Raw genomic sequence first — 144,179 nt, 5'->3', positions numbered from 1 at the left:
ATAGCAATAGTCTCCACTGGGAATAGTCTGTCCCTTTATTTTGCTTTCCTCTCCTTTCTCTGTCACAAAGTCAGGTGGCTTCCCTGATATGGGAGATTTTAGAGGAAACCTTTCAAACCAGCTTGCTTGGGTCTAAAGGAAAGGAAGCCATACCGTAACCCCAGAGCAAGCTTTTAATTGAAGTGGGACAGCGTAAAACAGCCGTCTGATGCCACTCAAACCTAAAAGATTCTGAATCTCTGTAAACCTGGATCTAGTATGCTGAGAACAAACAAGGCTTATAGATGAGAAATGCCGACTCCTTTTTATAGGCAGAGGACAAGGAGAGAGGGAGCTGTGAGATAGATGCCCCAACCAGTGAGACGTGTGCACACACTGCAACTGACTACTCCTTTGCTACCCCCCCCCTCAGTAGATAGGCCCCTGGCTACCACTTTGCAACAAACTTACAGATCCATAACTAGTAACTTAACTTAAAATGGCATGCTATTAACACCCGTGGAGGGTGGGGGAGACCAGACAAAAACAAACAGGGCTTGAAACACAGAAAAGGGGAATAGAGAAGGGGGAATCTCTCTCCATCTCCCCAATAGCTTACAGTGTTTATTTGTACAGGTCCTGAATAATATTGGGATCTAGGGTGACATTTGATGGCCCTTTGGATTGATTAACTAAGGGGCATTGAATGTAATTTTGATTGCAAAAGAGAGTAAGTTTAAGGCCCTTCAGGTCGAGTACCAGGTTGGATGTTTTCTAAGAGGCATCCCATGAGAGAATAAGAACTTATAAAAGACACCATTCCCATGGATGAGAGAAGGGAAGGAAGATGTCACTGTACCCTATAGGCATGCGTGTCCCCAGACTCAGGAAGGGCTAAAGAGGGACCAAGCCATTTGGTGGACCACGACAATAGTCAACAGAAGTTGGGGGCTTAGCCTTGCTAAGCCAGAGGTAAGACTCAGTGCCTGGTACCAGGGCTTTCATAGACGCCAGCAGGCAAGAACAAAAACCACATCTAAGAGGGGACCTCATCCGCAGGAATGAGGCTGGAGAATGGAGTCACAAAAGCCACGAGGGCCTACAGGAGCTGTGGATTTACAGGCAGCTCTGGAGAGGAGGTGGAATAAGAGGTCAGGGAGGGGTGCGATAGTTCTGTCGGGTTTAAGGAAACTGCAACATTGAAGTTTCAAGGACTGGAGAATGTGATCAGGTGAAAAGGGCCAGCTGTGGTGTAGTCTCAGACTGTGACTGGGGGACATCCAAGAGAACCAGAGGGGTGTTGGACACTCAACAGCCACTTCCTTGGACTCAGGGAAACACTTAAACTGACCAAAGGGGAAACTAACCTAATTGTCATTGGTGGGAGTGGTGCTGGGTGCTCAAGGTGGGTGCTGAGTCTGAAGGTGATCCTGCTGCAGGTGGAGCTGGATAGGGTCCCAGTGCACTAGGAGAGTCTATTCTGGGTTTTGACACCAAATATAAGCATTATAGCCCTGATGAACAAGATAGTCACCATTGGATGGAAACTCTCCTCCTCCTCCTGAGCACAGGTTGACAAACTGCATTACCAGGTGCTCAAGTCTGGTCCCCTCACAACTGGCACGTCTACTGAGATTACTAGGGAACCATAAATTGATGCCTTTTATATAGATTCAATTTTGCTCACTTTCCATTAGCCTCATCCCAGGTTCCCTGCAGATCCTTTAAGGACAGCTGTTTATCTAGGCAGGATAGAGACCTAACATTCCAACCTATCTAAAAGTTAACTCAGTTTTGCCAGGCAGTTACCTAGCCAAGGGACTGACCTTCAGGAAGGTCAGCCATATCAATGAGGTAGTAGAAATGATTTTCCCTTTAATAATGTGCTTTTTCTTCCCAGAATCTCTGACCTCTGTTCCTTGTAAGCTATAGCATATGGCAACTTGCTTTTCAAAATCACTCACAAAAGTGTGACTTTTCATTTTCTTCTCTCTCTTTGCCAAGCATGCTTCCTCTGGCTTTTTGACCACACACTTTCTCTAAAACTCTCTCTGCGATGTGACTGACCTCCATGAGGGCCTAGCTCAAACAGCAGGCTTTCTCCTCTCCTCTTTTGTGTCCCTCTTGGGAGATGTTGAGGGTTAGCACGTGTCTGCCTTGTTGTTGTCGTTTTCAAACTCAAATCAAATTGTCCCTGAGCTTCCTTTCAGGTTTGTTTTTAAATTCTTTTTATTAACAGCACTGAGAATACCACAGTATCCCCATGCTACACTCTCAGATTCCAGCAACTTCCCTTCCCTTCCTTGTAAAGAGAGACCATTTACAAATAAATGTCTCATTTCTAAACATGAATTTCTATTTTAAAATGGTAGTTATCCATGATTTCTCTTGTTTGTATAGTTATTTCAGCAATCAGAACAAAAAATATTTTTATGCCGAAGAGGCATACTTAGGATACTCTATCCTAGTCAAATTTCAGAGCAGTCTTCAGTCCCATTGTTAAGGAAATCAGATTTTGATTCAGTAACTATATAGAAAAAGTAAAAGATAATGGAGTTTTAGAGGAACATAAAATTATATCTGGATGATGTTGATTAAGTTTTAGGACTGGAAGATTTTATTTTCCCTGGACAAAACTGCTATACTCACAAGGAAAATGAAGAATTGAAATGCTATCCTCTGTTTCTTCAGCAAAATATTATTGGTGTCTACTCTGAGTCAAGAAATATGATAGGAATCTATTGCTGCATGGGATTTTCAAATGAGAGATACTCAAAAATGTCATTTTAAGCTCTCTGGCCACAGGGAGGAACAGTTTCTGTGAATTGAACCTCAAACCTCCGCTTATTGATTGATGCACAAATGTTGTGTTTGGTGTACAACTTCCTCATGCCAAAGCCCCCTTGATCTGTTGTATATGTTCCTGAATGAATCATTATCCCAACACATACATACACACAACCTTTAATCTTTATTGCGTTCTGTTTGCAGTACTCAGTAGTTCAAGACACTCCAAAAGTGCCTTGATAGTCTTGTGAGCAAAGTCATACAACAGATGGGAATCTTCATCGGAAAAACCATTCTATAAATCATAGAGCACTGCAGAGCAATTCTAATTGTTCTTAATAATAAAAACCTGGAGTCAGATATTTGGGTGTGAGTATCTGAAAGATCAGAGAAGTAGAGGAGTCAGCCACTAGAGTTCTTTTCCTCAGACAGAAAAACGGCTAGCTCCTGACTTCACCCACCTTATATTCCTTTCTCCACCCAACCATATCACTTCCAGTTTCCTCCCCCTAGTTCTGGGATGATCAAAGGCCTGAGATCCCACATGCGGGGATTAAAGGTGTGTGCCACCACTGCCTGGCCTCTATGGTTAACTACTGGATAACTCCACAATGATCTCCATGCAAGCTTTATTTGTTAGAGTACAAACAAAATAACACCACGGAGAAAAAAAATCACCATTCTCTATAATAATTTCTACAAGATCTAGGTACCTTCAATAAATGCTAATACATTTATTGTTACCTTAGGCACAGTGAGAAACAACTACTACATCCTAATGTCTACCCTAGATACAATGACTCTACTAGATTCCCACCATGAACATCATGCAGCAATGAAAAGGGAGGGGAAAAGAAAAAGCATACCTAAACTAGACAGGAAGAACTTGGAGCATGGAGGCGACTAGAATAACCAAGATGACTGGTGTCCTATGTAAGGTTCCATAGCACACCAATATGGAATTGGATATGGTTGGGGATGCTAGAGGAGTAGTACTCTGGAGAGAGAAGTAGGTGTGGTTGTAGATGCTGGAGGACTGGTACTCCTAGAGGGAAGAATTGCTTTTGGAGACATCATGTACATTTTGAAATGCATGATTATATTTTAATGCTTATCTTTGGTCAACATTGTCGTTTTATTTTAACGTTTTCATTACATTCTATTTATTGGGAGAAAGACACAGTATGTCAAAGGAAAACTTGCAGGAGTCACTTCTCCCCCACCGTGTAGGTGCTAGGAATTAAACTCAAGGGGTTAGGCTTCTAAAAGCAGGGATGGAGGTTACAATACTGTAGGTACTGCTCAAAAGAAAAGAAAATGAATGCAAACTTGGCCCAAGGAGGTATGACATTTCAAACTGCCATCTGTCTAGAGGATAATAAAGCATAATGACATTATTGTCCCCTCCATCAAGAATCAAACCAAAAGGGCCTGACATATTGGTAGGTGGGAAAATAGCTCCCAGGAACATTGTTTGAAAAACCTTTAAGAAACGGGTAAAGGCTACCTAAAATTGAATATGTGCACAGTCGACCTTTTGTCCTTGGCCACTCTCACCCTTGAGGCTCTCCCCTTCATAGTGATATAAGTGCCACCCATCTTCGCACTGTGCTCTTTGTCTGTGTGTCTGGGTTCTTCAGAGGCGGCCAGGACCAAGGAGATTGGAGCGAGATCCTGGGAACAAACTGGGCACTCTTCTCTGTATGCCCTTGTCATTCTTCACTTCTAGAGCATATGTGATACAAACTGCACTGTACAAGCAAATTGGAAAATTGAATGAATTTATCTGAGGATGTTACTTAGGAAGAAAGTAGCAAGACTACTGAGAAACTATATTTAGTAGTAAAGAATAGTCACCAGCAGTTAAAATATCACAAAGTAGCAATGCCCAGCTGCGCTTTGGGATACATTGCTTTGTGTGTCAGGAGGGAGAAGCAGCAACGGTAGGCTGCACACAGCACCAAAGATCTTGGGTACCCATGACATCTTGTGACATTATTCTTTATCATCCCTTGTTAGGAGTGTTGATCTCCAAAATGCTTTCAGAGTCGTGACTTCATTGTTTTGAATAGAAAATATCTTTGCAAAGGTCACTTAGCCATACCCTTGGTATACTTTCCTGAATATATTTTTTTCATTCTTTGTAACAAGACCCAGCTGAAAACCCAAACCTTTAAGTTCTATTTATCTTGTAATTGATTATAAACTGCATTTTCAATGTGTTTCTATTTTTTCATATTTTACAGTAAACAACGGAGAAAGGTCCTACATCATCCCAACACTTACTTTAGATATTTATTATGTTCAACCTCATGTTTTATTACTCAGAAGTTCAAATATACCCAAAGCCCATGGACATGACTTCTGTTCGGTCAAGTTCTCCATTACTTTATAAGAATGGGACCTCCTGAAACTGAGAAACTTCTGTAAGGCAAAGGACACAGTCAACAAGACAAACAGCAGCTAAGCCTACACAATGGGAAAAGATATTCATCAACCCCACATCTGACAGAGGGCTGATTTCCAAAATATACAAATAACTAAAGAAGCTAGTCACAAAACACCAAATAATCCAAATAAAAAGTGGGGTATAAAACTAAATAGAGAATCCTCAATAGAGGAATCTAAATTGACTGAAAGATACATAAGAAAGTGCTCAGTATCCTTAGCCATCAGGGAAATGCAAATCAAAACAACTCTGAGATACCATCTTACTCCTGTCAGAATTGCTAAAATAAAAAACACCAATAACAGCTTATGCTGGAGAGGATGTGGAGAAAGGAGAACACTCCTCCACTGCTGGTGGGAGTGCAAACTCATACAGCCACTTTGAAAATTAGTATGATGGTTCCTCAGGAAAATGGTACTCAGTCTACCACATGATCCAGCAATTCCACTCGTAGGCAAAACAAGGATATTTGTTCAACTATGTTCATAGCAGTGTTGTTTGTAATAGCCAGAACCTGGAAGCAAACTAGATGCCCCTCAACTGAAGAATGGAAGGAGAAAATGTTGTACATTTATACAATGTTGTACTACTCAGTGAAAGAAAAATGGAATCTTGAAATTTTCAGGCAAATGGATGGCCTTGAGTGAGGCAACCCAATAACAAAAAGACAAAAATGGTGTGTACTCACTCATATATGGATATTAGATATAAAGCAAAGGATTGCCAGCCTACAATCCACACCGCTAGAGAAGCTAGGAAACAAGGAGGGCCCTAAGAGACACAGGCATACATGGTCCCCTGGAGAAGGGGGGGAGAAGGGGAAAGAAGGGGAAAGGAACAAGATCTCCTGAGCTAATTGGGAGCATCGGGGGAGGGGAGAGGGACTTAGGAGAAAGAGAAGTGGAGAAGAGGAGAGGAGAGGAGGACATGAGAGAGCCAGAAGTTCAAGTCAGGGAAGAATAGAGAAGAGCAAGAAAAGAGATACCATAATAGAGGGAGCCATTATAGATTTAAAGAGAAACCTTGCACTAAGGAAATGTCCAAAGATCTACAAGGTTGACCCCAACTAACAATCTAAGAAATAGTCTGAGAGACTATCTTAAATGCCCTTTTCCAATAATGAGATTAATGACTGCCTTATATGCCATCTTAGAGCCTTCGTCCAGTAGCTGATGGAAGCAGAAGCAGACACCCACAGCTAAACACTGTGCTGAACTCTGGAATCCAGTTGTAGAGAGGAAGGAGTGATGAGCAAAGGGTTCAAGACCAGGCTGGAGAAACTCATAGAAACAGCTGACCTGAACAAGGGGGAGCTCATGGAACCCAGATTGGTAGCTGGGGAACCAGCATAGGACTATCCCAGAAGCCTCTGAATGTGGATATCAGTTTGGAGGTCTGGTTAATCTATGGGGCCTCTAGTAGTGAATCAGCATTTATCCCTAGTACACAAATAGACTTTGGAAGTCCACTCCAGATACAGGGATACTCTCTCAGCCTAGATACATGGGGGAGGGTTTAGGCCCTGCTCCAAATGATATGACAAACTTTGAAGATCCCCCATGGAAGGCCTCACCCTCTCTGGGGAGCAGAAAGGGGATGGGATAGGGAGTCAGTGGGGGGCAGGGGAGGAAGGGAGGGAGAGGGAACTGGGATTGAAATGTAAAACAAGGTGTCTCTAACTTGAATAAAAAAGAAAAGAAAAAATTTAACAAAGAATGATCTTTCCTTTCCCTACCAATAACAATTCTCAGTGGCATTTGTGACCTCATCAAAGTGACCTTTGCCTTCTATTCAGTTTGATGCTTTACATTCTTGGTGCCCCCCCCCCAGAATAATTCTGGCATTAGTGCTTCATTCAGGGCAATTGCAAGCACATATGCCAAGGCAACCTAGAAACCCAGAGAAAAGTTTAACAACATGGGAAGAAAAGTGCCCCACACCCTGAAGCCTGAAGCTTGATTGATCCTTCTTCACATTTGCATGCCAAGTACACATTTCTTTGTCTTAACAGTGCCAGTCTGTTGTTTGGGACATTTTCCTATACACAGAAGACTACCACGAGATACCCAAAGAATCCACGAGCCATGGCCTTTCAGCCCTTTCCTAGCCTGTGATTGCTAGAGTACTCTGGTGGAGGATAATGCTGCTATCCACACTTTTCTTTTTTAAATTAATTTTTATTTAAATTAAAAGCAATCTTATTTTACATACCAATTTCAGTTCCCTCTCCCTCCCATTCCCCCCAACACCCCCATCCCATCCCCCATTCACTCCTCAGGGAGAGTGAGGCCTCCCATAGGGGAATCATCAAAGTCTGTCACACTAGGTTTTCCCCAAGTGTCTAGACTGAAAGAGTAGCCCTCCATGGGGAATGGGCTCCCAAAGTCCATTAGCACACTAGGGATAAATACTGGTTCCACCCCTAGAGGACCCATAGACTGTCCAGGTCTCCCAACTGACAGGCATGTTCAGGGGGCCTGTTTCAGTCTTATGCTGGTTCCACAGCTGTCAGACTGGGGTCCATGAGCTCACACTTGCTCAGGTCAGTTGTTTCTGTGGGTTTCCCCAGCGTGTCCTTGACCCCTTCGCTCATCACTCCTCCCTTTCTACAGCTGGATTCCAGGAGTTCAGTTCGGTGTTTAGCTGTGGGTCTCTGTTTTTGCTTCCATCAGCTACTTGATAAGGCTCTAGGGTGGCATTTAAGGTAATCATCAATTTCATTAGAAGGGAAGAGCATTTAAGGTAACCTCTCCACTATTGCTTAGATTCTTAGTTAGGGTTATCCTTGTGGATTTCTGGAGAGTTCCCTAGTGCCAGGTTTCTCATTAAGCTCATAATGGCTCCCTCTATTAAGGTATCACTTTCCTTACTCTCCTTCTCTGTTCTTCCCCCAACTTGACCTTCCTGATCCCTCATATTCTCCTCCCTCCTCCCCTTCTCCCCTTCACTTTCTGCTCCTACCCTCACCCTCTCCCACATGCTCCCATTTTACTCAGGAGATTTTGTTCCTTTCCCCTTCTGGGGTAGGAGAGGAAGCATGTATGTCTCTCTTAGGGTCCTCCTTGTTTCTTAACTTCACATTTATGATTATCATGAATTATAGTTTATTCTGGGGTATATAATGATATTGATTCTGTCATCCCTAAAGACCTCAATCCTTCCTACATTTTACTCTGTACCATTCTAAAGATAACAACCATTTCCACTCACTTGCTCAAATTCTTACCTTCTTAGACATTTATATCTAGGAAGAACAGTAAACTCTGTACTTGAGGACACACACTCACACACACATATATGTATACACACACAACACAAATGCACATCTTGTTCAAGAATTAACAATTCTTCAGACTATTCATATATCCTTTTGTGATAGACTTGCATATAGCTTTTTTTTAATTATCAGAGCCAAAGGAACTCTGATAATGGGAGAAAAATCTCAGGTTTGTTAGTACAGGTCTTACTTCTGTTTTATTGGGGGGGGCACTATTAAGCCAAGATAATCCTGAAGACAGAATTTACTATGCATCAACAATCTTCTGGCAAAAACTGCTACTAAATATTCCCTATAGAGAGCTTTGATGCTACTTGTTATTCAGTTTTTTATTTTGTTTCTTTTCAGCTTCCACTTATTCTGAGTCTATTTACTTATTTTATTTCTTTGGAACCTTCCCTTGCATTCTCTGTTGACTTCTGCAGTGGGAATGGCTGAGGAGCAGGTGTGAGGAGGCTAAAAATCCTGATGAGGAGGCATCTTTGAGTCCTGAATGTCAGCATTCAGAGATACCAGAGTCAGAGTTCAGAGACTGGAGTTTCTTAAAGAAAATCCAAAGGTTTTTCTTTTCTTTTCCTTTTCTAAAGCTATGTAAAAACACGAAGATAAAGCTAAAGTTCTTCCCACATTAGATTAAATATCTGTATGTGGTCTAATTATTCTTTCATAAGATAAAGAACATGTAAACCTTAAATAAGAAATCATTCTTCATGGTAAATAACTTTAGTGACAAGAAAACTCAGCCCGTGTTTTATCATCCTGGCTTCACTATATATTAGGTTCCTTGGGCTCCATTAATACCCCAAGGAAGACAGCAGCTAAAACTGTGTGTTTGTCAGTAGTTTTGTTAAGGACTTTATTTGCTGTGGCTGTATATTTTTAAGCAATTCTTGAAAATATTGTCATAGGTTGTCACTGTCACACAATCAGTATAAAATCCACTGGTTGAAATAAAAGACAATCTCTAGTAGAGGTTCCAGTTTTTATCAATTATGCTCATTTATCTGCTTTTTGTATTTCATTATTAACTTTCAAAATGAAGTCTTTGCAAACAATTTTTATCTTAGAGTCTCAATTATGAGTAAGGGTGGTAAAGCTGTTCAGCCTTCCCAAGCCCTTGCTATAAGAAGGCATTACAAATGCTTGTAGTGTGCCACTGATATGACACCATTGGTTATTCCAACCCGTTGAAAGACAGATTACAATATATCACCTTTTATTTCAAGACAAACCTTGAAGATGAGAGCAGAACACTTCCCCATTTGTGACATCTAGTGGCCCAGAAGATGCATGGCAAACCTTTATTCGGGATAGGAACAGCTGACAAAGTCAAAGTACATTTGCCCAGGTTTCATCTTCAAAAATACGCTAGAACACAGCTTATCCTCCAGGAGAGTCTTGGGGACAACCCATGAACTGGACAGATTAAAATAAAAATATTGTCTGGTCACCAATGTGTACCAAGGCTCAAAAGCAACTCCTAAAAGGAAGATGTGAAATGGCACCCATCACTGCAAGGGAAATTAAGGCGTCGACATTCTCGTGGTGGTATCTTGCACAGCAGTAGGAAACCACATTGAAAAAGCCGTTTCAGCACAAATTCCTGCCCTTTCTGGAGGCTGTTTCTTAGGAAAGAGTGTGGAAACCAATCCAGTCTTCAAGCATTTCTGGAGCATCAGCCCAATGTCATTTTGGGGTTTAAGTAATCCAACTTTGCATAAATTATCTCAAAACAACTCCAGGGAGTAAAAATACAAAGTCTCTGGAGACTAAGCACAATTTGTATCATTTTACAGGTAGAAAAATTACACAGTTGGCATCTGAGTCCACGCCTCTTTGGCATCCGGGGTATCTTCTCTTCCACTTTGCTAGTATCCATATGCACTTTTTACCAGATAGCTAATGATTTTTCCTTTTTTTAACCAGAGATTTCCTTGCCATCTTACTCTGCAGCACATATTCTGGGATCTTTCCATCAGAGGAAGTATATAAAAAAAACCTGAAAATGATGGAGAAAGCTACTAAATAGTTCTTCAATGGTTAAGTTAAGAAATTAGAGGATTTAGGATGTGGATATAAAGTATAGGAAGGATTTTATGAAATAGGGTTTGGGGAACAAAGTTTAATTATTTTTCCATTACTTCAGAGGCAGAGAGAGGGAGCACATGGTCTTGGGAAGAGGCTTATTAATTACTCACTGTTGTGACAAAATATTTTACAAAATCAACTTAAGGACAGAAAGATATATTTCGACTTACAGCTCTAGATGACACCATACATCATGGCAGCAGGAGACAGCTTGTCACACAGTGTTGACCGTCAAGAAATGGAGTAATGAATAGGCATGCTCCATTCCCTTTTCCCTTGTAATAGTGTCTGGGCTACTAGCTCATGATTTGGTACCACCCATATATAGGGGGGTTCTTTCCACTTCAATTCACCTAACCTACAAAGGTAGGCATAGACATGCCTAAGCACTTGTTTCTGTGGTCATTGTGAATCCTGTCAAGTGAAGAGTCAGGGTTAATCATAGCGGAGTTTTATAGCTTTATTCCTAGTCCAGGATATCATGGAAAAGGAGCACTTACTGGGCTTTTTGATTCTGCAGTTAGGTGTACGGGACTGTAAGGTGCCTGTGTGAGGATCTTATATCCTGTGGGAGCTAGGAAGATGTCAGACACATCAAATCAGGATAGGCCATAAGATATTCCCAAATTACAAAGTTAATCAAATGGGAACCATGCAGAATGTAGAGAAGTCCTGGAAGAGGATGGGGTTGGACACGAGACTAGATTGATTGAATGCAATGTCTACCTCCCTAAACAAACTGAATCACAAAATAAATACTATGTTGAGTTAGATAAAAATGTTATTTTTAATATTAACTTTTAGTAGTTTTATAAGGTTGTCATAGTACAAACTGTGTGTCCTGGTGGTTGATTATTACTCTTTGCTTGCCAACTGGACACAAGCAAGAGTTCTCTAAGGAGAGGGAACTCCAGGACTAAGAGAAACTTAGGAAAGACAGGATATATTTTGGCTTACAGTTCAGAGGGATAAGAGCCCATCATGCATTGTGGAGGCATGGCAGCCAGCAGAAGACTGGGTGGCAGGAGTAGGAAGGGGAGCATTCACATAATCAACTGTAAGCACTGAGCAGAAAGTGCCAGGAGTAAGGCTTTAAATTCACCAAGCCTGCCCCAGTGACACACTTCCTCCAGAAAGAACAGGCCTCCCCATAACCTCTTTAAAAAATGTCACTACCTGGTGATAAAGTGTTCAAATGCCTGAAATTCAAGGGGACACTCCTCATTAGAGAAAACACACAGACTCTCCAGGTTTCCATTATCAACCAGGGAGCAGTAGTTTTTCAGGATCCTTCCAGGTCCAGGGCACATATTGTCACTGATAGGGCACCAAGCCTTCTGGACATAATGGTAACTGAGATGTCAACTTCTCTAGCAGAATTTGGCCATTGTGAAACTACTCTGACTGCTGATATACCTGACATACGTAGCCTCAAAGATTGAGCAACTCCTCGGTTCTCAGTCTTGGGTGAGACAACTGCAATGGCATTTTAAATATTTATTTTAAAGTATGTATTTCAATACATATTTCATTATATGGGTTCTGTTCCTCTAGAAAACCCTTACTTACATGGTCATGAAGTGCTAAAACCACAGGGTGACTAGATTAAATAGAGATGGGGCTAGGTGGGAAACTCAGACATGATTCAGAGGAGAAATTACTAAAAGGTAATGCATCTAGACACTGCTTGATTTCTGTTAGCATTGCAAATGAGTTCTAAAAATAAAACAGTGCCAGAGGTGAACCAAGGCCAAGCCAACCTCCCACTATTCATCTGGAAATGAAGAGCTGCTGACAGGAGTCACAAGAACCCCAACTGTGGAAAGTAAAAATTGGTTTTCAGTGGCAGACAGTTGGGTGAAACCTGGGCTTGCTTTTTATATCAAAATGCACTTCTGTTTAGGATTATGAAAAATCACAGAACCAGGATAGAAGAGGAATTGGTTCATGCAGTTGTGGAGGTTAAAATGTTCTACAGCCGATAACCTGCAGTATGTAGATGCATAGAAGCCCAGACCCTGATGGTGTAAGTTCAGTCCAAATTTAGGACAGTATACTTATCATCACCATCACCATCCTCACCATCACCCTCATCACCATCACGGACATCATCACATGGTGATGTTTAGATTCATTCTTTCAAAATTTTTCTCCCTTCCAGATCTTGGGTGTTGGAAACCAATTCCAGTACCAAAGTATTCAGAGATGGGATCTAGCAGGTGTTGTTGGTCCTGGGGAATCTTCCTTTATAAATGGATTGGTGTGTCAATTAAAAGGGCACTTTGGAATGGGTCCGACATTCTTTTCTATATAAGAAACAGTATTCCCAGTGTTCAAGGCATTGTTGTAGAAGTAGAGACTGAGCCCTAATCAACACTCAAATCTGCCATCCATTGTCTGTGAACTTCCTTGTTTTAAAATTGTGAGGTTTCTGTTCTTTATGTAATTACTTGTCCCTGTCACTCGTTTTTTTCCATAACAAAGCAGATTCAAGATGCATAGACCTATTGTGATCAAGGCAAGTTGGCATGTAAAATTAAACATTGATCTCATTGTATAAACCAAACAATCACACACTAGGGAAAAACGAAGAGAATCTTTGCATGGAGATTAGAAACAGTGTGCTTTGGAGGCTCACTGCCTGGATGACATTCCCTAGCCACCTCACTTCAGGAAAGTTTTGCTTTTCTAGGCCTCTGGTATTAAGATGATTTTTAGACTCATATCTGGAAGAGTTGTGAAGATAAAGGGAGATAAAATGGGTCAATGACTTCACATCATGCATGGTGTAAAGGATATACTGTCAGTCAAAGCTTTGGTTTGCATGTAAAATGCCTCAAAAGGCTGTATTTGAAGACTTAATCTCCAGTTAAGATGCTGTTTCAGGAGGCTACAGACCTTTACAAGGTGGAGTGTTGCTAGGTGGAGTGGGTCACCGGGTGTAAAGATAAAGCCTTTTCCTTGAGAGAAGCCTTCCCGCCAGCCTGGTTCTAGAGCCGCATCAGTCCCAAATAAACACACAGGAGGCTATATTAATTATAAAGCTGTTGGCCTTGCTTGTTTCTTACTGGCTAGCTCTGACTTAAGTATTTATCCCATAATTGTTAATCTAAGTATGTCTCTTACCGGAGAAGTTTCCGGGCTTCCTACCCCATGGTGTTACATCTCGACTCCCTGTGTTTCTCCTTCCCAGAGTCCTCCTGGACTCTTAGTCCCACCTATCTAGATTCCTATTGGCTCAACAGTGCTTTATTGACAAATGCACAGGACTTCCCCCAAACAACCGGGGAAGCATCTTGATGTTTCATAGTCTTTCCCTCATATCCAGTTCATGATCCACTTCCTGTGTATGCACGGAAGAGGACCAGGCAGCCTCCTCTTCCTGCTGCTGTGTTTCCTGTTCTGTGTTTTCCGGGGAATAGTATATACTAGCCCAACTTCCAGTCTTAAAGGAGTTGATTTAATTAAGTATAGATAGTAAGCCAAAGTAAAAGAAAAAAGCATAAATAGCAGATAGAAAAAGAATAAGAAGAATAATATAGGCCTCTATTATACATGTTTGCTCTACCAGTCATGGACCACACCCAAAGCTGCACAGTAGTGTAGGAAAGCTCTACAAGAACCAGAATGCCAAAGAGCCGACCATAGACTACAGCACTTTGCTATACAGAGGAGCCAGATATTTTAGTTGAGGCTCCACTAAAGTGAAAAGACATCAGCAAACATGACAAGAATTTAATATAAATTGCAGGGAATGGCAGGAGTTTAGGAACTTTTATTTTTTCATATTGCTTTTTCTAAAATGTTTGAAGAGTGACTTACAATTCCTGATCATTGCACACTGTTTCTTGACTGAATGTGCACATTTCCACATTTGCTTTAGGGTCCTGGAAATGTTTTAGAACAACTTAAACCTTTCATTTTGGTGTTTGTCCATAGAAGCTTGACTGAGAATAACTTCTATTCTTGTCTTTTTGTAGTCTCGCCTTCCTTTCCCATTCAGTCGATCTTCCAGAGAGTTTTAGAAAACAAGAGTTTCACAAGTGAACTCGTCCAATCAAAATGCTTTAGCAAAAACTTTAAAATCAAGTTAGTATGCCAAAGCTAAGCACTCTATAGGGTTAACCTAAAAACAATGAACAATGCCTTTTAATGTTCTGTCTATATCTGAAACTCAAGTTTGAGTGAAATGAAATCGTTAGTTGGTATGCACTACATATTAGAACTGGGTTTTTTTTATCCTCAGTTAACTTCACTGCCTCTCCTGGGATATCATTATATTGTTCTTTCTGTATTGCTATAAATACAAAATTACATCAAAATTATCCATGTACAACTTCTTGGCTTCACATTAGGCCTGAATGCAGAACTGGCAGCACATACCAGAACAATTACCAACAGAAGCATGTTTTTTCAAGGTTTATTTTGTGTTTCCTTTTCAATACACAAAGGACTAGATAACAAAGAATTTTCTTTGCTACAATAAAATGATCTATTTTCAGCATTATAACCGATGGAGAAAATTGTTTTGTTCAAAATGAAAATAGAAAACATAAGTGTTAATAGATGAATTTATATCTAATTATCCACTTCTCATTTAAGTTAAAATGCTCTGCCCAGAAATCAATGTCATGGAAGAATGACTTTTATGTATAAAAATGTTTTGTATCATTTTGGGCCATATTCCATTTTCCAAATATAGATCTATCAAAAAAGTTTCACATCAGTTCAATTTTTGTATTGAAGAATGCTTTCAGTGGGAAAGACTGGTGTCACCTAACAATGAACACCATGTAGACTATTAGAAATAACAAATTCCTGAAGATTTTTAATTCATACTTCTCAATTTTTATCATTCAGATTAAAAAAGATAAAGCTTGTACACAAGTAAGTGAGAATTAGCTATTCAAACACTATGCCACATGACATCACATCATAGATTTGGTGGCTCCCAGAAGCATACATTCTGGAATTTGGCTGGTTCTACCATTTGTTAGAAAATAGGGGTTTAATTTTTTTTAAAAAAGTAAGCTTTAGGAAAAGAAAATAGGTAAATACTGTATCAGCACTTCTAAACAGATGGATATTTGTGTGTTTTCTAAATCATGCTATTTCCCAAAACAGTGGCATACTGATCAACATGAATTGAGAAATCCACATTAGTCAGAAGTCCATACTCCATACACACAGGCCACTTTTACTTTTGAGAATAGTATATGTTCATCAGGCTATATTGTTCTCATAGGGTAAAGTGATAGGGGTGATGTCTACTTTGTTCTGAGTGACTCAACAGAACAAATATAAAACAATAGCTTTCAGATGGTGAACAAGAGGCAGCACTGCACAGTGGTCAAGATAGTAGAAGCAAAGGAGGCAACTACAAGGAGGAAATGTCTCACAGCTTCCCAGGACATGTATTTCATGCATTTTCATTAATGTTTCATAATACATAAAAGGAATCATTCATTCAAGAAATAATAGAATACTGGATATTACAATTAGAAAAACTTGGATCCAGTGAATAAAATAAGCACAAAGAAACATTATAAGCATGAAACTTAAATGTAGTTTCTGTTGATTAAAAGTAAAATGTAAATGTAAAATGGAAAGTAGTTTACTTGAATGTTGGATGACAAAAGAGATGACCATTTAGATAAGATGCTGATTGAAGTCATTTCTAAAAGACATTTGAGCAAAATCCTGACAAAGAAAAGAACATGAGGGCAAGAACATTCCAGACTCCAGACACAGAAACATCATATTTATAGGCAATGGATGGGATTGAGTTGTACACAATGTGTTAATAGAACTTGACAGGCAATATGTTAAAAAGATCCAACAAGTGCTAAATAATGTAGAACATCAGAGGCTATGGAAAAGACTCAATATTTTACTACAAGTGCATTGTGTTTAATATAGCAGAAGGCCTTGGGATGAGCATTCTTTTAAAAATAATCCTCATTGCATGGGGACATAGCTCTGTGGTTAAAGCGCTGCCTGTGCAAGCGTGAGGAACTGAACTCAGATCCTCAGCATTGTGTGAGGAAAAAGGTGGGAATAGAAGCACAAACATGTAATACAAGGTCTGGGAAGTAGAGACAAGAGGTCTCTCATTAGCAAGTCTCTATTCAATCGATGAACTTCAGATTGACCAATGACAGATCCTGTCTCAAAAACTAAAGTGAGGAGTGACCCAGGAAGAAGTCTGAAGTTTACATATGGCTCCTTGTGTTCATGCACAAGTAAGTACACCTCCATACATTCATACCACACACACACACACACACACACACACAGAGGGAGAGAGAGAGAGAGAATAAAAACAATTCAGTTGATTGTAATGAGTATACATTATATTTTTGTATTTGGTGGTAAAGGAATAAAGAGACCAAAATTACATGGGGTTGCTCTAGATATTATAAGAAGTGATGAGACTGAGGTTGCATATTTAAGTTTATTTTAAAATAAAAATTGCTGTCAATATTGTTCTCCATGTTTGTGTTAGAAATCAACAACAACACAAACTACAGAAAGCCTACAAACTCATGGAAATGGAACAACTCTCAACTGAATTACCACTTAGTCAAGAAATAAAGAAAGAAAGAAATTAAAGACTTCCTGATTTCAATGAAAATGGGACATTATGAAAGCAGCTATAAGAGAAAAGTTCATAGCAGCTAAATGCCTACATAAAGAATTTGGAGAGATCTCACACTAGTGACTTAATAGCATACTGAAAGCTCTAGAACAAAAACAAGCAAACTCACCAAAGAGGAGTCGATGGCAGAAAATAATCAACCAAAAGAACAATACAAAGAATCAATAAAACAAAGAGTTGGTTCTTTGACAAAATCAACAAGATAGACAAACCCTTATCCAAGCTAACCAAAAGGCAGAGAGAGAATATTCAAGGAGGCCCAAATAGGAATGTAAGGATTTCCCTGGGAAAGGGAAATAGAAGAGCTCTCCTGTACAAACTGGGGGAGGAGTGAGGAATGGGGGTATGGGAACTTCAAGGAGCAGGTTAGGTGGCCAGGGTGCAAGAGGTGGTTTACGGATGGAATGGAGGATGAGGGTGAGGAAAGGGAAGTCTTGAAAAGATAGAGGCATTTCTTGATAGGAAGAATCCTGATGCCAGGGAAATTCCCAAGAATCCACAAGGATGACCCCAATTAAGACCTTTAGCAATAGTGGAGATGGTGCCTGAACTGGCCATATTCTGTAATCAGATTGGTGCCTACCTTAATTATCATCACATGACCTTTATCCAGTAATGTGTGGAAGCAGATGCAGAGATCCACAGCCAAGCACTAGGCTGAGCTCTGAGAGTTCTAAAAAGTGGCAGGAGGGATTGTATGAGACAGCAGGGTCAAGGTCATGACTGAGGAACCTATAGACAAATCTACCTGAGCTTATGAGAGCACATGGACTCTGTACCAAGCGTTAGGAAGCATGCTTTGGGCTGACCTGGGCCCTCTACTTGTGTGTGACAGCATGTAGCTTGGTCCTAGCAATGAGATCACAACCAGTCCCCGGTACTTAGCTGGTTTGGGGGCATCTGTTCCCCATCCTGGATTACCTTGCCTGGCCTTTATATGGGGTAGGAGCTTGGTCCTACCTCAACTTATGTGCCACACTGGGTTCAAGCCCATGGGAAGCCTTCCCCTTTCTGAATGGAGATGGAAGAGGAGTGGGCAGATGGGGAGGAAGGGTAGATGGTAGATGCAAGTCATGCGGAGGGAACAGGAGGAGAGGAGGGAGGAAAAACTGTGGTTGGTGTGTAAAATAAAGAGAAAAACGTTACTAAAAAAAAGAAATAGCCTGGAAGCAGTGTCAGAGGGAGGTCCCAGTCTCAGACCCGGGAGCAGCATCAGAGGTAGATTCAAGCTACAGGCTCTGAGCAGCATCAGTGAGAGGCCCAAATCCTAGCCCGGAAGCAGCCTCAGAGGAAGGCCCAAGGTTCAGGCTGGAGCGGTGTTAAGGGAGACAAGAGCCTCAGAACTGGGCGCAGTGACAGAGGGAGGCCCCAGCCTCAGCCCCAGGAGTGAGAGAGGAGTGATCACTGGGTGAAGCAACAACAGCACTTTCCAGCGGTAGCTTCCAGAAACGACTGAAAAAAGTTCCTCTGGGAAAGAGCACCCAGCCAGCATCCACTGCCATTTCTCGGTGAGAGATACCCGGATACTTCATTAACTCAGCCCCATCTATACCTACATCTACGCAACAGGAAGCGCATCCACCAGAGCTGTAACACCACCTGCACTCAAGGAGTGACCTCCTGAGCATTGGGCCCACTTCCACCAAGAGGAGCTCTGCTCTACCTGTGCCTGAATGAGCAATAAAGGGAGTCACTAAGCCAACTAAACCATCAAAAAAAGAGAGAACCCCTGAAGCACAAGCTCCACCTATATTGATTAGAAGAAGAGATACATACACAATAAGATAAGAGAACACTCACCCATATAAAGTATAATACAGCACCATTAGAAACTAGTGAACATTCCAACACAGATGAAGTAGAAGAAAACGACTTAAAAAATAACCTTATGAGGATGACTGGAGGTCCTTAAAGAGGAAATGAAACACTCTCTTAAAGAAATATAGGAAAAGACAAACAAAAAAAGGAAGATATCAACAAATCCCTTAAAGAAAGCAAAGAGAAAGCAATCAAACAAGTGAAGGAAATGATTTAAGAAATGAAATCTGAAACAGAGGTAATAAAGAAAACACAAACCAAGGGAATTCTGAAATGGAAAATCTCGATAAATGATCAGGAACCACAAATGCAAGCATAAACAGAAAAATACAAGAAATGGAAGAGAGAATTTTAGGCACTGAAGATAATTTGGAGGAAACAGATTCAGCAGTCAAAGAAAAAATTAAATCCAACAAATCTTTAACACAAAACATGCAGGAAATCTGAGACACCATGAAAATACCTAACCTAAGGACAATAGGGATAATAGAAGAAGTCATCCAACTCAAAGGCACAGAAAATATATTCAATACAATCATAGAGGAAAACTTTCCCTACCTAAAAAATGACATGCCTGTGAAAATACAAGAGGCTTACAGAACACCAAATAAACTGAACCAAAAAAAAGTTCCCTTGTCACATAATAATCAAAACAATAAACATACAGAATAAAGAAAGAATGTTAAGAACTGCAAAAGAGAAAGGTCAGGTTGTTGGGGAAGACCTGTGTATTTGTCAATAAAGTACTGTTGGCCAATAGCGAACCAAAAGATAGGTGGGACTAGGAGTCCAGAAGGACTCTGGGAAGGAGAAACACAGAGAGTCGAGATGTACCGCCATGGGGTAGGAAGCCCGGAAACCTCTCTGGTAAGAGAAATACTTAGATTAACAATTATGGGATAAATACCTAAGTCAAAGCTAGCCAGTAAGAAACAAGCAAGGCCAACAGCTTCATAATTAATATAGCCTCCTGTGTGTTTATTTGGGACTGATGCAGCTCTGGAACCAGGCTGGCAGGAAGGCTTCCCTTTACATCAGGTAACATATAAAGGCAGACTTATAAGAATTACACCCGACTTCTCAATGGAAACAATGAAAGCCAGAAGGTCCTGGTCAGAGGTTACATAGACACTAAGGCACCACAGATGCCAGCCCAGACTAATTTACCCAGCAAAGCTTTCAATAATCATAGATGGAGAAAACAAGATATTCCATAATAAAACCAAATTTAAACAATACCTATCCACAAGCCCAGCCCTACAGAAAGTACTAGAATGAAAATGCCAATCCAAGGAAATTGCCTATACATCCACAAGAAAAAGGAAATCGGTGAGCTTACAGCACTAAACCCCAAAGAAGGAAATTGAACACAAAATGCCATCACCAACAAGAAAAACAAAAATAACAGGAACTAGCAATCACTGGTCATTAATATCCATTAATATAAATGGTCTCGATTCACCTATAAAAAGACAGAGGCTTACAGATTGGATATGAAAACAGAATCCATCCTTCTGCTGCATATAAGAAACACACCTCAAACTCACAGACAGACATTACCTCAAAGTAAAGGGTTAAGAAAAATTTTTCCAATCAAATGGACTTAGGAAACAAGCTGGTGTAGGTAGCTTAATATCTAACAAAATAGACTTCAAGCTAAAATAAATCAAAAGAAAGATAAAAAGGGGCATTTTGTATTCATCACAGGAAAAAATACATCAATAGGAAATCTCAATACTGAACATCTATCATCCAAACACAAGGCCTCCAAACACAAGTAAAAGAAACATTAGTAAAACTGAAATCACAAGACTCCCATAGAACAATGTGAGGTGCACTCTCACCCTGAACTCTTGGGGAAGGGTCTAGGCCCTGCCCTATATGAAATGACAGCCTATGGACACCCCCATGGAGGGCCTCACCCTTCCTGGGGGAATGAGGGGATAACGGGGGGGGGATGGGAGGGAGGGTACGGGAGGAGGGGAGGGAAAGGGAGAGGGACCTCGTACTGACTTGTGAAGCAACCTTGTTTCTTATCTAAATTTAAAATGGAAAATAAAAAAAATATTAATAAAAAAAAACTGAAATCACAAATCAAGCCCCACATGCTAATACTGGGAGACTTCAACACCCCACTCTAAACACTGGACAGGTCTGCCAGACAGAAGCTTAACAGAGAAATAAGGGAAATAACAGAGGTTATGACTCAAATGGACTTAACAGGCATCTATATAACATTCAGCCCAAACATAAAAGAATATACTTTCTATTCAGCACCTCAGGGATCCTTCTCAAAAATCAACCACATACTCAGTAACAAAACAAACCTCAACAGATACAAAAAATTAGAACAAACCCCTGTACCCTATCAGATCACCACAGTTAAAGCTAGAATTCAACAGCAACATTAGTTTCAGAAAGCTCACAAACACATGGAAATTGAACAATGATCAACTGAACCATCACAGGGTCAAGAAAGAAATAAAGAAATAAAAGACTTCCTAAAATGTAATGAAAACCACCTCACAACATACCCAAACTTATGGGATACAATGAAAACAGTGCTGAGAGGAAAGTTCATAGCACTAAATGCCTACATAAAGAAGCTGGAAAAATCACACACTAAGTGAATTAACAGAACAACTGAACGCTAGAACAAAAAGAAGCAAACTCACCCAGAAGGAGTAGACAGCAATAAATAGTCAAACTGAGGGCTGAAATCAATAAAATAGAAACACAGAAAACAATGCAATGAATCAATGAGAAAAAAGAGTTGGTTCTATGAGAAATTTAACAAAATAGCCTAACCTTTATCCAAACTAACCAAAAGGCAGAGAGAGAATATCCAAATTAACAAAATCAGAAACAAAAATGGGGACATAATAACAGACACTGAGGAAATCCAGAGAATCATCAGGTCATACTTCAAAAACCTGTACTCCACAAAACACATAGGCACACGGAACCACATCCTAAACAGAACGCCAGTAGCACAGACTCTGAGAGCAATAATTAATAAATGGAACTTCCTGACACTTAGAAGCTTCTGTAAAGCAAAGAACAGGGTCAACAAGATAAAACAGCTCCCTACAGAATGGGAAAAGATCTTCACCAACCCCACATCTGACAGAGGGATGATCTCCAAATTTACAAAGAACTCAAGGAGCTAGTCTCCAAAACACCAAATAATCCAATTAAAAAATGGGGTACAGATCTAAATAGAGAATTCTCAACAGAACAATCTAAAATGGCTGAAAGACACTTAAGAAAGTGTTCAACATCCTTAGCCATCAGGACAATGCAAATCAAAACCACTCTAAGATTCCATCTTACACCGATCAGAATGGCTAAGATAAAAACACCAATGACAGTTTTTGCTGGACAGGATGTGCAGAAAGGGGAATACTCCTCAATTGCTGGTGGGAGTGCCAACTTATACAGCCACTGTGGAAATCAATATGGGAATTTCTCAGGAAACCAGGAATCAACCTACCTCCAGACCCTGCAATACCACTATTGTACATAGCCCTGAAGGAGGCGCAGTCACACCACAGCCTTTAATCCCAGCACTGGGGAGGCAGAGGCAGGTGGAGCTCTGTGAGTTCGAGGCCAGCCTGGTCTACAAAGTGAGTTCCAGGACAGCCTGCAAAACAATACAGAGAAACCCTGTCTGGAAAAACCAAAAAAAAAAAAAAAGAAGAAGAAAGAAAGAAAATTTACACAGTGGAGTACTACTCAGCAGTAAGAAACAACAACATGCTAAATTTCACTGGCAACAGGACAGTATTAGAAAAAAAAATCTAAACATTCTAAGTGAGGTAAACCAAAACCAGAAAGACAAATATAGTATGTACTTACTCATAAGTGGATACCAGACTTAAAGCAAAAGATACCTAGCCCAGAGAAGCTAGAGTCCTCTTCCAGAAACAGATGGAAGCAGACGCAGAAATCCGCAACTAACCAATGGACCAAGCTCCTGGAGTACAATTGAAGTGATGGAGGAGCCATGATATGAGCTAAGGAGTCAAGACCATGATGGGGAAACCCAGAGAATCAGCTGACCTAGTGAAAGATCACAGACTCAAGTCTGACAAATGGGGAACCTGCATAAGACCAAACTAGACTCCTTTAATATAGGTGACAATGGTATGACTGGGACAGTATATGAGGCCACTGGCAGTGGGACCAAGATCTAATTCTAATGCACAAATTGACTCAGTGGAGCCCATTCTATGTGGAAAGATAACTTACTCAGCCTAGACATTGGGGTGTGGGGACTGGAGAGATTCCTTGCTCCTGCCTCAACGAGATGATGGGACAAACTTATTAGACTTCCTAGGGTAGGCCTTCCCCTATTTGTGGAGCAAATGGGAGGAGGGATCCAGAGGAGAGGAGGGAAGGGGAACTGGAAATGATATGTAAAACATAAATAAATAATAAAAAAGAAATACATATTTGTTTGCCTCCTGGAAAGGAAAAGTCACACAACATACAAATTTCTATTATTTGTAAGCCACTCAGTTTGTGTTATTTGTCTAATAGTATCACAAATGGATTAAAACATTACCTGATGAATACTGTTTATAAACTTGATAAGTAATGGCTAATTTGATAGCGCAATGACAAAACATGTAGACATTGATCATCTCCATTTAAAAGATGAGAATGTAAGGAAAAGAGTAGTTCAGCAGATCATCATAGATGAAGTCCATATTTGATCCACAGATTTAGTTAGGCTCAAGCACTCAAGCCATTTTATGACACTATAGAACCTTCAGCATCTACTAGTCTTCACCTTCCTCGCAATGAATTTCCTTTGGTTTCTCAAATATTCTGTTTTATGTTACTTACTCATGTTTTCATATCAGAATGTTTTCTTTCCTAGAAGTATACTACTCTATCTTCAAGGCTTCACTGTTCACTGGGTTTTTCTTATCTTTTATACGTTGTCTAAGAGTAAATGTTACCTTAAGATAAACACACAACATCTAGAATAAAATCTCCTTCCCACCACCCCATTCTTACTTCTTCACATCATTTGGACTTGATACCCTTTAGTTAAGCTTATAATACCACAATATCTGGATTAAGTGTCCAGTGTATTTTTTGAATAGTAAAGTAATATTTGTTTAAAGTTGAATAGTTCATCAACTTGTATAGCATGTGACACACAACAATTAATTAATTTATTTAATTTCAATAATTGATCCTGGAAAATTAGCTGTTAGAACAAACAGGCTATGAAAACTTGTGAGAAATATTTTGTTGGCATGCAATTCTTTAAAAAAAAAACAACCAGGTCTCCATTGGTCAAACTTTCAAAAGAATAGTGCAATGAAACAGTAATCTTATAATTTAACAAATATTACATGTTGTCCACTAACAACCATGTACTTTGCTGTTACTTAGAATGGATATACTATAAACTAAGACAAAAATACCAGGTACATGTTGTCTACAGTGCAATGGTAATAAGTGGGTAATAGTATGAATAACCATAAGATATGCTAAAATAATGTCAGTAAACCCATGAGAGTAGTTGAAAGTGTTTGTTCATTGAAATTCTATAAAGATGTTTAAGGAAGACTACTAAAATATGGTATGTCTTTAAAGATCTAAACAACTTGAGAGGATAACACATGCAGCTATCTGGAGAATAAGTTGTTAGGGAAGATTGGAAAGCAATTGGCAGAGCACTGAGTTCTGAGTGGATCTATTCTGACTAGGGATCAGCTAGGAGACTAGTAAGGCTGGGACATAGGGAGAATGGGGGTGAGAAGCAGCAAGAACCCTAGGTGCTGAGAAGCTAGGCAGTATGTGCCCCACATGACTGAGGTCCACTGGGGGTTCCACTCTGGAAGACAGTAGTGGAGGGATATCTGCTGACTGAGGTTTTAATATGTTCATTCTTCTATTTCTGACAATAATAAACCTAAGTGGAAATAGAGTGGCCCCATATAAAGGCTTAGACAGAAAGTTATCATTACAGGCAAGTAGAAGACAATGGCGGCTTAGACCAGATTGGTAGCTGTATAGGCACTGAGACAGAGATGGCAATAGACAGAGGAAAGCAAAGGTCAAATTGTGTATGTGTGTGTTAATTCTGAGATCAACATTTATGTAAAGTGGACAGTAAGATACATTTGGAGTTCTATAGAGAGATCATAGCGGTTGAGTCATAAGCAGATGGATATTTGCAGCCTCTTGAGATTAACTAGATGACAACAGCAAGTACCAACTTAAGTAGGAAATAGATGCAGAAGACAGTGAGGGATACATCGAAAGAGTAGAATGCACACTACAAAATTCAGTGACCATTGCTGCAAATCACAGAGGATGTTTTGCCAACCCCTATTCCATAAGACACACCTCCAGATAACTGCACCATTAGCCTTTTTAGTTTTTTCATTGTTAAGTGATACTACAACAGGATTCAAAGTTTCAGACAGACAAGTTAAAACCAAAGTCCAGTGGACATAGCTTAAAATCAAAGTGTGGAGCAAATTTTATGTATTTAAATATATTTATATTGGTATATATATATGAACATTCACATATTTATACAATAAAGTGTAACATGTCCTATATTATAATGAAATATACTATAATTGTAAAGCATGTGTTCAGTACAGTGTGTTATGTGGGTGTGAACTATTGGTTACTTCTCCCCATTGTTCTGAGACTTTTTTTTCACTTTCAAAAATTTACTCAAATCTTATAAAATAATAATACACTACCTGACTCAACAGTCCAATTTCATATCCTTTCAGGAATCACTGTTTCTACTGAGGACTGTACTGGCAACCCTTGGAGTATTAATTCGGTGAAGAGGGTTAAATATTAATACAAGTGTGAGACAAATGATTTTCTTTCTTTCTTCCATTCATATTTTCATCCTGAGTACATGAGGCTAATGTACATAGACAAAATGAAATTAGAGATATTAGCAAGTCATAATTAATAGCAAATGACAAAAAATTCATTTTACAGCTAGACTGAAATGGTCTTTTTTTTGCACTCTGGTTAATTATTGAGTTTCAATTTTAATATGAACCACCAATTCCTGGAACTGACTTTAATCAGCTTCATTTGTGTTTTAAGTAACTACTATTTAATATTGTATTATGCATTACACAGATATTCATAAAGAATCCAATTACCTGTCACTTCAAATTACAGGCTCCCAGTAATTAGCTTCTGTCTTTTAAGCCACAATGTAACAGATCAAGTTAGTAAAAACTTGGAGAAAAACTAGACAGCAAGTTTGGCATGACTAGGTTTCAAAATTATCCAGTGTATGTCTTTTAGTATATTTCTTTATAAGAATTAATGAAATTTCTGTTTACCCTCTGAGGCTCCTTCATGTGCAATAAATAAAGAGCAAAGATTGCTTGTCTGAGTAGAAGGCATGAATCTCAGGTAGGAGGGTACCATCAGTGACCTGCTTTAAAATGCCTTTGACCTAGACACAGTCATTTTCAAAAGCCAGGACTAGTAGTATATTTAGAATAGGATCTGAAGACCTCTGTGACCTCGAAGCCTTTATTGAAATGGTTCTCATACCTGCTGTGTGTTCAGATAACTCATAGGACTACAATTTAGACTCTGTAAGAGGTGACGGTGAGATCAGGAGAAATGGGAGTGTCTAACATGAGAACATGCTATAATTTTGCCAAGTTGGTCATGTTTTAGACAACTGTCTGACATTATCACTTCCAGTTGAATTACCCACGAGCATTTCAGAACTGCACACAGCCAGATTCCACAGATTCAAAAGCTGTGGTAATTTGGCCCTAGAAAAGTTAATAAGTACCTGAGGGAGATGGAAGTGAAGATGAGAACTCCAAGATGTTTAAAATGTGTTTTACCTAGCAGTAGCATCGGTACCATCTGAGAGAGCTTATTAAATATGAGGAGCCTCAGACCATCCCTGACCTTCTGCGCCAGAATTTGCATTTAAACAAGAGCTCAGGGGGGACTGGGTAGAACAGTTGGAATATACTACTCTGGGTCAAACTTGTCTGCAAATTGGAAACACTTATAGGAACTTTATTAAAAATACACGTTTCGTAATATTTAGCAGGTGGCTCTCGTTTCAACGTGAGTGCTATTTTGAATGTTTTTATAGTGTTTGCAAGAGGCTTTAAGGGAAGGTGGCTTTATTGATAATTGGGCAAAAGTGTTCAAAATGCATTTGACCTTGTCTACTATCCTCTGCTCACCGCAGTCTCATTGGGATCACAGTAGCAATCATTATTGCTACTTATAGCTGTACAGAGGACTTGACAGCACCCGTAACACCTAGAAAAATCCCTGGTTCTTGAGTGTCTAGACATTCCCATAATGCTCTGCTCAGTTTCCATTCACCATCAAAGAGCCAGAGTCTGTCCATTCTTCTTTGCTGCTTCTGTCTAGCTCTGGGTCATGTTTTGTCTTGTTTGCCCTAGAGCACAGAACTAGGTAAGTCTTTGTTTCATTCTAATAGTGTTGTCATCTGTTGCCCGAACTGATGCACATTGGTTAGACCTCTGCCTCCTCAAATAAAGAAAATGAATAAACTTTCTTTTAGTTTCAACACCCATTGAAATTAATTCAAGGAAAATGATTCCTAAAAATCATCTCTTTCTATTCCATTAGACAATGCCAAACCACGGTTGCCTTATATGAGAAAAACATCCCTTCTGGCCCTTTCTTGAGAAGTCCGTTAGCTATTAGATGGTCATGGAAGGCACTGGCCCTGGATTTTTCTGATTCCTTTGCAAAACTAGAAGACTGTGAAAGGCATGCTGTTCTGACACCCAGCATGAAGTCAGTGGCATTTTTTTCAGTTTAGACAGATGTTGATGTACCTGTATTTTTCTAAACATTTTCCGTCAAGAGATATTTCAGAAACTGCAAATTCTTGTTTGCTAAACCATTCAGCTGATTATTTGGGTGACAAACAAACATCGTGGTATATTTCATGACAAGAATGACAGAAGACAAGTAAGATTGCCCTTCATTTCTGAGGCTGACAGTAGATAGAGCTGTTCAGAAAATAGTGCAGGCTATTTTCTACTATCTGTCACAAAGAGGTAAGTAATGTCTTCAATACTTTCATTGTTATATCTAACCCCATCCCATTAACGTCCATGCCTGCAGGCTCTCCCGTTACTGAAGGAGTTATAACTGAATATATTCATGAGCAACATGGCTGCTTTCCAGCTGGGCATCCCAGTTTCTCGGATGCTCCATGGCTTAGGAGGGGCAGCAAGATCTCTGTTAGCCTGTTTCCTCATGGGTAATGAGAAGTGACAACCCCACTGGTGTCAGCATAAGGAGAAGTGACTTGGGTAATTTATTTAAGAGGTATTTATCAAGTGTCTGCTACATGCCACTCACTATTGCAAGTGTTAGGAACCTGGTGACATACAGAACAGAAGGGGTCCTGTGCTTGCAGACGACATGTTCTTGTGACGAGAAACAGACAGCAGCACTCTTAGGAGAAGGACTGGCCCTCAGTAAATAGTTCCTTCTACATATGGTTGTTCAGTCCAGGTTAGAGCTCTATGGGTTAACAAAAGCCATTGAATGCAAATCTTCTCTGGAATGTTTGCATTCCAATTTGTTCTTTACTTTAATTTTTCTGAAGTTTACAATGAATAGATATTATCTGGGCAATAAATTCAAAATAGCAACAAAAGAGCAATGAAATAACTCAATATATATCTAAAACTGTTTCATGGTGTCAAGCAGGGGAGTTATGAGTTAGGTGAGCATTCCATAAATATTATGTGCCCACAGTGTTTTCAGCGAAGATGCAGAGTTTCCAGCACCACACACTTGCCTATTCATCCTCCTCCCGTGTAGAAAGGCAGGTCTGTTTGTGGTTTTATTTTTGTTTCCAACCCCTCATTTAAGAAAAGACTATCCTAATCTTATTTATTCCTTCTCTGCTCAGATACGCACAAGCCCCTATGAGATTTTCTCTGTTGGCAATAAGCTTCCAGTGTTCCTTGGTTATTTATCTATGCAGGGTGCCAAGGATTGAACTATAGTATTGCAAGTACCGAGTGCACACTGTACTGCTGAAGTACATCAGCATTCCCTGTCTCTTGCTTTTCTACATAAGCTGTCTTCTTATGTGAAAGTCCTACGATAGCTCTATTTTCCCAACCTTTGAATAAGAGGCATCACATTTACTGATTTTCTTCTCCCTCTGCAGAGTAGTACTAAACAGCTTTGCCTGCTTTTTTAAAAATAATTTTGTCTTATCTTTATCGAGAATTTCCATAGTGCTTCTAATGTGATTAATAAAACATCATGGTTGTGAGCAAAGAATACTCATTGGATACTGGGGACCATTAGCTGAGGCTGAGCTGAAATATGCCTTTCAAAAACAAGCAAGGCAAGTAATGGCTACTGTGGTGTGTTTTCTTCAGGAGTGTGGCCTCTGCAATGCTACTCATGCTCCAAAGGGTGGTCCTATCTTCTTGCACCTATAGGTGGCAACATGTAGACTCAGTGGGTTTTAATATAAAAAGAGCCCAGAGAGTTGGGAGGGACATGATGGGAAAGAAGATAGGGGAAGGATTGGAAGATAAGAAATTAGGGGTGGGCTTCATCAAATGGCTTCGTTAGACTGAAGAAAATTTTCCATCTCTCCACACACTTATATGAGGGTATGGGCCATCTTCTAATGCTAAAAACTACAATGTAGTTAAGATTTAACAAAACTATTTTAGGCAATGAGAAAACATGATGAGTTCAAATACAGCTGATTACACAAATACTTAAAACTATACAATTTGTTAGATTGGAGGCAGAGTCCTGACTCCTCCCCAGGTATTTCCCAGATGGCTCTATGAATTTAGCACACCTACATGATGTCTTCACTCTTCACCATGGAAAGACCTGACACTACCTTTCCATTTTCTGCTTTCACTGCATCACAGAAAACAATCAGAAAATGTACTAATTTAAGCATTTAAATCACATGAGGCAACATGCTGTGTGAGCTCAGAGCCTCTTTGTGTGATGGTCATGCTTACACTCCAAGCACATAGGACACTGAGGTAGGAAGACTGCATTCAATACCAGCCTGGGTTATAAAAGAGCCCTTACTTCACAAACAAGACAAAGGAAACAACAGCAGCAAGCAGGGCCAGGGTCTCCCCACATTCATCTCCAAGAAACACAACGCAGAGGAACCAGGATTATCCTTTTTCTAGTTCTTTCCACCTGTGGACTTGCTCTGAAGCTTGGCAAACAGATGCCTCTAATGGCTTCCAGATGGCCCAGACATAAAGGACACTAGTCCTTTTCGGAAAAACAAAAGCCTACCTTTAACTAAAGTGGCAACTTCGCTCCCTTGTCTGCCTGAATCATGAACATCCATAAAATTGCAAAAATACGGGGACATAGCCGCAGAAAAGAATGTTATACACATAATGTAATTTTCCTATTCTTTTCTTTGCTCCCAAAACAAATGTTGAAAGCTCAGTTTGGCTGTGGTCTCCAACTGAGGATTATCACATCTTATTTATTAGTTTTAAACTTGAGGACACAGAATTAGGACTAGCCAGTTAGATAATTATACACGGCTGAGGCAGAAGAATGGTTCCCAGCTTTAATAACTGCATGGCTAGACGGGAGGCTTGCTTTAAAAAAGGAGCAGAAGGGGGATGAGAAAGAATAATAATGGGGGAGGATTAAAATGAACAAAATTCACTATTTACAGATATCTAAACGTCAAAGCAAAAAAAAAAAAAACCCTGAAGCCATAACTTCCTAAAAGCACACAATAAGCTGCTTGGGTAGAAACCTGAGGGGACAAGTGTGGAGACTTCAAAGCAATGCAGTTTACCCATGCTTAGATGGGTAGGAGCTAAGTTAGTGCCATACTCTCCCTGAAGATGTAAACTAAAGATCTCTGAGATCTTTGATAGAGTAAAGAAAAGAGGGTCACTGTGGTATGAAGGTCAGCCACTCCAGCCAAAATGGTGAACCCCTGATTCAGTAGAAGACCTATCTCAAAAGAATATGGCAGAGTGATAAAGCAATGTCCTGATGTCCTCTTCTGGTCTCTGTATGCCTCTCCCCACACGTCACATTTATCACACACACACACACACACACACACACACACACACACACACACATACACACAGCTCTTTAAAAACAAATAATGCAGCAGAAACCACTGAAAATGAATATGGTTTAGCAATTGATTGTATGTTGATGCTAGGTTAGATGGAGAATAACTCAGCCTATAAGTCTTGCAAATGGATAGGTGGAGCCATGGTTTGAATGTTTGCCTCCTAGGATGCCCTAACTGAGAACAACCGTTGCTGTGTCAAGTGTTGAGAGGTGGAGCCACGGGAAGGTCTTCAGCTCTAGAGAGGCTGTGAGGATGGGCTCTCCCTGCTGTGATTAGTGGCTTTACACAGAGAGGGAGACTCAAGCTAGCATGCTTGTCCTGTCTCCTAATGTAACTGATGCTCTCCAGCAGACTCTAAGAAGACCCCAGGTCCAGGATCATGGACATCTCAACCTTTGGGACCATGATCTAACAACCCTCTATTAGATGTCCAGTTCATAGTTTCCAGTTGTACAGCAAGAAAAATTATCAGAGAATTGACTAAGGCTGGGCCTAGATAGTAATTTATCTGAAGCAAAAGTTTAGTGTTTCTGTGCAATTCAACCATCTGGAACCAGAGGCCATAATACAAGGAGTGTTTAAGCTGCGGTTATGAAAAATATCAAGGAAAGATGAAAAGAGAACAAGGAAATGGCCAGGAATAAAGGCTTTCACAACATCTGAGAAGTCTTTTCTCTTCCCACTGTGGTGTCCTAATCATCTCCGGAAGTCTGTATGTATCTCCATTCACAAGGAAACTGTTAACAGACTCCCTATTTTCACATAGTTCCTAGACTATGGGGAGTCTTATGATTTTTGACTGGATGTTCAGGTCAGTCAGACTTAAGGACATTAGAGAAGGTGGCCTGCTCTAGGAAGTAGGGAAAATTTGAGATCAAATAGTGCGAAAATGGTCTGCCACCTAAAAGCCTTGTATCACTCCGGGGACACGTAAACACCCTTCTCCCAGATAGTGAATGCTGGGGAGTTGCATCTTCTCTGCTTCCTTTTCAGTTCACCTCAGATCTTTCAGAAATAATCACTTTTATCATATTGTTTTATTCCATTCTCTCTTGTGAATGTCTTTCTTGTTTTTCTTGGGAAGCCGCAGGCTCATTCAAAGACTGGAAAGCATAATTACTTTGTGGAGGATGAACATAAGCTACCAATGTGGTCCAGAGTAATCCTGAACGTCCTATGAAGACTGTACAGCTCAGTGGTCATCAAAGCAGGCCTGCCTACCCTAGAAGGACCCCACCGTGCTGCAAGGGATACATGGGCATACAACGCCAAGAAACTTCCCAAGCTTCAGATTAACAAATAAACCTAACATGTGCATGTTAGGCTGTTTACCACTGAGCTGCATCCTATTTCCAAGATGAGCAATTTTGATGAATTCTGACAAATCTTTTCATGTCAGGGACTCATGCACAAAAGAACAGCAGAACACCATGGCAGCATCAGCAGAGAAGAAGTTAAAAGTAAGTCCTGGGAGATGACTGTGGCAAAATGAACCTCACAAATTTAACAAAAGAGGAGTCCCCATGTATTTATTTATGTAAACACATCTTCCTAGTATTTAAGAACACTAGGGATTCTATTAAACTGAATAGGAGGGCGATGTGCTAAGCATGACGTGTTCTAGTTTTAAAGATTATTTACTTATCAAAAACACTAATTCTGAAATAAACAACTCAAATCAACTCATTCAGTTTTTTTTTCCTGTTAGGATTTTGTAACTTACATATTTAACTTTCAAATTTTTAACAGGTTTACATTGCTCTGATCAAATATAGGTCAGTAAACTGCAATGATGATTCATCCGGGTAAACTGTTACTTTTATAACTTCATTATCATAAGAAAACTTAACTTTCAAAAACTAATGACAACTTTTAATGGATATATGCTTGATAGCTCAATCAATGGAAAACTTTCAAATATGAATATGTTTAATATTGGATAAAATTTGTGGTGGAACTTAAATGCAGAATGAGTCCACAATTGAGAAAAGAAAAATATAAAATTTCTGACTTCCAAAATCTCAACGTTTCTTGATAGTGGAGTAGGAGAGCTGGCTCAGTGGCTAAGATCACTGGTTGCTCTTGTTGAGGACCTAGATTTGGTTCCCGTCACCCACATGGTGATTCACAACTATCTGAAACCCATTTCTGACCTCCACAGACACTCACATGTACACACACAAAGGCAAAACACTCACAGACACCAAATGAACAAACAAATAAATGTAAAAATGTTCAAGGGTGAGAGTACATACATACTAAAATGCTGTTTCTAGATTCTATTGAATCATGCTGGGGTTTGGAGAAGCTGTGTAAGCAAAGGGCCTGCTGTGTAAGCATGGCAACTTCTGTTCAGCTCTCAGCACCCATGTAAAAGCCAGGCTTGATGCCACACATCTTAAAAACACTGCTGGGCATAGTGGGGTATGCAAAGGAATGTAGATCCCTGGAACTCACTGGCCAGACATCCTATCAAATTAATGAGCACTACATTCAGTGAAAGACCCTATCTTAAACAGCAACTGAGGCAGAGACTTGATGTTAACTACTGACCTCGACAACTATACGTGCACATGTCCACATACACATACATACATACATAATACATACATGCATGCATATATACATACAACACCACACATACACATTTTGTATGTAGGATGATTATTTCAGAACTGCAATATTTAAAATAGGATAAAACAGCATCCGTTCGCAATCTTTTCTTATTTTATTGTGATAAAACCCTTGAGACTTGAAATCTGTGGAGTACCTACCTTTAAACTTTATTTTAGAATGTACACTATCAAAAATAATTTAATAGTAACTTCCCACAGCAGTGCACTTTTGATCTCTGTCAGGGAACATTTGATGGACTCACACAAGCTTTGAATTAAATTCCAATTAAAACTCAGACTTCGCTTGTTAGGTAAACACCTTAACAGACTCATTCTTGTTCTGTATTGGCATTTGTTCTTTCTTGTCTGGCTAGGATGCAAACACACTGGAATGAGTAATAATGGGAAAAGATTACACAGTCTCAAATGACTCATTCAGGGTCCTATATAAACTTTCTGATTAAGCTTGTTTTAGAAAAGAATAAATTGAGTGAATTATCCTGGCTTGTTTAGAAAATATGAGTTGCAGCACAGAGGAAAGAATGGTGCCCAAATTTCAGTGCTAACACCACACTGTAGGTCCATTGCTTCCAAAGCAATTTCTCTGCCCTTGTGATGCTAAACAAAATTAAAGAGAAACACACTAAAATTAGACATTACTAAGTCTTCTACTACTTGATAACTCTGTCTTTCTCTGGAGCATTCTCTTTCAGAGATTTTTTCCCTTGGGAAATGGTTCTGCAAAGCAATGCACTACTAAATCAACTTTGAATCTTTTGAAATCCATTTTCTTTTGATGTATTCATTTTACTTATTAAGTTTGAGCTAGTGACATGGCTCAGGGGGTAACCCTGCTTGCCACCAAGCTCGATGAGCTGAGTTTTATCACCAAGTCCCAAATATTAGGAGAGAAAGTCATCCTCTGACCCCCATTGCACACCCATGCCCCACAGAAACACAAATCAAATAAATTAAAAGCTAAATGAAAAAGTAACCTTGTTATAGAGAGTGTCTAATTTCTGCACAGATAGTACATGCTAGTCCAGCTGTTATGTTTCGTGTTCCAGGCGAATTCACTTCAGAACAACAAATATCTCCTTACTGCGACATCCCCAGGACACAGCTCTTCTTCTACAGTTCCTTGTGCTTTTTTCTATTTCTGCTACCATGGAATCACATCTCCCTTTAGCAATCACCGTGGTCAAGGTTTATATTCCCAACTGATGTGACACTTAGCCTTTAAAAATATAGAGAACCACTTAATGCTGACTTTGAATAGTACAAATTCATACCTTCTCCCAGTATAGAATATCCTACCAACTTAGTATAGACAGAAAAGGGATAATTTCCACTTTAAGTTGGGTTAAAGAAGAGACTGATGCAACGAACCCAGAAAGAAAAACTGTCTTTGCTTCTCTTTTGTTTTGTTCATACTATTTTCAGACAGGGTCTTACTCTGCAACAAAGACTGACCTCCAACTAATGCCAATTCTCCTGTCTAGGCCTCCTAAGTCCCAGGATTACCATCATGCATGGTTTGAGAATCTCTTCTGTATTACGCAAGTCCAATCTCGTGCGTAGTTTTGATATCCCAGGAGAAAGATTTTTAAATAACTTGACCCACTTTAGATTTATGATATTTTCTTTAAAAGGGAGTATAATCGATCATTCTTCCACATTATCAAAAAAGGTACTAAGGAAAATGAGTCCATGGGCAATATCTAATATAAAAACGTTTATATGGGCAAAGAAGTCAATCTTATTCTCTGCTGAAACTTCAGAGACTACTACCATGCCTGAAATACAGTGAGTGCTTAACAAGGACTAAAGGAATAAAACTTGAAGGAATCACTATGGATAGCTGAACATATGAAAACGTAACTGGTTTGACATCATCTGATAATTAGATATGATCATTTAGTCTCTAAATTAAGCTTCTAGATATATAGTAGTCAGGAACATAACAATTTAAGTTTCTCTTGAGTGTATCACACAGCTTCTGTATATTATCTGTTTTCAGCCGACACTATGTAACTTTGGACAAAGAGCTTCATCTCTCAATCCCAGTTCTCCTTCCAAATGCAATGGTGGTCACCATTGGCCTTCTGTGAGATGATGCATGTGAACACCTGGCTGGTTCGCAAGACAGTAGTCTAGTTTGAGTTGTCACTTTCTAATCACATCTCTTCCATATCTGAGATTTATGCATAACAGGGCCAAGGGCACATTGCTAGACTCTTTAGCTCACCAGCTGTAGGTGTGTTGAATCATCTCCCTACTAAACATAAAATTAATCATCCAGGCAAGGAGCTGCTCCCTCTGATGAAATCAGATCATAAAAGTTTGCTATGTATTATGGTTTAAAGTTGGAAATAAACAGACAAGTCACAATATAGTAAAAGAAGGATTTTAGGTTTCTTTGGTGAAACAAAAGCAGATATAAAAAGTTACAAAGATTTTAGATTTTCATTCACAAAAAAGTCATTCACATTGTACACTATACATGTTATAATATAAATACAAGGAAGGATTATGTGCATTTTAATGAAAAAGGAGAAAGTTTTAATAAGTCAGCACAGTGATTTTCTGTGCTCTAGAACACAGAAAGATGGGCTACACTTACTGCAGAAAACCAGGATCTTCCTAAGACACTATGTATGCTTGTGAGCACAGTCATTCCTTCTAAGCCAAAGGCAGTTTCAAGAGAAACAATCAACATGGTGACTCCCCAGTCTGTTCTTTTTCTATTCTTTTCATTTTTGAAAATTTGCTTTGATCTTGTGTGTAAAACAAAATTTGTCAATATTTATTGGACACCCAGGATGGTTCAATGCTTATGTACATTGTATAATTTTAAAGTAGGGTTTCTGTTCTCTGTTTATTGGTAATTTTTCTTAAAAAGTTGCTCTAGATGAACTTTGTGAAAGAGTGAAAAAGCCTTCAATGCCTTCTTTCCATGTGTGATTTTATCTTTGAACCGTAAAATATCTAGGGTGAAGATCCAATGTCATCTTCAGTGACTGCTATTCAAATGCAAGGGGGAAATGGGGTGGGAAGAGAAAATCAAAAACTCCAACACATACACACGCCACCTAAATGGAAGAAATGCCCACACTACTTCTACACGAACACTCTTGCTTGGAATGGGCAAACACCACTTACTGAAAGCTAAATACTTTTCCATTCTCCCTAATAAACACTTGAAGCATTCTATTCATCACATTATTGAATCAGGAACAGGGTACCTATATTATAAGGTTTCAAACTGTGAAGGAAGTATAAAAGCTAACACTGAAAAATTACTAGCATACTATATTGATTCCAGGTCTTGGGGAAAATAACATCCAATAAATTAAATCCGTATGGCTTACTTCATTTATTTAGGTGTGCTTCATAGCTGCAGCATTCATACATGAACATTCAAAAAATTTATAAAGGATTAAAATGGTTATATGTACAAAATGGAGGGTTTTGTGGTTTTATTATTTTTTGCATGAGTGTTTTTCTTTTAAGAACCCCCCACCCTCCACAACAAGGTGTAAACCCTTGGTCTACATCCATTCGAAATGCATTGATCCATTACCTTACCAGCATTAGTGTTAAGAAAGCCGTTATAAAGGAATCTTGATTGAGTTAATAATTAGCACTTTGACCCCTAAAACAGTTCCAGGTCATAGAAAAGTCCTCCATTCGAGCCCTTTTCATAAGTGAAGAAAAAGGAATGTGGCCAAGCAGGGCCACACCCTGCAACTCCGAGTTTCCTCAGTCTCCCATCTGCCAGGCATCAGCTGGGACAAACACAGCTCTGGAGCTCCCATGGGGACAGAGACCTGCAAGATCCTGTTTGCTGGTTGGCCAGGAAACCTGTCCTCAAACCTGCTGACAGTCAGTGGGCAGACGAAACCATTTCCAGCCTAAACAAGCTATAGCAGAGCAGCCAAACCAATGATTAAAGACATAGAAAGCTCCATAATCAACATTAAATATGCCCGAACTCAGTGTGACGTTTTATTTTATGTACAGGATTAAAATCAACATTAAACCATCTTATTTACATGGCCATCGGTGCTGAGATTGCATTTTCCCCCTTTTTTAAATAGTAGAGTAGGCTGGCGTACAGGAAACGGTCTGCACTGTGGGCAGAAAGGGGACTAAACAAATCAGGTAGGCTGGAAATGGGTACTTTCTTCACTCGTTTTCTTTCATTTTATTCACTTTTCTCTTTGAATTCCATGTTTCATTGAAAAAAATTTGAAGAGCACAGCAACCCCAAATGACCAGACGGCAGTCCCCAAATCCAAACCAACTGCTAATACTTCTTGAGGTGTTAGGAAAGGCACGGAAGGTCAGGACTTTGGCTGAATGATGAAGCTCGTGGTCGCCGTTTTACGGATCAGCGCCTCGACTCCTGCCACCTCCGGCTCCAGCGATGTTCATGCTTTGATGTGTTTATGGAATTGTCCTTTGCTGATGAGGAATTTTTAAAGTATTTCTTAGAATAAGTCCTTTGGTATGCAGATGCTACATGGAAGAAAACAAACAAAGAAAACACAACAGTATTACTTGCTCCATACCCTAAACTACCGATACCACAGCTGTAAAATGTGAGTGTCTAGTATCTGTTAAAGCATGGTCGTCCGTTCTGTCTAAAGGACCACTTACGGTTCATGCAGGTTATTTTAGGCATAGCCCATCTCCCATTTCCTAGACACCGGATAGTTGGAAGGTGACGCTGAATGAAACCATCTTTGCAGTGATATCTAATCAAGGAGTTGATTTCATAACGTGGTTTCATCTTTCCAAACGTCTTGGCATTTTCTACAACAGGGGGCTGGCCGCAAGCAACTAAGAAAAAAAGCAAATAGTGTTATTCCCAAGTAATCCAAGTATTTCAATTAGTGTTAACATAAAAATCATGTTGCTATATTTCTTTACAGTAACACCCCCAGAACCTCAATCATACACCTCTGTAAAAAGGCATTTAAGATAGAATTTAAAATATTTAGGTTGAGGCTCTGGATGTAGATTTTATCTCAGATAATTTTGAGTTCATTAAAATGCAATTATCATCAAATGGCTATGTGTGTCTATCTATCTACAAAGTCACTTTTCTAAAATATTTTTCTGATTAAAGTTCCCATCTGACAGCAATAAGTAGCCTACTGACTCTGACTTTATTATCTCTCATGTTTTATCAACCATCTTGAGTTGGGGTGATGATATACTTGCAACAGTTAACTATCCTTCCCTGAAAAGGAAAGCAAAAATCTTTAACATCAATAATTTGAAGTGTAGACATATTCTTCTAACTATAGATAAAATTTTATCCGATCCCACCTATTCTGTACTGAAATAGGGAAACAAACAGGGTTCTTGCTTCAGGTTTGCGAGTTTGCGTGTCTGTCTCTCTGTTGTTTGAGACAGGATGTCATGCATGGACTGTCCCTGAATTCACTGTATTGACAAGGGTAACACTGAATCCCTGGTCACCCTGACTCTGCTTCACACACATTGATACTACAAACACTTGTTACTGCGCATACACTGTGCAGCTGTGAGGCCTGAACTTAAGCAAGGGCTTTATTTGAGCTGCATCCCAAGTCCCTCATGTCTCAGGTTCTTAATTTGCTTAATATGCATATTCAAACTCTTATGAAAGGTAGTAAGAATAAAGCTTAAAATACTTTGCTGTATTTTAATTCACAATGGAAAACTTTAGCTATCATCAGACTGAACAATAAGTATGAATGAGAAGAGGTAGACAAGAAAATAAGCTCAAGTGAATTTGTATTCCCTCAGTTTTATTTTGCATGAGTACATTTCTAAAGATTTATGTATATAATGTGCATCAGTGTTTTTGCCTGTATGTATTGCTACATGAGGGTGTTGGAACTGGAGTTACAACAATTGTGAGCTGCCATGTGGATGCTGGGAATTGAACCAGAGTCCTTTAGAAGAGTAGCCAGTGTTCATAACTGCTGAGCCAGCCATCTCTCCAGCCCCCATGTTAGCTATTTCAAGCTGTTGACAACTATTACATTTTGCTATCTGTCCCTAATAGAGTCATAAGTGACATTTCTAAGTGACATGACTCCACTTTAGCAGGTTCAGCACCATGTGCTAATAATATACACTATGATGCCCTATGTGGAAAAATTACTACCAGAAATTGGGTGTTTATACTTCAAAATCTTAATATATTAGAAGTTTATAATTATTAAATTTGTTTACATGTTAGAAGGCTGTTTATAACTATATTGCTATTCAATGACAAATTCAGATTTAACTTCAATGTTTAGTTCTTTCAATTTACTTCTGCTTTATCCAACTTGCACCTGCACACTGCATTTATGATAATAGCAAATCTAAAATAGGTCCCAGATAGTGGCAAGGATCAGGTATAGTGAGGCTAAAGTGATACAGAAGATTAAAATAATCAGCTAGACAATTGATTGTATAGGATTCCTTATTCTATTGACAAATTAGAAGCTGAATTTAATTTTTTTTACTTTTTAGGAAATAATTACATGACTTCCTTCAAACTATTTATCTGTAAAGACTATAAAAAGCTAAAGTAATCCAGTCAAATATGGTAGTGGCAAGGCTGAAATTAGATTCAAGGCTGAAATTAGATCCAAACATGGAAGCTTGATATTTGACAGGAACAACATGGCAGAGCAGAAAGGAAGGCAGTCTTCAAACATGGACGATCTGGTATTCATTTGGCAAAACATATTTGCTTCCCTACCTCATGGAACACATGGAAAATCACTTCTAGGTAGCTTCAACACACAAACATAAATGCAAAGTTATAAAACACTCAGCAAATGATATCAACTGTCTTTATGATTTGAGAGTTCATAAAGACTTTCTAAAGCACAGGAAAGTTTGAAATAATAAAGAAGCATTAAAAGTTATGAGTTACCTTCATCAAAAACTATAATTTGAGGTGAACAAAGCACTGTAAACTAGAAGCTATTTATAAACTGTAACTATGAAGAGGTTAGAAATAAATATATGACAATATATTCAACAAATATCCAAGAAAATGGAAATTAAATCACAAAGGTAACATTTCATACCCACCAGACTGGACCAAAATTTCCCAAGTCCAATAATACCAAATGTTGGAGAAGAGGCAGGAAAAGGGCCCCTCACACATGCTGGTGAGACTGAATTGCTACAAGTTTGAGATGTAATTTGCCATTTGCTAGTAAATCTGATGATACATAGATCTCATGACTCAGCATCTTCACTCTTGGAAATATGTCCTACAGAAATTCATGAAAGTCTACCAAGAACAAGTTTAGGAATATTCGTAGAAAAATTATTCATAATAGTAAAAATTGACTGCAACATAGACGTTCAGTATCAAGAGAACAATAAAGTGTAGTTGCATATAATGAACCACTTACACAACGAAAGCAGAGAACATGCAGCTACAAACATCCACACACATAAATCTCAACAAGGCAGAATAACAAAAAAAGCAAAGGTATAGAGTAAATAAAACATGATTGTTATATAAGTTTCAAAAAATTGGAAACAAATAGTCTGTTTTTATGGAGTATTATAGGATCCAAGTCATTGTCACTGGTAGGAATTTTGCTGAGGAAATACCAACAAGATGGTCCAAAGAGGAATGGACAGTATGAAGGAAAGGTGTTCTGTTGAAAACACCATTTTTCTGTGTATTAAGCATTTTTCTTACCTGTAGTTAATTATTTGAAGAACTACTTGGGCAGGTAGGCTTAAAGGTGCATGATGTATCTAAGATACTACCTTTTACAAAAACATGGACATTACATAGCTCTTCTAGAGCTATGAGAAAAGAATCCATTCTTTAATGAAGTCAAGTTAGCATCCTCCAAAACTCATATCCCACTGAGAGATTTAAAATACAATTGCATTATGTATGCGAATCTTTCTTGGCTCTAAAAAGTAAAGTTCTCAGCCTGGAGCAAACTTTTCTTTCTCTCTAAGCTGTATCCACCAGAGAATATGGCCTAATGTAGGACTTTTTGGTTGACACAGTGAAGAGGGAATGTGGAAGCAAGAGTACTCCTGGCATCAGCACACACAGCATTCTTGATGCACTGGACAGTCGATGACCATAAAGATAATACCCTGTTCAAAATGTCAACAGTGCTGCTGTTGTGAAACTGTTAGAGGACAAACTAGCTTCGGAGAAAGCATGTTGAGACCACAAATGAAAAGCGTGACTCTGGGACCATTTGAGGTCACAGAAGGCAAACATGACATTTGGATAAAGGCAAACAGTTTATTAAAGACTCATTCCTGGAAAAAGGAAAACAGCAAATACTTGATTTGCTATTTTTACCAGTTCCACGCAGAAGTACTGAGGAAACGCACAGGCAGGAAAGCTTCTTACGGACGTAATGCATTGTGGGTAAGTTCTACCTTGGGTGAGAGAACAGCAGAGTCGTCATTACAAGAAACTGAGTTTCCTCTGAGACTAGGACTGTGTGTGTCTTAACGTGTGTGCATTTGCATGTATTCTATTATTTTTAAATCAAAGAAATCAAACGAATTTTACATTTTGCATTGGTAGTTTGCATTCATTCTTGAAGTAGGTTTTGGTTGACCTAGGAAGTAGATATTCAACTTTAAAGTCACTATTTTTGAAATTCTTCTCTGGAATATCCCATTGCTTTAGGAAGGTGGCTATACAGCCATACTCCATGCTACAGGTATGCAAAGGTATCCATCAATGACAAACACTACATAAACTGAAAAGTTCAGCTTTCTTGGTAATTTGTTTTGCCCTGCTTACCACTAACCAAGCGATTCTCATGCTGGAGCTTCCCTTACAAATGTCTTTGTTTATTGAGCATTGAAGAAACTCGATTACAGCCTAGTTTTGTTCAATGGATTACAAGTAGAAAATAAACCTCTAAGGGCAAGCTTAAGAACTCAAACGCACATAAAGACCAAGCAGTTAGTAAAAACAGTGAACATTTTGGCTGAAAATTGTAATGACTATGAGCCTGCAGCCCTCACGAGGCGGTTTCTCAATTCTCTGCCCTCAACTCCTGAAAACCTAGAATATGAGACAAGTGCACCAGACCCTCTGATAAAAAGAAAAATAAAACTTGACTCTTCCATGACACATCAGTGATATTACTGGCGATATCTTCGGTATTCTCTTCACCATAATAAAAATATCCATGGGCTCTTGGCCATCAATTTCTTTCTTAAAGATGCTACTGGGTAGTTTTCCAGTATAAAAACCACTCTATTATCTTAAGCACCTGAAGTCTCAAGTGAGGATAGTACTGAAAACAAATGTTTTAATTCTATTGAGACAGCAAGACATCCTTAGGCAACAGGAACAGAACATGTCTAATTTGCACCTCCCCGACATCTGCTGCCAGTTGACATGCAGACTTAGCACCAGGCAGCCCAGGTCCTTACCGGTTCCCTTCTTGCAGGTGTAGGTGAGATGATAATTACAGGGAACATCATTCCACTGGCCGTTCTCATGCCAAATGATCACAACACAGTCTTCTCCTGCAGAAAAAAAGCTGTCTGGCTGGTTGGGTCTCCAGTTCTCATATTGCTGTAAAAGTGGAGAGAAGGAGAGAAGATAAAAACTCAACAGTCAGAGGGTAATGTAAGCACTCCAGTGGCTGTCTAGTTGGAATGGACTCAGCCACTGCTATTCAACCACAGAACTGAAATTATTTTCAGCATAAATACTTTGAAACTCTTATGGGAAATACATGCATCTCAAAGACTTTGTTTAACAAACAGCTATTTTTTGTCAATTAAATGTCCTTGAAAGCTTTTGGCCTCACTAACCCAGATTCCTAAATATGCATCTGCCCTCAATTTAGGAAATTTCATCATTGTATTATTATTAAATGCAATAACAATAAAATTTAATAGACAAATTTTTCACAATCTCTCTCTTAATCAATTATATTTTTAGACTTTGTGTACCTATACAATCTTCTATAACTGTAATTTGTAATGCAATAGAAATAGGTTCTTCCTTATTTTCTAACTACTAAATATGTTTTTTGTTTAATGCAATACTTTTATCCAAACCCATTGTTTGAGTTTTCTAACTGAAGATATTTGCAATTTATTTGTGTTTATCTGATATGCCTGTGTTCATGATTTTTTTCAGCATATCAGAATCACTGTGGCTGTGTTTAATTTATTATTATTATTATGAGCACCAAGCAGTCAAGTTTTGCTTTCTGTCCTAATCTTTTACTGAGAGCATTTATCAAATGTATATATATTAACATTAGTGATGCTAGCAACCAGACTCACATGGGCCCTACCTCTTGGGGATCTGGCAGAGTGCCTCACCCCTGTGCCATGGCAGGCAGTACACTGACTGTGTAAAAGGTCCCTTTAAGAGACAAGCTCCTTCCATTCCCACTCTTCCTGCTGTCCATCTGGAGAGGCAGATAGGTCTTTGTCTCTCTCTCTCTCTCTCTCTCTCTCTCTCTCTCTCTGTGTGTGTGTGTGTGTGTGTCTGTCTGTCTGTCTGTCTGTCTCTGTCTCTTCTCTGTCTCTGTCTTTGTCTCTCTCTCTCTGTCTCTGTCTCTGTCTCTGTCTCTGTCTCTCTCTCTCTCTCTCTCTCTCTCTCTCTCTCTCTCTCTCCCTCATTTCCCTTCCCCTATCCCCTTCCCTTCCCCCAATAAAACATCCCACATAAGCCTTCCTTGGACTTCCTGCCTAGGTCCTTCTTGCATGGCATATCATAGCAAGTGGTATTCTTTCAAAATGCATCAGACTATCAATGTTTGTTACTTATGCAAAGTGTTCAGATATTTATTTGAATGGGTTTCTGCTACCTTTGTATTTATGTTTTTAGTAATATCTATTGCTGATGCCTTTTCCTACACGTGTGCCCTCTCCTGCGTACACACACACAAAGTACCTTTAGCCCTCTATCACATTATTACATACCATTTATTTAGCATCAATAAAAACTTCTTCTAGATACCTGATACATATTACCTCTTCTAAAATCGACCACATACTTGGCCATATCGCAAACCTCAACAGCTACAAAAAAAATGGAATAATCCCCTGTATCTTATTGGACCACCACGACTTAAAATTAGAATTCAACAGCACAAATTGCAGAAACGCCACAAACTCATAAAAATGTAACAATGCTCAATTGCATCACTCCTGGGTAAAGAAAGTGAGTTGTCTGGGGAAAACCTAATTCAGGACTGAGATGAAGTTAAATGCTGCACTAGTAACATGAACCAGGCCATAAAACCATCCTGAACCCTGAGAAGGTGCTTAGGAGAGCACACTCCCTAAAGCACTAGGACTGGTGGATTTCCTTGTAGCCAGGAATTGACACTTGCTCTGAAGTGGATTTTTAAGTTTCCCTTTTCCTGTTTTTTGCTTGGAGCTGTATGTGTAGTTTAAGTAGTTTGATATTTAGAAATAGTGAGCTAAAATAGACATTACTTAATACAATTCACTGCTCTAATCAAAGATGTCCCTTACTGCCAGAAAAGAATAGAGAAGATTGCAGCTACAATTTAGTCAGTAGTAATAAACTTTTTGAAAATGCTTGGTAATGCATGTCAAGAACCTCAAAGAGTTCCTGCCTTTGAATCCATAATTCTGTTCCTAATATTCATTTTAAAAAATAACCAAAGAGAGGAAGTGTTTATGATAAATACTCTTCATATATATTATTTATGACTTAACATAAGGCCAATGAAATGAAAACCACATTATAGGGAGACAATATTTTGAATAAATTTTGATGTGGCCATAAAAATGGAATATTATATAACCATAAAATATTGAAGACTGTTCAAAAATGAAAATATAAATTTAGATATATGATAATATCAAACTCATACATCATTTCAGATGCCATTTGACATGTCCATAAGACCAAAATACAATCTAGTAAAATATTAAAATGTAAGTACTGTGACATCAAGCTTACAATGGTTTTACATGTTTTATAAATTCCACAGAGTAAGTCCAGCTGTGTTTCTAACGAGTGAAAGCAAATGTTATGAAGCTACCTACGCGTTTACCAAAAGTATGCATAGCTATTCTAGCTAAGCTGGTTGAAGCTAACTTCAGCAGATGCCACTTCGCACCCCAAAGACACTCGACAGCTTTGGACTCTGTAGCTGACATTCCCTACTGGTCTGAACAGCACCTGTGCTGTTCTCACCCTGAAATGAATTCAAATTCCATGCCAGTGAACCGGATCTTGGGGCTTAAACTGACAAACGATACAAGACTGAAGAGAATTGCATCTGGCACCCAGCAATGTTTCAAAATATGTGTCCTTGTTGTTTGGTGGCGTTCTGGCTTAATTGTGTAGGATCAAGTTGTAGTGGTATGGTTTGTATAAGAATATCTAATGTCACTCTGTTGACTCCTGATAACTCAGTTGTGCTATTTATCTTAGCTAGGATGCTTCAAATTTGTTCATGCTATTGCCAAATTGACTGAGTAAAGGAAACTTCAGATTGCTGCTTCCTCCTTAATCCTTGTATAGGCTTATTTAACTTTTATGATGAATGAGTGAAAATAAAGCAATAAAAGCATGGATGCAGACTTAATAACGTGTTTGCCATAAACATTAAATATTAGGAAGAAATCCTTCCTGAGGAAGTCAATCCAGTTATAATAATGTAAGCGCTCCTCTTCACTATCTCTAGCAACAAAATAAGGATTCTTTAAACAAATAGAGAAAAACCCACCTACCATGTCAAATCCTTTCCTTCACTTGGAGTTATGAACAAGCATCTTACGTGTTTGTGTTTGTTCATTTTGTTTTGTTTGCTAATAAGCTCTCTCTACATAGACCAGAACAGTTTCAAACTTGCTTTATGGTCTTGGATGATCTTCTGTGAACTGACCTCACTCAGGCCACTGCTAGGGCTGGAATGGCAATGAAGGAGCTATTCTAAGAAGCCAGAAAGGGTTGAGAAGATTCTCTTTAAGATGTTTAACAAGACTAAGTGTTGGCCGTATGTCTGCATAGTTATGCCTCTGAGACTTGGGTTTCTCACCACAAACCCTGGCATTGCCTTGAGAGAGTATGCTAAAAGTATTTGGCTGTTTCATTCTCCTCTGACAGCAAAGGAAAACTATGACCTAAAACTCAAAAGGACTGAAGTAGAGGAATGCCAACTGACATGGAAATTTTCTTCTGTTTTATTAAAAGATAATGGTTTGACCCAGTATGAAATTGCTTAATACTTTGTATCGTATGACAAAATTACTCTGGGAGTTCCAATTAAATAGCTAGTTCTCCATACCTGCAAAACAAGTTCTCAAATGGCAAGCACTTCAATTAAATTAAATTTAGTTACTTTTCAGCTAACCACCCCCCCGCAACTGAATTCAAATATATCACCTGCCAAAATAATAAAATGGCTGAAAAACCTCTGGATGAACTCCAACAGCTAATAAGTACAGTTTTATTACACAAAACCTGTCTCCACCTACAGGAAAGCTCTTTCAAACCAACCCTAGCATCGCTGGGAAAAACTCAGAGCAGACTGAAGTCATTCGTTTGAGGCTACCAAATCATGAATGCTTAGTTATTTGCTGCAAACAGTCTTTCTTGTCAAAATTATCCTGCAGGTTCTCTGCAGCTCATGTAACCTCTCAGGCTGGCAGCATCCTCAGGTTGCAAAGAAACTGAATGGGTTTTCCCTCCAATGGGTGCAGCTACTTCTCTTCCCAGACTCGGAAGTCGTCCCACCTGACTCAGTCAGAATGGCAGATGGGTAGCGTTGGATGGGAAGGGGGTAGCCTTGGATGGGAAAGGGGTAGCCTTGGATGGTAAGTGGAGTCGGCTTTTGACAGTTTTCAATAATGTGCTCCAAGGAGATTCACTTATTATGTGGAAATCAGAATACCCATTCACATACAGTAAGTGATGTTTTATCTTTTAAAATATGTAACACAAGACCAGTGATCAGTGGTACCAAAATCTCAGCAAATAATCAACATCTCAAAGATTTGAACAAACAAACTGCTTCAATATGATGTACCCATTTCGCCTTTCCATATAAGGAAATACATAACTGCCTTTCTATAAAGGGTTATGAAACCCCTTTTTCTAGATCTATGTAAGATTTAGAAATAAACAAGGGCTCCCTCTCCTGGCATGGGCCTCCATTACTTTAAAGGTCTTAGTTTTGTTTTTAAGGGTTCAATTATTTATTTTATGTATATGAGTGCTCTATCTGCACATATGCCTTTATTCCAGAAGAGGGCATCAAATTCTGCTATAGATGTTTGTGAGCCACCATGTGGTTGCTAGGAATTGAACTCAGGACCTCTGGCAAATAAGCTAGTGCTCTTAGCTACTGAGCACCTCCCTAGCTCCAAAGGTCTTAGTTTTAAGGGGATGATAAAAAGAGATTTAAGCCAGGTAGTTTTAAAAGCTTTCATTCTAACAGTAGGAGGGGGTTGTCTTTGACTCTTTCAGCTGCTTTTGGAACCCTTTTCCTCCCACTGGGTTGCCTCATCCAGCCTTGATATGATGGGATGTACCTAGTCTTACTGCAACATGATATGCCATGATGGGTGGATATTCCTGGGAGGACAGCTCGTCTCTGAAGGGAACTAGAGAAGGAGGAGTGCATCCTGGGAGGAAGGGGGATGGAGGGAGGGACTGGGAGGAGTGAAGGAGGGTATACTGCAGTGAGGATGTGATGGATGAGAGAAGAATAAGTCAAAAAGTTGAGAAGAATTTGAGCAGTAGCCTCCCTTCAGATTCTTTGCTTCTCTTGACCTTATTTAACTTGGCCAAATAACCACAGTGAAAATCAATGAGGCCTGCTTTTCCTAATGAATCTCTCTTTAGAGACTGCAGGAGTCTTTTCTTCTGCCGGATCCTAGTTAGTACAATGTGAAAAAAAGAAAAGGAAACAGAGCTGTCATAGACATTAAATAATACTAGTTTCATCTGCATGTGAACCACAGCTTTGAGATGTACCTTTGATTCATATACTCATGCACAAGGGTCTACTCGTAGAGCGCTAGCAATTATTGGCACCCAGAGCATGCATGGGAAGAATTTGAGGGAGTCTTTAAGCATACAGACTTGTGTAGCAGATGAATTTCTGCCCATCATGAACAGATGAAATTTGTACTGCTGGTTATCTCATATATCACTGGCATCATAAACTCTGAATTTGTGACTGCAAGGATCCTACTATATCTGTCTGTATCCACCCAAAATTTAACCATAATTTTCCTGCATAGATTTCATTGTATTTTATACTTTAAAATTTGCTATACTTTGGATTTGCTAGAGTAGTTAAAGATTATGTTTTGGAACTATTTTGATGGTGCTAAAAACATTTAAATATCATACATCCCTATTGGTAAAAGTATTTTGGAATGCTTTCCAGAGATAATTTGGGGGGAAATTTACTAAACTTTCAACTATGATTTGGGCTAATTTTCCTTTAAAAATAAAAAAAGGTATTCATTACTTTTCACTTATTCTTTTGTTCCAAACACAGATAAACGAATTCATGGGAGTGAGGGTGAGGTTTTCATACTAAACCACAGAAGTCCTCTCATGTCACTTGGTAATAAATGCAAGCAAGGAAGACATTCTGTTGGCTTCTATCCTTGCATGTATAGTGAAGGTTCAGGAAAGAGCAGGGCTAATTTTAACCTTATCTGCCAGGACTTTGTCAAGCATAGGACTGCCTGGTAGCTTCCTGCTGTGCTTGCAAATTATCTCATTTTGCATTTCACCACAGGACTTACAAACAACATTAGACATTTCAAGCTATAGAAACCTAAACACCACTCCCGCATATGCAAGTGGTGTCCATTTTGAAATATAAAATATAATGTGACCACTAGGTGGTGACATAGACCACTCATTATGGTCTCCATCTTTTTTTTTTTTTTTTTTTTTTTTTGCCAGCTTTTAAAATCAGGATTATTAACTCCACATGGAGGAAAAAAAAAATCAAGGTTTTATCTGTGGCATGTCATGTCAGTTTTGTGAAAGAGTTCAGGACAAGACAGAACTTGGCTAAACACTACCTTCTAATCCCATCCTATTCTGTTATTGACTAGTATAGCTGTCATAAGAATTTTCTGCCTAAAAGCACCCACAAAAGTTTGCTTTCCCATGTTCCTATTAATAGTAGTTGATGATTACATCGATGGCTAAATTTAATCAGAAGTAAAAAAAGAAAAATCACATCTAATATATCCACCAAACGTGTCTACAGTAGGACCAATAAATAATTGTGTGTCAATACTGAAAAATGAAACGCTTGCTATGAGAATCTGAAAACTTATGTTCTGAAAATACCGTATTTGTATTCCAAACTGAATTCTGTGCACACTCCTTTTATCACCTGGGACCCACTACACCACTACTGATCTCTGAGAGCAACAAATTCCAAATATAGTTCATGCTACCAAGGGCAAGAATACAATTTCTATATGCTGAACACTTGCAAGAGGGTGGGTATCTACCTACAACACACACACACACACACACACACACACACAGAGAGAGAGAGAGAGAGAGAGTAGTTAGCTTTTCACTAGGTAGTCTCTAGAGTTAACGTCAATCTTTCTGAACACAGGGCAAATGCTTATCTGAGAAAAGGCACAGGGACCTCTTATTACAAAAATCAAAACATTTGGAACCATTCAAATGCCTTTCCTCCTGTCACACAATAGGCATTTGTTTGTGTCTGCAGGGGTCACATTTAACTGTTCTACTTGAATGAAGCAAATGCCTTCCCTGCAAGGTAGGTCTACCCTCTTTTGATCCATGCCCTCTGGTCTGGGTCCTGATTTATTTATGTTTTACAGGAGGTTATGGTTTTTCTGTTATCATTTAGTTGAACCCACAACTGAAAGAGAAAAGAGCAGCTTTGTTTTAGAGGAGAAAGAGGCATTTGTTTGGGTGTCGCTGCCCACTGGAAGCCTGCAGTTGGATTATACCAAACTGAGTACGCTGAAGGGAAGGAAAATTAACTTGGGGTCTCCTGATAGTTGTTAAAGCGGCAATGTGCCATTATTTTCCTTGCTGGCAAAATTCTGTTCAGGAAAGATGATCTGGCCACTCTTGAGTACAGCACTAATCTTGTGAAATGTGTGAGCTCACTACCTGACAAAGCTGTAATTATCAACAGCATTTCCAGAGGGACTTGAGTTCCTCTCACTGTCAGACAGGGGCCCCAGGCAGAGACCCATGGAGCAACATGCACTTAATCCATGCAAAACACTGTGCCAGTAGGCTCCTCCACTGAAGCTTGTTTGCACAAGTTGTCAGTCATGAAATGCTAAGGAACCAAATGCCAGAGAAAGTGCCAAAACCACTCAATGTCTTTCCTTTTGCTTTTTCCATGGTTATGCATTGCCTTAAACTAATTAGCAGTTAAATTTAAACATGTGCATGTGATTCTAAAGTTTCCCGTGGCAGTGCTGGAAAAGGGACCACGCATTCATTAAGTTTTCTTCACTTACTGGACAAACCTGTCAATTACAAGAGGATTTTCCAGTGGTGGCAAACACTACTCCAGCGAGCTAAAGCCATCATTAGACATTTGAGCAACAAGAACAAAAGGTATAGACATGAGTTTTATGTTCTAGAACTACACTATGACTCATAATATGTAAGCTCAGGAGAAACCTCTGTTGACGCAAATCAAATTAAACCACAACAGAAGTAAAGTTTTTCATTAACAATGTAGTGGTGTTTGGTCGAAAGAAATCTCCAGTCTTCTACTCATGAGTAACATGTTAAAAGCTGAAGAAAGAGCATATGTTTTTCTTGGCTTTGGGATTAATATAATAAAGCCTGAAAAGTTTAACATAATTAAATTAATATTGATACGCAGTGTGACTTGTTCACAAAGATGTGGCATTTGGCTTGGAGCTAAAACCACATCACAGATGAAACATGCACAAATATCTTTGTTAAAAGCCTTCCAAGACTTCCTAGTTGAAGATGTCAAACTTTAAGACTCTGTTGTGTGATAACAGAATTTTAAAGAAATTTTATATTTAACTGACACAAAATAATACATGTTTTAGCATATAGTAAGTAGGCTATTTCAATGCAATAAGCAACATGAAATAATCATGTTTGAGTAACTGATCGTCTCAAACATTTATCATCTTTGTGTGAAAACTCAAAATTCTGTTACTTTGAAAAATATTATTTTAAAAACTTAAACTATATATCTATAACATGTACTATATATAAAATACAAATATACCGGCCGAGCATTGGTGGCACACGCCTTCAATCCCAGGACTCGGGAGGCAGAGGCAGGTGGATCTCTGTGAGTTCGAGGCCAGCCTGGTCTACAGAGTGAGTTCCAGGACAGCCTACAAAACAATACAGAGAAACCCTGTCTCGAAAAACCAATATATATATATATATATGTATGTATGTATGTATGTATGTATGTATGTATGTATATACCATCTTACACCTATCAAAATGGCAAAGATCAAAAACACTGGTGACAGCCTATGTTGGAGAGGATGTGGAACAAGGGGAATACTCCTCCACTGCTGGTGGGCGTGCAAACTTGTACAGCCACTTTGGAAATTAGTATGGCAGTTTCTTAGAAAATAGGGATATTTTCCCTCACAATGCGTTATTTGACAGACTTATATTTCTATTTTATGAAGAAAAAAAGAAGATCTCTGGAAATAAAGGCAAACCCACACCAATGTAGCTTTTTTCTGTGTCACAACTCTAATAATAGGTTGGTGAAAAAGAGAGGGAATTCAGAATCCCTTGCTGTGTTACCTTGACAATACTATGTTACACATACTAAAATGGGGAGGGAGATTCAGTAATCACTCAGAAATTCTTCAAGTAAATTTTCCACAAAAATGGTAATTAAAATTAATCATACTGTTAATTAGTTCAGTTCAGTCTACAACACAACTGTCAAGCACAAGCTGAGATGGTTAGAAGTGGAAAATATCATGTGTATTCTAGAATTTACTGGATAGACTGAGAAACAGAGATTTGGGGAAAACTCTACATCCTGCCTACAGAAGACTGCAGTGTGAAAGGAGACATCTAGCCTGATTTACACTTAAGAAGACCATAGCCTCTTAGGGCTCCACAGAGCCTACCAAAAGGCAGGACTGATAGACAGAAAAATGAGAAAACATGTAGAAATTGCCTAAGAATAAAACAGAGATTTTTGTTTGTTTGTTTTAAATTGAACTTCCCAAAAGCTTCCTAGGTTTTGTAGGAAAAAATTAATTTCCAGTTCTGTCCCTTCCTTAATCTCTGGATATCCACTGAAAGTGACATTTCCTTTGAAGTAGTTTCATCCATGTCTCTGAGGAATGGATTTAGACACTACTGGGGTTGGAAGCAGGATAACCACAGTGAGATCAATGCATGCAAAGGAGAGTTCCCTTCCCTTATAAGAATTATTCCTGGGGGTCAAAGAGAAATAAATAAATAAATAAGGTAGCAGCTTTAAAATCGAAAATCCGCAGCCTAAATTTCAACACTTTGTTGATGGGAGCAGGAAATGTATTGTGTAAGAGCAAGAGTTGAGAGCATGATGAGCATCAGAGCCAATGTATGAAAATCACAATAGTGAGAGGTTTTGATTTACTAAAAGATTTGATAAACCGGTCTGCATCCATCTTGGGCTGGAAAGCCATCTTATACCAAAACAACCTATGTTCATTTGTGCTTATGATTAAATCTTTGTTTCTCAAGGACTGTATTATGCCCCACCTATTACCTTAACTACAAATGGGTCTGCACTGCCTGTTCCAGGAATGGATAACCATGCTGTGGTTTCAAAAAGTTGTTATGACCACCTTGTCATGTCCCCCTTGTCACAACCACCTTGCAACCACGTCTTTGCTTCAGGAGGTTGCTATGACCAACTAGTTGTGCTCATGCTTATGTTCTGCTTCTGTTTGCCTGCCAAATCCCCCATTTGGAAAGCCCCTACTCCTGAGTTACGAAAACCCTTATCTTCACCATGCCCATGCTGATCTCTTTAACCCTGTCTTAGTGAGAGAGAGTCCATGTGTATGAATAAATAAGCTTGCTTTACTTAATTTGGCCGTGATTTATCCTTGGTGGTCTTTCTCCTCAAATATATGGGATTAACAGCTTGTACCTTAAAGTATAGCAGATGAAAGTAGTGTGCTTTGTCTGTAGTGCTAACGATCAGAATTTTATACTGAAAGCAAGGGGAAGACACTAAATGAAGAATCTTAAGAAAGGAATGACATCCCCAAGCACGGTAGCTCCATCAAACCACTCTCCTCATGGTCCATGGCACCCCACAGAAAAGGGAATGGAAAGAGTAGAAGAGCCAGAGGGGACAGAGGACAGCAAGAAAACCTATAAATAAACACAATCAGGACACATAGGGACTCACAGAGACTGAGGCACCATGCATGAAGCCTGCACCAGATGGGTTCTAGAGATAAAAGGAGAAGTGGACACAAGCCTCCATCCCTAACCCAGAAGCTGTCTCCAATGGAAAGCTACTTGCAAATGGAAATTCCATTTTCTCCAAGGATGTCGTGTTGGGAAACAAACTACTCTTAAGGGCAGGCTGCATGTCTAGCAGTAGAGCCAATAGAAAATGAACTCAGCAGCATCTTTGGAAATTCCTTGTCTCATAATATCATGACAGGGCTCCTCCTCCTCCTCCTTCTCCTCCTCCTCCTCCTCCTCCTCCTTCTTTCCTCCCTCCCTCTTCCTCTCACCCTTTCTCTCTCACTCTCTCTCTCTTTCTCCCTCCCTCCCTCTCTCCTTCCCTCCCTCCCTCCATCCCTCCCTCCCTATGTGTGTATGCGTTGGTGTTATTTTAAATTTTATCTGATTATTTTTTATTAATATTTTATTTTAATTCACTCTTTTTTTACCTTACAGGTCCTTTGTGTGTCTATTATAGCTTCTGGTCATAATGTTTTTCAGAGATTCCTGAGTGTGAGCATGAGTGTGTCTCTGTTTCTTGTGCCTTCTCTTGGGCTCCTTCTGTTTGTTTGTTTTGTCTAACTCCAATGTGTTAGTTTTCATTATATCTTATTCTACTTAATTATTATTATCCCAAAGAAGCCTGTTTGTTTTCAAATGAAAGACAGAAAGGGGGCTGGCTCATGATGGGAGGGGGAGGTAGAGAGGAATTGGGAGGAGTAGAGATAGAGAAAACTATAATTAGGATACATTATGTTAGAAAAAAGATCTTCAACAAAAGGAGAAAGAAAGAGAAAGAAAGGAAGAAAAAGGAAGGAAGAAAAGAAAGAAAGAAAGAAAGAAAGAAAGGAAGGAAGAAAGAAAGGAAGGAAGAAAGACATAATAAGAGTTTAGTGTCCAGGGAGAAGGAATGTCAGTAGCAGCCAAGAAAACATTTGAGACAAGTCATTCATTTAACAATTGGTCAAAGAAACAACCTCAAAGTCAGCTAACTGTATAAATGCCTGATGAGAAAAGTTTGTTCACCTTCTCAGTCTTTAGTGTATGTTTAAGTGGGAGAATTTAACTTTGTGGCTTTGAACATATAACTAAGGTGACAAGGAAAGGAATTCATGGACAAAGCCATTTGTCAGGGTTATTAATAATGCATACTGAAGACAAAGAGAAACTGACGAGGAAAAAGCCAAGAAACAAAGAAAGCTGAAATGTGTCACGAAAAATAATAACAAAAACATAAACCACAAGAGAAGGCTGGATCCTATTGCAGTCAGAACTATACTTTGTGAAATTAATTGGGCAAATACCCCAAATAAATACTGAAAAGATTTCTCCACTATAATAACATAAACAAGAATTTAGCTTTTTATCGGTATTATCAACATTTTTTACAGAGGCCAATGAAATGTAAAGATCAATCAAAATCTGCAGAATACAGGTGACTCTGATGACTTAGTCAAACAGAATCTCTTAACAGCACAAGCACATGAATTGAATTAGTCTATCTATGAAATACAATTAATTGTGTTAAATATGATATGATTATACTGTGAGCTTATTGGAAACAAAGTTTAATGATTTCAATAAATGAAATCACTGACACTGAGATCTAATTAAAGCTTTTTCTCCCCCCTGTATTATACTGATTGTTCCTGAATGTCAAATATCAAAAAGATAGAATCAGATAAATAGCAAATGTTTTTTTTGATACCACTCTACCAAGTTGGATAACTCTAATAACTGTCAAGCAAAAAAATGTGACTAGAAGAAGTAAGAAAGCAGGAAAATACAGAAACCAAGTCCTTGAAAATTACACTTGGCTAATTCACTTTCCCCAAGTGTAAGCAGGTACCATTTTCCAGGGTGAAGGCTTAGTCACTATCAGGGACATGTTCAAAAGCAGAAAACTTTGGGATAAACAGTGAAACAAAAGCAAGCTGTTGCAGTCAGAGCCTGTACACATATGGAACCTTTTAAGGAGATGGGGGCTATATAGAGATCTAGGAGGGAGTTCAGGAGCCACCTAGGCCATCTCAGAAATGAAGAAGGCAGAGGAAAGGGTGGGTCCAAAGGGAGAAAAGTGGGACAGAGATCAGTTAAATGTAGGCAGACTGGTGAGCAGCTCTGTTCTTCTGCCCTCGAATATTCAAAGTTAGGGGACGCTCCTTAACAGTTTTATTTGTTTGACACAAAGACTGGATTAAAAAGAAACCAAGGGTGTATCAGTTTGCTCTGGATGTACTTTTGTTATTTCTGTGATAAACATTGCTTGTTTACATGTTTTAGTTTAGTAAAGGTTTGGTACTAGTCCTTAATGATACATGTGAATTAAGACTAAGGTTCCAAATGATATTCTGTGCTTATTATGTTACATTGTTCCTTCCCTTAAAATACCCCAAGCAGATATTTCTCTGTTGAAAAAGTACAATGTTCACTATTTTACTGAATTTGAAGTCAATCTTGATTATAGACATGATAATTAAATTAACTTTACAAGATTTTTCTGCCTATATAAAAAATTTATGGGCACAGATGGGGCAGAAAGATCACCAGAGAGAGAGAGGAGAGCAAGACAGTTGCAAACTATTATCATCTGAGTATGGTACAGCCATCACACGTGTGATCTCACAGCAGCTATGTTTGCCTGCACTGGGTCTTCACAAGCCTGGGCCTGTTGACAGTCGTGCATGCATCTAGAAGGGACTCCAGGCTCTATTCCTCCCTGCTGAACAGTTGGCTACTAATTGTAGTGGCATCTTACTTTGCCAGTGAACTTGCGGTGGTGGCCACATCATAGGGGCGTGGTTTCAAGTATGCAGGCATGACCCCTTACAAGGAAGAGGAGGGACTGTCTCATCTCTCGGGTTGTGGTTAAATCCCTGAAAGGGCAGAGGTGGCATTTAAACCCTGATCACCAGTGGTGAGCACATCAGGTGCCAATACATAGGTCTAAACCCAGGCTTACACAGGCCACCCTAGTTAAACCCAAGAGGCCACAAAACAAGGTTAAAAAAATAAAGGTGAGAATGTGGGAAAGGGGTTTGTGGGGAGGAGGGAAGGTGACAGGAGAGAGACAGGGAGAATATAAATGGCGAGAGTAAGATTGATAAGTATACTATAGCACTACATAATATATGAATTTGGCAAAGAATGTTTAATAAATGCATACAAAAATAACAAGCACAAACAAAAGTGACTTAATTTGCTTTTTTGAGGAGTAGGAGAATTATGATATTTCAAGTTGACCTGTATGTATGTGTCAGAGAAAGTACACTCCCTAAGATGTATGTATATGTCAGAGAAATATACTCCTTAAGATATTTTTAATACCCCATATAGTTGCAGAAAGAGGTTAATCTGCCCTTATCACACTAGCTTACAGGGCTAAGCAATAAGCTTTATTCTGGAGATGATAGGAAATCAAAACAAGGGAGGGGTAAGTAGGGACCCAGATCTGTATGACACATGTAGTGAGTACCAAGCCAACTTGACCAACTGAGTCTTGAGCATTCATTTTCTTTTCTAAAGACAGCAGCACACAAGGAACTGCAAGTCTCTCTGAGGTGTGAGAAGGGCAGAGCTGTAGTAGTTAGACTTGAACAGAGTCAACCGTAGGACTCTCTTATTGCACCAGAACTCAATAAGGGGAAGCATTAAAGCCTGATTGATGCCTGTTCTATCTCATCGTGTTAGGACTGGGTTCTGAAATGACCCACGCAAGCTCATGGTTTGACTGTTTGCCAGTCAGTAGTGTCATTATCGTGTGGAGTTGAGGAAACTTTAGCAAATGGAACCGACCTGGCAGAGTGGATGTCTAAAGGTGGGACTTGGGAAGCCATTAATTGCCTGGTCCTTGCTTCCAGTCACCCACCCTCTACTTCCCAAGCTGTCATGTTGAGAGGAACCATGGAACTCCTTCCATTATCAAATGTTCTGCACAGCCTTCCTTGCACAATGGGCTAAAATCCCTGAAAGCAGGGAGCCAAAGTAATCTTCCCTCCTGTGGTTTTCTGTCATGTTTCCATCTCAGCGAAACCAAATTTTCTTTCCAAAAGCCTCCTTATAAACATCAATGACAAATAGTGATAATTTCCCAGACATGATGACAGACAGGGAGCTGTTTCTCAAATCGTAATAAAGTGTGCTGTTTATGCACATCAAGAAGAGATGAGCCAGAAGAAACTCTTACCATGGACACAGTCCTGAGCTCAAGTACTGGCCTCATAACAGCAGTTTTGTGACTCTGGACAAAGAACTTGACTAACAGGTGAATTCAGCAGATATCTGGACCAAGATGTGTGAACTCAGTGGATATCTGGGCCCAGATGTGTGGTGAGCCCTAAGAGTCCAGACAAGAATTTTGGGGCAGAGCAGAGCTTCTCAAGTGGAGAGGAGTTCAGGATGAATTCCGGAAAGACCCTCACCTTTTGCCAAAACACAAATCCAGAAGACTGACAGGTAGTAAGTAAAACTTAATCACTTAGGTAATTCATATACAAGAGCTTAAGCCTAAAACTTAAAGATTATTTATAGTTTTTTCCTGTTATCAAATTTAGAATTTAATTTACAGGTAATGTCCAGCTGAGTGAATCTCAATGCTGATGGCATTTCAGAAACACCCAGGGATCGCCTGAGAACTATGGCTGTTGGAGGATTTGCTAGAATACATCTGGACTGAGGCCTGCAAAAAGGTGTTTAATTATTCTCCCCAAGTGGCTATTATGAGCAGTGGCACCGAGCATGTCCAGTGTGGTAAATCACAGCTGGGCTAGTACTAAAACACTGGGTTCTCTTGTCCATTCAGTCTTAAGAACATATTGTACTAAATATTAAGCAACAAGCTGGTCTGGCCTACATGGTGAGTCCCTTCCTAAAAATTGAAAGAAACAAAACCAAAAGGAAACAAAACCAAAAAGTAGTGAAGTTTAAGCAGAGTTGTAGCCAGAATTTCTAAGTTATGTTTCTTACATTAAGAAACAGAAATAAATAAATAAATAAACAAAGACTATTCAGCAGTCCTGAAGTGGGATGAGGTTTACAACATTGTAAATTTCCATTCATTAAAAATTGAACCATTTTCCTACATAAAAATGAATCACACTTCATAGCGGAATTTCACTGCAATTGTGTAAGAAGTAAAGACTATTTGTAAAAGACTGTCTTGTCCATCTTGCATTTATTCTTCCCCTTCTTGCTTTGGGGATAAAAAAGTAAAGATAACCATCTGAAAGGATGGCCCAGCACAATTGCCATTGTCTCCCTGACCCTTTCCACAGAGTCTGCTGTACTCTTTGAGAGTACTACAGCCCTGATGACCAGACAAGTTAGCTGTAAACACACAGTCCTTACTTGCTTCAGTGAGTGATCCTAGCCAGCCCATGTCTCACTCGATAGTGTAAGACCAGTGCATAGTGCCCTGATGCTTTCATTTTCATCAGCCTCTTACCAGTGCGCTGCCGTCGGTCCAGCGGAAGTCGTGCTCAAACATCTTGTCATTGAGGCCTATCCACTGGTAATCATGACCCACACCTAAGTGACACAAGACAGGTGTTTTACCACTGTTCCAAGCGCTATTTCAAAGAAAATTATTTTCAGAGTGAGCTACATATCTTATTGTTTTTTCTTTACTTAGCTGTTCATAAAAAAAAACTTTTCCTAACTGATACTTCTTCTACCCAATGAGCATTAAATTAACAAGCATATTTTCAAGCACTATGAAAAAATTATTCATCAAAGGTAATCATTTCTATAGAAATTAAATGTAGCTAAATATTTTCTGTCTTTCCTCATGATAAAAAGTATCCACATACTTTTCTTGGTAATCTGTGCCACTGGCAAAAATTTAGTGGTTCATTGATATACACCAGATTTTACATAGTCTCCTCTTACGTCGGAAAAAAACGCATCTCTTTTCTCAAAATAATGAACACGAAGGACAAATAATTCTAAAAAATTACTTTCAAAGGTGTTTACCATGACACGAGTCACCAGCTAAAATATCATGCAATAAAGGCCAATGAACTCTACCCAGATTTCAAATGAACAAAAACTATCCCAGAAAGATAGGTGTCAGGGAGATGCATTTAGCTGCACATCAAACTCTGCTTCATGAGCAAAGTAGTTCTACCCCCATGCTATATAAAAACTAGCTGCCCCCTCTTTCCTATGAGCTAAGATGTTAGGAAACGACCCTAATACTAAGATTTACCAGCTTTCAGTCTTCCCCTGCCTGCCTGTCTGTGATCTCAATGGGCAGCTCATAGGAGACCGTTGGAGGAGAACCAGTATGTACAGAGTTACGATTAGGGTGCTCTTCACAACTCTATTTTAATTTTCAGGAAAAAAAAACTCAAAGCAGCTTATACTTTACTTTGACAACACATGAAAATATTCAAAATAGAAAAGGTGGTGGTGAAAACTAGCCATGATAAGAACTATACTGAGCCATAAGAAATAACCCTTTGTATGGGGGTGGGGCGTAGATGATATAGAAATTGCTTATGACTCAACCCGTACACTACTGCTCCACCCACTGCTGTTGGCGTGCTAAGCTACCGTTGCTTGTACCACATCTGAAGTCATTCTGAAGTGGAGATGGTAACATGGGTTGTTTTATACAGCTCCCAGGTGAGAGAATCATAAACTGAATGAAGGCATATAGAGAACTGTTTTAAATTGGGATCCAAAGAGAGCCAAGAGAGAGCAAGGATGAGTGAAATTCCAAACAATTCACATCCAGTACATACGATTCACAAACATTTGTTCCTCGTGCGACAGGATGCTTGTAAGGTGGGCACCCTGCAGACGACACTCCCTTTCTGCAGCATCCCAGGTGCGGCGGTGAGCAAAGTACTTGTAGCACTGTCCTTGGAATTTGTGCCAGCCGTAGTCACAAGTCTCAGTGTCTGGGAAGAAATGAGGTCAAGATTTATTAGATTTACCTACGTCATTTGAAACTTGACTCCTCAGTCCCTGTGCTCATAGGACATGCAAACCAATATGTATGCAATGTCCCTGAAGTAAATGATTCATAAGTCTGGTTACAGTGACAAAGAGCTCATTGTAAACTAACTCCAAATGATCCCTGTGAAGTGGTCCACTATACATCTTTAGACTGAAAAGGCACTGTCTAATTGCAATTTCCTTAACTAAAGACAGTTTTAGAAGGAGACAAAACCAGCAGGACAATCACCCAAAACCACTCAGACTACAGAGTAACTGACTTACTTGTGAAATAGTTCCCAATAATTTCTCTTCAACGTACCTTTTTCTACGCATTCACTAGGGATGGGATGAAGATCCCTGCTAACAGGGTCATGAACACTTTGTACAATGACTTCAAAAGATCTGGAAGAGTTCACTCCCCCAGAGAGCTCTCTGGGAGGCTACTAGCCCTTGTCATGTGTGATTTATGAGAAGAAATATCCTGAGCAGGCAGCTTTGGGGACATAGTTTGGCATGTGTACTTTTTCTTCCCCCAAAGAGGAACAACTGGGAAGTTCTTATGCAAATACACCAAGCTTTTGAGTTAATTAAAAGTAGAGCAAGCAAGTCCTCCAAATACCTATTCAGAAACAATTTTGATCTTTGTAAAATATATCTCACAAACCCTGAAATAGTTGCATGTAAAAACTATTAAAACTACAGCATTAACAGAATTTTAAACACCAAGGAGTACTTTCCTCATCTCTAAAAAAAATTTAATTTTCCTTTGTTTTACCAATTGATAGATTCAAAAAAAATATCAAATTCCAATGCTTGTTTTATATGCTTCCCATGGTAGCCTCATTGGAACCCAAATCTATGAGTCTGGTCTAATTGATCCCTTTTTGCATAGCTTTGATATTTTTATCCTGAGAGATACAATTTTCTCCCCAACTTCTGGGTTTCCTGCCACAACATGCAGGGCATATGGCTCATCTCTGATAACAGTCACAGGTCTAGTTTAGGCCATTAGGTCTGCTGTTTGGTTGCCGGCAGCAGCCAACTTACTGTTTTGGATAATGTGCCCTGGAAGGTTGCCTTGTGATATGCTTGGACCTCGCCTATTCTCACAGGAAGGATGTGTGACACAGTTACGTGATTGAGTATAAATGAAGACAATTTTGGTCAGTTTGATATTAGTTTGCCTTTGGGAAAAGTTCACTAGAAAGAATTCAATACTGGGGGAAAGCGAGGGAAGAAATCGACTTCTACGTATGAGGTTCCCTAAACAGGAAGATGGTTGGAACTCACTTAGAACACTTTTCCTGACAAATCAGTTCTGCAAGATCATCACTGCACAGCTTGCCTTAACTTTGCAATTTACCATTTATATTAAGATAAGCCATGCAGAGTTAGCATCCAACTTTCTGATTAATACATCAGGAAGTAAATCTGTGCATGCTTTCTTATCTTGCATAAACTGAATGATGGCAGTTTTGCTTTCTTTTTCTGTCTTTTGTCATTAAAATGGATTATCAATAACTATGTTTTTGTTTTCCACAAAAGCAAAAACCATAAAATTCAAATGCTTGGACATGTCATTCACAGATTGGTTGTGGCATCCCCTCTAGATGTCCACGCACTGGAGACTGGCCCCTGTTATTGGGGTATCAAGAGGTGGTAGTGCAAGAGATGAGCATGAGTAGAAGGTAATGAGGTGAAGGGGCCCCACCTGGTGACACTGTTGCTATTTCTGGTCTCAGAGTAGGCAATCATAAAAAGAGCAAGTCTGCACTCTTCGGTCTCTGTTTGCCTCTCTTTTGATCTCTCCCCCTGCTATGAAATTGGTTTGCTTTCTGCTTCTCCACCATGTCACAATGTGGCAGATAGGCCCCATCAGAGACCAGATAGATGGGGTTACCCTGCTTTGAACTTTCAGCCTCCACAATTGAAAATTAAATAAATACCTCTCCTTTATTAAGCAGTTAGCATCAGGGAGACACGACAGAATAGACAAGTGTCTTCCTTAGTTATTAAGTATGTAGAATCTTATTACAAACTCAGGCTAAGTTTGTATGAAGACCAAGGTGGGAGAATTTACCACCTATACTAAGTAAAATGTAGCCCTTTTCAAAATTGTGGGACTAGGAATTGAACCTAGGGCTATACCCATGCTAGGCAAGTACTCTACCATTGGGCTCCAGCTTTACTCCTTCCTTTATGTCTTTTTATCTGAAGTGACATCTCATTCAATTAACCAAACAGTCCTTGAACTTGCAATTCTCTTTTTCAACACCAACCTCACAAGTAGGTAGGATTGTAAATCTGTCCCACAAATCCTTGCTAAACCAGAGTTGTTTTATATCTGTAAATATCCGTAAGAAGACACCTAAGCATTGAGGCACCTTTGTTTTTGTAAAGGCAAAATCCATTTTCATCTCTTTAATTTCTAGTACTCATGAATTTAACAGCTGCGTGATGTATGAGTTCATAATCAGGGAACATCTCCAGGCATATTATTTCCAGGGAGCATATAAGAATTGCTCTTGAGACCAGCAGTGGTGACACACACCTTGAATCCCGGCACTTGGGAGACAGAGGCAGGCAGATGTCTGTGAGTTTGAGACCAGCCTCGTTTACAGAGTGAGTTCCAGGACAGGGCTGTTACACAGAGAAACCGTGTCTTGAAAAACAAACAAAAATTGGCTCTTGGTGTTTTCCAATTTTATCTAAAAATAACATGAATCTCATTTTTTGCTGTTGTTTTCTCTTATATTATTTGAAGACAATACTTTGAAATATTTTTAGCTGTTCCCTGCCCCACCCCATCCTCAACATTTGGGATCAAACCCAGAGCTTTATATATTCTAGGCAGCCATTCTACCTCTGAACTCTGTCACAGGCCCAGTAAATGATAATGTCTTAAACATCACTCATCATTATAGACGGGCATCGTGGTCTCAGGAGTCTTAGTGTACAAAAGTTGACAACACAAAGATCTTACAACTCCTGTTTATGACTGCAGGGGCTGAAAATTTGCTTTTAAAATCACTCCACAAACAGCCGTCCAGTATGCTGTGTAAGTGACATTTTCTGCACTTCCGACACAGAGCTGCTAAGCCTGAAGACATTGTCAATGCCTTGACCCCTCGCCCCAGCAAGCTGCATCGTTAGGTTCGCAGCAATCTGTCTGCCCCTGTTTCTCTACTGTTCCAAAAGCCCTTTCTGGAGTTTGTAATTAGTCACCAAAGTATGCGCCCTGTTCAAAGTTACTGGGACCTTAAGTCGTTACTCATGCAGAGCAAAGGTCAGCTGAAGAAACAATGACACAGTCATAGGGACTTTGGACAGAAAGCTGTTTAGACGACAGTGCTGCTGGTGATGAAGAAAACATTTGTTCTTAGGCCACCTGAAAAGAGAGAAAATTCTTCCTCTGCCCAGCTGTGCATGAGAGGAGTGCAGCTGCGCTGGGGAAACAGCTGGGTAGAGAGACGGAGGTAAGTAAAGGGCAGGAAGGTTAGGCTTGTTGAGAGAGGAAACAGAGGCTCCTGAAAGTTAGGCGGGGAAATTAGTGAAGAAACAATCCATCTCCTTTCAAACCTGAAGGGAGAGGTGGTTAGGCCCTTCAGACAATCTGTTCCCACTTAATCCATTAGAAGCCCATCAAGTAAGATCTCTGTGTTTGAGAGTTGCTTCAGAAGTAAGAAGATGTTGGAAAACCATCAGCATTAGAAGTAAGCTACTCAGGATCATATCCCTTGTATGTTACCTTGACTGCATCATTTGTCTTCTCTAGCCCTTAGTTACCATATAACACAAAGATGTTAGCACCTGAAAAACCACAGCACATCAATGAAGAGTTCTCCCTGACTCACCAAAATCAGTAAGTTGGTCCTGCTTGAAAATTTATTTTTAGTGTTTCAATGCCAGGACAACAGTAGGTGCTCAGTAAATACTTGGACAAATTGTTGTTTGTTTTTGTTTTACTTGTTCCCTGTACTGGAAACAACTGTGTGTTATGAATCATTTCAATGCATTGGAGTGTTCATGTGTCTTCCCTTGTTGTGTTCATGAAAAAATATGTTTCTTACTCTTACTTTAAGAGTATGAGTTTGGACCAGGTGGTGATGACACATGCCTTTAATCCTAGCACTAGGGAGGAAGAGGCAGGTGAATCTCTGTGAGTTCCTAGGCAGCCTGGTCTACAGAGAGAGAGAGTTCTAGAACAGCCAGGGATACAGAGAAACCCTGAATTAAAAAAACAAAACAAATAAATAACAGCAACAACAAAAAAGATGTCCTCTTCCACATGTATGACAAGGTACTTACAGGGATTAAATAACAAGTAATTGACAATTTGTTTTTAAAGAATATGAGCTTGGTATGTTTTCATATGTAAAATTCAAAGCTGACTTAATCTATGAAATTTTTTAAAGAGAAAAAAATCTTTAAAATGCAGTTCTTAGCCATCTCCCACTACAGTCACTTCAGGTCATGTGACTTTGGGTTTCCTCTTGCTGTGATTGTAGTGAACTTCTGGATTAATGCCACAAAGTGGGAGAGTGGGCCAATGTGTCTGGGTGTCTAATACATTTTCATTTTGTTTTGTGGAATGGAAGGTTGGCACTGAGCATTCTTATCAAGGCCAAACCACGGCGCAGTTTTAGGAACAGGAAACCGGCATTCCACAGCTCAGTGTGCTGAGTCTGCAGTCCATTTCTGGACAATGAAATAAGCAGGGTAACCACGAACTCCTGAAGCACACTATTAGTTTGGCCATGGAGTGCAAATCACAAGGAATGTGAGGTTTAGGGTCTTTCTTTCATTCAGAAAACCTAGACGCTTCTTTGATAGAAGAGTTTTCTGAAAGCAGTTGTGCAACCTCTTCTACAAAGTGTTTGGCAAGCCACAGATAATGCACGGTAACCATGCATTAAAGCTTTCTCTAGACATGGCTGACTGTGAACATAAGTCTCACCATCGCAGCTGCTTATGGGGATAAAATAAAGGCAGTCCATTACCGAGAAATACATCCGAGTCATGAGATGATAAATAACTGTTGTGTTTTCAGAAATGATACTTACAAATATATTTCTTTTTTGACTAGGTGTCCTTAAATTCAACTCAACCATGCCCATATGATTCTAGCTTATCAGCAAAAGAAACACAGTCAATACTCCTGTATAGTTTACATGTTTGGGGCTATTTACATCCAAGAAACCCTAATGTAACCAGTGAATTTTCCTAATACAAAGCACATAGAGAAAGTCTCAAAATGTTCATCACAAAAAATGCTGTAATAGCTCTTACCTTGTTCACAGAGTGCACCAATGTAACTTGGAAGGCAGAGGCACCTAAACGTATTAAAACCATCGACACACGTGGCTCCATTTCGACAAGGGTTAGAATGACATTCATCAAAATCTGAAATAAAATTGCAAATGTGAACAAAGAGGGCAAAAATGTTCTACTTAGTGAGAGGTTGCTGAATAAGACACATGATGGGAACTAAATAAAATTTTCAGATTTTATAAAAGTAATTTCTGTAAGTACATCATGTGTTACATTTTGGTCAATGTTACACACACCAAAATTTTCCATTTTTTTTATCTGATATTCTTGTTCATGAATGTTTCTTTCTTGAAACTAGAAAGCCTAAAGCAATCTCAAAAATATCTGAGGAAGGTGTTTCCATTGCTAACTGGTGAATCCGATGAGCCCTGGAACTCATAAAGAATCTCATGTCTGGTGGGGAAGCTTCAGTTACTTCAGATATTCACAAAAAGACAGAGATGGCCTTGTAAAGCCTTGGTGGTAATGGATTGCATCGACACAACCATCAAAAACCCATTTAATGTACGGTTCGTTTACATAAAGCTTCTCTGAAATTGCCGATGGATTCCACAATACACCTCCTCTCCCTCTATAGTTGCTGGGAAAGTGCTGTAGCTCTTCATGCAAGGGCACCTTACCCAGCTCACACTGGTCTCCACTGAATCCAGGTACACAGGTGCACACATAAGAAGTCTCCGTAGGATAGCAGGTGCCTCCATTGAGGCATGGGTTTGTCTTGCAGTGATCAGGTCCTAACGTGTTCAGGAAAATAAAAACAATTAGCCTCCCCTCCCAGGTTTAAAGGCATTGTAGCAAAAATGTCACTTACAGCTACCATAATATAAGCTTTACCATAGCAGTTTAATGGTAGTGCATATAAAATTAACTTTACTCTGGAGTGTTTCTTGAAATTATAATTAATCGCTACAAATTCTAACTATTCATTTCTAGTATTCAATCATTATTACTTGTAAATAATACATTATACCCCACCTGACAACTAATATATTCTATGGCAGATTTAGTTGGCATGATAATGGCATTGATTTTAGTTAAAAATGATTACACATATGTGCACAGTGAATGGAAATGCATTCTCTTGAACGATGTTAGTTCATGTGAAATGACTGGGAACACAGAACATGCATTCTTTTAGCAGATTGGCTTGTTACCAGTATTTGAATTCCTATTGCCTTTTACCAATTAATGCTCAGAAACTGTCTTCCAAAGTGTGCACTGAAGTTTCTTCTGCTACATTAACATGCCTTTTCCAAAAACACGTTCCAATGTACTCCTTTAAACTATACTTGAAGAAAAGCAACACATGGATTAAATGCTACTGTATCAAAACAACCCCAAATACAAAATCCTCACTTAAAACGAAGCCCCAAATTTTATTACAATCCTCTTAATGAAATATAAATAAACTAACCCTCCTAGGAGATGGATGAAAGGGCAAAAACCATACATTTTCAGTTTACTGTAATAGTTTAAGGAGTATTTTCTAAATAAAAATACTTTATACCTTTTATTTTGCTATTAGTATGGATATGTGTATTTTTATGAAGAATTTTAATATTATTTCAGAAATGCTTAATTCTCAAAATTTCCAAGGATCCAACAGAAATTCCAAAGTTTTATAAAACAATTGAAATAAAATAGAGTGTTTTAACAAATCTTACCTCCCCCAAATCCTGAAATAACTGCACATGACGCAATGTCTAACTTCTGATGAAACATTGGTTTTAGAAAGAACGTGGTCCACTCCCAGATGAGAAGTTCAAACTCAACCCTTCTGTTAGCATTAAGTAAGGTCTTGATAACTACAGGGGCCTGACGAGTCTACACATCCATTTATAATTCTTATTCAAATGAGATAAATTCAGATGCTTAGTGCAGTTTCTCTAAACTCTGTTTTGATTTTTCTAAAATATCTTCTGTTGTATTTCCAAGGATTTTAAAACTCCCTGCAGTTTTGTTTTGCCACATACTAAAGTACACTGCCTAGGTGACAATGACACACACACTCAACAGACTCCAACTGACACTTAGGTGACCATGCTGGTGGTACTGTGTGACATGCTTTGGCTCCCATCACGGACATCAGGCACCACATTGAGGCCGTGTGACAAGTACTGGCGGGAAAAGGAGCTTCTCCTGTGAACTTGAATTAGTTCTGGTTAAGACGCAAGTTTGCTTTTCAACATCTAGTTATTCCTGAGTAGTTTGTGTGGGCCTGGAAAAGCTGTCCCTGCAACAGACACCCTGGACACTCCCACATAAGCTGCTGTCTACGGAATCACAGTACAGGGATAGATCTGTGACAACAGAACGCCGAGTAAATAGTGTGGTTTGGATAATGCAGATTCCCTTTCATCTGCCAGTTATTTCCACATCCTTAGGTGCATTTCAGTTCACTGATAAACAGTAAATATTAGCCAGATCACTAGGTTATCATTATGTACTTGTTATAGTAATACTCCAAAGTCCTCCCGGTGTCAGCTACTGTAAATCAATTTTATTCACAAAATACTCCAACTGTAAGTCTTTTATTATAATCACAAACTTCTAATAACTGTGTTCTTCTGATTCACAAGGTAAAATATTTGTCACAGTAATATTAATATGACTAGAAGACTAATTCTAACAGCCATGACCTAAAGTACAGTATTTAAGATGAGACATATTTTTAACTAATACAGCCTTAAAATTCTGTTTCTCCTTCCTCCCTGCTCCTCCCTCCCTCCCTTCCTTTCTTGCTTCCATTCTAGGTAGTCATTAGGTGATGGTGGTTATTTGTGAGTTTCATTATTATTCCTATTCATATAATGACATTCTAGGAACAGATAATAAGAGCTGACTTTTTAACATTCTTATGCTAGATTTTAAAAAATCATTTCTATTAAGCAAATGTTCCAAGTTTTCTGATTTACACATTATTAAATGACAGTTGTTAATTTTATGCTATATTGGAAATCAATAAAAAAAGGCAGTAAAAGGACCATGGGTCTCAGAGTAGGAGTGTTTGGTCAAATCCCGCTTTTGCCATGGTGTGACTGCATTCTTGAGCAAATGCCTGACCCCTTCTGAATACCTATGTCTTATCCTTTTACACTCAGCTCATGTAAAAGGATGAGTTTAAAGGCACTTTGTGATGATTAAATAAAATGGTCCATATGAAGTAGTATCAACTTTATGCCTTTTATAGTCAGTATTTAAGTGAGAATTTCTCAAGAGGAAGAAGCCAAACATATACTAAATACACTATGACTAAGAGCTAAGTTGCAATTGTGTAAACCGTTTCAAGCAAGGAAATCACACTAGACAAACTGTGCTTGATCGCACAGACCACAAGGCATTTGCAAGGAACAGTTACTGTTCTCAAATGTTAAAGGCCTGATAGATTGTGGCACTGTCATAATAGCCTCTATTAAAGGGAAGCAGTTGTTAAAAAAAAAGTCTGTTTTTTCCCATTTTAACAGCTATAATGTATAATTGTAGGACATACGACATGACAATATTTCTGCTGTAGATGGAAATACATTGAGTTTTAGACAATTATTTCACTTTAGCTACAACTGTATGTTACAAACTCTGTTGTCTGTCAGACGCAGGAAAAAATGCAAAGTATGTCTGTAAAGTACAGAAATGTCCATACTTACATCAAGTTATGACTCACTACTGTGGCTTGTCCTGAACAATGTAAAAGTCTTTATGAATTTCACATTACACATGTACAAGTTAGAAGCAAGGGACTGATCCCAGCCTTGGAAACAGATGCATCAATGCTGACATCTTACCTGGTAGATAAACTGCTGTGCCTTCTACGGACTCTTCATTGATCCCAACCAGGAAAGCAGTTTCGGTAGAATTGTCCAGAATGGGAAATGGTGGTTTTGAATGTGTAGTATTTAGCTCCAGAGTGCTGGCTGTTGCCTGATTACTGTGATCAAGAATTCTTTCTGACATTTGTTTTTCAGATGCTGCTATCATGGAGTCTTCTCCAGTTAAAGGTGTATATGTTTCATGGTTAATTTCCAAGGAAGGATAGGTAGGCTCCTCAGGCTTCTGTGGGATGGGCTGAGGAATCACACCTGTCTCAACCCTGAAAGCCACAGAAGCAGAAGTAGAATGTGGCCACTGTGTAACCCCTACTAACTCAATGTCATTTGCAGTCGTAATGACGGGTCCACTCTCCAGTGTTCTGACAGTGGGGGGCATTCCAATTGTTTCTCCTACAAGTTGGCCATTGGCTTTGTTTGGGGAATTTTGGAATGTCTCAGTTTCTTCTTCAACAATTAGTTCTGTGGGAGAAGTTTCTAGTTCTTCTAATAATTTAAGCTTATTTTCATCTTCTGAAATATCTAATGTAGAGTCAGGAGACAAAAATGGAGGTTCGGTTCTGTGAACATCTTCTTCACCGGATGGCTTGATGGTAGCTTCGATATTAGCAACGACTTCCTTAAAAGAACCATCTGTAGGTCTTTGTGATGAGACAGCTCTAGGACCCTGATGAGCACTTGTGTGGGGAAACTCTGGGTATTCAGAGACTCCACTGTCTATGTAGACAGGGAAGGCAGAAGTTGGTGTCTGGGAGGACAACTCTGCCAGCGAGAAAACTGCAGATGCTGTTTCAGTGTAACCTGTGGGATCAGACCCTCCTGTCTCATCAGGGGCTTCTGTTAAATGCTGAGCCACAAGGTGGGTGGTACCACCAATACTTACATAATCAGGGGGACCTGTCAATGACTCCCCTGCTCCTGAAAAGAACTCTGGCTGGAAAGGACCTCCATGTTTCTTTTCTTCATATTCTTCCTGTGTCCTTTCTAAATGGCCCAGTGTTGATATCACTTCACTTTGGTCTGCAATAGCTTGACCATCAGACAAGGTGCTTGATTCAAATACATCATCCAGAGATACTGCTTCACCTTTGGTTTTTTCAACTTCTGGACTAAGGGTGGTCGGCTTACTAGGAATGTGCAAGGTTGACACTGTGGGAAAGAAAGTATCTAATTCTTTTTCTAAGTTAGGAACTGGGATTCCAGTTACAAAGTTAAAATTTGCATGCTCTGCCTGCTTTCCAGCCTCAGAACTTGCAGAGTCATTGTTTACTGCTTGAGTGTAGCTAGCAAAAAGTGCATCACCAGAGCCTTCAACTGCTTCCTCTGTTGCAGAAAGGTTAACAGATGCCTCATATTTCTCTTGAATTCCAAGGCTTTCTTCATTACTGCTGTGTGATCCCACTGGCATCTCTGGATCTAAGTCTGTTTGTATTCCAGGGATGTACTCAGATACAGGTTTAGTGTGATCAATGTCTATAATAACGTTTTTATCTGATGTCAACTCAGGTAGAATTTCAACAACAGCACTCTCAGTAATTGTCAATCCTAGATCCTTACTATCCTCTTTGTCTAGATCTATAATAATGTTTTCAGTGGTTTTTCTTCTGTTAGGTTGCAAGGTAGAACCTTCAAATCTGATGTGGTCTTGCAAACCAGCTGTGATACCTTCTGTGGGGCTCTCATACGGCACTGTGCTTGGCAGTGTGCTGGTTGGATACAGGGGATGCTCATTGTACTCTGAGTGATGCAGCAGCAGTGCTGAAGCTGTTGGGCCATCTGTAGCTCCGGTCTCTTTTCCTGACACCACTGGATGCTTTTCCAGGAACTCATCAGAAGTTAATGTGCTGTCTCTTTGATCGGTTGCCTGAGTAGGTCGAGAGGTGTGCATTAAATCAAGAGCGTCCACTTCTCCAGATCCTTCTCCAGAATTCGCATAAAAGAAATCAGGTTGTTTTGACACTGATGCAACAAATGCTTTGGTCGTTTCAGTACTGTGAATTTGATCCAGATAAACAGTGGAAGAGGTTGCTGCTGCTTCACTTTCTGATGCTGAAGGATTCTCACTAGAGATCCGTTCAGTCATAGTTTGTGGTCTATGGGTCTGGATTTCCTTTTCCCATCTTGAGGTCTGATTTGGAGAATGTCCCATGTCCATGTGCTGGGTGAAAGGAAGAGGGGGAGTAGTAGGTTCTTCTACTCCAGCATCACTCAGAGTTGTGTTGGGTATTTCCTTACTATCTTGAGAGATGTTATTTGTTTTGGAAATGAGTGTTCTAACTTCATCTGACCCATTTTCTATTCTTTCATCATCTTCCACTTTATCTCTTAAAATGTTTGTTCCTAAACTATCCATGTGAGATGTCTCAGGATACAAGGTGCTAATGATCTGCTCCATTTCAGTCAAACTCACTGATGTTGTAGGTAGAGGAGGCAAGGCATCCCCTGATCCCAGTCCAGAGAATGAGAGATCAATGCTTGACTCTTTAAATGTTCCTTTCACATCCTTTTCGAAGAGTTGTATACTTTCTTCCTCTTGAGTTGAGGTATCTGTGACTACACTTGTAGATGGTACATATTCAGTCACTAAAGCAGTAGCTGGGAAAGAATGTGGCTTCCCTGTAGCTTCAGGATGAATAATATATGATTCTGAGCCTTTTATCTCTGGACCTAGAGTAGAACTATGAACTATGGCCATGTTTTCCTCCTTCATTTCCTTATTAGTGCTGTATGTTTTCATTGTTGTTAACATAGAGTAATCTGAAGTTTGGAGTTTAGCTTCAATTAGTGTTTGGGATTCCAAAATTATTTGTTCTGGTGCAAGAGAACTGTGTAGAGATTCAAAAGTCTTCTGCTCTTGAGTTTCTTCCTTGTATGCTATTTCACTTTCAATTGTTTGTTTTACAGTATCAACTTCCTGTTTAGACCATAATTTGGTAGGCTCCATTGTTTGGGGAAATTCCACTGAAACTGTGCCATTTACCTTGATGTCCCCATTTTCTGTCTGATCTGCACTATTTCCAGTTTTTGCTGTTGGCAAAGAAATAGACCTTTCACCTGCTTCTGTCACAGTACCCACTTCTTGAAACCCTTCATCAAAATATGGAGACTCTGTACCAGAAAAGTTGTCCATAGCAAGGGGAAGGACTGGGCCAACAGAGCTCCTGACTGAGGCCAGCTGCTCACCAGAGCCCTCAGCTGAGGCCATGAACTCTTCCCAGGGTAAGGCTGAGGTGCTGGCCATGGTACTGGTGAGTTCATTTGAGGCAGGCGCAAAGTTGATGTCATCAGAGGTAGGTGGTGATGAAGTCTGCATATCCCTAACTTGTTCGTTCTCAGGGCCTCCCAATCCTATGCTTTCCTCTTTCATTACTGGATAAGACACTGTTGAAAATTCATTAAAGTCACCACTGAAATCATCTCCCAAAGGAAAACCTGTAGAAAAATCCCTTACTTCTGCCTGTGGGGTTGGCTTTCCTGATACTTCTGAAGTCAACATTTCCTTAGATGCCTGGTTCATAACTTCAGCAACTCCTCTGTCCAATACAGTATGCAGAGAGTATGCCTCAGAGGGGAATAAAGTTTCCACACTGGGAGGCAGAACACTAGGTAATTCTTTTTTGACTTGGGTTTCAGACTCCAAATTTAATAAAAATGAAGCAGTCATGGATTCTGGATCAGCTCCAATATCTCCTGAGCCCTCTTCCATTGAAAGAGAGGGGGGCCATCCTGAGAGAGTGGGCAGTGTTTCCTGGACCTGGGGCTGACCGCTACTACTATGCTTAAAGGGCTGTGCCTCCAAATTAGCCAAATCATTTGTTTCTCTAAAAGCAAGAGTGGAATTTGCCATTTCCTTTTCAGACCATGTGGGTGTTGTCTCTGGTATAAAACTTTCCAAGGTAGCTGAATCCCTAGATGAAATTACATTTGAGCTTTCTAATTCTGGAGGTAGAATTAAGTGATCTGACCTCTGTGCTGGCGACTGGACTTCAGTGATGGGAGCTGCATTTGTAGTTTTCTCTTTGTCTTCTTCCCTTTTCTTTCCTCCAAAAGATATACTGGAAATCCACTCTGAAGCATCTGTTTGAATTACAAATTGTGTAGACCTTTCATCTGTCGTAGGTAGCTCTGAATGCAAAGGAGTGGTGGTTTCAGGACTATATGAATGGCTGTCCGTGATCATTATTTTACTTGTAGGATTTCCCTGTGGTAAATCAGTTACCATGGTGAAGATTTTATTTTCATATTCTTCCACTTCTCCAGACCCTTCAATAACAGGGGCTGAAAAACTCCCTGAGAACTCTGCAGGTTGTCTAGATGTTATCTCTACCCAGCTTTCCACAGCAGACAAGGAATCATCAGTCTGTGGGATTCCTGTTAGGGTAATTGATTCTTCTTCCAAAACATTTACTGACGCAGAACTTGAGAGTATATTAGAGGTAGATATGGTAGGACGCTGTTCCTCCTCTTTGCTGAACGCTACTTCTGTAGCTCCAGAGAAGACTGTTTTTTGAGATGCCTGGTCAGTGGTACCCTCTCCTGAATACTCCTCAGGAGATAGAAGTATAGGCTTAGTCTGTTGGTGGTCTGGAATATCAAGCATTGGACTGCTCTCTGTGATAGACTCTGCCAATTTGGTGTTTTTACCCTCATGGGATGAGATTGTAGGTAAAACATCAGGCTCACCACTTGAAAAGTGTTCAGGTGTTTCAGCATAAGTCTCAGGTTTCCATGTGATTTCTAGCAATTCAGTGGCTTCTTTGGATTTGTTAAATTGCATGGCAGTTGATGATTCTGTTTCAGCTATTATAAACTGATGGGTGTCGCCTGCAGAACTGTCTGAGAAATTATGAGAAGGTGCAACACTTTCATACTGGCCACGCCTAGCTTCTGCAGCTTCCGAGTCTTTGGGCACCGTGGTGACAAGATGCTTCCCATTGATGTACTGCACCGAGGGGGTCGTTGTGACATCAGTTGCATTTGCACAGTCCTCGTCTCCTTCTTCTTCATCCTCAGTGTGATATATGTCTATTTCAAAGGAATCTGGTAACTCAGGTAAAATTTCAGCAAACAGGTCATGCAGTGGGTCTGTTTCTTCACTGCATGGCTCATCTTCCTTAGGCTCTGAATCTATTGGATGACCATTCACAACCATATCACTCATTCGACCTGAAAAAAACAAAGAGTTTTCACAATACTTAAATGGAAGATTTGACAGGGTATGACAGAAGATAGGCTGGTCACACTCACACACACAACAAAGAAGATGCTGAATCTACGAGTTAAGTGAAATCACCTTGTGGCAAATGGTTCTTGCTCTTCAAATGTGCTGCTGTCTAGTTACAATAAGAAGGAACATTCTATCTTAAGAGTGTAGGAACAAATCATCAAAACACTTCAATATGCTTAAGGTGACAACAGAGTTCTCGCAATGAAAACAGAAATGACACAGACATTTTAGTCCTGCAATGCATCATTGGTGATGCTGTGAGCTAAAAGAAAAGTTGAAATTAAGACCATTTCACCAGACCATATATAGAAATAATTGGTCCTTGTACCATACATTAAAAAGATTAGTCTCTATTCAGCAAGAAAGGAGGAAGGATTCCTTCTGGCCTTTTCAGTCTTTGCCCCAAGTGTCCACTTTTAGAAAAGTAAAGTTTGCTTCCCATTTAAAATGCAATAGTCACATGAATTCCCTGAAGCAATGAGAAAAGAGCCTGATACATCAAAGCCAAGACTCCCTAGATGGGAGGGACTGGTACATGTCTGAAAAGGCCAGGAGGAGCCCTTCACTCCTGTACATCATTATCTTTTATAACATGTGCCAGAGGCAGACTGATTTTATACTTCACATCTCACCGGGGACAATGCTGATGTCACATATAAATATTCTGGTTACATATTTCAAGTCATACACATCAAACCGTTCTTTGAACTGAATGTTGCGTGGCACGAAATACTAAGCCCAGCTGATTAGTTTTGCTGCCAGAAGCAGAAAACTTCCAGCACAGGTTTCTAGGAATTTGAGGCTTCACCCACACTAGAATGATACTCAGCAGTCTGTGAGAGAGTCCTGCTACTGCAGCTGCCCTATTTCCAGTGTCATCGCAGTGAACGCAGGGCTGGTGGAGGCATCGAGCCAGGGAAGGCACCGACTATGCCAGGCCTTACCACCTCCCAGAGGAATGCTGGTGTAGAATTAGCTTTCCCTGACACACAGGGTCAGGGAATGCTTGAGAAGCATATGGAGTGAACACGTATGACGGAGCCAACTCTGCCACTGCAAACCCACGTCTAAATGAGGAAACATGCTTTTCTGCTGGACTGCTGCGCTTACAAGCTGCTTACTTCCACATTGGGAGGCATCGCTATTCAACATCCAATAAGAAAAGAGAAAAATCTCGTTGAGGACGATCAAAATGAACTTGTTTCTTCCCAGCCCCACTGTGCATGAGCACAACACTAGTAAGGCAAACTCTGCACCTGTGTGTCAACAATTCTCTTACATCTCCATTCATCCTAACTTACACACTCAGATTGCATTTACTGAAGCTAAGGCATATGGGTAGTCAAATGATTAAAAATTGTTAATAATCATTATTATTAGACCCATGCCTGATTCTGGTGAGTATAAAAATGATAACAATTACAAGCTGTCTCTGGCACATACGCTGCAACTAATCTTTAACCCCAAGTTGAAGAAAATGATGAAATACCTAAGCTTTTACCAAAGCATCCTTAAAATGATGTCTGTACCATATTAGTTGTTACTCTGATCTTATAGTGACCATTGGAAGCTTTAAAAGAAGATTCAGTAAAGATTTCAGATAGTATGAATGCAGATACACTTTGTCCTGTGAGAACAGAACTGTAAATACAGTGTTCAAAGCATATGAAAGACACACTTTAAATGCCTGTGCACATGAGTCTCTTTAAATACAATGTCAAATAGTTTCTCCTCATCACTACTATTTGAATATAGCTAAATAAGAAACAGATTAAGCTATACCAACAGCATACATTCATGAAAATTAAAGCAGAGGTTCAAAAAGTACCTGCCTTACATGGTTCCCACTCCCATGAGTTTCCCATGTGCTGCTTCATTAATATATAATCTGCTCATTCTGTAATTTTTTTTCTTGGCAGCTGAAGTCACTGGATGTATTCTAGGTTTACTGCATATCTATGGATGGTAGTGTGATTAGCATAGAAAAGCAAACTAACATACATCATGCCGTTTGGTTTTCTGTGTGAAAAGAGCACCTGAAATCCCTAATATAATATGTAAATCACAGTCTGCATGTTGTATGGATTCCTAAAAATCTCTCTATTAAGTAAAACTCACCTAAAACAAAAGTGCAGAACTGTAGTAAAAGTTTCTGTTTCCTTCTTTTGAAAGGAATGTCCTCACAAGTTGACAAGTGCTCATTGTTCAGATTGTGTCAACTTACAAAGAGTTTTCTTGGATTTCTTAACATTGGGTTTGAGGATGGGAAAATGTTAACTACTTAGGGTTTTGAATTTTCATTTTTTGCACACTTTATTCTATCGGTATATATCTGGTTTGTCCTATACTTTCAATATTTCATGAACGGGGGCAGCATTTATGTAAACTCTATCTTCAGTATGCATATCTGGGTGAATTCTTCCCTGTCACATGGCCTGAGTTGCCATCAGTAATTCCTTCAAATTCATCAAATCCTAGTTGGTCTTCTTTGCTTATCCATCCTCTAAAATTACCCCTCCACCTCTCTTTGCTGTCACTACCCCACCAACCACACATATTATTAGAGAATCGCAACAGCTATAATTATGGCAAACCAGAAAAGTCTCTTTGTGGCATATGGTGGGGGAGGGGACACCCGAGCTACTGTCAATGTCCCGTCTCATTGCACAATAGTGATCTGGTCTATTTCACACTAACACAAATGACTTAACAGAGTGACTGACACCCAGGTTCTTAGAATAGTGAGCCCTTATAGAAGACTGCTTTGTTTCAGAATTTTACTCTAAGGATAATATAACCTTTATTTAGATTTTGAGGGTCAAACCACAGAACTCTGTAGGCTGTATGTATAATCGTTTCTATGTTTATGTGAGTGTATTTTAACAGCTTGACTTGAATATACTAGTACCATGGTTAATGGGTTTTTTAATGACATTTCACACAAGGCTTTATGGCTAACTGGCCTTAAACTATTCACCAAGTATTTTTAAGTACTTCACAGCAGAATTCTGCAGACACAGCACAAGTCTTACAGTCATTCTGTAACCAGACACAAAACATAGTTGCTATATGCATAGGCAACTGGTCAACGATCAGATTCTCTTCAGGGAGTTTTATAATTTAAGTTTAAGAGTCTTTAATTAAATGTAAGCTATTGCAATCTACTCAGCAGAAATATTTAAGACTGCATTTCCTTTAAAATGGTATTTGTTCTAATATATAACAAAAATAACAGGTTTCCTTATTCCAAAAATAAAATAACTATACTGAAGGCACTTGAAAGTGAAGAATCTTGACATTCCTCACAATGTAAAATTTTCAATCATAAATCTGTAGATCCAAATACCAGACAGAAATAAATGCTTTATGTCACTTGCCTTCCCCCAATTCCTAATTGAAATTAAATACAAAATAGCACTTTATGGGCAAAAATGTGATTTTTCTCAATCAAATTATTTAAGATATCCAAAATCTCCAGTATCTTTTCATTTGGAATGTTATAGATTGTCCCAGCTTGATATTCTGAACAAAAATTACAGAAATCAAGATACAAATACCTTCCCAAATGTTATTAGATACTTTTGTTCCTTCCCTCCCTCAATGCTCAGTAGCATGTGATGCTGTTATCAATACAGCCCTCACAAACACTGGGGAGGTCAACAGCATCAAAGATCGGGAGATCACTGTGTTCTGTGACCCTTATCTCCTCAAGGTTTAGCTAGCTGCTGACTAGTTGGAGCACCACTCAAGCATGTTCTCACACTGACAGCCATGGTCTGCTGAGCACAGTGCACCTATTTCTCTGTTCACAGATTTCACACCCAGAAAGGGTTGTACATATGTGTAAACAATGACGCTGCTTCTGATGACCTCACATTAAAGAAGCAGGCATGTTATGGGGGTACTAAATAGGCATCATATCTTTTTTCAGCTTCCAAAAACTCTCAAATAATACAGTTTCTTCAAGTGCAAAGACTGAGTTTAGATACAGTCGTGTGACCTGAGTACACTTAATGAGCAAGCCATCAACAAGTCTCAACTCTACTTCCTTAGGAAGGGCCTAGCGGGTTCCAGTCCCATTTCAAAAGAGCAAGATGTTTCTTAGACAGTATGTTCAAGCAATCAGAGACATTTGAGAAATTTCTAAATAATAAGAAAGAGCTACGTGAAAAAGAAGTAATTTAGGCTTCCCAAAACAATCCCCTGGCAGGCTGACCATGGTCTAGGAGAGAGCCCCACATTCAAAGAGTATTTGAGCAGCACAAATTCAACTAGATAGGCTAAAAAAATAAAAAGGTGATATGAATTTGGGTAAGTTGGTTTGTGGAAGTGGATCTGGGCAGAGTTCGGGGTGAGTATAACCAAATACATTCTGTGAAGTTTTCAAAAAATTAAAAATATTTTTCAAATATAACAAATAGGGGTTAGAGAGATCTCTTAACAGTTTAGAACACTGGTTGCTCTTCCACAGGATCTGGGTTAGATTCCTAACACCTACATAGCAGCTCAAAAGCTGACTATAAGTTCATTCCCAAGGGATCCAACACCCTCTCTGGCCTCTATGTGTACAAGGCATGCACTTGGTATACAGACATACATTCACACAAAATACTCATAATTTTTAATAGAGCAAATAAAGGCCAACCATAAAGTAGAGCATTATTATCTTTTTGCTTTAGTTTTCTAGTATTCAAATCCCTGACAAATATGCATATAGGTATAGATATAGACACATAGAATAGAGAATTTAAAAGTAAGTAATTCTTTGGCTACTATAAAGCAAAGGACTCTGATAAGGCTTATGTATAGTTTCTCTTCAGATCTGAAATTAAATCCACTATACTACAGTAAACAAACATAGCTCGATTTTGCAATTCCTCTGTCAGGAGCTACCCTTGTTTCTAGTCATCGCCTCAAACTGACAGTCAAACAGCCCCTATAACCGGCCAACAATCATTCTGCTCCTTCCACTTTCCATTGACTGGTCTGTACCTACACATTAACAACCAGCAAGTCAATACCTCCTTCATTCCTGCTCTACACTTGTTTTTTTTTTTTTAAAAAAAAAAGGAAGCGTCTTCATTTCCTTCATATAATATTGCCCTTCAATTTATGAAGTATCAGTTCAGGTAGACAGATGCTAGATAGACAGATGGTACCTTCACGCAGAAAATAGCTGTATTTTTATGGTGGGGCATAGGACTTACACTATATGGTTTGTTAGTATGACTTTACTTGTTTTTGTCACTATCCTGCCTTGGCCTCCCACGTTCTGGCATTATAGGTTTATGTCATCACTCAAACCTTGTTTTCTCACCTCCCTTTTCACAGTTCTATATTCCAGCATAAAGTGACCCTGTATGAATATGATGATCTCCTGCAAACACACAATAGTCTATTCATTTAGTCCCCCCCTTTGAGAGTTCAGCTGGAAGAACATATTTCTAGTGATTTATCATCAAGAATAAAAAAGTTGTCGTTGTACTTAAGTTCCTTTGAAGATTTATATATTCAACTAAAGAAATAGTCAGGCTTTGATGGCAACTGCAGTTCAAGGACTGAGACACACACACACACACACACACACACACACACACACACACACACACACCAAAACAAAACAAAACAAAAAACAAAACTCAGATAGTAGAGAATTTACCAGCTATGGAAATCTAGATAGTCTGAATATACAGCCATAATCTCAATATTTTTAATCATTCATTGTCTTTACAAATCTGTGTAGGCTTCTACGAAGGCAGTGAATACTAATTCTTTTTTTTTTCTTCAAATATAAATGAACTGAACAAATTTAATAGTTAATAAAAAGAAAAAGAAGTATTGAGACATTAATGCATCACTGTTAGCTCCTTCCCCTCAGAATTATCAAATACTGCCTAACCCAACAAATGATAGATGCAGCTGCTGTCTCAGGGGGCTGCAGAGTCAGGGGCTCTTCGTGCTGTTAGATATTCAATGCTCTGTTCAGCAAAACTATTTGGGAAACATTTAAGACTGCAGAGGCCACATATGAGCAATATCTCAAGCAGACTTAAGAAAGGAAATAAATAACAATGCCTACACTCCCCATTTGCAATTCAGAACAATTGTCTGGGTGTGACAATTTTATCTGGAAGTTTCTGATCTATAGTCAAATGCAGAAGCAGTGTGGGCAAACTATGCATTGGGAAGTGTCCCTGTGTACACCAAAATGTGCCAGGTGGTAGTGTCTTGGGGCATCACCTGTGGTTACTCAGGTTAGTTTGGATGTGCACCCCCAGGGAACCTAAACAGTGCTCAAGGATGGGGTGCACATCAGTGTTTTCTCTGAGATGAGCTTTGAGGATTTCCTGGTATAGCCACTTATGATCTACTTCCAACTGCTCCTTATGTGTTTATTAACCCACAGCATTCCCTTTCTTACATACTCATTTGCTGAGTATTCAAGTTGTCTAACTAAATTATAAATAATATTAGTTTAATTCCCTAGCTACACAATGACTGGATAGAATGAATGTTTGTGTGACATAGTACAAAAAGATGAACAGAGAATTTTTATCTGCACATAGTAGCATAGGCTCCCCAGAAAGCCTATAAATGTGAGTTATTAAGGGTGAACATGAGAAATATACTGTGTTCCTGTATGCTCCTAGAGGCATAGATTAATATATTTACTTCTCCCTTTCTCACTTTAGCAATACAAACACCTTCACAATATGTGGCTACAAAAACTAAATTCCACTTTCTGTGATGCATCGGGAATGCTTTCCTGCTATGTGAAAACATTGACTCAGCAAGAGTCTGCCCTCAAACTTGCTATGCATTAATTATAGGCAGGTACAGAAAAGATCAGGGTGTCTAACTGACTTGTAATTTACATTTTCACAGACAGAGAGCATGAAACTTTCTCTCTTACTGCAGGGATCTTTTGTATTTTAATACAGGTCTTCTATTTAAGCTTTTTATCATTTATGGAGAAGTATTATACATGGCTCTGGTCATTCAGAGGTAATATAGGTTGTATTGATTTATTTTCCCCCTCCAACAGATCAAGTCTATCTTTGCAAGTGTTTAAATCCTCTTCTTGCTACTAGATGTGTTTCTCTCCTGATTCATAATAAAGATTATTGCACCACCTCTCCAAGGGATACCCTTTTAAATAGGACAGATGGACTCTCAGTTCTTCATGGAATGGCCTCATACAAAAGGATTTATTTCTTATGTCAATTGTTTTGGGAAAAATCGTATCTCAACAAACCTGATAACAAGTATATGTCTAATGAAACGAGTCAGTACTACAACCAGCCCCACACCCCAGTAGCCACCATCACCATTCTTAGAATTGACCTGTAAATGAAGTCACTTCAGTAAATGGCCATACTTGTATGTGGAAAACTGGCTTCCCTGAGAAGTGTATTTCTAAATTGACCAAAATTGGCAAATCTCTCTTTAAAATGACACTCCAGAGAATTGTGTTTTCATTTTCTTTCTGGTTCTTTCCATTCACATCTCTTCCCTTACTGGCCCCTTGCTGAAAATGTTCTGAACACTATCTAGACTCCTCCACATGTTTCTTGTAATCATTGCAAAAATGAATGACAGCACAGCTGATATTGAAGAAGAAAGCAACTTCTTTCCCCCCACAGCAACCAAACAATGTCCGGTAATACCTCTATATTTTTATGAAAACATAAGGAAAGGTTAGGGCAATGCATGGGAACATGTAGAAGAATTTGCCAAAGAACCATTCTTGAGAATAGAATTAAAATCTCTATTGTCATCATCAGCTCAATTTCCGGGCACATAGAAGAGCTTGAAGGAGATGGGTTCTGCTCATAGGCCATACAGAGTCAACACTATAGTTAAATTACAAAGGAGCTGTAGCTGCTGCCAAGTTATGCTTAGCTCAGAGTGGCACAAGTGTAAACAAACATGCACCATGGGATACTAAAATGGTAATGTGTTCTTGCAGTCCCAAAAATACCAAATGAAAGTTCTATTTGGTTCCTCGCAGGATAAATAGCATGTTATCTAATGTCACAGAGATGTCCACAAGATTGAACTGACTTCATTTAGCCTAACGGCTAGAGACAACAAAGGTATCTATTAATAAATGTGCATCTTTAGATGAGCTAACGGTAGTCATAATCATTCTTACTGAAAATATAATAGGAGAGTTGGGACAATGATCGAGTAGTTAAGGGCACGGAGGGCTCTTCTAGACGACCTAGGTTCTATTCCCAGCATCCACATGGCAGCTCACACACATCTGTAACTCTAGCTCCAGGGCATCTAACACCCACTTCTGACCCCAATTGGCAGCACCAGGTGTGCAAATGGTGCACACACACAAATGTAGGGAATATAGCCATACATGCAAAACACACACAGTGCAGGCAACACAGCCATACATGCAAAATGAGAAGATAAAACAAATTAAAAAGAGAAAAGGTATTTTCCCTTTAAATATATTCAGCTCATTCAGGGATGGGTGTGTGGGGACACCAGACCTTGAGCAGAAACCCACTTCCCCTTCGGCCTGGGAGCAGGCAGCTGTGTAATGTTTACTGAAAGCAATTCAGTGCTTTAAAGCTCTTGATAGGGCTCAGATAAGGGCTTGCTCACTGAGATACCATGACTTTCACACCCCCTATGGCTAGATGCCTCTTCCTGTCCCCCCCCCCTGTGGTGTCTCCCCGATTCTGGGGCCGGAGATTAACCACCAGCCAGGAGGGTGAGAAGTCTGGAAAAAATGGTATGTAGATGAATGGCAAAAGTCCTTAAAAAGGAAAGCTCCTTTTTCTTAGAGAGACTTCTCCTGAGAGCTCTCTCCTAAGCGGACTGGGGTCTCCTCCTGCAGGCCGCACAGCAGGTGCGACATGGGTGCTTCTCCTTTGTTTTCAGCTACATCCGCAATGCCCTTTTCTTCTGGGTCTGAGGCTCATGGGCCTCCCAGAGGGTGGCTCGTTCACCCAAACAGTGACCAACACAGCCACTATGTTATAGCACATGGAAGCCCCTTAAGGTACTGTTTGAAGAATGGAATCTGATCCCCTAATTAAAAAAAATAAAATATTTTACATATGGTTATAAAAATTCTCAATTAAGAATAAATACAATTTGAACAGAAAAGTCATTAGGCTTTTACCCAGAATGAAAGCAGCTTACAAAAGAGCTAAGCGTCCTGCCAGTGATTGACAGTGTTGGTCCAGACTGCTCGTTGGAGCTACTGCCTCTTATTGGTCATCTTCTCCACGAGACCAAAGCTCTCAAACACAAGCCTACAGCCTTATGTATGTTTTTAATATTGAAAAATAGCAGAATAAATAGAGCCATTGGGAGTTATTTCTAATTTATATTACCAAAAAGTGACAGTAATTCTGCACAAGGAAGCCAAGCAAATGAATTCTAATGTACAGGCCAAAATACCATCTTGGCCACAATCTAACTGGTGCAAATATTACTACATTAACAATTTTATCAGTATCTTATATAAATATAATTTCTTATACTTAGTTTTACAAGTGCATTATACTTTTACACTTAGGGTGACAGAAACTCAGTAAAAACAATTAAGAAGAATGCCTTATGCACTAACAGCATATATAGGCCTATATCTGGAGGTTTTGGCTATGAGAATTGACATGATGTTGGCACTTACAATCTGCACATTTATAAATTATCCTTTGACTTAAAGATACTGATACATTTGGTTTTTGTTAATTTGTTTGTTTAACATTTGCAGTTCTGTTAAGCTAACTTGTAACATTTCAGACAATTTGACTGGGTATTCTTTACAAACTACAAAACAAAAGAACAAAAACCCAGACATAACTGAAGAAACTCTTCCCATACTGTCAAATCCTGTAGCCTTCATACATGTTCACAAAGAAAGCCTTTTAATAATTTTCCCAAGTGCAGGTGTGCAAATTACTCCTGAAATAGACGAGTCTAGTTTTCAGCACTCCTGAACCAGTGTTAACCACACCCCACAGCGTTTTTCAGCTCATAAACCCTTTATAGCGTGCGAAGTTCCTTCAGATTTTTAAACTGTTAACCACAGCTGCCCTCCAGCAGCAGAACCTACATTGCCATTAACATCCATCTGAGGGTATGATGTAAGCATGCACTGAGTAGCATGTTTTGTTTCATGGTATTTCATAAAAGTCAAGCTTTATATCACTCTCCAAGTGCAGAAAAATCATAAATGCCTTGGTTTGGTATAGCTTGGGTGGCATTTTTACTTACTTGGATACACAGTATATGTGAAGGTCAATTTCACTCTGGTGAATAGGTTTATACAATGGCACATATGCACCGAGGGTTTTCCAGTCTGGAAATATAAAAATGTTGGCTTTCCAGGCTTCCCTCATTAACACACCTACCTTAGAATTAACTGAACATCTGGGTGAGGGTTTTCATGAGCAGAGTTCAATATTAGGAAAATTAAATTATTGTTAGAAAGCTAGCAAAATTTGTTAACTGAGTAGTTGGGTCTAAGTAAATCTCACTGTCTTCTGAAAATAAAACCATGCTGTTATTCTTAGGAGAGAAAGCCTGGAACACATAAAAGCAGATGATAGACTGCCCCAGTGTTCCATGCCCCCTCCCGACATGCACATACTGTAATTCTCCTGCCTGATGGAAATAGCCAGATAGTTCACAATTTACTCTGAATGTGCTGTCAGCACAGCCCTAGCTTTCAGAAGTGAAGGAAAGAAAAAACTCTATGCAGGTCAGCGGAACGGAGACCACAGGTCCATACAAAGGCTCACCTCTTCATAAACTGTTACAGTGTCAGACCAAGAAGCCGCTCCACTTGAACAGCCATTTATAAAGTGAGGGTTTTTGTGTTTCTGATGACTGCCTTCTTTTGGAGGTGGGGTTGGGACGCGGGTTCAGGTTTCAGCCTTTTTTCCATTTTGTAGCTTGAATGCCCTAACCTGAATGTACAATTTCCCAGTCAGAAGAGTTGTGAACTGCTGTATAGTTCTGGTTCCCTATTGTTTGACACAATTTCATACTGTCATACTATTTGATGCAACATTGTATGCCATGACCAATAGAGTAAGATAAATTGGGAAGACAGCTACTTAATTGGTATGTATTTTTCACTTCTTGAAATCTGAGGTTGACACCAACTTTCTCCCACCTCTATTTTCCCCAGGCCCCATGACTACAGTTTTTTTCTTCCTTTTAATTCTAACAGCAATCCTAACTCCTACTTCTTGGTAATATTTATGTTTACAACTCCAGTTTTGAGAAATGTGGAAGTAATGCAGAAGACAGAAAATTATGGTTCACAAAATACTATACCAGTAACAAAAGAAAAATGAGCATGTCTCATTCCTGGCCTCCAAAAAGATATGCTGGGAAGAGAGGAGTTCAGTAACGCAGGGCTGTGTAACCTATTATTTGTGCCATGCAAATGTTCTCACACCAAGAAAATCCTGAAGAAGTAATAGAAGCCATGAAGTTTCTATCTACAGCACTGGATACCAACTAAATCTATGGTATAGATACCTGTTCATTTTCACCAGATGTATTCCTGATCACCCTAATGAAAATGCCACCTTTCTTCTGAGTGACACCCAGCAGAGCATATCCCCATATCAAGAAAGAAACCAATAAATAGGCATCCTTCCCATATGGCCTCTCTGAGCCAGGCTACAGAAAAGTGAACATTTATTCATCGAATTCTTAGATTTCAATTTGAACCAGATAATTACTTACACTCTAAATTTAAAGACACAAGCAAACATGAAATAGTCCATCAGTCATATGTGCTATGTAGTCTCAACTCAGCTTTTCAAATTTAACTTGATGGTATACCCTTCCTTCTAGATAAGAACAAGACATGTTTGATCATGACAACTGCAAGTATCAACCGATGCAAATACACATATTTAGAGGAGACAATGAAATCACAACAAAAACACCATGGCCTGTGTTTTAGGAAGTAAAAGTAATGTTTAGAAATCCACCTTCTAACACTTACTTGTTAATTATTCCAAGCAGTTAGTGGAATTTAGCTACATTGTGTTGGTTCTAAACAGTTTAAGCTGCATTTTTAAAAATATACTAGAAACAGTCAACATCTTAAAAATGTTAACTTTGAATTAAAATAGACCTATTACCCATTCCACAACTTAAGTGATAAACCTGCAAAATCCTGGAAGAGAAAAAGAAAACCTTTAGAGATCTTTTGGTCAACCTTAGGAATATGCAAAAATCGTTTAGCTGTCTACATTGTGAGTGCTAGAGGTTAATGGTTGCAGACCAATGGGATGTTAACACAGTCTAGTGCTGCACTTGAGTAGTAATGTATGGAAAGACACTGAAATGAAAACACTTTGTTCTGCATGTTCGGAAGTGATGTAACAGTGATGAAGTGGTTGTATTAGATGACAAAGCAGGCCTTCTTATGACTTTTAAAATAAAACTGTACCTAACATTCTTGCAAACGGTTTAACAGCTCCTTCCAATTCTTGTACAGATGCACGAAGCTAACATATTTTTGACACTCCAGTTATCATCTAATGGCAGCATTTGGTACGATGGCTATTTTAACTTCCAAGATAAAATGCTGATTGCCTTGAAAGCAAAGACTTACCTGTCTTGTTTTCTCTGACCTCAATAATATAAACATTTATGTCAGGGCGGGATTTTGTCCCTGCTTGGGGTGTTGTGGTAGACAATGCCTGCGGTTTGGAGGTCGTTTTCCTTTCCACAGTGGATGGTCTTGTTGGCTGTGTTACAGGAGGTCTTGAAGTCATGTGATACTCTTTGTCAATATCAGTTTCTGTGTCCTTAGCTATGATGTCAGGGAGAGCTGTGGGAGGCTGCTGTGTTACAGACTCTCTAGAAAGTATGATGTCACCTGTCGTTTCCTCTCTGGGCTCCTCCTCGATGACAGGTGGTTCTTTGGTGAAGGGTGAAGAGGGCCTGAATGGTGGAGTTCTGTGAAGGCTATCTATGGATGCGAAGGTACTGATATCACTTGGGACGACTGGAAATTCTGGGAGTTCCGTGGCTCTGGGTCTTTCAAATAATCCTGAGCCTAAATCTGTGTAGTCTAGGGATGACTTTTTTCGTTCTTCAGTAGTTTCCTCCATAAGCTGTGTGACTTGAGCTCTGAAGGGCCTCAAAGTTGATGCAAATTCTGTTAGACTGCTACCTTCTGCTTCATATATTAATTCTGCCTCTGTACTTACAACTACTTTTGGCCTAATTGTTGATGCTCGTGTTGCCATTGTCTCCATTTCCTCTTTGTGTTGTGTTATTGTACCAGGTGGATAAGATGTACCATGGGCAATTGTTCCAACAGGAGTTGTTTCTACAACTGGAACTCTCTCCAAACCTGTCACCCATCTGTCTTCAGAGATAGTGTATGTTGATCCCTCCCCTTCTTCTTTAAATTCTGTTGTCTCATTGGTCATTAATGCAGTAAAATTGAGAGTAGGAAATGATCTCCCCGTGGTTTGTGTTTCTTCCTGGGTTTCTCCCTGTTTGATTCCTGTTGTTCTCAAAGCTTCAGGAGACATGGTTGCTTCTAGGTGAGTCTGTTCAATGAGATCTTGATCAGATTTGCCTAGAACCTCATATTCCATTGGAACAGAAGATTCCAACACACTCCATTCTGTCTTGGGAATTACAGAAAGAGGACTAGTGTGGGACATGTCTACATAAGTAGTGGGATCCTGGGTGCTACTATAATTAACAAATGCCAGTCCTTCCACATCAGAAGTGTGTGCAAGTGGGGAAACAGTAAATAATGGTTTGGAGGCATCTGTGTCTTCGCCCAAAGCACTTCCTTCCACAGTTGCATTAGGGTCTTGATCTTCTGTGCTTGTGGCGGGCAAAACTCCACCTTCAGTTGCAGACTCTCTGAAAGTGGACTTTTCTGAACTGCCAATTGATGTAGCTGGCTGAAATGTAACTGTAAATTCTCCTGATGTTATATCTTCCTCAGAAACCTTTTCTAATGGTTTTTGTGTGCTATCTGGGGAAAGAGTATATTGGTCTCCTACATCTGGGAAACTCGGGGTATCTTTATCCTTTCCATTTTTTCCTACAGTGGTGAGTAAGACAGGGGGCAGTTTTGTAGAGACAGCAAGTTCTGTTGAGGCTACAGGTGTTGAAGTTGAATTATCTTCATTCAATGACCATTTTGATACAGTGACCACTTCCACATGGGCTGTCTTCACATCGTCATAATACTTTGTAGTATCTGTTTCTAATCTAGTCAGAGTTGCCATTTCTTCTACATCCCTTGCTTCTGTTGGCTTCATACTTGATTTCCCAGTTGTCAATGCTGTGGAAATAGAGTCTTCTACTGCAGACTCTGTAAAATGAATTTGTCCTGAGGAAGATTGAGAGAGCTTCGTTCCAGAGAAGGCTTCCTCTGTTATACCAATAAATGGATCTTTAGTGATCTTTTCTTGTATCTCATCAACTGTGTAAATATCTTTTTTCAACTCTGGTCTTAGTGTTTCTGTTCTTTTCCTTCCTTGTGTTACTTCAGTTTGTAATGAGGGATAAATAACTGTGGATATTCCTTCTACTGATATCATGTCACCAGTATAGGGAGACAATTCTTCTTCTGTAAAATGCTGTGATGGAAAGGGAGTTGTAGGCTGTGATTGAACAAAAGGATCTTCAGTCATTTTGCTGTTAGTTTTTTGTTCTTTCTCTTTATCTATGAGTGATCCATTTACATCAAGCATAGTTTCAGGCAAAACAATTGTTGATGTTGAAATAGACTCTAAGTCCCCTGGCTGGGAGAAGGTAGTGTCTTCTGCTGTCTTTGAGACTGTGATGACTTCAGGTATTTGGCTGAAGTCCCGGGTGCTCTGACCAGATCTAACTGTCAGTGTTCTGCCTTCACTCTTCTCTTCTCTCAAGGTGAATCTATAGTGACTTGTTGTTGCCAATTCAGGACTGGTACGTACAGCTGCCTTTTCAGGTTTGCGTTCCAGGGTCACTTTTGTGGGTTCCAATGTTGTTTCAGTTGCTGCCAACTCCTTGGAAGAAATGTGCTTTGTGATTTCAGTGGAGGTTACTAAAGGGCCCACTTCTATTTCTTCAGTCTGTGTGACGGATTCATGTGTCTGCATATCCTCTGTGATTCCTTCCTGTGAGCCAGCAGCATGTTGGGAGATGACAGTGACAGTTGTGCTTTGGAGTCCTTCCTCTTTAATTTCAGATATATCTGGCTTTCCAAGTGGTCCCAACCCAGAAGATGGGTAGTCATCCACATCCCAGTGGGTCTTGGTACTCCCAGCAGGTGTGGGTGATTCTGTGCCTAATTTGTCTGTGATAGCCTGAAACTGGACTACAGATTTCTGTTCAAAATTGACTATATTTCCTGCAGGAGGGAAGTGTGTGGTAATGATGGGTAATTCGGTTTCTAATGGAATGATTGGTGTAGCTCTGTCAGGTACCATGTATGGTTCTTTGGATAAACTGGGTGATGCAGTTTCTGCGAGGATATTCATTTCGATGGTGGTTGCCTCTGATATATTCTGTGTAGCTAGAAAAATAATTTCAAAGAGTTAATTAGACAAGTCACTAATAAGGGGTTGCATGACCAGTGTTTAAGTGTTGCTCTGTATTTTAAGTGGACCAAGTGATCTGTAATACAAAGGAGTCTAAATCCTAAATAAAGGAAGATAATTAATCACTAGTCACAAACTGATTAGTTGTTTTGTATTATAAGTGTTATTATACATGACTGTATAAATACTTGTTCTCCCCCAAAAATGAACATTATGTGTTCTAAGATAAGTAGATGCCAAAACGTTACTAATACAGAATTTTCATAAATGGTTATCTGTAATGAACTACAGTAGTGACATGAAACTAAGAAGGAGAACTTGGCTTTGTTATCTGACGAATGTCCCCTGCTGCTAGTTTCCTCCAAATATTGCCTTCTTTTCATGATGCAAAGTGTCTCAGGGGAGAGGGAGTGTTTCAGACTGCAAAACAACAAAAAGCCACATCAAATGGAACCAAGTTACACATAAACCACGACATTGTCCATAATATGTAGACTTTCATAAAAACAGGAAACTAAACTTCTAATACCCGCTCTTCATTTGGTACCAGGTGTTGGACATTTGTCTTTGTCTTCCTTTCGACTCCGGAGGCGTGTTGCCAGCAGATGATACAGCATGTCTGGTAGAGGCTGGTTGACATTTGTTGTAGTCCTACCATTTGCTGAACGACCTACATGCTGTGTTCCTACTTACCCTAGGTCTTGCTTTCAGTCTTACTTTAACATGAAACACAAATGTGTAGGAAATAAAGTAGCTATGTGACAGTTCTTAGCCTGTTACTATAAATCCCTGGGGAGTCCTTGATTATCACAGAGTGAGCACATGCTACATAAAGCAGCCTTGACATTATAAAATGCGATGTTATAATGACTCCAGATCTATGGAGAATGGTTGACTTAGGGACATTTAAGCTGTATATAAAAGTGACAATGTTGTAAGTAAAAGTCCTTCTCAGCACAAAGAAATACAACAGTTCAGCATACAAAGACTATTTTCCAAAAAGAATCAGTACTGTCTAAAATCAAAAATTAGTTGCCATTGAATGCACAAGAACAGCTGTGAGGAACCCACATGCACCACCTTGTTACATTTCATATGAATAAAATCTCTGTGTGAGCAATGCTGGTCCTCTCTACTAGAAATTGTTGCATAAGTAGACTCTAAAAAATTGATATCTGCCCCAAAAAGTATCACTAAAAAACAAAATTGGGTGCCTTTGGCTTCATCTGTTCTGTCAGAACTTCTGATAAGATGATATGATTTTGTCCTAAATCTGAACAGGGTGATGATAAGTTCTAATGGGAGAGGTGGCTGGAATTTGCTATTAGCTGTTGATATTTGCCAAACCATTTAAAAAGTCCCAAAACATCAATGTTCTAATGAAGACGTGGTGTCCACTTACCCTATAAAACAAGTTCTTTAAGTCTGTCACTGCTCATCCTTCTTTATTTAAAAAGAAATCAACCCAAAAGAATATTGGAACCTTGAAAAGTGTGTTAAATGAATATTTTCTCCTCTTGTTTAAAAAAATAATAGCAAGCTTCTTCTGAATTTATCTCCTGGCACAAACATTGGTCAACTTTGATTGACATGAACAACTTAAAGACCTAAAATGTGTCTGACTATTTTTCTTTTAATTCAATTCTCTATCCTCTGAAATTTCATCACCGTTACCTCACTTAACTGCCAGATTTCATGTTTGTCTTATAAGTGCATTCTTTAGGGAAACAGTAAAAACTAGGTATGGAAAATGTTCCCATGGAAACATAATACAAACTCTTAGACACCTTCGTATTAGAGAAAATTTAATCATATTATTGTTAATAACAGCAGAATAGTAATTTTACTGTTTCACTCCCAACATTTTTCATTGCCAATAAAATTAACTCAGAAGAAGGTGCCATTGCATTGGAGCCCAAGCAAAAGCCTGGGGATCAGTTCCTCATGTACAACCTAGCAACTCTCTACATAATCCTATGGAAATATTTTTATAGTGTTTTAAAAATGGACTCCGATTTTAACATTAAATAAGCACATGTCATTGTCGATTGTGACTGGTTTTCTGTTGCTCTCCTCTTGCCCTCTTCCCAGTAAGATGATAGCAGTGAGTCTCGGGTGCCAGTCTTACAAGGCTAGGATTTATGTGACTTTTCTTTCAGGGCAAAAGGAGGGGTTTAATAATTTTAGATCCCTGTTTAAGAAAGGCTGCTTACAATTAAGTTAATTAATTCTGTGACTTGAAATGGAAAACCTCAGACTTCCTTTTGGGGTTGGGTGGCTTTTCTCACCAACCTAACAGCTGACTGCCACCAGAACTCAATGTATCTGATAATGTTTGCCATTTGCTTCAGACATTCCAAAAAAGGAAACAACCTTTTAAAACATCATTTACAAGGAAATATCCCCAGAATAAAAACCATTGCATTACTTTGCTGACAGTTATTATAAAAAGGAGAATACAATTCCAGACTATTGTAAAAGTGCGCCCCCACCCCCGTGGTTTCATTCACAATGGACGCTTGCATTTCAGGAGAAATACTATTGTTTTTCAATGCCATTATTGAGGAAGCCAACAAAAGCCAGCACGCTCTTTTTCCCACAAATATTCCCTTACGATCCTTGCAGCTGTCTGCCGCACAGATGTTTTCCATCAGCATGCTTATGGTGTTTCACATCCTATAGTCTATCTTTCCTACGCTTCTGTCATGAGACATGAGACAGATTTTCCTAACAAAAATACAAACCCGTAGCATCGGCATAATGGCCACTTTAACTCTTATACTATATACATTTTGGGGGGGAAACAACTGACTTTGAATCAACTTTTACATTATATGTGAAACATATGTGAGTGTAAACAGGGGAAGAAATGACAAAGGCAGTGTATGTCACAGTATGACTTGAGGGTCACATCTCAGAATGTGCTCACATTGACACAGTAGGATTTGAACGTTAACTGTCGTTTTAAAGTTCTATAGGTGATTGGATGGAAATTAACTCACATTCAATAAGCAGGAGACATTTTGAAATAGAAAATAAGGAATTATTATCACATTTGGTAACTAGTGGCATGTAATTGTTTAGGGCACAAAAAAGTCAATGAAGTGATCATAGATTAGAATAGCCTAATTATAAACATGAGCCAATATACACAACATAATATGAAGTGTTGGGAAGCAACTGAGCCTGCCCTAGAATCTAGTTCCAAACCTAATGAGAGAAGGGAGGATGGAAAAACAAGGAGGTTCAAAACCAGATCAAATGGTAACTAAAAGTTTGGACACTACGACTGTCATCCGTGGAATTGCTCCAGTTGGAGGAGATGCAGAGACACAACCAAGGAACTGTGTTCAATAGAAATGCTGCTATTTGAATTTGATCAACAACTTTTAAAAAGAATAGTTCATATTGTAATGTTCGAGCTTTGATTAAAAACAAATTATCTAAGAGTATGAGCTAAAGAGTATTAGAATGAATTTTTAGGAAACATGTCATTTCCCCTTTCCTGGAGATACTTAGTGACATGTATTATGAAATTTTCAAAAGTCTTCAAAGATTTTGATTCATTTAAATCCGAAGGTATTTCACATGGACTTTCAAAGCCCCGAGCTGAATTCTTTCACTGCGCATTTTTAATCCTGAAACCAAAGAAAATTAGGAAGTAGGCAGTTTCCATCACAGGAAAATAGTCAGGAAGATTATTTTTTTAAAGGGCATTTAGTTGCTTATTTTTAAATCTATTTGATCAGATAATTCCTATCTGTGCACGTTGTCTGATATTGTGTGTGTACTATTGACTGGCTCTATAAGAAGAAGGCATTAGAATAAAATAAGATTTGGATTGCTTATTCTCTATGTGGTCTAAAAGCCCACTTTCTGTGTTTGACAAAACCAAACAACTTACAACAGGCATGCATCTCTTGTTCAACTTATCATGACAACTAAACACCACAGACACCACTTGGGGGACTGCAGTTGAGGACATGCTTATTTCACCACTGGGCTACATGGGAAAACGGGACATCAGTCAAATCGCCAGGAAATAATTTCAAATATTTATGTAACACATATTAAAAGATGCATAGGAAAGAGCAATGGAAGCTGTTGGCACTGTGACATTCCAACCCCTTCTGTGTGGAATGACCTAGGAGTGATGGTCTTAAGGAAAGCAGAATTAAACAAGAACCTGGACTTCAAGTTACCTAGGGGAAATATGTGTGTTTTTATACCAAAATTCTATACATTCAAATGAATAGAAAGTATCAACCGCTTTTGTATTTAATGTAAATTAAATTTAATGTGGTCAATCTATTTAAATCTAAGGAACTTGCTTTTTATGCACTCATGTAAATTCATTTAGATAAACAATGTAAAATCAGCCAGGAACAATTCTTTAATGATATTCTCTATGACTACAGGAAAACTTAGGTTTCCATTCTACCCTCAAAAAGAAAATGTGTTATATTTTTTCCTGCCATTAAGTTTATACAGTGCAGGAAAATTTAGTGAAGTGAGATAGACCAGCCACTCAATTCACCCCTTATAACTTTTCTAGACCATCCTCTTCTAACCATCAGCCCAAGCCTGTGCTTCCATCACGTTGGTAAGCTAATGTGAGAGTCATTTTATAACCTGGTTTACATGAATATTATTACGGACAGAATACGATTATTGGCATAAACAAATATGCATGTCATATGTGCATACATACATATAACTATATTTAGGATACGATTTTTCATTATTATTGTTATTTTTCTGAAAAAGTCTATGGAAGACTTTGTTGTTTCAAGCCCAAGAAGAAAAACTAGCACTTGCTAGGTCTTTTATGGATCAGTAGCTTGAATTAAGCTAATACACAGAATATGGCTATAACACTCGGAAGCAAGTCTAAAGCGGAGATTTAGACACAGGCAAGCTAACCGAGAGACGGAAGTCTATGAAACAAAATCCTCACGCTTCTATCAGCTCACAGATCACTATCTTTTCCAATACACTGCTTAGGTTCATAGCGCAGTCTTTTTCTCACTGAAAAATGCCGGCATATTTCACTCTAGAAACAAATTAATAACAAACCAGTATATATTCTAGTTATTTTAGTTATCTATTGCTCTAACAAAAAGAATTAGAAAGCTGGTTCACAAATTTTCTATGTTATATTGATATTTAGTTATTATATTAGTCAATGTCAGACTTACACCAGGTCACTAAAGTATCTAAGCATTTGTCATTTAGCTAATATAATATAGACCCTAGAGTAAATATTATAAAATGTTTGACTAGTTATTGTTTAGTTAAGCACTCCATAATTATAATACTATGTAATGTGAATAATGTTTAGAAATAATTTAAGTATGCCTGAAAAATTAAAATAAGTATAGCACAAGTGCTATTTAATACTAACTGAATATAGCTAATTTGTGCTACATGTTGCAAAGAGGCTACATTGTACTTTAATTAAATCAAAGAAAAATTACCCAAAAGGCACATATTCTATTACTCAAAACAAAATGAGATATGTGAATTACATTAATTATTTGATAGTATGGTTCGTTTTTAGGTAGAAAATGAACATAATCATTATCAATTTCAGCACAAATACTCACCTGCAGTGACTTAAATTTAAACTTCTGCTTTTTAAAGTCAGAATGATATCAAAGACAACATAAACAGGATTCAAATGCTTTGCTCAAATGCTATTGCCTCAACATTGTCTTACCAACAATGAAACTGCATTTAAAGGCCTCAATTAATAGGAAACAGCAATTCAGAAAGTGGTCTATGATTCTTGGTATAGCAATGAGCAGTTAAGACTCTAATCTGGCATTCCCATCTCCTCAAATAACAACAACAAACAAACAACAACAACAACAACAACAAAACTCACTCGCCAAACTCTCTAGCTTGTTTTAACCATTATGCTGGTACTAAGTCTGTTGCACCTAAGTCACTGAACTGTTTCTGTTCCGTGCACATTGTACAGTGTACAGAGTTCATCTCAACATCTACTTGACCCTCAGTGAATCTCTTTGCTGCAGCTTTTTAAATCCCTACTTTTTTTTTTAAAGAAAGATATCAAACACTTACGTTTAAAGCAGTAGGCATCAAATCTGCTATCAGGGGAAGGGAAGCATGTCTGGTTCTCAAAACGATACAGGGTTCTCACCCCAAGTAGACCACCTCCGCACTGGGCCCTGGCGACAGTCACAGGGTGCCGCACACTGGCATCCGACAGCCACCCGTAATCGCATTGGTCAAAGCCGTTCCGCCAAGCGGCATGAAGCTCCCCGACCGTCGCCAGCCTGGCATCCTGGTTTTCACACTCTTCTTCTGCCTCCTCAAAGGTGAACTTATTGGGAGCCGTGATGTGAAACACATCGCCTGGAATAAGAGGAGTAAGAAACAAAGCATTTGGTTTACTATTCCTTCTCTTCTTGTTTGGATAAATGTGGAGAGGATGCGTGATACTTCGTACAGTGAGGAGGCAGCTTCTCATATGATGAGGCAAAGAGCTACATGATTACTTTAATAAAATGATTATTACTATATAATAATACATCACACAAGTTTAATTCTACGTGTTTGTGTATGTATGTATGTATGTATGCATGTGGATGAGTATATGTGTGTATGTGTATAAATGTGTGTGTGTGTGTGATGTGTGTGTGTGTGTGTGTGTGTGTGTCTGTATTTCCTTCCAAAAAGTTGGTGGAGTAGTCATTTGCTAATAACACTTGATACATCATTTTTTAAAGGTGAAATCTTTGCAGGTGAATCTTCAACATCCTGCCCAGGGAATGCTAAAATCAAATAGTAGTTCTCTGACTCCCTCTTCCCTCATGTTACTACTGCACAAACAGATTAATCTTCTTGATCAAACTACTAGATAAGAAAAGACCCTAGAAATCTGACTTGGCAAAGGATGGAACCAGTAGGAATTAAAGGAGTCTTCATTCCACCTTGTATCCCAGGCTCAGGGTTGGTGTGACAGGTCTGTAGGTCACGATTGCACAGCCACAGAAGGGTTAGAGAGTCGGAGGGTTGTCATCAGTCCCCACCGAACAGCATAAGGGACCCTAGCCTCTATGGGGAAACCTCCCTCCTTACTTTATTCCTACTTGTTCTACCCAGAGAGGAAGATGCATGCTCTAATTTTCACAAGCACCAGAAATGTCATAAGGGGTTCTAGGCAAATCAATAGACTACTACACTTGCTGATCGATTAACAAGCAAATCCTGAACAGCTGTGGTCATCACTAGAACCAATTAGCAGAGATGATTGCTCATTTTTGTGTACCTATTACAATAAATTGCTGGAAAACTCAGTTGGTTAAACCAGTGTTTTATCTGGGCAAGTAGTGTTAACAATTTGCCAAAATAAACTTAACTCAAATTAAATGATGTTTTTAAGATATGAGCACAAATGGCCAAAAGCCTTTGACAAAATCTAACACCCCTACATGATAAAGGTCTTGGAGAGATCAGAGATAACAGGAACACACCTAAACATAATAAAGGCAATATACAGCAAGCAAACAGCCAATATCAAACTAATGGAGAGAAACTCAAAGTGATTCCTCTAAAGACAAGGAACAAGACAAGGCTGTCCACTTTCTCCATACCTCTTCAATACTATACTTGAAGTTCTAGCTAGAGCAATAAGACAACAAAAGAAGATCAAGGGGATACAAATTGGAAAAGAAGAAGTTAAACTTTCACTATTTGCAGATGATATGATAGCTTACATAAGTGGCCCGAAAAATTCTACCAGGCAACTCGTACACCTGATAAACACCTTCAGCAAAGTGGCAGGATACAAGATTAACTAAAAAAATCAGTAGTACTACTATATACATATGATAAATGGGCTGAGAAGGAAATCAGAGAAACATCACCCTTTACAATTTTCACAAACAACATAAAATACCTTGGGGTAACACTAACCAAACACGTGGAAGACCTGTATATCAGAGGAAACATTGAAGAATACCACAATAAATATAACTTGAACAGGAAGGAGAACAAATGAGATGGAGAGGCCAGTATTCCAGAAGCTAGGGTCCCTTTCTATAACTCAGAGGTGATCTCTAACTCTGTGATACATGAGACAGTAAGAATTCCAGAAGCTAGGGTCCCTTTCTATAACTCAGAGGTGATCTCTAACTCTGTGATACATGAGACAGTAAGAACGGAGATCTTCAGATGTCAATCTATGATCTACCATAGACCGAAGCCAGACTGAACAAGCCAACTTCTTAAAATGAACAGTGCCATTAGTCTAAGAATGTGATAGTTTTATGAGAAAAAGCAAGTTAGTCACAGGGGAAAAAATGGCCAAAATATACATATCAGCTTTTCTTACTAAATCCAAAATTCATACTGGGGAAAATAAACCAAATCCCCACTGAGAAGCTAGATAAAGAGAAAGAAAATTATTTTTGTCATGAGGTTAAGAATAGGTTTACATATTATATCACCTAGACTGATAAACAGCAACAACACAATAATCTCAAAGCCAAAAATGCACGCAAAGCACACCTTCCCCCTCCCTACTCCTGCAATATCCAGCCTTACCCCATCTCTACCAGTTACACAGTGTGCACTTAATAATATGTGTTCAGTAAATGGCATTTCTAGTTCTTGTTAGAAATGTCTTTTTTCCCCATGCTCATTAAGCAACAAATTAAATAACATTAACTCTGGTGCTGCCTGGAACTGAATTTCATCGATAGACTTGTCACCAAGCAACTTGGAAGTTGTCAGCCTGAGCAGCTTCCTTTTCCTCAGCACCACACCTGGCTTGGGCCTCAAATGGATGCATGTTTAGGGAGGGAACATGTCCATATCTGTCTGTTAAAGACAGAACACATGGGTTCATTGTCACAGCTGACCTCACTCTGGGCATCTTAGTATCCTGTATTCTTAGATACTCAGCTCTGAAGCCAAACTGCTCTCTCCTGAGACTGTCAAGAGTGACCTGCCAGCCAGCTTGAGGCAAAGAATGTTACTCATTAAGGAAAATTCTGCTTCTAGAGACAAAACCATAGAAATGGCTAATAAGGCGTAATGACCCCAGGATAACTGGATCCCAAAGGGCAAACATGCCTGGTTATTAGAATGAATAAAGGTTTAGTTGTTGCCAAAATGGTTGTAAAGGGAAAAGCCATTTTATGCACCAGTGAGGAGCTACTTACTAAACTTTCCATGTGAGAATTATTAAATCTAACCTCACATCAATGATTTAACTCATTTGCAGAATACAACTTCCCTTCATATCTGTGATATCCACAGAAGAGTGACTATAGCTAACTGAACTTCTGTGATCCCATGGCTGATTAATTTCTACTCCATTTGTCTGCAGGAATTTTTCCAGCCTCACAAAGGTTTCATTTCACTTGCTTTATATTTATTTTTATTTTATTTACAGAGTATGGGTATGTGTCTCTCTGTGTGTATGTTCATGCGCATGCCGGTTCCCTAGCACCTCAGAAGATGTCAGAGCCCCTGATGCCAGAACTAAAAGTTGTTCTGAGCATGGCAATGTGAATTCTGGGAACAGGTGTGGTCACCTGGAAGAATAGCAAGAGCTATTAAACACTAAGCCATCTCTCCAGTCCCCAGTGTTGTGAATACTTATTTTTTTTATTTTTTATTTTTTTGGTTTTTACGAGACAGGGTTTCTCTGTATTGTTTTGGAGGCTATCGGTCCAGCCCGGCCTCGAATTCACAGAGATCCGCCTGCCTCTGCCTCCCGAGTTCTGGGATTAAAGGCGTGCGCCACCACGGCCCGGCCGTGAATACTTATACACACACACACACACACACACACACACACACACACACACACACACTGAAAAAAGTCACCATGCATTTCTTGCCACTTGGATGAAAACAGAGTATTTAGCAAGGTTGTTTGAGTTGATTTTCAGGAAGGATAAAGATAAAATGTAGTCACTCATCCTCTGTGGCATAACAGTTATTTTGGATAATAAGAAAAAGGAAATAAGACATAGCAACTTTAACTTTGCTCCAAAATTAATGACTTAAGCATAAACATTACCTTTGCTCATCACAAAGTCCTGAGTTGTTGAGACTACATCACACAGCTATATTATTGTCCTTTAGAATTTTGAAATTGCAGTTAATGCTCAATCCTTAGCAAGCCACACTGCCTACACATGTAAAGCTGCAATTTCTCTGTGTAACAGTCTCCGAATATTGAAGCAGGACATCTGTGATGGGTTCATCTCTTAAAATATTGTGTAATTTTTGCCCTAAATACATGTATTTCAATGAAGTAGGGAATTCACAATGGATATAGAAAACATTATCCTAAAATTCTGGTAGATACTAAGAAGTCTGTTCATTGAAACTGAACAAGTGAATCAGGTTACCAGACAGAACAAAAGCAGAAGAGAAAAAAGCAATTATGCAGCCAGTTGCCTCCCATGGTTGTATCAAGATAGCAAGTGAAGAAGAAGGTAGACCAGAGTAGGTTCCTTGGTCATGGGTCTAAGTCAGCAATTTAAACCAAACAGAGGAGGTCTTCTCTTTAATGCAATAGGGGCATGTCTTTCAGCAAATAAGGAAAATGCATTCATGTTTGTAACCCAGCACCATCTTTGGAGGTTAGGAGACAGGTACAGAGCCTTCTGGGAGGAAATTGAAATTTTACTAGATCTATTGCTTCTCATACACACATGTACCTGAACAATCAGGGTAAGATTAGATTTCGCAGACAGCTGCCTCCTAGGAAGAGAATGACTTGAACAAAAATCCATTATAAAGTTCTAGGAGTGGCTTCACCAAAACAGCTATGTGAATTTTTTAGGGTTTATCCGTACACATTTATGTTAGTGTACACATAAAACATAATGAAAGACAGAGGATTTTACACACCAGGTAATTTGGGTATTCAGATAGAAAACACCTAAACAGTATCCTTTGCCATGTTATCACGCATTTCCAAGCTAATTGCTTCTTCATGTTTCACCTACTCTTCTTTTGATTACCTCTCCAGTGATGGTCAAAAACAGTGGTTCTCAATCTGTGGGTCACAACCTTTGGGGGTCAAATGTCCCTTTCACAGGGGTTTCATATCAGATATGCTGCATATCAGATTTTTACATTTTGATTCATAACAGAGGCAAAATTACAGTTAGAAAATAGCAATGAAAGGAATTTTGTGGTTGGGGATCACCACAACAAGAGGAACTGTACTAAATGGTCACAGCATTAGGAAGGTTGAGAACCACTGGTCCAGAAAGAATTAGAAAGCACTTCATTTAGATTTTAATATTCTGTTGACATTACACAAACTAGAACTTTCTTAATAATGGGACTTAACATCATCAGAAATATTAAGGAAAACTATTTGTTTGACCAGTCGTGATGGCAAGACTTCCAGAAAACAGAGCAGGCCTGTGCTTTTTCCACACTTCTGAGTGCCTGATGGAAAAGGCACTTCTTGGCAGACTAAAAGATAACACACACTGAAACAGCAAGCAATGGAGAAACAAATTAAAGCATGAAAAATGATCCCTGGTGTTCAAATGTTAGTGCTTCTTCCCAGGAGACACAGCAGAACTGTTACAAGTCCAGAGCAATCCTAGGATACTAAGAAAAGCTGGTGACTTCTCTCAGTGCTCAAAGCTAGGGCCTCACCATAGCCTCTGAACCAGGGAATTTGCTGGGTGGCATCAAAAATCATAAGTTTCTTTTTTTCACGTGTTCATTGGCCCTCTTTTACTATGTGTTGTGACTATCAGTTCAGTAAACTAGCAAAATCCACGCTCTTATTTTTAGATTCATCATGAAATGTGTGTGTGTGTGTGCGTGTGTGTGTGTGTGTGTGTGTGTGTGTGTGTGTGTGTGTGTAAATGGATGGATGATGTATATCCTTGTTATTTGGGTAAAACTTACATGTGAGCACCTTATCATTAGGTGCAATGGGTAAATTGGAAGTAACCAGAAAAGATGAACATCTAAGTACCCAGGAGTCAAAAACACTTGCCAAATGATCAAGAGCACATGGTATTAACAGCAATTCAATATAATCATTGCCTCAAAATGTTGACTTCAACTTTTTTCAAAGGATTTCACTCTTTCTCTGTCATATTTTGACTAAAATACATGTATACTCATATATGTAAGACTAAGTTAAAATGAATAAATGGATGTTCATTATCCTCTGAGTCACAATTATCTATATGTGTTTGGGGTAGCATCTCATCAACACTGTTAACTGACTCCTTAAAGATACACTACTTATATATACTGCAAACCTGTGTCAGTTCCACTAAGACTGGGTCTTACGACCTTCCCGAATGCCAGTCTTCTGCAAACAGTGACAGGGATGCTCTGGGCTGGCAGAATAACTTCACTCAAGCTCAGAGCCCAGGGTCAGCATTAGGCTTCAGAGAGTTTCTCATTTGGGAGTAAAGACACTAGAAAGGTACATACATATGTGATTTCCAAATGCCTCACTTGTCCTAGGCTGAAGTTGAGGCAAAAATGTAAATTAGCACTAATAGATGGGTAAGTTATACATGAAAGTCAATTGACTCCTGCCCACTTGAAGCAGATAATGAGAAAAAGGAATTAAGAAAAAAAATCCATTTATATTCACATAAAAATACAATACTAAGAATAAATTATACAAATCATGCAAATTCTATACTCTGAAAACTAAAAGCATTCTTGCACGAAGTAAATATTTAACCCCTCCCCCAGAAAAGCATCCTAGAAGACACAATTGTTATAGCAAAATACTCCCACTTGCTCTGTAGACTCAATGCAGTCTCTACTGAATCCCAGCTGACTTCCTTTGGAAACTGGCAAGAGGATTCCAAAATTAATTTAGAACCCAAGAGACTCAGAATAGCAGCTACACTGGAAAAGCATGTTCCAATTTCAAACTTTACTACAAAACTATACCAATACAGGCAATATTGTACTGTAAGCCAAGAATTAAGATGTACATATATAACACCCTCAGCTTGTAGGTGGAGGTATGGAGATAAGCTCAAGGCCAGCCTTGACTACAGAGGAATTCTTTGGCCAGCCCGTGTTATTAGAGATGCTGCCTCAGAAATCACAACAGAAAGAAAAGAGACAATATACCAATGATATAAAAGGATGAACAAGTAGATCAATGCTGTAGAATTGAGAGTCCAAAAATGAATATATATATATCTGTTTGATTTGTTTTCAAGAGGGTTGAAATTTTATTAAATGGGGAAAAAAGAATACACCTTTGTGAGAAATTGTGCAATAGAATGGCTTTGAACCTATATCTCATGGTATATATAAAAAGTAGCTCAAATTGAATCAAAATAAAAGAAAGTTAAAAGTTTTAAAATTCAACAGAGCATGGGGACACCTGCTTTTAATCCCAGCACTCAGGAGGCAGGAAGATCAATGTGAGTTCAAGGTCAGCCTGGTCTACAAAGTGAGTTCCAGGACAGCCAGGGCTACACAGCAAAACCCTGTCTCATAAACCAAAAACAACAGCAAACAACAAGTCATGGAATTCTTTTAAGAAAACACAATGGAAAGTTTTTATGACTGGAGATTTGGCAATGTTTTCTTAGTGTTGAGACCAAAAGAATAACAGCAATAAATGAACTAGATTTGGTTAAAATTAAAAACGTCTTAACTTCAAAGGGGTCCTAGCAAAAAGTTCAAATAATGCATCTCAAACTTGGGGAAATATTTTCAAGTAACATACAATGTAATGACCAACAATTTAAAAAGAGAGAGAGAAAGAAAGATAAAGTTTGAAGAAAATATACAATTTCTATCGAGAATTTCTTGGTTAACTATCATTCATGTTCACACCTCAACTCCAGGAGTTTGGTGCTATTCTGACTTTCTGACATTTACAGGGGCTCCCTGATGGGGGATGTCCTTCTGTACATATGTTTCTCTTATTGGTTGATGAATAGAACACTGATTGGCCAGTAGCCAGGCAGGAAATATAGGCGGGCCTACCAGAGAAGGAGAATGCTGGGGAGAGGAAGGAGAGAGAAGCCTAGAGGAGACAACTTGCTGCTGAAGGAGTAACATGCTGGGTTACCAGTAAACCACAGGCTCTTGGCGATATATAGATTAATGGAAATGGGTTAATAATTAGGAGAGAGCTAGCCAATAAGAAGCCTGAGCCATCAGTCAAACAGTTTATAATTATTATAAATCTCTATGTGTTTATTTGAGGCAAAGTGGTTGTGGGACCAGGTGGGAAAGAAACTACATCTGCAAAAGCAAATATTTTCAGGGGTATTTACCATAATACATTCAAGGTGCCTGGATGATAAAGGTTAGAGAACTCAGGGAAAGAGACAACAGACAAAAGAGAAGGTTCTCCCAACCCAGAACCCCTGAATGTGGGTGTCAGTTAGGAGGCCTGGGCAGTCTATAAGGCCTCTGGCAATGGGTCAGTATTTATCCCTAGTATACAAATAGACTTTGTGAGCCCATTCCACATAAAGGGATACTCTTGCAGCCTAGCCACACTGGGAGGGCCTAGGCCCTGCTCACATTGATATGGCAGACTTTGAAGATGCCCCATGGAAGGCCTCAACCTCCCTGGGGAGCAGAAAGGGAATGGGATAGGAGGTTGGTGGAGGTCAGGAGAGGATGGGAGGGAGAGGGAACTGGGATTGACAAGTAAAACAACATTGTTTCTAATTTAAATTTTTAAAAAAAGGAAAAAAAAGAGAGAAGGTCCTCAGGGAAGATAAAACCTAAAGTCAAGGCAGCATAGAAAATGCAGGCCATGAGCAGACAACACAGGTCTCTACAGTTAAAAGAGAAGGAACTCTGAAGCGTTCAGTCATGTTTGGATGCAAGCCTGGGATTGATTCGTTTGCAAGGGAACTTAGTGGGTCAACCATGAAGGGAGGCTCTCTGATCTCATCCATCACACTCCCATTTATCTGCAGAGAAAATATAATGTCTTAAAAAAAAAGCCAACTTTTCTGTCAAGTACTTGCTACCATTAGAGACCCAAACAAATGCTTCCATTTAAAAGGGATTGGTTGTTTTTTTTTTAAGTTTGAGGTATTTTTAACTGGAATATTTACCTTATGCTCTTTTCAGCTTGTTCTTGCCTATCTCATCTGGGAATTTGTTTTTGCCATAACTGCAAGTAGGCACACCAACCTTCTAACCTACCGCCAGCTTCATCACAGAAATACAACGAATCCCAGAGCGCCTTGAAAAGATTTAAACCCTCAAATGGTAAGACCACACCAAAGTACATGACTCTGTGGAGAGGTAGAGGCCACATTGTCCTTGAATGCTGTGATATGGACAGAAAATGTCCAGGCAGAATAAATTTATTTCAAACAAATTTGGATGGATAATATAAAACCATATATTTGCCATGGCATAATCTTTTAATTATTCAATAATGTTGAAGTATTAAGCTAATAACATTCAGAATGATCCATCTTCACGATGCCCTGTTTCTAGTTGATCCATCAAACATCTGTCTTTCAAGTGCCACCACTCCAGCTGGCTTTAACAGAGCATTGCACTCTTAACACCTTAGATCAAGTCTATTTTAAAGATATCGATAGGGATGAAACGTTGTAGTTTCCAAAGATGTTTTCAATGTTTAACAAACTTCATGGTTAGAAAAATTCACCTCCTATAGATCCTACTACATGAAGGTGTAGCTTCAAATGCTTTTCTTCTCTGACTGCAGTGGGAATAAAGAATCCCGCATTCCCATGAAGTGATACAGCAGCTATGATGTAGTAGTCACTAACTTTGTGCCATACAATGTAGCAAAGGCTGCACATATTATCTCATTCAATCTCCATACCATGCTTCAGAAGTAAACACTCGAAATTGTTCTAAATTTCACAAGAAAGTAACCATTTAAAGCTTAAAGATGCAAAATATACCCATAACCTGACGAGTAGCGAATAGCAGGATGGAACTGAACCAAGGTGTTTCTTTTTAAATCATATTTTATTAACTCCTTAAAGCTTTCACACGATGTATTTTAATCACATTTGCTCCCCTCCCAACTCTTCCCAACTACAAGAACAGTTGTCCAGCTACTCTTGGGAGTGGGACCTAGCCTGGAGTGTGGTGAGTCTGACTCTCCCTCTCAAAGCAGGTATGAAATGCCAATAGTGCCTCAGCTAGTGGTGGGATTTCATGCTCACCTTCCCTTCAACATTGGGTTTATCTAAAGGTACTTCATTTATTGATTTTATTTTTTTAATGGTCTTGCTGTATACTCCTACCTGGCCTGGAACTCACAATGTAGACCAGACTGACCATAAACTCATAGAGCTCTTCCTGTCTCTGCCTCCATGTGCTGAGATTAAAGGCAGACTGTACCATGGCTACTTTGACCTTTCTTTTCTTGATGCTGAAGTGATCTGCCTCTTGAGTCTGCATTTGGCACGGCCTTCACCCTTCCTAAAGTACTGGTGGTCTCTAACAGGCTACTGTATGAGTTATGATGATCAGGCTTCCAATGGTGTAAAAGTAATATGTATTCCATAGAATCTTAATATGAACCATCAGTTTTGACATATATTGGAACCAACAATATGCAGTTTTAGTTTCTCACCATGTGGGTACCAGCATTAAGCCAGAATTTCCATTCAGCCGTTCTGTCAGATAAGAGAAACAACTGGTATTCTTCAAGTTAATGTTGCTAAATGATAATACCTTGTAGCCTACATATTAAATTCATGTTCAATTTACAATAGATTTATTGGTATGTAAAACCTCATCATAAATCCAGGCCTTATGGGGTCTCAATCTTTTATCTATTTTTCTGAATCATTCTGTAATCTCAGCTCTACTTTCAGGACATCTAAACATCTTCCAAATTCAGTTAATAGGAAAATAGACATTACATATAATTATGATTATTTCATGAATTTTAACTTCTATTCCTAATTTTAAACTCTAGGTCCCACTGACTTTTTAATAACATTCTGGTCCTAAATCATATCTAACAAAACACCATAAGGTCTACAACATTTCTAACAACACAAGCTAATGTTGAAGTGCTCACTAGTGGGTATAGCTGATGTATATGCTCTTTTATAGTTTCTCAGCTATATTTTTCAAAAATAAAACTGAGTATTTTATTCATATGCTAAACTATGCCATAAATACCACTTTGGAAAAGTCAGAAAACTGCTGGTTATAATGTAGATAATTAGTTAACTTTTTAAGAAAAATGTCAATGTACATATGACATTCTAAATTAAGAAAGAGAGAATGTTTAACATCTTGTTATCGTAACATCTTTCATGATAAATAACTAAATTTAAAGATATCAGTGTTAAGATCTACAATTTTAACTGCCTTCACCAGCTCTCACATACTTGGTTTCCATGAACACAATAAATATGAGTGGAAATTATTAAATCCATGAATACAACAACAGATATATTTTATAAGCATTCTGGCTTACTGTCATATTACCTTTATTAGAACAGCAATTTGAAAAAAACAGAAGTAATTATGCGTTGTCTACTTTTCACACCAGTTTTTGTCCATTCAATTCAGCTAAAGACAGAACTTTAGCTAAGGAATGAGAGAACCTTTACATGAATGATTGTGACCTTCCACTTACGTCATCAGCCACAGATGCTTGTTTAACCCTCATCCCAATCCAAACCAAAGTGAGAGAAAAGAACAGTGTCTGGAGATTCTTCCAGTTTCCTAAGGGCAATGGACAAGGGTGAAAAGAATTCCCCAGGGGTGTCATCATAAACATGCTGGCGTCCCCAGAATATCAAACATCTGTGAAACAAAAGCCTTGCTGTTCTGTTGACACAGATTTTAGCCAGTGTTTGACACACTGTTTGTATTGATTCTTTTCTCTATCTTCCAACTTTTATGTACTGCAACAGTATGGTTCAAAGTCTGTTGAGTTTGTCATGCTGTATTCCACACGACAAGTCTGTAGTCATCAGAGATGTGAAATATTTATTCCAAGTAACATTATACAGTGGAGTTGGATTCCATTGGAACAGAAGCAGACATCACATAGAACACCTGCCTTGGAAATAAGTATGGTTACAGAGGTAGGAAGGGACTCCTATAAAGAATAGCAAGCCCATGCCTGTAAGCCCAGCACTGGGAAGGCAAAGGCAGAAGTATTGTGAGTTTGAGTACAATCTGGAATACACAGCATGCTTTTTTTAAAAGAAAAGACTTTTAAAGAAAATCCTTTCTCGTATTGAGTTTCATATATATTCTCTGACAGAATTTAATTCCTGAGCACCAAAATGACACTTGCAGATGGTGGTCCAGTATGACTAAGAGAACCCTGGCATACACCTATCATCCAAGCTTTCAAAATGTCTACAGCCTTAGAAAACAGGTATCACAGTTTCTGTAAAGTTCATTGGACAGCAAGCCAACAGAGGGATCCCTGAGTACCCAAGTCTGGCTTTCCACCAAGAAGTCTGGCTAAAGATTTGTATTTGAATATTCGCCATATCACTAAGATTTGATAAGGTTCTTACCAATAGATTGGATGTCACAAATACTAAACTACTAAATTCATAAACTACCTCTGGCTCTGGCACAGACTTAGAGACATCCTATATGTTTGCATTGAGGTCTTGAGAGACTTTATTCTAAGATAAATCTATTATACAAATTTCCACCCTAGTGAGATAGCAATAGGAATCTATTTACTGGAGCCAGGTTTTCCAATTAATCAATTCAATTTTAAAAACCTGTTATTAAAAACTATTTTAAAGATATTGTAAGCAGTTAAATAAGAGGGAAGGTTCTAATTTTATATACATCTACAGTAGCTTGACTAATATCTATGTCTCCCTTTACCCATATAAAAAAATAGTGCACTAATTGGTATCAAGTCACTGTAACAAGAATGCTAAAGTGCCCTTCAAGGCACAGGTAATCAATGCACAAAGAAAATGAGGACTGCTTATATTCTAGCTTGCACATTTTATAACTACTCATTCAGTGAACAGAATTGTAGGACCGAAAGCCTGACAAAGTGACTCTCGCCTGACCCCGGCTACATGAGAGGAAGAACAGCATGTTCTTTTGAGTCCAAGAGTATGAGACTTGCCTGACAAACACAGCAGAAGAAACAACAAACAAACAAATAAAAACATCAAATATGCAGAATCACAGAATTCTAATGCTGGAAGGGACTGTCTCATCAAATCTCATTATATGTATATATATTTGGGCTTCTAAGGTACCTGTCCCTATAAATAGAAATCCATTTCAAAAGTCATAGAAACTTCTATTCCATTGGAACACGGTCCAAGGATGGAGATGTATGAGGAGAATTGTAAGTGCTTCTTCAAAAACATGCAATTGTTCCTGAAATGTGTTTTTGTGCACCTCCCAGGTATATCAGATAGGAGTGAGGTTACTTCAGATTATTCATCATAACTAGCTCTTGTTATTGGTTTATATGCGTCTATGGAAACCCACGGTTTGCCGCATGCAGCTTGCCACCATGTACACTCTGTTTTGTGACTGTACTCATGTGACTACTCTTAATATCAGATGTCCAGTGCTCTGAGTAAAGTAGACTACTGCATGAGACTTTATTCTGCCTCAGTATTGAATCCATCTTCCCAGGTTTACCCTGTAGAGTGGTAACCACCATTCCTTGCACCTTTTATTGCAAAACTACTTGAACCCTTTCGATACTTTCACTGGGTGAACTCAAAACTCTTTACGTGGGTGGAAAGAAATGACAGCTCTGAAATTAATCAGACTCTACCATCTTGAGGAGAAAAGGCTTTTATCTAAACTGGCTTTCACAACCTTGCTAAATAGCAGTACCGACAACATTAGGTGTTTTTAATGTCATTTTGAATGTGTGGAATGGTTGGATGAATGACTCTTCTGAGAAATCCATGTGACAAGAAGAAATGTGGGAAGAAATATGATATCAACTTGTTTGCCAATTTATAGTGTCTTCCCTGGTGGGGAGGTGTGTTTAGCTTCACTTGGAGTCACAGCAGCTTCTCTCCACAAGGTTTCTACCTGCCTGTCACTAGAATAGGTGCCACCCTTACAGTTTTCTATTCTGAACATTCTAAAAAGGCAGCACGGCTATGTGGAACCTGCCATTGGCCAAGTTATTTCTATCCTGCATAAGCATTCACAAACCCCCTTCTTCCCTTTTCATTGTAATTTTGGCTTATCTTACCACAAAATCATACAGTCATGGAAATAAATGTGCCGTGTGGCATGCAAACAACACTGAAGACTTGCTCCATGCTCTTGCTTCTGGTTTTCTCTTAGTTGTATCAATTCCTATGAAGCTATAGAAGGTTAAATGTCTTACCATCCAGATGGTCCACATAACAATACACGTCATAGGTTTCGTGGGGAGAGCGGAATCCATAGGTCCTGACCCCTTCCTTCCCCATCATGTCTCCATAACAGCCTTCTCTGGGAGCTCTTATGGGGTATCTAGGGAAGCAAAGGAGAGGTGAGTGGCACTGTCTTTTGCAAATTAATACTTAAAGCTTTGGGGCCCAGGCCTCTTACCTAACAGTTTGATCAGACAGCCATCCTGCATCACATTGCTCAAATCCATCTTCATAGGCAGCAAATAGCTGCTCTGGGGTTGCTATGACTGCCCCAATGTCCAAACAAGCCTGCTGGGCAGTTGCAAAGTTCAGGGTATATCTGCTGGTCGCTGCCCTGTAGTGAAATACAACTCCTGCAAAGAAAGCAAACCATGGACTGTTTCAATTCTCAGATTCCCCACTTTATCATGCAAAATTTCAGAATGAAATAACATGCCAATTAATAATATTACCATAGCTGCTTATTTTTACTATGCAAAACTCTTGTAGATTGCAGGTACTTAACAATGTCACTCATCTAGGGGTCCTGCTCCTCATGCTGCATTCTTGAATCATGCTGCATTATGACATTTACTTTCACAGATAAGGTAAAAATCCACCAGGCTGTATTGTGATGATTCTTATTTCAGTCATCACTTTGCTACTTACTCATAAACTAGTCCAACTCTCTGAATCTTAGTCTCCTGTCTTATCTAGTAGAGCTAATATTTACTTGATGTGAAGGTTGGGTAGATTGTAATGTGCTGTCCAAATAGACACCATATTCACTGCTTGGCTAATGTGACTTTTGTATCTGGTATGACTGATACAAATGTACAATTCTCTTGCCAACAGAGGTCTGAAATAAAGTTCTCCACACTCCCCAAGTCGAAGCAAGGCAAGTTTGTCTCAGTTTCACTTTGCTGTATTTTACATATTGCTAGGAAGCAGTTGTAAACTGTGCTCTAGGACTCAAGAGATTGTCAAAGGGCTTAAGAAAGAGCTGCTAAGGAATAGAACTGTCTGTCCTTTCTTCCCACTTCAACATACTACCCATTTTTAACTGGAAATATGATTCACCAAAATGACTCTAACTGACATGTCAGGGAAGTCACCACAAACTACAGATTGGACCAACTGAATTTCATAAGTAAAATCTTATCAAGTCATAGTATTCAAGACCATTTTTTGTTGTTCTTTGAAATGAATTGTGGTTTCCAAGACATCCGTCACTCTCCTCTGACTCCTAGTCATTTCCTGGGGTTGACAGATCTGTCTTCCAGAGTCACACTGGCTATCAGAATGTCTCTCTCATGTTATTCTTCATATTGTGTCTCTGTCTCAAGACAAGCTACTAAAAGGACTGGGGAAGAGTAGAACAGCCATCTTACAGATAAGCCGGTTATCAGGGCCCTCACAAAAGCAGCTGCATAGCATCCCATAGATGGAGTGACTGGCAAGGAGCATTCCTTTTCCTGTTTCTCATCTCAAAATGTCACTAAATGCCAATCTGTACCTTCATGAGTCCTCTCTAAAACATACATACCATGTTTCTAGTAAGCATGAGAAATACCCTAAAATAACGTTTAAGCTTTAAGTAGGAACTTTAATGAGTTTAAATTGATTTACAGTGACTAAAGTTTCAAGTAATCTTGGGAATTTTAAATCTTCCACATGTGCTGAATATTGGTACTAAGAGGGGACAGAACAGAGGGCCTCCTTGCCTAAGACAGGGACCATCAGTCCATATGTAAGTGTCTGCAATTGTCAGAATAACCTAAAGACACCATGGGGCTGAGAAGATTAGGTGAAGGATATTCATTGTTTCTGAGCAGTAAGAGGCAAATGAATTACTAAGTCTTTAATGAAGAAAAAGAAGAAGAAAGGGAAGAAGCTGTGAAACTGAAAATTTTAGCGAGTGATTGTGTGCAACATACATCTATGCACACGGATGTATAGGAAGATACAATCTTAGTCAAACTAAAACCAATGGTGAGGAACTCAGGAATAAGAAGATCCCGGGGATTTAGTGGATCCAGGGACAATAGGAAACAGATAAAGGGTGCTTAGCGAGTTTGTTTGTGGCACCTGAAGTTTAAACCATTTCCTTTTGGCTAAACAAGAAAGAGTTTTTTAAATAAAACTCCTTTTATGTATTTCTGAAAGGTAAATATTTTATTGGGAAATTGGAAGTTGGAGGAAAATCTGTTCCATCATGTCTGGGTATTAGAGTTTTGCTTAATAACTTGCCAACACATTCTGCTTCCAAGAGCTGTGGCATGTGTGTGTGTGCCCAATTAAAGCAATTTCTCTTTGCTTTGTCTTCTAGCTTAAGCTCAAGTGACATATAAACCACCATTAAAGGGAGGATAAAGGTAAAATGTGGCATTATTAACTTAATGGATAGCAACTAGTGTTAAAGTTACATTTTTTTAAACTCTGATTTCTTGCTCTGAATCAACTGAAAATTCAAATATTGATTGCCTTTTTGAGACATTATGGTATAAGTCATGATTAGTATTTCAATGCAACTTTTAAATGATACTTCTTGAAACTGAACTCAGAGGCTTTTTTACATTTAGCTAGTGTGTCTATGATAAACCCATGCCCTACTACCACGTGGGTTCCAGGAATCAAACTGAGCTTGTCAGGCTTGGCAGCAAGTATCTTTCTGCTGAGCCAGCTCACCAGTGCTCATTCATAATCAGAGTAAGGAGGCTGAGGTTATAGTTCAGTGACAGAGCACTTGCCTAGCACGCACAAAACCTTGGGTTTGATCTTGGGTTCTATATCCATAAATGTATGTGCATACATATCTGGTCCATACATTTAAATACTTGGTTCCCAGTTAGTGGAACTGTTTGAGGACTGGGAAGTGTGGGCCTGGTGGAGGAGGTGTGTCATGGGGGTGGGCTTTGACTTTCAAAGGCCCACACCATTTCCAGTTAGTCTCTGCCTCCTGCTTGAAGATAAGACTGTAAACACCCAGCTATAGTTCCAGCATCAGGCCTGCTGGTCTGCTGGCCTCCTGCCGTGCGGTCTTTGTCATGATGGTTATAACCTTTTGCAACTGTGAGCCCGAAATTAAACATTTTCTGTTATAAGTTGCCTTGGTGAAGGTGTTTTTTCATGGCAATAGAAAAGTAACTAAGACAACATATATATAACATCAAAATTAAAATGTAGAATAGCTTTTATAGCATTCTTATGCAATCACTGGTAGGTCTCAGCACTAAAATAATGATTTAAGAACTATGTACTGTGTCTTGAGGTTTTCATTATTTCCAATAAGGTACATTCCAACATTCAATCAATAAAGCTGCTTCACAAAAAGTTACCCCCCCCCTTTTTTTTTGTTTTTTGTTTTTTGTTTTTTGTTTTTTTGAGACAGGGTTTCTCTGTGAAACAGTCCTGACGGTCCTGGAACTCACCCTGCAGATCAAGCTGTTTTCAAATACACAGAGATCCATCTGCCTCTGCCTCCCAGTTATTGGCATTAACGGTGCGTGCCACCACTGCCCAGCATTGTGTGTGGGATGGGGGTGGTGTGGTGTGTGTGTGTGTGTGTGTGTGTGTGTGTGGAGCCAAAGCTGACCTTGAACTTATGATCTTCCTGCCTTCTCCTCCTTCAGCAAATCCTACCAGCACGCACCTCCATAACTAAAAAGTTACCTGTCTTTAATGAGCAAGTTTGTTTTCAATGAAAAACAAAGATTCTTGGATTGATGTGTTTCCCACTTGTTCATATCCTGAACAAGAGATATCCTTGAGTATTAGTCCACACTTCTTTCCTGAGCATCATGCTCCAACTTTTCTTACAAATCTGAAAGCCTTACCATCCACAGCCAGTGACATGGTATCTTGAGTGTCTTCAATCCCGTACATGACATCACAGCGGTAGACACCTGCATCACTAGCACGGAGTTTGACCATAGTGAGGGAGGCATCGCCCACATCCTCGGGATGTGTAAGCACTGACACACGCCCTTTGTAGTCCTGCCCAATCTTGATATTCCCATTTTGGGCCACCAGGACAGTAGTCTCCTTTATGTCTTTTCCATTTTTGTCCACTTCCATCTTGGACCATTTGATTCTGAGAAATTCACTTGTGTTGTAATTGGGTGGTAAGGTAGGCATGGTGGAAAAATGACAAGGTAGGCTCACTTTCCCGGACAGAGAGCCTTTGACAGGTGGGCTTTTTTCCATTTTCACTAGAGAGAAGACAAAATATAAGATTAATATTCCTGAAAAGCTGGAACTGAGCCTATTCAATGTGTGACTACATAGGCAACAGACCTTTTTCCATCTTGAGTGTGTGGAAAACCAAGAATGATTTATATAAAGAAAACAGCATGGAACGTCAATAATGCTCTATAACACTGATGGGGTTAATGATGCTCATCTTTGTACACTGAAATGCAGAGCTCATTTGAAAGCATCTGTCACTTGGTATTTAACATGGGGGGAAACATGTAAAAATAAGGTGAGAACAAGTAAAAACTGAAGGAAAGAAAAGAACAGGGCAGGCTAGAATCAGTGCCATTGACTAAAAGATTAGACCACATGGGGGTGGTCAATGTTTGCACCTGTAATCCTAGTACTCAGGAGAATGAAGCAGGGGCATTGCTCTAAATTCCAGTCTTACCTACACCACAATGAAAATGATCAACCCTCTCTTGTCTCCCTCTCCCTCCCCCTCTTTCTCTGAAAAAAAAAAAAACCTGAACTGGTGTTAAGAAAAATAGTTGAAAGGGGAAAACTTAGGTTTATAGATCAGAGGGAGAAAAAAATCATTTAAGACAGCTGCCATAATATTATTTTAGGAAAATATAATAAAAATTAATATTTGAAGACAAACTTAGACTTTTAAACAGTACTTGAGAAGACTAGAGAAAGAGCAAGGCTCATATTTGAAGAGCCCTCTACTCAGGACAGCAATTGAGGCAGGCAATTGTCCAAGGCCAGCCTGAACTTGTTACACTAACAGGTCAGAGATGAGATCACTTAAGGTAACTACCACATTACCTTAGAGAAAATAAAAATAAAATTGAAAGAAGAATTTCCAACAGTCCTTCAAGAGACTGGAGTGAGGGTTAGTCTAATGTTTGAAGAGCCTTCTTTGGGCCCTTGTTTCCACCAAAGGCTTCATTATAATGACAACTCCAGCTGCAATCACTTTGCAGAGAAGCACTGCCTTTCATTATCCTGGGCCGGAAAACCAGCTTCTGTTCACCTAGCCCGCCTGACATACTTATTTCTGCTTAAGCTCTTAAACATTTAATGACAAAGGGTGTGCTGGTTACAATTTAACACGGTTGCATGCAAGAGAAAACATCCTCTTCCTGGAATCCATCCTCCTCACCCAAGCCCTCCTTCCCCTTCCAAGCTTCCACTAACTAGGCAGATCCAGGTGTTGAAAGGGTAAAAATTCTTGTTCTTGCACACACAATGCTCGCTGAAACGATGGCCAGAAGTAAAGAGTTGCCTCCAAATCAAGTGACACTGTGATGTTTAACTACTAAGATGATGCTTGCTTTGTTGATTTTTTTAACATCATACAAGTTATCAGAGAAATATGTGTCCCCATGTAGACATGCGTCAGCAATGACAGAACTCATTGAACCCTTATCAGTCAGTTGAGACGTTTTCAAAATTACAGGAAGATATTAATCCCTTTAACGAAAAAAGGGATTATTTGCCAAAGACAAAAAGGTAATTTAAAGTGATGGGCCTAGCATGGGCACAGTGGTTCATACTGGCAACCCCAAGACTTACGGCGTTAGCAAAGGTGAATCTCCACTAGCTGGAGACCAGACTATTTACATAGAAAATTTCAGGGTTGCCTAGGCTGCAAAGGGATACTCTGCTTCTTCCTCCCAAAAATTTGATTAATTCAATATTATGTCTAGTGTATTTATAATAGAAATCACTTGTTTATTCCAAAATTAAGATGACTTACTTTCAAGACTAGTTTATCATTCTATTTAATCTACATATATAGCCTGTTCACAGGATACATAACAAAATTAGCTAAAAATGAAGTGAGCTATTGGCTGCACTAAGTTATTCTTTAAAATACTAAGATTTTTTTAATATTGTGATGCAATAGTGAGGTAATCATCTCATCTCCATAGCTAAGAAAATTAAACCTCTAATTTAAAGTTCACCCTTTGAAATGAGCCTGATTTCTTGGTGAAGAGGCCCCTGAGAGGAAGCGGCAAGCCACCAACTGGCTGGCATCACACCCGAGCCAGAACACGTATCCCATTATATCTATCCAAACCATTTTTAGCATTGGCATTTATTAACTCCCTCTCGTAAGACTAACTTCATTCACACAGGCAGTCCTCACTGTGTCTCACTCTCTAGACACCTGCCTTAGTGACTGCCGGAACGGAAATCTTTTAGTGATTTCATAATCTCTTTCATACATTCATTAAGTCTGTAGAAGACATGCTAAAAGAGACCCTACTGGTTCACATTCCTTCAATTAAGAATCAGCTAAGGGATGCCAACACTTCTGTTTTATTTGTTTGTTTGTTTATCTATCAAGAGCAGGGATTCTAAGACTTGTGTATTCTGTATCTAAAAATCTAATTTATATTAATTGCATGTTTTAGGATTTCATACTTTCCATCCTAAAGAATCACTTAACACAAATAAAATAAAATAAGATTGCCTCAAATACTGGGGTTTGTTTTTAGTAGAAAAGGGAACAATTTTACAATAGTGTGGGATAGATAATCTCTAATTCCTTAACATCTATTTCTAAATTAAAATTGTTTTCACAATTATGAAAACCTAGGGGAAGCATAGATTCATCCAGCCCCATCAAGTAGAGACCTTCCTGAAATATGGAACAAGGCTTAATCACTACTGCTGTGATGAAGGGCATATGGGGACAAAAGGCAATGTCCCAAAAGGTGTGTACTATGCTGGATGTTCATAAAGACACAGATGTTAAAACCTTTGCTCTGAAGTGAATATAAGCTTACATAGAGTCTAATTTTCAGAATAAAATTAACCAAAAGATATGTGGACAAAACTTTTGAGTATTAAGACTCGGGTCTGAATTTACTGGGTCGCAAGAACCAAGCTAATCCCATCTAAATATTTTAAGAGTTATCTTAGCAGTCTGAAGTATAATGTAAATAAAGTATGCATTTAGAAAAATTCTGCAACATGCAGGAACTTGTCTGAATCTAGGCAAAATGTATCCTGACAAAATCAAGTGTTTACCATTCTCACAGATGGTTTGTGGTCTACATGAGTACAGTAAAGGAAAAAGCACTGTGTAATGAATGATCCGTTACTCCTCATTCTGTGCACAGACTCTACACAGTAAGAATGGTGTAAATTCCATCTGTGTCGAGAGAAAGGGACCACCGGACAAATATCAGATTGAGAATACTGGGATTTATTACATTCTTGTTCAATTCATGACCTCACAACACTATATTCTATTTTGTGTCACTAGAGGAATATTAAAGTAAGTGGGTAAATTTTCAGCATTTAAGATGGTTTCTAATGCAACTGTCAAATGCATTGTTAAAGCAAAGTTGGAAGCCAGTAAATCAGTATGACATGCTGTTCTTTGCTGTGAGCCGCTGACCTTCCGAGTCCTATGACATACCAGAACAGACATCAGAAAAACCTGCAGCCCCTCAGCAAGTTACTGCCACCTACCCCACTATGAACTGGAGCAATGTGTTTTATTTGGGTCTTAAATATACTTTTTGTTTCTGCCTCTCATAGGAAAGAACTCAACATCCCCCAAGTTAGCTAAAAATTGATTATGTGTATTATAAAAAATGGGGCCTCAAATGAAGTGTTGCATGATATGGTTAGCTATTAACATTTTATAATTCTATGAAGAAAATACACCATACATTGTTTTGTTCACTATGTAAGTCTCTATTTCAGACAAGGGATGTCTTGTTGTGACTGTCACTGTATTTCCTCTTCCATTATTAGCCACCCAAACTTTTCCTGTATCCACTGGGTACTCTTATTCTTTCCTCTCTGGTCTCCTTATCTACTTCTTGGAAACTTTTCAGAAGATCACTTGGGCACCTAGGCTCCCCATACTCATGGCCACCACATGAAGGAAGTTACGAGTTTTGCACTCAGGTCACCACTATAATCATCCAAATTAATTCCTTGCCTCCATCCCCGCTCTCCTATAATCAAATCTTTAGAAAACAAATAACAAAAGGTTTCAAGAATTTGATCCTACGTGTCGTCTGTGGACTGAAACTCTTTAGTGTGTGTTTGTGCACACTGAATAAAATCTTATGTCCTAAAACACCTATACTGCCCTAGATAGATGAGAAGTGTGAGACAATGGTGAGGGCTACGCTTCATGGCTTGACTTCTTCAGCCCCTCCCTTTGGTACTTACTGGATGTGGAAAGCAATTGTTCTTCTTGGCACTTCAGTTTCCTCTTTATAGCACATAGGTAATGGATGTTTTGGTTAACAAATGTTAAGCACTTAAAATAGCTTCCAGCTCCCAGTGAATCCTGTCTACGTGACTAGTGCTGCTTCTATTTATATAAGCTGATCTCTGCTTATCTCTCTGCCTATATCTCCTACTTTCCTTTTGATCACTACTGTCCAACAGGAGTGATTTTCCTGTTGCTCACACAAGGTTATCTTTTTAACTTAAGGGCAGATCTTAGCAAGCTGGCGTCGCTTCATTCTTATTTCAGCTTACATGTCACTTTATCAGAGAACTGACCTACTTCCCTCAACCAAAGCCATTCTCTAGGATGTCTTTCTGCTTTGCTTTGATTATCAGAAAATACCTACGAAGGTTATTTGTTTATTTCTGGTGCATATAAAATTTAAGTTTAATAAAAATAAAATCTACAGTATCCAATGATACATCCCTGGACACTTAGAATAATGCCTGATACAAAGAAGGAATTAAAAAATATTGTCAGAGGATGGAAGGATAAATTGGCAAATGGATGGATGGATGGATGGATGGATGAATGGATGCATGGATGCATGGGTGGGTGGATGGACGGGTGGATGGACAGGTGGATGGACAAGTGGATAGATGGGTAGGTAGGTGAGTGGATGGATGGATAAATGAATAGATGATGGATAGATATTTAAACCTTCAGTCCTGAAGAATGATTTAGCATATAACTAAATAGAACCACAGAGGAAGTGTCAAGCAAAGGGAATCATGTACGGGAAAGAGGAAAGACAAAAGTCTGTGGAGGGGCAAATTATTTCAGAAAGTCTGGAGCATCGGTATGCAGAAGTAGAAGTGAGGCTTGCAGAATATGCAAAGGAGAAGCAGATCAGTGAAGCTTGACATGGGCTCTTCAAATTCTTCATTGTGTCTCCTTGATTATACTAAAAACTAAAGTGAGAATTATGGAACCCTTACTAAACAGGTACAAAGACAAAGCTAAGAAGGACAGTGCCTCCGCACCTACTTGCCACTTACCTTTCCATAAACAAAGGCAGATGGTTACAGATACTTGCTAGCAACATTATTTAATTTTCCTAACTTAAAACTCTAGACTCGCAGGCTCAATTTTCCTTTCGGTATAAGAAAGTCTTTAAAATGTACTACAGAAGAAATTAGAATTTTAAGTATTCTCAGTGCTCAAAAAGAGCCTTTTACCCAGTTAAATGTGGGGGCCAGACATGGTAACACCTATTAGTAACCTAGAATTTGAAAGGCTGGAGTAGGAGACCCGTGAGTTTGAGACTAGCTAAACTACATAATGAGACACTGTCTCAAAACATAAATAAAAAACAAACATACAAACCAAAAACTCAACTGATCTATGAGGTTTCTAAACATTTCACTTACAAGAATTTGTTATTTTGGTCTACTTGACTTATTGAAATATACTGCATTCAGTAATACTTTAAGTAAAAATATTAAGCAATACATAGATTTTTTAAATGATTCTTCATTGTATAATACCATATTATAATTCCATTTCCCAGTGTTTTCTCATATATTAATAAAGTGTTACTCTACTTACCTTTATTCAGTGCATGGGTTACTAATAAGGTTGAGCACATCCATAAGACACCTTTCATATTTATCAACATCTTGCCCTAGAAATGAAGAGAAACAAAGTATACCACAAGTATTTATGGTGATGGCAGGCTGCAAGTCACTTGTTAATTAGGTACTGGTTGCAATAAAAGAAGTTCTCTGTGGACTGTACAAACAAGAGGCTTCTAATGGAAGATATCACAACACTGTGACTGTTAATTTGAATCACACTTGAAACAATAGTTACCAAGGTAATTCTAAGCACCCGTGTGGGCACTTACAGGCTGACACAGGATGTCCACAGCTAGGTAGGCCATAGGAAGAACACTAGAAATGACAGCCTATGTTCATATAGTGAAGAGCTGCCATAAAGAGGATGAAGCAACCTCAGAATCTAATCCGAATGAGGAGAGTGGAAGTGGACAGAAGGAGAAAATGCTGAAGATGATGAAAAACGGATGTTGCGAGCCCAAACTACTTCAAGTTAGAGGTGAGAAGGAACTGACTGGCCAGTGGCTCCGGCCAGTGTTATCACCAGCAAGAATGAGACTTCAGAAGGCTTTGTTGCAGTGGAAGCGCAAACACCATTGACTGTCTAGCTGGCTGAACAAACAAAATAAATGTATCCCAAAGAGCTGCTAATGACAAAAGTGACCAGTTTTAAAGCACTCCCAACAGCTTTTAAGTCCCAAGAGTAAACAATGAAAGAAGATATTTTTCACTGAAAGTCAGGAAACACTGACCTTGGCTTAGCTACTAATTTACTGTGTGCTTTGGGAAAGACATTTAACAATCTGAGTCACAAAAAAGACTCTTCCAAGAGTGAGTTTACAGAAACTGGCCTAGTAAGGACAAGCACCAGGACTGAGGGTTGTTAGTGTTTCTATTTAAATATATCTCAAAGACCCACAGCTTGAAGATTTGGACTTGATCTTGGCTTTATTAGAGTTGGAGAAACTTAGAGACGGTGCCTAGTGAGAATTCTCAGGTCACCAATGCTGTGTCCTCAAAGGGAATCTGGGCTATGGATCTCTCTTTACTTTTCCACTGACATCTCCTGAGCATCCCATTCCACCTCACGCTCCCAGGCGTGATATGCTACCTGGCCACAGGCTCTCAAGCAAGGACCATGTACTTCATCCTCCAAAACTGTAGAGAAATCCCTCTTACATGTTTAAGTTGATTGTTGAGGCTTTGTGTTACAGTCTTGGGAACAGACTCACAGGCATATTATTCAAGAACATTTTGTTACTTGCAACCAAAGATATCTTCACAGACTCATATATAAGATGGTACCCTATTGAACTCCTTTTGCCTGACTTGGAAAACAAATTGTGTATTACCCAAGAAACCTGGACTGAAATATGTAAACGACAAAAGAATTCAAGTCCAGTTTGTGCTCAAATATATTCAGCTCAAATATATTTTAATACTCCATGACCGCTACTCATTTTTCCTTAATAATATTCTGCACTTGATCTTGTTTTATAAATCTCAAAATACATGCTACAACCAAACTAAAAAAAAACTCAAAATACATGCTTAACTTATGGACTTATGGCTTTACCTATATCTCGATGGCTTGACAGTGGTTCAGAAACAAGATATATTAATTTCATATGAAACATGAACATTTGGATCATAAAATGATATTAAATATATGCAATCCTTGAATATCAATTTAATCCAAACAGAACACCTTCTTTTAATCATTCTTCTAAATAACACTTTCCTTGTTTCTTAAGGAAAAATTAGCCTCTGTTTTTAGTTTTCTTCCTTTTTTTTCAGGAAAACTTTATGAAGTATTTTTACTGTTTGGGCTCCACTGCTAAACATTCTTGAATTCAAATTCTTCATTTTCTACCTAAACTATCATATTATAAGTAAATGGATATGCCTTTCTAATATTTATTTCTCTAGTTAAAGGACGAAAATTAATGTGCATTATAGAAATGATTGAAAGTCCTGAAAATACTGCCCATGAAATATGCTCATTTATATCTAATATAGTCAGTATGTTGTGATTATTATTAAAATTAGTAGCTCAAGCTTTCTATAGATTCTCTAATTCTTGCCTCAGGTCATTAATAATAAAGAATTTGAAGCCATAAGTCATACTTTGGGCTACCTCTCTAATAGTAGTTTATAACATTATGTTTATAATAAAGTGCCATCACTTATCATTGGCTTTACTTATGACTTTAAAATATATTTTACAAAGAGTTGGCTCAGTGGGTAAAGGTGCCTTCTGTGAAGACTGATGATGTGAACTTGGTCTCCAGGAACTACTTATTAGGAGAGAACTTTTTCTCTCAAGTTGTCCTCTGACTTCTACATGCACAATGTGGGACATTTGCAGACACACATAAAAATGCATAAATTTAATAAAATATGTTTTATATCTTCTGTAAAACAGTAGGCTTCTATAAGGCAAAGCTGCTCATGAATTCGCATAGTGTTGTAGGTGCTAAGTGCAATACCACTTGGACAGGGTTAGTAGACCAAATGTGTAATCAATGCTTCCACTTTGAAGCACCTGTAATTCCTTATGAATGTGAGCATGTAGGGCTATGTGAGGTTTGAAACACATGACTGTGCAGCTGAATATTAATATTTCCTAATAATAATATGGGACACGTTAATATTCAGATAGTCCAATGTTATAAAACCAAAGGAAAATGATGTGATCCTCACTCTGGAACATATCCTCTGCATTTTTATTTCCTGCCCAGAACAAATGCTCAGAAACCTAACTCTTGATATATCATGCTTAATCCTTATAAACATGTCTCTATTTTTTTCTATATCAAAGAGAAAAATCTGTCTTCATCTCTCCAGCAAGTTTTCTCACCTGCCCAGAGACTATCATTAAAGCTAAACTAAAGAATAAAATCAGTAACTTAAAAACATACAGATGAAAAATGCTTGGGATGCACTGGTATAAGTTACAATTGCTCCAAAGTAAATACAAGGGCTCTCGAACTAAATTCCAGATCTCCAGCTTCGTTGGAAAATGTCCTGCCAGCAACAGTAACCATACAGTGACCTCCCAACTTGGGTTTGGTGCTGGAGGTCACAGGTGCTCCAGCTGGTCTCTTCTCTATCTCCGCTCATGCCTGTCCCTGTCAGCATCTTTGCTGCACTCACATTGACGGATGATCAGCCATGACTTTCGTAACTATGTCAGAGAGCTCTTAGTGGGTGTCTCACAACTGTATTTCTATTGTCCCATCATCGATATATGTTAGCGTACATTTCCCTTTTCTTTTTCAGTTTTATGAGGCCTACACCTGTGCCTTTAATTAAGCTATATCACTTTTTTTGCATTTGAGTCGATTAAGTGAGAAAATTGACCCTTTCTTTGTTTATAGCATGCCTCCAGCTCCTGTTTCTATTCTTCTGCTCCAGAATGTCTGTCTTGTGTGGTCTGTCAGTGATAGCAAATCTCTGTACATGGAAAGTCTGAGGAGATAAGGAAGTCAGCAGTCTCTATATTTAGCCATATACTTCAGTAAAGTCAAAAATAGGAAAAAGTCATTGAACCATCAAGGTCCAACTGACTACAGCTGTTTAGTTGCCTGGGAAACAAAAGACAAGGTCAATGGAATTTCTGTCCCTGTAAAATGTCTGCAGAGAAGAGTGGCATCTCACACCAGGAATAGACTGTCAGGGCTCTATTAAACAGATATTTAGTATTCCCCCTCATTCTCAGGGAAGCCTAGAGGACAGAGTGTAATCTAAGGACAAAGACACAATGGTTTTGTCTACCATCCTGCCAATCAGTTGTTCTTGGCCACTAGTTGTCTTGGATACCTCAGTTACAACTTAGATATAGTAACCATTGCAAGTTATACTTTAGGACTTCATAGTATTAACTGTACCACAGCCTACACCTAGATTCCTGAGCCTGGACTGAGTTAAGATTTTAGTGATGTCCTTCAGCACTCTGTTCTCTGCCGATGTTTCATTACTCCATCTCCTTCATGCTCTGTTTTCACTGTAACATATGGCACTACTTTGCTTATGTATTTGGGAATTATCTTCTTCTTTTAGGCAATATAGAAGCCTTAAAAAAACCTCTAATGTTTTCTTCACTTCTAGTTCCACAACACCCAGGACATTCAGTAACTGTTTGTTTTAAATTAATGAATGTGTACTTACTTAAGTCACTAAATATCACTAAATATGTTCTCTCTACACTTTATTCTCTTCACTTAAACCACATATTCCAAATCAGCAAATACAGTTTTCCATGGATATAGTAAAAATGTCTACTCTACCCAGAAAGTTCTCTGGGATGAATATTTACTCTCAAAAATTTTGCTTCAAGTTGGGCATGGTCAAGCATACCTTTAATCCCAGCACTCAGGAGGCAGAGGCAGAGGCAAGTGTATTTCTGTGAGTTCAAAGCTAGCCTGATCTACAGAGCAGCTCAGGACAGCCAAGGCTGTTACATGGAGAAACTCTGTCTTGCAAAACCAAGAAATATGTTTTAATCCATAAGTAGTAGGGCACACCTGCAATTCTAGCACTATGAATGAAACAGGAGGACTAAAAGGTCAAGGAGAGAACTAGGGTCCAGAAGGAATCTCAGACTTGAGTTGCTACACATCCAGATCCTGCTGTTGAACAGGCCAATCCATCAATAAAACACTGCAAGGAAAAATCCTATCCTAAGGGATATTTCTACCATAATATCTAAAAGTAGAATATCCAGGTGAAAGAATATGCACACTTTTCAATATCTTTAGCTGGTATATTAAAAAAAGTTTTCCGCATTATTTTCTCAAGAAAACGAATTTATTGAAGGTCTTACGATAACTTATAACTTCGTTTCTCTACAACCCAACCAACATAAGTTTCCCAAACTGTTTTCTTTGTCTGTCTGATGAAAACAATTATGCAGTGTGTTGTTGCTGTTTTAGTGACTTTTAAAAGAAAATTTATTTACTTTATTTCATGTACATGAGTGCTTTGCTTGCCTGTATATACGTACACCATGTGTGTGCCTGGTGCTCGTGGAGGCCAGAAGAGGGCATCAGAGCCCCTTAAACCTGACTTACAGATGGTTGTGGAGCACCATGTGGGTGCTGGGAACTGAACCAAGGTCTCTGCAAGAACAACAAGCATCCTTAACCACTGAGAAATCTCTTTAGCCCCTTATGGTTTGGTTTTTTTTTTTTTTTTGGTTTTTACGAGACAGGGTTTCTCTGTTTTGGAGGCTGTCGGTCCAGCCTGGCCTCGAACTCACAGAGATCCGCCTGCCTCTGCCTCCTGAGTTCTGGGATTAAAGGTGTGCGCCACCAACGCCCGGCCCTTATGGTTATTTTTATAACTGTCAATGAAGATGAACAAATTTTGTCACAGGATTCAAAAAATCATATTTTTTTTCCACAACACTACCAGTCTGTAAGTTTGCCCAGTTTTTGACAGATTCAGTATTTGTTTTAGTAGACATAGTACATTAGTATCTCTCATTTATGTAGCTTTCCATTCCTCAAAGCTTTTTCGTAGCCATTTGGACTTCTAAACGTTACAACTGTATCCATGGGATACATTATGACACTGAAGCCCAATCAGTTCGGCTTAACTTGGTTTCCCAATTAAAGCGCCCAACACAACATTTCTGATTACCAAGTCTAGTGGTCACTCGACACTCTCTCAGGCAGGTTGAAACAATAACATAATGGTAGAAAGACTGTGATTCATGACTTACTACTTCTGTGTTTACTATAAAAAGGATCATTTCTTTCTTAAAATATTTATTTTATTTTTAAAGTGTGAATATGGGTGTGTGCATGTACACACCTGCGTGCCTGCACGTGTGCTCATGTGAGTGCAGAGGCCAGTCAGATCTCTCTGCAGCTGGAGTTAAAAGCGATTGTGAGCAGCCTGACATGGAAGCCAGCTCCAGTCCCCTGCTAGAGAAGTACACACTACTGCTCACACTTCACCACTGCGGGTCTCCCTGGTGCCAGAAATTGGTCACTTCTGGCAGGCAGTCCACACATGTGCCCTTCTATATATATAACAGGTCGATTAAAACAGTTTAGGATATGCAATTAACAAACACTTTTAACAAAGATCCCATGTACTGACCACTGAAAGAAAGCTACCCCGCCACAACATCTAGTTCTAAGAACTTTACATCAGACTTGATTTTTGTGTCCAAGATGCATTTGTAGATTTCCATATCTACAAGGTCCAGATTATAAGAAGAAACTGACAAATCTTCACTAATCCAAATGGAACTTGGTCAAGAAGTGTTTCCTCCCCCTTGTTCTGACTTCAAACATATACATCAGGCAGCACATTTTTCCCACATGAGGGCAAGTAACCTCTAACAATGAGTGTTTGTCTGTCTCCTCACTGGTTTCTCTGGGTGGGTGGAGAAATTTTTTAAATCCACCTAGTATTAGGCACTCATTCTTTTGACACACAGCATCAAGAAGTTCTGCCCTTCTCGGAGCCATATCCCATCTGAAATACAGTGGAAGAGAGCTGGTTGCTCTTTATGCTTTAAGGGGCTCCCATTACTGACCAATCATTAACCTGAGAGTGTTTAAGCATAGCCCTGCAAGGAGAGACAAACAATGGAGCATCACCCACATTAACCATCTTCAGCTTTGAGTTAGCCTTTTACAGCCTTTCCAAACATAAAGTTACTCTAATATGGACTGAGACAACTCAGAATTGCAGAGGGATTTCCCTGCAACTTGCAAAAGCAAAGAAAGGGGGAAGCCTGATTAGAAAAACCCATAGACCCGAGGAAATTCTTTCCAAACTTCTTTTTTTAAAACAGAAAGAAAACAGACTTATGAAGAGGCTTAATTTTTCAAACCACGATGAAAAACGAAACTTTGAACTCTTACATAAATTCTAAGTGATGGTCTTGAATCCCATCCCTCTTTCCCCCGCCCACAAGAAGATTAAGGACTGTGGACTTCCTGCTGGAGGAAGTAATTGCTCAATTGCTTCGGAATCCATTGGAACCCTTTGCAACATTAGTGGGGACATGCAGATGCAATTTGTCAAAGATCCCTTTCTTTCTTTCTTTGTGCTGGGAACGAGAACTCAGATTCTTTGAGACCCCCCTCCTTGCTACATTGCTCTGACAATGGGAACCCCCACTCCACCTCAGAAAACTATCTGATGCTTCCATTGTTGTTTTCCTATTAAATTCAAAATATTCGTTTTTAGGATTTTATGTGAATATTTCCTGAGCTTAACACAGTTACCAAGCAGTACTTAACACAATTTTGGCCATAGGTTTTAGCGAGAAACAAAACCATTAATGGACAAACTATGAACAGAATTTCAGGTGAGAAAGCAGACCATTAAAACCTAGCTCCTCCGAATTAGAAGCTGGAGAGTTTAAAGAAGCTCTTAGTAGCAGTGTCCAGTCTACATCGCCACACATCCCCGCACAGCCCCCCCACTTTGCGCCCCAGGTCTTTTATCAGTCATTTGACCAACACCTACCCCCTGCCCACTCTAAGGGTCTGGTTGATATTCATTTACACCAATCTTAATTTTATCGCTGACTAAAAGTGGTCTTTAGGCAAATGTGAATGTACTTAAAATCGAGTGCATGGAGCAATGACAAACTTGTCTCATTTTCGTGCCAAGAGTTGACTAGGAGTAAATCTTCATTTCTCCTTTTAAAGCCAAAACCCCGAACTTTGCATATCACTCCCAAGAATCAGAAGAAAATGAGGATTTTAAAAGACTTCTAAAGTGAGCGTTTAGTGCCATCTGAGAAGAAGCTGGGTCCACTCCAGCTTCAGCGAGCCTTAGGAGCTGTAGGAGGCACGCCAGCCGAGGCACCACCCGGGTCGAGCCCAGTCCCGCCCCAGTTGGCAGCAGCCGCTGGAGACCTAAGCTGAGCGGATCGCCGGAGCAGCTGTGCAGCTGTCTCGGAGCCCAGGAAGTCACACCCGTCTCGCGCCCTGAGCTCAAGCTCCAGCCCACGTGGCGGATGGCGAACCCCCGCCGCTGAGGGCAGTGCCTACCAGGGTCCCTCCCCAAAAGCGGGATGAATTCAGGTGGGCGGGGCGGGACCACTTCTGCTTGTTGTAGCTCCTTCCCACGCCAACAACGGACAACGATGCGTCTGTTATCTCCTTGGACACTGGGCACGACATTGAGACCAATACTTCGAAACGAGTCTATCCGGCTCCTGGCTATCTTTCATTCATCTGTTTAGCCTTCTTTCCTTTCGTTTTCCGCCTTCCCTCCGTTGTCCTCATTCCTTCCCTATCTTTTCCACTCCTTTCCTTTGCCTCTAGGCGCCTTCTCCCCAGTTTCCACGCGCAACGTGTGTCCCGGTGTTGAAGAAGTTAACTTGGATGAGGGGACACTCTTTTTACGATAGCCTGGAACAGGGCCCTAGCATTGTGTTCAAAGACCTTAGCTAAATTTGCCAAAGCAAGTACCTCTATTACTTTTCTTAAAGATGAGCAAATTGCATGTCCTGAAACCTCAAACCTGGCTCGGTTGCCAGCGTTGTGTTAGTCCGCCCAGCAGCAGGCACCGCCCAGGGTGCCGCGGGAAGCCAGGAGGACAGAAGGAAAGAAGCCCCCGCTGTCGGGACGGCCAAATTCCCTTCTTTCCTTCTCCTCCAAACCCCAGAATTTACGTCCCAGATTCTGAAGTAGAAAACCATTAACTGGGGGCCGGAGTCTTCTCTCCTTGAACCCAAGGATGTGAAAGCGTTTCACTGGCCTTCTTTTTCTCCGCTTGTGCTGAATTCCTCCATCAGGGGGAGCTCACACCTACCACAAAACTCCCTGTTCCTAGACATCTGGGTTCTGCTAGTCGGAAACACCCAACTGCAAGCAGATCTTAAGGAGTGCACCGCCCACCTTGCTCCTCCCTCTGGGCCTGCCTCCTCGGACCGAGAAGGAAGGGATTTCACACTGGCCATTCATTTGTCAGCCATGGGGGAGGGGACGCATAAGCAGAGAGGAGGCTGAGAGGGGCCGGAGAAGGCAGAGAAGATGGAGACGGGGAAGGAGACACAAAGATGAGGGGGCACAGATAGCCAGACTCCGCTGCGGCTGTACTCGGGGCGGTATAGTACAGCAGCCTAGCATGGGGTAGGGGAGATTTCTTCCCCTTTCCGCAGGATCCCTAGAACAAGCAGGACATGCGGAGGCGTACGTAGTTGGAACCGAGAGTAAACAGTTTAGGCTATGGCACTATTTCTTACCCCTGTTTCTTCTGTCTAACCCCCTGACCGCTCCACGCCCATTGACACAGAGAACAAGCCGGGACAACCGGAATGCCCCGGGTATGCAGGCAACAGAGAAGTCTCTGCAATGCCCAAGCTTACTCGGGGCATTGGGACTCTCTCAGCCAGGGTGTCCCCGGGGACTCCCGGCACGCGCTCTCCGCAATCACTCTACGAGCCTGTAAAGTTGCTCAACTGAAGTGGAGAAATGAGAGCTGGTGAAGATGTAGAAGGGAACAGAGGACTTCGGTAATTCAGGCGACAAACTGGACCAATTGGTCCCTAACTCGGGTCTCCGCGCCACCTTTGTCTGGAGAGCGCTCTGGGTCCTGGCTTGCTACTAAAGATGAGGACGACAAGTCCCCATTTCGCTTTCCGGGGCGAGAGCGAAAAACACTGCGCATCTCTGTGGTTCAGGGGGAGCTTTCCCGCCCAGGAGCCTCCCAGACCTCTACCGTGTTCCAACAACCCCACCCCCAACCACGGCTTCTTCCCGGCTGGCTCCGGCGCACCACGCGCAGGACAAAAGAACACAGGGGCAACATGAGGGAGCTTTGACAGCCCCCAAGTCATCAAAGAAACGCAACCCCAGTACCCTGCCCAACCCCTGCCAGAAAGGTTTCCACATTGCCTGGGCGGGGGGCTGGAGAGGGGAGGGTCGTGTCCTCTCAGGTCCGAGGTAGCTAAAGTGTCCCGCTGCCTGGTCAGGAGCTGCCCAGGGGTGTCTTTCCAGGAACCAGAGATAGTGACCACACACTAGGAGCCAAGAAACCAGGTGGTCTGCCCTCAGGTGGTTTCAAGGACCTGTATTTGGGCAAGTTTGGGGACTCCCCATTCAAACTTTTGCCTCAATCATTAAAAGACAACAACAACAACAAAAAAAAATCAAGGTGTGAGCCCCTCCCATTCTTCCAACTCAAAATAGCATGACTTTTCTAAGATTTCTCTTCAAAAAGATCCTGTCCCCCTATTCCGTTCCTCCTTTTCCTCTACCCCACCCCGGGCTTCTTTGTCTAGATCTTTTTCAGCACCAAGATCTGTCTGAATTTCTCTTTAACAAGCCTCTTCAAAGTTACCTGCATGTTGTAAAGTGTGCACATTTGCTTAACTTCGCCTACAGCTAGCCCTCTTGGCTTTAATTAAAGCCCTCTTCCAATTGCAGTGTACCCCCCACCTCCACGAAGCTGGGCGGTTTTCTTTTCCCAACAAGTTTTACCCCCTTTCTTTTAAATGGGGAAACAAAAGAAACGTGATTACCTTGAAAGGCGGCGTGCTGCAGTTTGGGGGAGAAAATGTACTGCTGAGCTGTGAGGATGGGCTCCGCGTTGCCCCGGCAGATCACATAGGAAGCGCGGTGGGCCTGGGGAAGGATGTGGCGGAGGTGAGGGAGGATGCGCTGCTTGCGGCAGATCCCGGTCCCGGCGCCTGTCCACAGCACCCAACACCCACGGCTGCTGCGCCCGCCCGCGCGCCTTCAGTTCTTCCCCAGAAAGGCTCGGGGCAGCTCGCCTGCAAGTTCAAATGCGGGTTGTGACACCCATCGTCATTATATCACTGTACCGTCAGCGCCGAGGAGGAGACTCGGCGAGAAGGAGGAGGGAGAGGAGGAGGGTTCATTCACAGGCACTAGGAGCGCTCCGCAGCTTCAGCCACTCCAAAGAGCCCAGCCTTGGAAACAGGCGGAGGGGCGGAAAGGAGCTCCCAGCGCCCGCCGAGGGGACCGCCTGCCTCCCTCGCCAGGCACTCCCACCTCTCAGCGGTTCTTCCTGACAAGAAGTACCAATTGGCTGGGGGGAAAGCGGCGCTCCTCATTCAGCCACCCTGTACCACCTCGCAGTGCGCACTCAAACAGCTGCCTTCCCACCGTCCCCCACCCCACCCCCTATCCCCGCTCTGTGCTGCCACTTCTGAAGTAGGGGAAAGGAGTCCCCAAGCTCTGGTGCGGCAGGCAAGCAAGGAGCAATTAAGAATGGTCAGTTCTTAGGAGCGGACCGGACTCTGTAAAATCAGCTAAGAACTTGCTTACTACGTGTTTATGCGCCCACGGAGCATGCCTGTCCCATCTGAAGGGGTGTCAGGCTCAAGACTCCTGCCAACCTGAAAGAGATACCGAGAAAGTGAGATCCTGAGCTCCAGAGAGACTGTGAGCATTCGCCACTGCTCTCCCTAGGGAACTGCCCAATGGGGAGCCCGCGGCATCGGGCCCTACACAAAGACCCTGGCAATAAAGGGCTGGACAGGAAATCCCCCAGGCAATCCCTTGTCCCATTCAGAGAGAATCCTTTCTCTGACATAAATCCGCATCTTTACTTAACCGCACTCTGCATTCTTCCCTCCTCCTTCCCCATCTCTTGCAGGACCCCTCGTAGAATTTTCTGCAGCACTCAGAATCCCTGGACATTACTAGTGCATCCATGCTGTCAGGAAATGGAATCTTTCATGTTTGTAGGGTTTTTTTTTCCTACTCAGGCTTACCCAGCGATATAAACAACGTCAATATAGGAAAGTGCACCCTTCACTGAGTCACAAAAGACCTCCATTAGGACCCTAAAGAGCAAAGGGTCAACCAGTTAACACAAAGGGTTTCTGGCCCTCAGAGAAGGACTTTGAGTTTTCCCTTACTTTGAAGTCCAGTATGATTTTATCCAGTGGGGACAAAATAAGTTCGCAAGGCATATCGATGTAACTCTAGGGGTACTGAAACAATTACACACTTTTCCTCCTACACCAATATGGAAATATCCTTGTAATTATTGGCTCTGGATGTTTTGCTTAGAAAATTACATCAAGCACAGGCCTTCAGAAACAGTAGTGATTACCGCAGAAAGTTTGTCTTTACTCTGGATTTCTTTGATTAGACTGGCTGCAACTCACAGATCTAAATTTGTAACCTAGACTCCTCAGAATGTGGATTCCTCTTCTACAATTTAAAGACTCAATCTGGTCACAGATTTTATTAGTATGATTTCATTCTCAAATGTGCGTTTTCTTACTCCTTTTATTTATCACTCTGAGCAATGAGTGACATAACTAACCTATGGGTCACTTGGAAGTCAGTTTGGCTAGCAGTGAATTATTTCCCCTTTAGGCCATGGTTATACTACCATTACTAAAATGGAAATTTCATCCCATTTATTGTTTAGAATGAAAGTCACATCTTGGAGTCAGACTTCAGCACTGCATTTAACACCAGCACAATCAGGTACAGAAAGTGACTTCCCCAAGGTTACACAGTGAAACCAGAGATGTTCTCAGAGCACAGCCATGTAGTCAACATGAATTCATTCAGAATGCAGAAAAATAAAACATAAAAAATTCTCATTGGAATGTATATTTCAGGCATTGGGGTTGATTCTTCTCTGAAATGCTTCAAGATGTGTATCATTAATCTATTTCTTAAGTTTGAGGGAACCTAGTTTGAGTTTTACAGAAGTTAAGTGGTTTGCCTGAGGCTACTTTGTGACAGATTGTTGGCCTGAAGCCTTATCATCTCTCTCTTACCCGACACCCCATCCTAGTACAGTCAAATAAACAATTCTACAATGAAGACATAGAGCAGAAGTAAGCCACTGGTAATACATTGAAATCTATTTCCCAGACACGCTAACGATCACTATTCATTACAAGCACCTTCTACAAACATACTGCAAACACACATGATGGGACATCATAAAAAGTCACTGGTTGGATACATTTCATCATAAGAGGTTTTACTTTATCTTGTCAAATATGTTTCATTAGCTGGTCAACATTTATAGTTCCTCATATCATCTATTGACACGTGGTCTACAGGGCAAAGGTGCTTTCTCAGGAAGTGTCAACTTACCAAGTCATGGACAATGCTGAGAAGTTGCTTTATGTTACCTGTCTTGTCACCTGCTTGGTTCCCAAAATTATTATTTATAAAATCATGCCATCAAATAACTAAAATAAACTAAAATCTCATTCTGTGAGTGCCCCCTTGAGATCATGTCCTTGTACAGGAAATGTTGAGCATATAAATTCCAGAATCTCAGGCAGATAAAGAAAGATATTCCATTGATATCATTGGGGTCTACAAGAAATTAAAAGCTCGGAGCACTATGCCTTGCTGCCTTGCCTTGATCTAGTCTTAAGGAACTTGGCTGAGCTTGGGGGCAGCCGCCCAAGGACTTGATACAGAAGATATAGGTGGCAGGTGTGCCTCCAGGGAATTCCATTACCTTCGGTCACACGTCTTGCCAAGGTCTGTTAGGATCCCATTTCAGTGTTCTCCTGTTATTGATTGGGCAAAGCGCTTCTAGACATGACATTATCTGTTGCTGGGCTCTAGATCAGGCTGTTTTATTCAAGTTGAAAACAACAAAGAGTGAAGGTTGCTAGGCTCTGATCTGTAGATCTTAGGCACAACCAGACCAAGCATACTACTGTGCTTGGATCACTAAAGAAAGTAACAGACTATAAAAATACCTCAGTGATTTTTTTCTTAATTCCAAGAAGGAAACCAGTTATTCAAGATTGTCAGAATTTTTAAAAAGAAACTACATTAAGGACAAACATTTGTAGTTCTAACCTTTGAAAAATTTTATAGGAGCACATAATTGTGTGTGTGTGTGTGTGTATAACTCAGACATACTTAGCACAAACAAATATACTGAGAAAGCAACAATTACAAGAAAGCAATTTTTCAAAAACAACAACAAAAAAAGATACGGAGCTTTTGTGTCCTGAAGCTCCTAAATCAAAACATTTCCATAAAATACATCTTTCAATAGATAGTCTTGCCTTAATCAGCCCTCCCCATGGCATTTTAAATAACATACATACATGGATAAAAGTCATAATAAAAGCAGTCACTTTGGATGATAGCTTTTTGAAGTAAGAAAGTTATTTTCTTACTTTCTGTGCAAGGCTGGATATATTTCTCTAGAACTTAACTGGAAGGCCATCTACATCACAACAGAACTATGCAGGCCAAAGCCAAGTTCCAGCATGGACTGATGGGAGAGGCTGGGCTGCAGGCAGAGATGACTTCATTAGAGAGAAAAGAGACTGAGTCTGTCCACACAGCAGCCAAATGGCTCGGCACATCTGCACTCACCCAGGGAGGCTGCCCCAGACAAAGCATCAAAAACACTATCCTTGCTACAAAGGGAAAGATCAAGACCTTAAGAAGGCAGTCCAACTGCATAAAATCACAGCTAGTCTCCATCTTCCTCCCCTCCGTACTCACTGTCTCAAACTCTTTCCCTGCTTCGCCAATCCTCTGAAAAATATGGGTCAGTTTTCATAAAAGATGTCTCTGACTGAACCAAGAGATGAAGAGTTGGTTTCTGAACAAAGGATGCCATAGAGTTTTTAGCATCTATGAGGCAAGCAGAGAACAATGCAGAGGTTTTCAAAAAGGCAAAACTTTTTGGCGACTGCTGTTTGTTTTCAGTGGTTACCAGTCTCCATTTATTTCATTACATCACAAATGGATGTAGAAACAAGGAGTTTAATGAATGTTACTGAACTGATAGGACCACAAGAGCACATTGGTGTGTCTATGGTAAGCAATTCAGAAGGTAAAGCAGGAAACATTTCTACAGAGTGAGAGGGACATATGGAGAACAATAGTGTGGGCATCAGAACAGAGAAGTGAAAGATACGTATCCTATTTTTACTTCATTGATTAGCAGAATTGTAGAGCTAGTTGGATGCCATGGACTTTAGGTCCTTGTCCCAAAATATGAACAGTCACATTCTCACACACAAATAAATGGAAGTCAAATATTTGTTATAATAATTCAAGTGAACAGCAGAGGATTGTAAGACTCAGCAAACACTTGTCACAGACTGTTCATGACAGTCTTTTATTTGTTCAGTGTGACAAATCATTTAACTCTTTTAATGCAGATTTGTACTACAAAATAGTTTTCTTATTTCTATCATGCAGTTTTGTTAGATGCTAAATAAATAAATAAACAAATAGCACTCCATTGGCTACACATGTATTAGGAAAAACATGGCTGCTGAAGACAACTGTGTCCTGTCTTGGAAACTGTCTTCCATGAGTCATCATGTCTCTTATTTCTGCACAAGGAAAACAGTTATATGGCACAGCTTTAAAGCTCATTTAAACTTCTGAATGTCCCCCATAGTTGACAACTCAAACAGTGTCATCAACACGCTACAACAGCTGTAGCATGTGCGAAAAGAAAAGGAGTGATAGCAAAGCACTAACTCTCATGCTAACAAGAAAAGAAGGCCAGAGAAAGTAAACACGCAAAGGGTCTCTGGGCTCCTAGGCACAGGTAGGAAGTACAGGCAAGAAAAACAAAAACAAACCAACAGGAAAAAGAAACTTGCTGAAAAGTGTACCTTACTATCAAGCATTTAAAATAGAGTGATTGCTAAAAAAAAAATCCATCTTAAAAGCTTCTTTCAAATGAAAACAAAACAAAATCCATTTGAGGATGTGCTATGGCCCTTCCTATCCCGCTATTTCCACAAATATTTTTGGGATATTTGTCTCCTTTATGCTTAGGAGCCTGAAGATGCCTCTTCCTTCTACATCTTTGACAGGACAAGATGCCTGGCTCATTCTGGATTCCCACAGCAGAAAATCTGGAGATGAAGTGAGGTCACCAAACACTGATAAAACTTGGCAGCAGGGAAGGCAGGGAAGATGGGCTTTTTACTACAGGGAACAGGCATACAGTCCATAGGGGATGATGACTCAGAGAAGTTGGGGGGTATACTAAAACATTTGTGTACTTGGTTAAAAGCTTCTCCAAGGGGTGTTAATCCTGCACTGCTTCTGCCCTGTGGGAAAGCTTTCTGGGCTGTAGTTTATTTCCACAGAGAAAATGACTAGGCAGTGCCCTAGGCAAGAACAGACTGAGCTGCAGTGGACAGGCGGGCTGATACACACAGAAATGACAAGGGGGAAAGTATTTGAGTAGAGTGTGAATTGTATTTGCTGTAATTCTCATTTTTTAAGGTATCTCTAGTCAGGCTGAGAAGGTTGCAGAACTAACAATGATCAGTTTCTTACTCGGTTGGAGCAGGTTGTGATAGGAAGTCCCAGGACAGGTAGAGAGGAAGGGAAATCCTTCCATTGCTGCTTCCCCCGCCACAATCCATCTTTCCCCTACTTGAGGACTTCCCTTCCAGCTACGATTCTCATCCTACCTAGGCATGTCATTGGCAAACACCTCCTGAGACTCAGCCAGTCTCTCCCTGCCTGCAGAACTTACCAAGGCCTTGACACCCAGATGTCACAAGAGAACTATCCTGGAAAAGGTCAGTGAACTTGAATTCATAGACACAAAAGCAAGGACTGTAAATTCCCCGTAAGCAGGTCTTTAGTTCTATGACGTCCAATTGTAAACATACTTTCTAAGTGTCACTCCTGGATACTTACAGTGGACATGTGTTCTGTCTCCTGCCCCGATCCTCCTCCTGATTTACACACAATAATAATTACTTTTCTCATCACTGCAACAGTGCATCTGATACCAACAATCAATAGCTTCCTCTAGGCTCACAGTTTCCGAGGGGTCTGTCTATGACGGTTTAGACCCATGCGATCATAGCATTCTGAGTGCAGAAGTGTGTGCTGAGGGTTAACTGCTACCTCTTTTGGTTGTTTTGAAGCAGAAAGATAAAACTGCCATTGGGGATTGGCTTTCTCCCTTTTCCCTCTTACTTAGTCAGAACCTCAGCTTATAGAATGGCATCATACACAGTCTTTGAATCACTTCTATTTTCTCTCTCTCTCTCTCTCTCTCTCTCTCTCTCTCTCTCTCTCTCTCTCTCTCTATCTATCTATCTATCTATCTCTGTGTGTGTGTGTGTGTGTGTGTGTGTGAAGAAAGGCCACACCAATTGAGAATACTTTATTTCCTGTGATATTTGTTAGATATAGGGATAACAATAGGAATACAACATACTTTCTGCCTTAAGAAGGGCTACAAACTCCAATACCTAGCTGAGGACACAAGGTTTATAAAAAAGAAGAAAGAAGGAAGAGAAGTAAAACAGAGAACCATGAGGAGTGTGGTAAACTTTATAGTGCAAGCTGGCAATAACGGGAGCTCTTGCTCCAGGACATTAAGACCTTAAAACATTAAGCAAATCAAATAAAACTAAATTGTGGGGGTGACATCTACCTAAGAAACACCAGAGCACAACCCACAATTTAAGTGATCCAGGGACAAGTGATGGGAAAACAAAGAACAGGGAGTCGTTTTATTCCCCTAATTCATTCTCTTCTTTTATTAGTCCCCATCTTTTTTCTTTATCCCGTAAACATCTTTATCTCCAAGAGAATAGTATGTTCCACAGAGGTTTGGAAAGGAGAAGAAGCAGGAAGAGAGAGAGAGAGAGAGACAGACAGACAGACAGACAAACAGACAGATAAACATACAGGCACAGACAGAGATACCCAGAGAGAGGAGTTCAAACTAGAGAAGACACCAAAGCATGATCATTTCTGATGAGACAAGGACAGGAAGATGTCCCAACCCTGTCCAGTTCCCTCTCTTGTGCTCACATAACCTCAGCCTTTGCTACCAGCAGATCTGCCTTACTTGAGCTCCCACTCTGGCAGCCAACAAAATCCTTGCAGTGAGGAGGCCAGCATTGTGGCAGCCAAGAAGCATTCGAGGTTGTATTTCTCTAAGGGAGTCTTCAGTAATAGCACTGCTAACTCTGCACTTCTCATGGACAGTCTTAAGCAATAGGCTTTCCAGGATTTTATATCCTGGAGACTATATTCCCAGAACTAAAAGAACAGTTTCCCAATCATTATAGAGACTGGCACATTATGGTGTAAATAAAAAAAAAGAAAGAAAACCTCAATACACTCTGGGAAGTATAATTATATTTTTATAGGGAAGAGTGTAGAAAAACAGATTTTAAGAATGCATGGACCTGGGGAATAAGCCAGAAAGTTACTTATAATTAGATTCTCTTTCTTGAAATACCCAGAAATGTCTCATCACGGCTGAAAGTATGCATGTCAAAGGCAGAAACTGAAAGAGGAGAGTATTAACCTGGAGACAGAAGAAGCTGTGGGAGGAGTAGGAAAGAACAAAGATTCATATAAGATAATGTTGCTTACAACCAGGTTATTTGACTAACTCTACCTAGTGAGAACCTGGAAATGATTGAACTAACTTCTTGGATGCCACAACCTCACCAAGAGATTATTAGGCATCCTTAATCTTAAATAGATTACGGAACTCTTTGTATACTTTTAACTAATAAACCCTCAGTTAATATGCTCATCTGTGTAAAATCTGCCCACTTAGTAGATTTCAGCATGCAGTTTTGCTACCCATTGTTACTGTGCTCTAATTCGGCTTCTGGAACACGCTCCTTAGACAGTTAAGATTCGGTACCCCTTGATTATTTCTCTTGCCCCATGACGCTAGATAACAACCCTTAACCTTCTCTGAATTCAACTTCTGTAGACTTCATTCCACACTTACCTTCCTATACCTGGCCAGTTTCAGCTGGTGTAAAGTTCTGCAGGTTCATCTGTGTGTCATTGTAAGTGGCATGAGTTATAAATGTGTATATGTGGTGATATCTTGCTTGTAAAAATAAAGCCTGTCTGAAGGTCAGAGAATGGGGCTTGCCACTAGCTAACCATAGGGATCTGGAGGTCCGTACAGACAGACAGGAAGTGAGGAAGCTGGGTAGAAACAGGATATAAGCAGGGAGAAACAGGAACTTGCTATCTTGTCTGAGGAGACGCTAAGAAGGTAAAGTGTGGCTTGCTCCTTCTCTCTGATCTGTCAGCATTTTCATCTATATCCCACTCCAGGTTTCTGTCATCCAGACCAGTTAAGTTGCATTTACATGTACATATGTTCAGATGTGTGGATACTTCTTCATTCATCTGTTTATCACCCGACACATTTGTTCTTTGTCTTGTCTTTTGTGGCCAATGCTGTCATAAATATTGACATGTGGCTGGTTGCCTCTTTGGTATCTGATTTCATTTTTGGAAAGCATGTGCCTGAAAGTGGAACTGTTGGGTAATAGGGCAGTGTGACTCTTAATTTATTTGAAGAAACTCAATACTGTATCCATGATGGATCCACAAACTGGTATTTTCATAGTATGTGTGAAATGTTCCATTTTTCTGCATATGTTTTCCCAAAAAGTATTTTAGAATTTTTATTTTACTTGATATAGATGAGTATTTTGCCTGCATGTATGTATGTGCACCGTGTGCATGCCTAGTGCCAGTGACTATTGGAAAGGAGCATTAGATCCTCTGAAACTGGAGTCATAGAGAGTTGTAAGCCACCATGTGCGTGCTGGGAACTGAACCAAAGGCCTCTGCAAGAGCAGCAGTGCTCATAACTGCTGAGCCATTTCTTCAGTCTCTGTGACAAGTGTGAAATGATGTCATCATTATGACTTTCATTCCATGATAAATTGCGATGGAGTGTTTTTCCTCCTCTATTGTCCATTTCTATGGCATCCTTGGAAAAATGTCTACAAAAGCCTTTTGCCTATTTTCATTCAGATTACCACTTTAAATAATGATTATATCAGCACCTTAGATATTTTAAATATCAATTTTTTATCAGATTTGTTGGTCACTACCATCTTTTCAACCCCAAAACAATCCTTGCCAAGAACTGTTTCAGAATATTTGTTTACACTGTAAAGATATGTCTCTGCCTAAGGCACTTTCTGATTGGTTTAACAAAGAACTAAGAGGCCAATATCTAGGCAGGATAGAATAGGCAGGGCTTCCGGGCAGAAAGAGAGAAAGTAGGAGGAGGAATCTAGGCCAGAGATACTGCCAACAAGTAGAATATGCTGTACTAAGAGATAACCGAATCACGTAGCAGGACATAGCTTTTAAAAATGGGTTAATTAAATTATAATAACCAGTTCGGGAAAAGCCTAAGTTAAGGCTACACTTTAATAATTAATAATAAGTCTCTGGGTCATTATGCTGACTGGCGATCCAAAGAGAGTCTGACAAAACAGCTTGCTGAAAAGAACAATGTCACAGAGCATTTCTCCTATTTTCCTCTAGATGTCTTTATAGTTTATGATACTATGTTTAAGTCATTAGTACCCTTTTAGTGGATCTTGTATACAGCATAAATATCTAATCTCATTTCTTCTGCATGTGATTAGTTCTCTAACACCATTTACTGAAGAAACTCTCCATTTCTCCTAGTATATTTTTTTCATGTACTTACCAAAAGATTACTTCACTCTGTGCAAATAAGCTTACTTCTATCATTCCCGCATTTTTAATTATTCTGTGTGTCTGTTTTTATGGAGTACCATGCTATTTTCAATGTTATAATTTTATGATATAATTCAAAATAAGAAAATGTGGTTCTTTCTATTTTTCATAGAATTTTGTAATTTTTATAGTCTCATAGGAATTTCGCCATTTTTCTATTTCTGAGAAGATGACTATGAATAGTTTGAATGTGTCCCCAACAGTCCATGTGCTTACATGGAGGAAGCTGGAGCCTAGAGGAAAGAAATGGCATCATTGTCACTTTTAGAAAGGATCAGTGTAATTCATGAATCTAAGGATAGCTCCATCAAAAGCAACTTGTTAGAAAAAGACAAAGGCTGCCCACTGAGTATCTCTTGCTTCTAGTCTCAACATGTGATCTTGTCATGGTGAGGAATAGCCAGTGAAAAGGCTCTGAGCAGAGGCAAACCAATGCCACCAAACTGTGAGCTACTAAAAATATTACTCAGCTGGATAGTCTGTTGTAACAGTGGAAAGTAGACAGACACAAATGGAATTTTGATATATTGCATTAACTGTATCGATAATAATTTGTTGTTAACCTATGTACTATATTTAAATGATTTTTGTATTTGTGGTGTATGCGTGAATGTGCATGGGTGTGCAGGTGCTTATTTGTATGGGTGCTCATGTGTAGGCAGTTGTGCGAGTGAGTGTGTGTGTGTGTGTGTGTAAGGCGAAGGACCATGTCAAGAGCCATTACTCAGGAACCCCTCACTGGCCTGGAGGCATCCAGATATGTCCCTGTCTCCACCTCCACAGCACTGAGATTACCAACACAAACTCCACACCAAGACTTTTGTTTTTAATGTGGGTTGTGGGGATCCAACTGAAGTCCTGGTGCTTGCAAAGTAATGACTTTACCAGATGACTAATGTCTCCAGTCCATAAGTGATGCTTTTGTGTTGGTTCTGCATGTTTTGATCTTATTAAATTTGTTTATTTGTTCCATCAATATTTTTTTCTTTTTTTAAGATAGAATCTCTATGACTAGGTTTTTTTTATAAAGAGAGTTATTCATCTCATAGTTCTGGAAGTTGGGGGGATTATGCCATCAGCTTGATGAAGGCCTTCCTATCTACATCATAGATTATGGAATAACATAATCCCCCTGCCCTCTCTCAAACCACTCTACTGCACTTCAAAAGGAAGCTTTAAGAAATTCCCAAGATGTCTACAGAAATTAATAAAGTTTTGCAAATCATATACATGATAAGAAATTTATACCCCTGAATAAAAGGACGACTACAATACAATAATATGAAGACAAATAACCCTAATTTTAAAGTGATATATTGAATGAGCACTTCCTTAAAATTGTGTGTGTGTGTGTGTGCGTGTGTGTGTGTGTACTTTTGAAAAAATGACCTGAGATACCTATTAAAATTGTGAGGAAATTAGAATATCTGTGAATAAACTATACTATATCCAACATACATAAATTCACCTAAGTCGTTTTTGTATGTGTTGTTTATGTGTTTGCATGCATGTTACTGCATGTGTGTTTGCACATGTATATGTGAATGTGCATGCTTATACACAGGAAGATCAGAGGCCGATGTCAGTTTCTTCTCCCATCACTTTCCCCCGTATATTTTAAGGTCTTCTTCTTGAAGGCAAGTTGGCCAGTTCAACTAGTATGGCTTACCTGCTCCAGGGATCCTCAGAGCAGCTTCCCAGCATTGGGATTACATGTATTCCACCACACTGGCCTGGCATTTACTAAGTACTGGGGATCCAAATCCCAGTTAAGTCCTGATACTTCTACAACAAGTCCTTTAACCACCGAGTGATCTGGGAGTCGTTCTTACATATTTACGTTTGCTAACCAATGACTAACAAGTTTATCCAACAAGTGACGCTGAATAGCTATTGTAATTTCTGCTACAATTTTTCGGGGCTGCAATGATGGTTTATGAAACACAGCACTAAGAAATGGCTTGAATAAAAACGAATTCCTTTCTTGGTTATGACCATGGATAACCAGGTGCAAGATTCTGTCTTTCAGCTTTTACATGGGGATGACTAATGTCCTATGTGACTGAAATATTCAGGAGGTCAAGGGTATTCAGCACATTTTCTCCTTTAAATACTACGACTTGCTATGCGTTTACCAGTCCACAACCCCGCATGACTCAAGGAGCATCTCTCCCTGTGGAAGAGGTTCTTCTCACCC

The 144,179-nt window shown here is 39.5% G+C and overlaps 1 protein-coding gene across 4 annotated transcripts; it reads right to left on the bottom strand.

Moving 5' to 3' along the window:
* Window positions 1-37,171: 37,171 nt before the first annotated feature.
* On the bottom strand, window positions 37,172-132,383 carry Vcan (versican). Of its 4 annotated transcripts, XM_040728896.1 has the most exons (15): window positions 131,992-132,383; window positions 121,486-121,561; window positions 115,310-115,684; window positions 111,673-111,847; window positions 111,467-111,594; window positions 97,228-97,521; window positions 88,197-91,115; window positions 70,318-75,525; window positions 67,156-67,269; window positions 66,494-66,607; window positions 61,006-61,164; window positions 59,706-59,788; window positions 43,246-43,390; window positions 38,473-38,655; window positions 37,172-38,331 (listed from the first exon to the last, which is right to left on the bottom strand). In XM_040728896.1, the coding sequence occupies exons 2-15, from the start codon at window positions 121,553-121,555 to the stop codon at window positions 38,204-38,206; spliced, it is 10,095 nt and encodes a 3,364-aa protein (XP_040584830.1). In that variant the 5' UTR covers window positions 121,556-121,561; window positions 131,992-132,383; the 3' UTR covers window positions 37,172-38,203. The 4 variants fall into 4 exon arrangements, with proteins under 4 accessions (XP_040584830.1, XP_040584831.1, XP_040584832.1 ...); XM_040728897.1 differs by lacking the exon at window positions 88,197-91,115 and having other exon boundaries at window positions 131,992-132,372; XM_040728898.1 differs by lacking the exon at window positions 70,318-75,525 and having other exon boundaries at window positions 131,992-132,368.
* Window positions 132,384-144,179: the final 11,796 nt, after the last annotated feature.

This window comes from Mesocricetus auratus, unplaced genomic scaffold, assembly GCF_017639785.1.
Source record: "Mesocricetus auratus isolate SY011 unplaced genomic scaffold, BCM_Maur_2.0 Super-Scaffold_100020, whole genome shotgun sequence".
NCBI classification, from domain to species: domain Eukaryota; kingdom Metazoa; phylum Chordata; class Mammalia; order Rodentia; family Cricetidae; genus Mesocricetus; species Mesocricetus auratus.
The sequence above is the reverse complement of the archived record's forward strand: the minus strand, read 5'-3'. Positions and strand labels throughout refer to the sequence as shown.

What these genes read in the sequence shown, in the direction of transcription:
- Vcan (XM_040728896.1), bottom strand. Translation starts at nt 121,555, where the DNA reads ATGTTGATAAATATGAAAGGTGTCTTATGGATGTGCTCAACCTTATTA. An exon ending in GGTCAGAGAAAACAAGACAG is followed by an intron (nt 75,526 to 88,196) that starts GTAAGTCTTTGC and finishes TGTTTTTTTCAG; the next exon opens with GTCGAATGAGTGATATGGTT. An exon ending in TAAAATAACCTGCATGAACC is followed by an intron (nt 38,332 to 38,472) that starts GTAAGTGGTCCT and finishes TCTTCCATGTAG; the next exon opens with CATCTGCATACCAAAGGACT.